The sequence below is a fragment of the Benincasa hispida genome, chromosome 12 (genome assembly GCF_027475165.1).
Source record: "Benincasa hispida cultivar pf3 chromosome 12, pf3_genome.v1.1, whole genome shotgun sequence".
Taxonomy (NCBI): domain Eukaryota; kingdom Viridiplantae; phylum Streptophyta; class Magnoliopsida; order Cucurbitales; family Cucurbitaceae; genus Benincasa; species Benincasa hispida.
The window spans coordinates 51,669,765-51,813,943 of NC_143489.1; the positions used below are offsets into that span (position 1 = coordinate 51,669,765).

At 33.8% G+C, this 144,179-nt stretch overlaps 7 protein-coding genes across 20 annotated transcripts; 1 reads left to right on the forward strand and 6 right to left on the reverse strand.

Moving 5' to 3' along the window:
• Positions 1–8,143: 8,143 nt before the first annotated feature.
• On the forward strand, positions 8,144–14,244 carry ARPC4 (binding protein). 2 transcript variants are annotated; one of them, XM_039051268.2, is made up of 9 exons: positions 8,144–8,949; positions 9,322–9,387; positions 10,121–10,173; positions 10,717–10,744; positions 11,129–11,203; positions 11,364–11,468; positions 12,377–12,466; positions 12,914–13,024; positions 13,923–14,244. In XM_039051268.2, the coding sequence occupies exons 1-8, from the start codon at positions 8,947–8,949 to the stop codon at positions 13,001–13,003; spliced, it is 510 nt and encodes a 169-aa protein (XP_038907196.1). In that variant the 5' UTR covers positions 8,144–8,946; the 3' UTR covers positions 13,004–13,024; positions 13,923–14,244. The 2 variants fall into 2 exon arrangements, with proteins under 2 accessions (XP_038907196.1, XP_038907197.1); XM_039051269.2 differs by having other exon boundaries at positions 8,580–8,949; positions 9,318–9,387.
• A 1,061-nt stretch (positions 14,245–15,305) lies between these two features.
• LOC120092985 (methionine-tRNA ligase, putative / methionyl-tRNA synthetase, putative / MetRS) lies at positions 15,306–23,518 on the reverse strand. The gene is made up of 17 exons (XM_039051267.2): positions 23,092–23,518; positions 22,651–22,795; positions 22,003–22,156; positions 21,712–21,867; positions 19,878–20,108; positions 19,646–19,789; positions 19,389–19,479; positions 19,158–19,264; positions 18,954–19,068; positions 18,461–18,579; positions 18,252–18,317; positions 17,997–18,125; positions 17,491–17,634; positions 17,236–17,356; positions 16,549–16,775; positions 16,344–16,445; positions 15,306–15,774 (listed from the first exon to the last, which is right to left on the reverse strand). Exons 1-17 carry the CDS (start codon positions 23,225–23,227, stop codon positions 15,544–15,546), a joined length of 2,418 nt encoding a protein of 805 aa, XP_038907195.2. The 5' UTR covers positions 23,228–23,518; the 3' UTR covers positions 15,306–15,543.
• Positions 23,519–37,694: 14,176 nt separating this feature from the next.
• On the reverse strand, positions 37,695–44,964 carry SPS3F (sucrose phosphate synthase 3F). Its single transcript, XM_039051087.2, has 12 exons — positions 44,273–44,964; positions 41,518–41,750; positions 41,366–41,429; positions 40,569–41,264; positions 40,308–40,436; positions 40,071–40,202; positions 39,807–39,983; positions 39,664–39,717; positions 39,497–39,559; positions 38,448–39,395; positions 38,231–38,358; positions 37,695–38,022 (listed from the first exon to the last, which is right to left on the reverse strand). The coding sequence occupies exons 1-12, from the start codon at positions 44,555–44,557 to the stop codon at positions 37,734–37,736; spliced, it is 3,198 nt and encodes a 1,065-aa protein (XP_038907015.2). The 5' UTR covers positions 44,558–44,964; the 3' UTR covers positions 37,695–37,733.
• Positions 44,965–51,059: 6,095 nt separating this feature from the next.
• Positions 51,060–55,655, reverse strand: LOC120067229 (Pentatricopeptide repeat (PPR) superfamily protein). Of its 6 annotated transcripts, XR_016525572.1 has the most exons (5): positions 55,316–55,599; positions 55,073–55,197; positions 53,255–53,473; positions 52,052–52,127; positions 51,060–51,436 (listed from the first exon to the last, which is right to left on the reverse strand). XR_016525572.1 is itself a non-coding variant. In XM_090308742.1 (3 exons), the coding sequence occupies exon 2, from the start codon at positions 55,091–55,093 to the stop codon at positions 53,720–53,722; it is 1,374 nt and encodes a 457-aa protein (XP_090164868.1). In that variant the 5' UTR covers positions 55,094–55,197; positions 55,316–55,655; the 3' UTR covers positions 52,992–53,473; positions 53,561–53,719. The 6 variants fall into 6 exon arrangements, 3 of the variants coding, with proteins under 3 accessions (XP_090164868.1, XP_038874681.1, XP_038874682.1); XR_016525571.1 differs by lacking the exons at positions 51,060–51,436; positions 52,052–52,127 and having other exon boundaries at positions 52,992–53,473; positions 55,316–55,624; XR_016525573.1 differs by lacking the exons at positions 51,060–51,436; positions 52,052–52,127 and having other exon boundaries at positions 52,992–53,478; positions 55,316–55,603.
• A 2,800-nt stretch (positions 55,656–58,455) lies between these two features.
• On the reverse strand, positions 58,456–60,544 carry LOC150032056 (uncharacterized). Its single transcript, XM_090308525.1, has one exon. The coding sequence runs from the start codon at positions 59,965–59,967 to the stop codon at positions 58,657–58,659; it is 1,311 nt and encodes a 436-aa protein (XP_090164651.1). The 5' UTR covers positions 59,968–60,544; the 3' UTR covers positions 58,456–58,656.
• Positions 60,545–62,260: 1,716 nt separating this feature from the next.
• LOC120092846 (putative magnesium transporter NIPA2) lies at positions 62,261–67,728 on the reverse strand. 4 transcript variants are annotated; one of them, XM_039051075.2, is made up of 9 exons: positions 67,491–67,728; positions 67,207–67,401; positions 66,960–67,016; positions 66,187–66,277; positions 65,726–65,886; positions 65,517–65,644; positions 65,307–65,444; positions 63,633–63,725; positions 62,261–63,023 (listed from the first exon to the last, which is right to left on the reverse strand). In XM_039051075.2, the coding sequence occupies exons 2-9, from the start codon at positions 67,331–67,333 to the stop codon at positions 62,835–62,837; spliced, it is 984 nt and encodes a 327-aa protein (XP_038907003.2). In that variant the 5' UTR covers positions 67,334–67,401; positions 67,491–67,728; the 3' UTR covers positions 62,261–62,834. The 4 variants fall into 4 exon arrangements, with proteins under 4 accessions (XP_038907003.2, XP_090164654.1, XP_090164652.1 ...); XM_090308528.1 differs by having other exon boundaries at positions 65,307–65,644; positions 67,207–67,280; positions 67,491–67,724; XM_090308526.1 differs by having other exon boundaries at positions 65,307–65,644; positions 67,491–67,724.
• Positions 67,729–69,255: 1,527 nt separating this feature from the next.
• On the reverse strand, positions 69,256–113,262 carry LOC120067288 (ARM repeat superfamily protein). 5 transcript variants are annotated; one of them, XM_090308676.1, is made up of 35 exons: positions 113,073–113,247; positions 112,879–112,976; positions 112,700–112,764; positions 112,488–112,541; positions 111,683–111,805; positions 111,062–111,184; positions 105,813–105,970; positions 103,648–103,692; positions 101,595–101,673; positions 101,438–101,511; positions 100,624–100,730; positions 90,058–90,240; positions 89,275–89,478; positions 88,957–89,170; positions 88,785–88,859; positions 88,374–88,702; positions 87,880–88,072; positions 87,526–87,766; positions 87,119–87,446; positions 86,628–86,808; positions 86,374–86,514; positions 85,951–86,212; positions 85,049–85,501; positions 84,164–84,627; positions 79,287–79,423; positions 78,995–79,176; positions 78,479–78,868; positions 77,860–77,985; positions 75,752–75,817; positions 73,902–75,664; positions 73,534–73,813; positions 72,276–72,515; positions 70,826–71,347; positions 70,597–70,729; positions 69,256–69,793 (listed from the first exon to the last, which is right to left on the reverse strand). In XM_090308676.1, exons 5-35 carry the CDS (start codon positions 111,749–111,751, stop codon positions 69,537–69,539), a joined length of 8,019 nt encoding a protein of 2,672 aa, XP_090164802.1. In that variant the 5' UTR covers positions 111,752–111,805; positions 112,488–112,541; positions 112,700–112,764; positions 112,879–112,976; positions 113,073–113,247; the 3' UTR covers positions 69,256–69,536. The 5 variants fall into 5 exon arrangements, 4 of the variants coding, with proteins under 4 accessions (XP_090164802.1, XP_038874757.2, XP_090164801.1 ...); XM_039018829.2 differs by having other exon boundaries at positions 112,465–112,541; XR_016525510.1 differs by lacking the exon at positions 112,488–112,541 and having other exon boundaries at positions 73,515–73,813; positions 113,073–113,262.
• Between the last annotated feature and the right edge of the window lie 30,917 nt (positions 113,263–144,179).

Below are 144,179 nucleotides of genomic sequence, written 5' to 3' on the forward strand. Positions count from 1 at the left end.
AGGTACTATACTGAGAGTCTTTTATTGTTAAAATAATTCAATTCTTCATTTATTAGGAGACATTTGGTGGCAAGTGAATGTTGTAAAAGCATTAAAGATTCATTATCTTTCCTTCATAAAGTTGGATAGATACCACTTAATTTTTTTGTTATAACTCAAATTTTGATATGTAATGTAACGTTTAGACCCTTAAATCATTATTAGTGCTACATTTTTGCTAGTTAACTCATTTTGCATTTGGGTTTAGATTTTTATTTCTTATTCTTTTGGATTCTGGCAAAATTAGGTTAATGAGTTTTGATTATGGTGCTAATTGTGGGTTTTTTGAGTTCTCATCTTATCTTTTGTTTTTGATATGTGGCATATGCTAGTTGTTAGGGGTATTCAAAAAATCCGATAATTCGAAAAAACCGATCAACTCAATCCAACCCAAACCAATCCCTGCGGTTTGAGTTGGGTTATCAACTCATTTGAGTTGTGTTGGGTTCAAATAAATGAAAATTTTATGGGTTGGGTGGTTCCTATAGACTTATCGCATATATCGCATGCGTTCTAGCATTAGAAGCCGTAGCATTCGCATCGAGAGATGGTTTACTATTGTATGTGTGTTGCATGATCGCAAAGCATGAACGCATCCTAGGAAGTGTTAGCCGAAACCCTTCTCAACCCGTTCACCGCATACTCATCGTATTTTTTGTTTTATCAACTCTTTTCGAACTCTGTCGCATTTGTTTATTTTTAATTACCGCAATCAACAAACCAACAAATATTTGAGTTACCGGTTACCGAAAGTTTTTCTAAAAATTACCACCGCAACCTGTTTTTCCAAGTCCCTAGTTCGACCCTAGACTTACTAGGAACTCAGTGGGGTTTATACTTGGATTTCACTGAGAAAACTTGAGTGCTCAACGCATTTTCATCATCGCAATTCCTCCATAATTTCACATCATAAAATAACGCATCAAGTTTTTGGCACCGTTGTCGGGGACAGCGGCAAAATAGTGTGCTAACGGTAATTTTTCTGATTTCTTTGCAGACTCTCAATCTCTAGCGAATTACAACCCAGACATTGAGAGGACGTTCAGACGAAAACTAAGAAACAACCGCCAACAACAAGACAGAACTCCAAGAATGGCGGAACAACTGCAGAAAGGGCTGCGAACGCAAACAATATAATGGCCAACCCCATCCTCCTGGTGAATGATCGCAATAGACCCATTCGGGATTATGCGTCACTCAACCTCTATGATTTCTCTCCAGGAATCATGAGGCCAGCGTTAGATGGATCGAGGTTTGAAATGAAGTCGGTAATGTTGCAGATGATCCAAGCTGCTAGGCAGTTTGGAGGAAGGTGTGGCGAAGACCCGCACTCCCACCTCCGGAGCTTCATAGAAATCTGCAACACTTTTGTGTTCCCGAATATCTCTACTAAAGAAGTTCGACTAACTCTGTTTCCATTTTCTTTGTGTGATCGGGCAAGAAAATGGGCATATTCTCTTGAACCGGGAGAGATAACTTCGTGGAAACAAGTGGTGGAAAAGTTTATAAAGAAGTTTCTCACCAACTGAGGATGCTAAGAGAAGGAAATTAATAACAAATTTTGAACAAGAAGATGACGAATCGCTCAACGATGCTTGGGCAAGGTTTAAGCGGCTGGTAAGAGACTGTCCACATAATGGCCTACCAGACTGCCTGTAAATGGAGATTTTTTACCAATGACTGAATCCCTCTTCGCAGACCACTGCCAATGCGGCAGCAGCTGGGGGTCTGCTTGACAAAACATATGAGGAGGCAAAGAGTATACTTGATCGCATTTCCAAAAATCACGAGGATTGGCGGGAAAGCGATCAAAGATTAAGAATTAAAGATAATGACGAAAACAATGAGGCCATCGCATCCCTGCAAAACTAGATGACTGCGATGATGAGTTTGATTCAAGGCATCGTAATTAATAACATGGGAGCGAAGAAAGGGCAGGTCAACGCAATTGCTCAAACGACCGCAAGTTGTTCATTTGCAGAGACGCTCATTCGATGGAGGAATGCCCAGCAAACCCGCAGTCAGTGTGCTTTATAAAGAATAACCCCTATTCTGATACATATAACCTCGGGTGGAGAAACTACCCAAATTTTGCGTGAAAAATCAACAACAAAACTTCCAACCAGTGGCACAAAAAGGAGGGCCACCCGGATTTTTCCCGCAAAACAACGGTCCCACGCATAGGCATGCTAGCAGCTCGCAAACACCGCAATCTTCATCCTTAGAGAGCTTGTTGAAGCAGTACATTGAGAAAAACAAATTATTGCTTCAGAATCAAGCAACATCCATTCGAAATCTTGAAATTCAACTAGGACAAATTGCGGGCGAGCTGAAAAATAGACCGCAAGGAGCGTTGTCGAGCTAACTGAGCTTTCTCGCAATGCTGAGGGTACCGGGAAGGAACAATGCTTAGTCGTCTCCGTGCTAAGTGACAAAATGACTGCGAAAGAAAGGGAGGAACCCATCGTGACCAATTTGAATGCGGTGACAATCGAGGACCCGCTGACCTATAGTTCGGAAAAGATCGAGAAAATGAACCCTGAAGTTGCGTCCACCCTCAAGCCTCTAGATCTTGAGACAAAAGAAGTTCAACCACCAGCAACTCTACAAAGATTGAAAGAGAAACAAAATGATGAAGATAAGATCACAACAGTGGCAGCAACACAAAATGTCATGATCCCACCAAAAATGTGTGACCCAGGAATCTTTACGATACCATGCTCCATTGGAGGGGTCTACAGTGGCCAAGCGCTATGTGATCTTGGGGCAAGTATAAACATAATACCGCTATCAATCTTCAAACAATTGAATGCTGGCACACTCACGCCCACAAAGGAAACTCTCCAGCTAGCGGACAGATCTCGAATACACCCTGAAGGAGAGTTGAAAAATGTCGCAATCTCAATTGATAAATTCATCTTGCCGGCAGACTTCCTCATTTTGGATTATAAAGCGGACAAAGATGCGCCCATCATATTGAGGCGACCACTCTTTTTGATCGGTCACGCTCAAATTGATGTGCGCAAGGGGGAGATTGTAATGAACATTCATGGGGAAAAGCTCTGGATTAAGGCAGTAAAGATCCCAGAGGACAAAGAAAAGAGGGAAAAGCCACCGTGGACGTGAAAAATCCAGCTTAGAATAAGCAGTCCCTGAGTTACTATATAACTCAACCTCATCAGGGACGCAACTCTTTTGAATATCCTTTTTTCCTGCATCAATACCTCATGAGCTTTCATCATACTCGTTATTAGCTATTATCGCAATTACCTTGTTGTATTGTTTATCTATCTGCACTTTTCATATTAAGAAAAAACACGATCGTGTTGAACGATTGCAGTAAAAGATTTTGTTTTGTTCAATAATATTTGACCCTCTCGATGTTTTTCTTGCAACGATCGAGGTACAGGATTGCGAAGGTGTTACACAAAGAAGCAACTTATCATATTTTTCCACCGCAATTCAAAGAAGACAGATCAACGCAAAGAATGATGCATCAACACATAATACGGGCGACAGTGCAAATTTGGGGGTTGTATTCTTCCTTCACTTTATTTTAAATTTTGCACTATCGCATCGCATTTTAGTTTTAAAATTTTTATCACCGCATCCTTTTTTATTACTGCAATCATTTGACATGGATAAATTTAGTAAGTTACCACATGTTGTCTCTTTGCCAATTATGATTTCAATGATGAAAAACATACTTCTATTCCTTTCGTATATACTAGATTCAACTTAATTTTAAGATAGTCACCTCATGAAATATTTCTAGAATTTAGGGGTCTGCTAGCTTTCTTTCAAACTCTCTTTACGAAGCCGCATGACTTCTTTCAATCTTTTGGCAATGAGGACATTGCTGCATTTTAAATTTGGGGGTGAGGTATTTATTCTCAACCTTGCTATTTTGGAAAAAAAAAACTTTGAGAATAACAACTCCGTTGTTAACACAATAGGGAAACTCATGTTGATAAGAGTTAAGTTGTGAAAGGCACTTATCCGTAGTTGGATGTCCATATGACACACGTGAGGGCAAGTCAAAACGAAAGTAGGTTGCCAGGATCAACCCATAAATATAATGACCGCAACTCCGCTGCCAAAAAGGTATGAGTTTAGTCTGAGAAAGAGCGCATTGCTCGTAGTTGAATGTCCGCATGACACACGTGGGTGCAAGCCAAAACAAAGGCAAGGCACTTGGATCAGCGCAAGGTCAGAAAAAAGTAATAATGTCAAGAAATATACAAGGATAAAATCATTTGACACCCCGGTGGAAAAGCTTTCTTTTTGAAATAAATCATGCGATGTCCCAGAATTTAGTAAAGTTCTTTTAAAGGTTAAGCTTGCGGTCCCTAGGTCTTAGAAATATTTTAATAAGAGACTTGAATAAGACTTAAGAAAATTTTGGTGTATAAGAGCTGAATGAAGTATCCTTGAGAAATCTAGGAAAAGAACATTGCGGTCGACTTGTTAAAGGAAATCTTTAGCTTATGCTTAAGGACAAGCAAAATTTGGGGGTGTGATAACGGGCAGAAAAGCACATTATCATAGTACTAAGTTCTTAAACAATGTTGGCTTGCATTGATAAAATGTGTTAGATTACGTCCAAAAAGTATTAAGTTTATTACATTACGGTCACATGCGTTCATCACATAGAAGCAGTTGATTTTTGTATTTTTATGCAGAATATGTGTTGATACAAGGGGGAAAGAGTGATCACAAGAAATCATTGGTCGAGCGCAGCATTACCACAAGGCTTTACGATGATTGTGTTTGCAAACATTTGCTCAAGAAGGATTGCTACATAAAGTCGGCGCAACTTGGTTGGGTGAAAGGCACAATTAATCACGATGGGACAGAAAGCTGACGACGGTCGAATCCAAATTAAGTTGACAACCGCTAACGATAACAAGTACATTCAGCTTTTCGGTGACAAATATTCAGCGCATCAGTCAGGGAATTAAAGCCATCCCATCTGTGCGATCATAAGAGAGAAACTGCCCTTCATCCCGAAGCTCTATAAATACTGAAAGCATCCTTCAGAAAAGGGGTTCACCTGTTCACCAATTTAAGAGCTTTAGTTGTGTTCATAGTTTCCTTTTTATTTCAAGGCAAAGCAAGGGAAGAGCAAAGACGTTGGAAGATCGCTCAAGACAACTGAGAGAGAACCCGGAGGCGTAGAAGCAGAGAGCGGGCCCACTCTCGCGAGAGCAAGATTATCTTTTGAACACGAGTAAAAAAGACAGTGTAAAAGTCTGGGAGCAAGAGATTGCTGCCAGACTCTTTATTCTATTCTTGCATTGTTGTTTTGTACTTCATCTTTATATTTATACAATGGAAGTTCTTATTCTACATCTGTTCACTCTCTTAGCACGCATGAGTAGCTAAACTAATCGAATGGATTGAGAAGAACTAAGCTAACATGACCTAGGATTTTCATTGTTTGCGATTGTCTTGTTTTATGTTATGCCAAACATCCCTTTAGAGCTACTCGAGAGAGAGTCTATAAAAAGAACCTAAGACTCGAGAGAGCTAGTTTAGAATCTAGACTCGAGAGAGCAATATTAGAACTGCATAAACAATAGATAAGGACTTAAAGATAAGCTCTGTTTGCCAACCTGCATCGCATGCACCCTAGAAATAGGTATGATATTATGTGGTCGCCTTATTTGTGTGTGTGTCATTTTGTCATCACATAAATAAGAATAGAGGCTTATGTGTAGGTCCTATAGACTTATCGCATATATCGCATGCGTTCTAACTCTTTTCGAACTCCCCCGCATTTGTTTATTTTTAATTACCGCAATCAACAAACCAACAAATATTTGAGTTACCGGTTACCGCAAATTTTTTCTAAAAATTACCACCGCAACCTGTTTTCCCAAGTCTTTGAGTTCGACCTTGGACTTACCAGGAACTTAGTGGGGTTTACACTTGGATTCCACTGAGAAAACTTGAGTACTCAACGCATTTTGATCATCGCAATTCCTCCATAATTTCACATCATAAAATAACGCATCAATTACCAGCGGTTCTTACCCACTTGAACAGCAGTGTATTTCACTCTCTTGTGGTAAGGATTCGATGATAAAACTTCAAATAGAATCTTCTCATGATTAAAGTGCTCTAGAGTATTTTTCTTTCTAACTTACTAATATCTCAAACATAGATCAAGGTATTGTAATTTACTACTCGAGCAATTCTTTAAAGATCCTATTTTTCAGTTTTTTATAGATGCTTACACTTTTTATTTTAGGGCTCTTTTGGTCCGTGTTGAAAAATAGGTGCATCTAACGGTTGATTGGGTTGAAAGTTGTTAATTTACAGTAAGGATTTTCTTGATTTTTTTTATTTTCACTAAATCTTACTCAATTTAGTTTCTTTTCATCGATGAAGTAGAATGGATAATTGAAATTTTTGTTCAAAGAAACTTATGAAGTGAGGGGTGTAACTCAGTTTATTTATTCTCTTTTTAATCTATGATTTTGCATCCATCATTCAATGGTTCATGGTCAAGTTTCTAAGTTTTCATTTGTTTGAGATGTTTTCTTTATTAATCATCTCATTGATTTTAGATAAGGTAGACCAAAATGGCAAAGGAAGTAGATGGGTATCTATAGCAATCAAGTAGACAAAACCAAAACCAAAACCAAAACAGGGAAACCAAATTTAAACCTACTGATTTACCTTGCATTTGCATCATAGGCCTATGGTATAGTTACTTTAGTATTTGGTTTTGTTGAAATTTTATCATTTTCTAATCTTGTTCTTGTATTTTTTTTTTTTTGAAACTTGAATTCTCTAAATGTAGAACTATTTGTGTTTCAGTTATCTTATTTTTATTAATGTTATTTAGTAGGAAGTTTCGAAATTGGCCATTCGTTTTTGTTCTTCCATGAATTTACAATCTTAACAATATCCCATTAAATAATAGTTGTGCTATTGTAGACCATTTATGTTGGGATCTTTGGAGGATATTGTTGGCCAATTGTTGATTTAAGTTGTTATTATATAGATAAATAAAATAGTAGGAGATTGTTATAGTATCTCTAATTATGATCTTTTCATACAACAAATTTGTCTAGACTAGTTTATATCTTTTATAACAATAGGAGGAACACTGAGATTTAAAGGATTGCATATTGAATGAAACTTTAAGTGATAATTAGAGATTATATTGTTCGTGATGAAGTGTTTTGATAACTTTGTTAATTACAGGTTATATTGCTTGTGTTGAAGCATTTTAGATCTCAATGTCAATTTCACCTCAAGAGATAACTTCATCACCAAATTCTCTCCCATTGTTTGGCTCAATTTGACTCATGATCTAACTTTCAATTCATCCAACTCGACAACTCAAAACTCTTTATCCATAATCTCAATCCAGTTTGACTCAAAGAGGGAAGCTCAATTCTATGATGACATAATTTTGAACGCTTATAAAATTTATATTTTGTGAATTTATATAGTTGCAAATTATATTTAATGTACTTTTATTGTTGGATAATTTCATTATTATGTACAAATGGATTACAATTTTTTATTATTAAGAAAATTCATGATATTTGATGCATTACCAAGTTTTTCATGTGTGTACTTATCTAAACATAAGTAATTCTAATGTAACTTGATTATAAAATTTTGATATGTAAGTTCGTCGTAGCATAAAATTAAACCTATATATAGGATATAATAATAGCATTAAGAAAGGGTCATTATATGTGAAAGATAGCATTAATAAATATGGTAAAGATAACACTAAAAAAAGGTTATTATATGGAAAACATAGCATTATGAACAAGCTATTATTAATTAACAATAGCCTTAATAACCAAGGCTATGAAATGTTTTTATAGTAATGTATATATACTATATCTTCTAACTCTAATATAGCATTCATTATAGTCATACAAAAACGCTATAAAAAGTTTTAAACTTTTAATAACATGGGTGACCTTCGAAAAAGACTATAAAAGGTATATCGTAGCTTTTTTTTTTTTTGGTTAGATATCGTATCTGTTATTTCTTATAATGAGAGTCAACCTAAAAGAAGTTAGTCTACGGCTACCCAAGCTTCATACTGAGGATTTATGGTTACTTGCGCTATTGGAAGTGCCAGTAGTGACACCTTCGGATAAGAAGGCTCTTAGAGTGGCGACAGCTGCATACGAAGGGGCTGACGGATCTGTAGGCTAAGCTACGGTTTGAGACGTGATTTCTTCAGACTGTAGAAACACTGATGGACATTTTCTCTCGTCAGCCAGATGATCAAACAATCGGTAAGCCCTTAAAATCGGAAGTGGCAGATTCTTCCACAATAGGAAGTTGCTTCGGTTCGACGACTAGTTGAAAAGGAATTAGTGTAGATTGCATTACCAGAGATCAAAGTTTATGGATTATTTTTTGGAAGATTGAGAGGTTAAATGGGAAAAGGAAAAGAAAAATAAATAAATATATATATATATATATGGTGTTGACTAGTCAAATAATGGTTTGACTAAATCTTAAATATATAGAATTAGGGTTAAAAAAAAAAAAAAATTAGTCTCTCTTCTCACGCCTGCGGCCGGACCCCCTCAGAATTTCTTTTCGTTCGCGCACAGCCCTTCCGTGCGCCGCTCCCTCCGATCTTCGCTGCCGACTTCTGTGTCTCCTCTGGACCTTCACGCCGCACCCGTTCAGGTCACGCCGCCGCCGTCGGAGTTCGCGTCTCAGACCTTGAGGTGCAAGTCAGCCGTCCGTTCCGCCGTTCGTGTGCGCCGGTCGCCGGCGTCTCTTCGCCGTTCCAGATTAGTGTCATCATTTGCCACGGTGTGCTGTTCATGCACGATCCAGCCAGTTTTCTTTGACCAAGTTCTCACTTCGCCGTGCCAATTTTGATCTCTGAAAACTACTCTCTTGAATTCAGAAATGGTTGGTAACAAACAATTCTTGTCATCGTTGATCTTTGTCTATTTGAGTTGTGTTAATCTGCTGCTTGAATAATAATAAGATCGTTGCGAACGAAGTTCATTCATATTAGAAATGTCCGATTTAACTCATTTTCTTAGTGAAATTGTTGATGTTGATGTACATGGACGCTTCTCGATTCGAAAATGTCTTGCGGAGGAAGCAACCTTCGCTTTGATTTACACCTGACTTCGCGTTTTTTTTTTTTTTCCTTTTTTTGGCTTTTATTACGTGATTAGTTTAAATACTAAATTGTAGATTGTGATTTATCTTTTATTTTTGTTTTGTTTCTTTCTTCTTTTTCTGCCTAATTTTCCTTTGTATGTGCAAAGTCAGGCAACTACTTTACGCTTGTATTTGACGTGCATACGGAACACTCTCGAGGCTGCGATGTGCCTTCAGGTATTTCTATTGTTGTCTTGTTGCTGTTATTTCGATTCATTTTCGTCTGAGTGGTGATTTTTTGCAGTTTAATGTATTATTTATGGCATCGAACTTATTAGTTTTTGTAAACTTTTCATCCTACGAATTATTTGCCTTGAGAACTTGAAGAATGCGATGTTGAACTGTACGCTTTGCTTGTAATTGTTTGTTGCAAGTGAACGTAATTTCATTGTAAGTGCGAGTGAAAATGCTTCTGTACGCATGCAGGTTCTGTTCCGTCCAAAAATGCGCTTGGTGAGAAAATATTGACTAAACTTTTTGATATGTGATCATAAATCTAGAGAGTGCGGGCTTTTTGTAATGTTACGTCTCTAAATTTGTACTTCTTATTGAAGGATAAATTGAAGTTCGATGTTGTTTGCTTTTCCCCGCTTTTACCTGTTTCATCTAGAGAAACTTCATAGACATCTGGAATATCCTTCCAAGTCACCAGTATATGTGTGTTAAGAGTAGTGAATACTAAGTATCTGTCGGTAGTACAATGAGTTGGGAGTGAATGAATTGTGCAGCTGTACATGACCAGTAATATTTGGTATTTGGGTACGGTGTTCCTCCCTGCTACTTCTTAAAATCTTTTGTTTCACTTTGGATATTTGCTTCCTTTTTAATATAAACCTCTCCTTTTCTGATTCACATTCACATCCCTATGATGTTTGATTTATCAAACTTTTCTTTTCCCATATGATCACAGAATTTCCCTTGTCAAGAAGTTGAAAGACACAACAAGCCGGAGGTTGAACTAAAGTATGGTTACATCTTCAATTAAAACCTCTTACTCTATTTATTATAGATATGTCCTTGTTTTGTGTTTGTGGGCCACTGAAGACCTGAATTGCCTAGTTTATGAATTCATTCATAAGCTTCATTGCGAACATTTTTGGGATCACTTTATAAAAGTTTTTAGTTTTGAGGATGTCTGATAGCCATTCTTGCTTATCAATATTTCCGTTTTATAACATTGTGATTATCATTCTATTATATAGGTCATATTTGGTTACTGCATAGCTTTGTTGTCACTTGTCTTACTTAAATAGCATTTTCTCGTTGGTTGGCTTATTTTTGCCATGTCTCAGCATGTTCTGGTTGGTTGAACTTGTGTTGATAGTTGGTTAATAGCTATCTGTCTTGATGACTCGTGTATACCTGCTCAGGAACGCTAATGCACCAATCTCCAAGTACTTCTAGTTTTTCGCTTACACCATAATAATTGAATCTTTATGTGATGCAACTATGAAAATTTTGCTGATTTATGTTTGCTCTTATTTTCTTGTTCTTTACCCTTTCCAGGACCAGCTCAGAACTTCTTCTCAATCCTGTAAGTTCATGCCATTAATTTAAATATTGAGCATTCTGCCCTTTGACTTATCTGGTTTATCATTTTGTGCTCGTTAATGCCCCTGTGGCTTAGTGAACATCAAGCACTTATCTTCATCTTCGATTTTCAGATTAGAACCTCGCTATGCCTCATTGTGGGGAATTGTTAATGTTCCCCATTGGAACACATTTTGTCTACTGCAATATGTCAGCCAATGCATATTATTCTAGTTATACATTTGTCATCCCCCCTTTTGTTTTCTTCAATTGGAAAATCATGTTCATGCAAAAGAACATCCTTGGGAGTAGGGTGCAGTTGGTGAATGACTTTTATATCTTTATTTAAGGACACCTATGATTTCACTTCAATATATTGCTCTTGCAGATCTTAATATGTAGAAATGAGTCGGAGAAGTGTTTGATTGAGACATCTATAAACTCTCTCCGTATCAGTCTCAAGGTGATTTTATTCTCTTTATTTTAATATGATGCATTTGAGGCATATGTACTGCCATAAATCCCCCTAATTCCTTCGGTCCACTAACCGGTGTACGATTATTATCACAGATTACAATCAACTTGTTCACAATTACTTTATGTGAACCTTTTCTTGTCCACAGGTTAAGCAGACAGATGAACTGGAGAACATCCTAACTAAAAAGTTCCTTCGATTTCTGTCAATGAGGGCAGAAGCTTTCCAGGTGCTGAGAAGAAAACCTGTACAGGTACTGACAGTGTCTAAACTTTGTGCTTTAGTTTAAGAAGATATATTAGAGCGAAGTGACTGAACTTTTCTTTTTTTTAAAAAAAAAAAAAAAGGTTAAACTTTCAACTATTGGAAATTATTTATGACTAATCACTTGAAAAAACTTGGAGCTGTACTACTAGGATGATTGTGTCTTCTGACTTCTCAAGTTCCCACAAAGTCATGTTTTATTTCTCTTCGAGGGGATGATATTAAAACTGGCTTACTCCTATTGAGAGAAAGCTGAAAGACGAGTTCTAGGTTCATTTGTCTTATTCATCTTCATTTTAGGATGACTTAAAAATAATCTGAACCTATAGGCTATAATATCGTGATACCATTTAGCGACTACTATTTGTGTCTGCTTAACTTCAGTTGCCTTGGTTTTGGGATGACTTAAAAATAATCTGATTAATTGATTTCGTACATCTTACCTTTTTTCTGGAGATATTTTTCTCAGCAAGCATTAGGTTGTTCGAGTGCAAAAAAATGAAACTTTAATCAAGAATTGGTGATTAAATAATTTTGTATTTAAAAATGCTGTGTCCAAATATATATTGTGGTATTAAACCTTTATAACCATGCATGGCTTGTCTTGAAGCTTTATAGATTCTGGATTAATTATCTCCTTTCTTCTTCTCTCTTCCTTTCCATAAAACCAAAATTAATTATTATAAGCAATAAGCCTCTAATATTAATCCATCATGGTCAATCGTTTTTCTATACAGAAACTATATTTTCTTTTCCAATATCACTACTTCCTCCCTAATCATTTGTATTCTTTACTTGTATTCTAGATAATATTCCAGATTTGCTATTCTTGTTTGCAAAACATATGTAGTATCCTTCAGAGTTGATCTTTTATTTCTTTTTGGCTTCATTCTACAGGGATATGACATTAGCTTTCTCATAACGAACTATCATTGTGAGGACATGCAGAAGCAAAAACTCATTGATTTTATTGTACAGTTTATGGAGGCAAGATTTTAACACCGCCTAATCAATTTGCAGTTATTTACTTGATTTCATTCTGTTCTGCTAAAATATCTCCTTGATTTCCTCTCTTCTTACTACCCAACCTTCTCTTCTAATTTAACCATCGAAAAAACTGAATTTTCTGTATGCTTTTCTCTATTCAAGCCCGTTCACCAACATAAACTATTTCAAAAAATTTCTTGAACTTTATCTTGGAGTTCTTAAAATTGAATAGTTCTTTTACGTAAAAATTCATCGGTCAATTAACTTTCAATAGTTCAAGCTGTTCTACTTCTGCATGAATTAATATTAAGAGTTCACATTTCTAATGCCCTTTTGGCTCCTTTGCTTACCTTTTTTTTATTATTATTATTGTTCTAATGATCGAAGAGAGAAATTTATTGAATCGAGAGCTTGTTGAATAATCCTTTGTTTTTCCCATCTGTGCAGGATATTGATAAAGAGATTAGTGAACTTAAAATGTCTGTGAACACTCGGGGAAGGCTTGTAGCAACAGAGTTTCTAAAGCAATTCATTTGATATCTCTCTCTTATAATCTAGGTAAACTCCCTTCTCCCCAAGTTTTTCTTCGAGATGATTCTATTGCTGCTTGTTACATATATCCTTGTACCTCAATTAACAAAATTTGTTCCTTCTATATTTTATGTTCTACTTATTCGTACAACTTTCGTGGGTGAAGAAAAGCTATATAGTCGGTAACCTTAAAACTTGACACAGTTTTCTCATAAAAAATTATTCCTTCCTCAATTTCTAGCCTCTTCAAATCAAGATTTGTTTTTAACGGTCTTTTTGTCCCCTATTAATTATGATCTCCAACTTTTGAACTTCACCCCTCGGGCTTTTTATACAGAAGTGCCATTTTTTTTCATCTTTTGAGTTGAGCGAAATTCGAATCTTGAGTCTCAAATTAGATCCCAAGCTATACTTGGGTTTAGCATTTTAAATCCAATACCCAAAAGAGCTACATAGATCTAGAACATCATAGCATTTTCTTTCCTGAAGGATAAATATATTAAAATGCTAGAGAACTAAAAACAGGTAAGGTCTAAATAAAGTATAGGGAACCTTGTCCGGATAACTACCAACTCAAAAAAGCTCTCTTGGCCCCTCACATGGGGAGGAGACTTCAAAAAAATGTTGTGGGTAGCTAGACTTATGCCGACGCAAGGCATGAGCAACTTTATTGCATACCCAATTATAAAAACAAAAATGCAGACCGTTCACTTGAGGGACGAGGAATATCCTCAACAACATTTGAAGTCTCAGATAAATCCAAACCATCATTTTTGAAGTCTCAGATAAATTCAAACCATCATTTTTGAAGTCTCAGATAAATCCAAACCATCATTTTTAAGGTTTTTGGTGAACTCCAAAGAAAATCCAATTCAACCACCAAATGAGGCAAGCATTCTGAAAATATGTTTTTGATGCTTCTCAGGCCCTCAAAGATTTGTCAAACTTTCAAGACCTTTAACCGGTCGTCTCCATCTTGAAGCCCGCCCAAACAGGAAATCCTCGAGAGGCTTGGATAAATCACCCTATTATGAATTGATCAAAGTTTTTGTCTATATGGTTTGTTCCTCTTTAAGATGTAAGTCCAGTGGATAGGCCTTGATTGGTTTTCTTTTTCTTTTTCCTTTCTATATATATATATGGACGCTATGATAATTGCATTTAGTGGGCTCAATGAACAATTCATTACAACGTGGATTGGGATTGTTGAGTTCGGATGGGAATGAATAGTTGGAATATCCGATCAATATGTCGCTGCAAGTATTGCCCCTCCTGCAAAGTCTGGACCCAAAATCTCTTTTGCTTCCTTAAATCCTTTTCTGTAATCACAATTATGTTTTCATTAGATTTCATTTCTAGTCTCCGTAATTTAACCATACTCTGAAGATTTTTTTCTTTCCTCCATTTTTTACTAATCCTCGACCTGGACAATAGGAATCTAAAATTTCATTTGATAACCATTTGATTTTTTGTTTTTGAAAATTGAACTTTCCTATTTCCTAATTAAACATACAAAGTATATATATATATAGTTAGTGGGTCTAACAAACAAATGCAAAGAAATGATTACTCGAGGTCACAATGACTAATAGAATCTGAGTTAAAAAATCAGGTTATACAGGAAATTAAATGCTTTGGCAAAGGAAAAAAGTAGCCAAAATGTAATCAACGTAATTTGTTAAATTTCTCTAATATTACTGATTTTCATTAATTTTTTGCCACCATTAAGATTAATTTAAAGATACACAAAAAGGAGCATTAGTTACTAGGGTAAAAATGTAACTCAAAACGAGAATCCAATAATCTTGACCGTAGATTAATTTGTCCCCTTCGAAATTTAATAATAATAATTACCATCCAGTTTAGGACAATCCGGTGGTTAGTTAACTGAAATACCTTTATTTGTTACTATTGTTTTAGTATTGAAGAATAATAAACTGAATCTTATTTTTTAAAAAAATACCACTAAAGAGAGGGTTTAAAAACTATGTTGGCTTCTATTTTATTCTTAATACTTTTGATCTTAAACTTTCAAAATTCTTGTACTTTAAAAAAATGATCATTTTTGTCTCATCATTTTGAATACTTTTAAGATGTCAAAATAATCATTTCTTCAAAATTAGAGGATCAAAATGAACCAAAAGTACAAGGATCAAAATGAACATTTTAAAAAAATCTTTTCAAATATCAAAGTAATAATTGATCATACAGTTGAGTTAATTATTTTTTATGATTAATGAATGCAAACATTTTTAAAAAAAACATTCAAGGGAAAGGCTTAGAGGATGCATTCCGTGGTGAGGGTTGGTGAGGGAAATTTTGCAATCCTTAATATTTTCAGTAATTATTTTTTTCAAACATAATATAAAATCGAATACAACTTTCTATAACTTGGGACAATTGATTCGCCAATCATCCCATAAATAAAGCATAATGACATTGCAAATAAAGAAAAAGATGGAGGGGGAAAAAAAAGTAAACTCGAGACCTGGAAAACGAAATCCTGCTCTCCTCTCCCTTCAGTGGTTGATTGAGATATTTTTGGTCTACCTGATAGAACCACTAGAAATGGAAGAAACTTTGCAAACACCAGCTGATGTGGTAAATGGTATATCTTTAAAACATGCCACCAGGTCTGTGTTTGTAGCTAAATCTACCTGCAGCGTCTCCCATACCTTCTTCTTCGGGTTCAATACATCGTCCGGCTCACCTTCAAATCCTGGGAATTTAATTCTTTCTCCGACATTGGCATCTTTGGGTGGCTCGACTAATTCGACCTAAAAAGTGCCCCATGATAAACCACCGTTAGAAATCGTCATAACATGTTTTGAGGAGCTTTTTACTCTCTTATTTTGGTAAAATTCACAATTGGAAATATGTCAATGTCAATAAAACTTTAGAGAATCAGTTTTAGTTTCCTTGATGAAAGAAAAGGTTTTGATTTTCATCTAAAAATTGATTTAATAATATACTTCTTCAGGTATACTAAAGCTATATCACAAAGAGTGCCTTTTGAACATTAGCCCTTTATTTGAAAATTACTCTTATTCTTTAAAAAATTGCAACATTACCCATTGAGTCATTGACCTTTTACAAATGCTTCAGAACTACACTTTGTGAAGAAATTTAGGATCTAATCTACAAAATGGTGTGGCTATACACTGCCACCATTTAGGTCATTGCCACACCCGCTTCAAATTCCCAATTTCTTTCAAATTTTAATGAATTTCTACTTCAAGAATAGTTCTGAAATATTTATGAAAACTTGGATATATATATATATATATGTACTTATCCAATTGAAGCAAAAGTTGCAAACGAGGAGCATGGTATAAAATTTTGTAACCTTAGTATGATCGCTATTGGAAGCAGCAAGAACCATGGCTTGAGATTTAATGCCTCTCATGGATGCCGGCTTCAAGTTGCAAAGAACACACACCTTCCGATTCTACACCAGAAAATTCTGAGATGATGAATTTTGAAAAACCAAACATTTACAATCTATGTGAATAGACAAAGGGAGAGCTTTTATTTTCTCTAAACTGTTTAACCTGCATCTCTTCAATTGGTATGTATTTGACTAATCCACTGACAACGGTTCGAGGTTGCGATTCTCCCACATCGATTTCTTCGACATATAGGGAATCAGCATCAGGATGCTTCTGAGCTTTTGTAATTAACCCAACACGGATATCCAGTCTCGTAATCGTAATTTCTGTTTCCATAGCAGCTTTCGGTTTGCTGCCTGTGGATTTTGCCTGTTGCTTTTTTCCACTGCCTTCATCAAGAAACAAAGAGTAGAACCATTTAGAAAAACATTCGTGCGAATCTTATAAGTTAAATATTTTGTGTATTAAAATAAGATTTCAATTCTGACTACTTTCATTCACGTTATTATTATGTCACCCAATATATCCATCATCCCATGTCTGCCTTAATCAATCCATATGGCTCCAATACATGTATACATTGGCAATACTGATAAAAACATATTCGAAGTCTGGGAATCAAACTCCACTTTAGACAAGTAGCAGCAAAACAACGACAACGACTGAAGTGGTTACTTTTCAAAATGTAAATTTCGACAGTTTAGGAATCGAAATAGAAACCTAAAATTACATGGAAGTTCCAAGACCAAAGTCTGATTTGTCAAACCCGCATGCCAATAATGCTTTTATTCAAACTCCAAAAGTTTATCTCAATCATAAAGTGCAAGAAAAATGGAAAATTTAACCAACCTGAGACGTTAGTTTTTTTTAGCTGAGCAGCAATCTTTTCTGCTTCAGCTTCTGCTCTCACAATACGTTGAGCCTGACTTCCAGCAAACTTGTCTCTGTATAGTTCTACTTCTTCGTCTTTCTGGAGAAAGAGAGTTAAATGTCACCAAGGTCGTTTCATACTCAGCATAATCAACCCACAATCACAATCATCGATCACCAATTTATATCAAAGAAAACAAATTAAGAACACAATGAAGAACGGATGAGGCATACCAATTCTTTGAATAGTGGCTCTGGTGTGCCAATCTTATGACCAGAAGGTAGAATCTTCCAAGGTTGTTTTGCTTTCTCAATGTCTCCTTTTTCTTCACAAAGTGAAATATGTCGTCCCGGAGGTAAATCCAGTTGCCTAAACACCTTCAAATAGATGGGTAAAGGTTAAAAGGCAAAATTTCCTGAAAGTATATACTGGAATTACAGAGAAAATGAAGCATAAAAACGAAATATTAATTGCCAAATACCTAGATTCAGACTTTCAGTTATTTATTTACCTAACTAATGTCATATATTATCATATACTACTTTGTCAAAATATGTAAGATGTAATATGTACATAATTAAATAATAATATTCCATCCAGAAGGTAAACAATCTAGTTTGAGATTCTTTAACATAAAATAGATATTTGAATTAGGACTTATAATGAACACAATAATCAATCAACTGTTAACGCACTACAGCTAATAGAAATATGGAAAATCTGTAGTAAGAATATTTACCTCCAATGAGAAAGAAGGAATGAAAGGTTCTAATAAACATGCTAGAAGATATACTAGACCAGCTGAAGTTCTCATAACAATATTGCAGGAAGGTTTGTCCGCTTTGTAAAGATTCCAGAACTGTGCTGTCTGCATGGAAAACATGATAAATGGTCAGCGGCAAAGATTGCAAAGAGATTTTAAAATTAAAAATGATGATAATAGTAATAATGTACATAATACAAAACAAAATCCAAATGAGTCGACTATGCTTACTTGCAAATATATATTTCCCTCACTTGAAATAGCCATTGCAGCTTTCAGACCTTGTTTTAGTTTAACCTGTAAATATTCCACAGAACAATTTCATTTCCATAATCGATATAATGAAAAAGGAAACGGAATAATTTAATATCATAAAATATCCTGTTCCTATAACAAAAAGTTTACGAAATATGAAGTTGAACTTTTTTTTTTAAAAGTACCTTCTCCATTGATTCCATATATTGGTCTACGTATTTACCCACTTTTTCAGCCAAACCCAATGTTAGTTCATGAGACACCACGTCAGGAGCATCAGGAATAATGGAACCATAACCCTGCCCTGTAAATAGAGAATTCAAATATGTTCAACTGTAGGACACAAAAACATAAAGTTTTGGGAAATTTTATTGCCTTTTTATAGGAGTTAATATAGTGCTTGGAAATATTTCGTAAATCTTAAATAAAACATGGGGCCCACACGAAATGATCGGTTCTTCAGAATAAGAAGCACAAACATTCGATTGGGCAACTGTATCTGACCCTATTAGTAATTATTTATTTAATATCTATAACAGATTTACAAAATTCATTTCCACCTTGCAGTTGCAGCTATATAAATACATACTAGTTCTACCTGAAAAAAAAAATCAGTTCTGAAAGCAAAAGTAACTACAAAGCCCCTAGTAAGTTATAAGAAGAAACAAAAGTACCAACCTAAAGGTTTGGCAATGAAGCTCAAAACTCGATGAATGAAGTTGCCCAAATTGTTCAGTAACTCGCCATTAAGTTTTGCTTGTAAATCAGCCCACGTAAATAATGTATCTGAAACCTAATTTTACAGAATTTAAAATTTCAAAATATATACATAAGCTATGAACAGAGCAGAGAATACCAGAGTCAATTAAGTGGAATTTTTACCTCAGGCCTATTGGCTAATAAGTAATATCTCCATACTTCTACAGGAATATTTGTATCTTTTGCATCATTACCAAAAACTCCTATGCCCTTACTTTTAGAAAATTTTCCTGTACAAGCAATCCAGAATAAATGGTTGCAGTAAGATGTTTCTGAACAGTGTATACAAATTTTCATCCCGACAGATAATAAGTAAAAAAAAAAATGTGTACCGACTAAATCATTCACTATTACCTGCTTCATAGTTTAAATATTCAGTAACACTAATGGTTTTCATCAAGGTCCAGTCTTCTCCAGTTCCAAGAAGAGTAGATGGAAACATAACCTGAATCAATATTCCAGAGAAGTTACCCAATAAATATAAGTTCCAATTTATGAGTGAGAGAGATTCATTACAACAGTCAAAGTGGCGTTTGTAAATTCATTTAAAAGGAGAGAAAAATAAAAACAGATCTTTAGACAAAAAAGGAAAGTTGAATGGTGAGGCCTACCGTGTGGAAAGGCACATTATCCTTTCCCATAAATTGAAAAAGCTCCACATTTTCTGGATTCTTCCACCATTTCTCCCATTCATTTGTGTAGCATGATGTAATGGAGACGTATCCTATAGGTGCATCAAACCAGACATAGAAGACCTAACAAAATTGAAATCAAAATTAACAAATATTTATCATAGAAGTTTGTCTAGCTATTATAATAAAAAAGATTGAAAAGAAAACTAACCTTGTCCTTGAACCTTTCAAGTGGAACGGGAACCCCCCACTTTAGATCTCTTGTAATACACCGGGGTTTCAACCCTTCCTTAAGCCAAGCATGTGTTGCTTGAATAGCATTTTGGCTCCAAGATCCAGCCACACACGTCTTGTTGATATATTCTTCCAGTTTCTCTCTCAGCAAAGGAAGTTCAAGAAACATGTGGTTGGTGTCACGAATACGTGGGGTTGTTTGACAGACCTATTTTCCATACATTAACACTAAGTTGCCATCTTGGGGAAAATTAAACAAATTGATATATTTTTGTTTTATTAATAAGAAACCTGGAAAAAAGTACCCGACAAAATCAAGTGCATTAGATATTACTACATTTGTTATTTAATTACAGCTACTCATATAACAATTGTTTTCTAGAGCTGTCATTTGGAAACTGTGGAATGAAAGAGATGCTAGGATCTTTTTATCAAGATCCTCAGAAGAAGTGCTGGATTTCTTGGTGTAAAATTGTTCTACCCTTGAGCAACCATAGTCTAATCCACTTCGAGAAGTTTTTAGTAATCTCTTTGAATGGAATGACTCCCATTTGTATCATTGATTATCCAATAAAAATATAAGTTTTGTTTTCCATATATTTCGTGGCTTTATACTTTCTTTCGTCCACCTTTTTTGGTTCCTTTTCTACTCTTTTTCTTGCTTTCTAAGAGGAAGGCGTTAACAAATAATGTTGAATTACAGCTTTCACAACAATTCCTTGGGTGACCTCGCGTGAAAGCTGATTTCCAATGAGAAGGTCCACTCTAGAACTAAAATGGCTATAATATAATCCTACAACTTCAACTTTCTGATAGAAAGAAACAAGAATCCTTCCCATGTCTGGAAATGAGAGAGAAAGAGAACGATAGAGACAGAGAGAAAGGTGAGCAAGAGCAGAAAAATGTTAGTATTGCTTCAATAGTAACCACTGATGGTATATAACACAAATTTTGATCATGGAAATGTGTTAAATAAACATACACCAAGCTTCAAACTGACAATAATAGATTATGAACTATCTTGTCTTTATTTGCTTCAAGGTGTGAATTCGTCCTCCAATAAGGAAAAGAGACTTTGACCCCTAGACTATTGGGACTTCGTGCAAGACATATTTCAATAGCTTTTCCAAACTTCCAATAGATCGTTCCTTACAATAATTGGATGAACTCAGTAGTAGACATATGAAAACTCAAAAGGATTTTTCTCAAATAATTACTATTAATAAAAATTGAAAAATAAAATAAAATAAAAGGAGATTGGAGAAGAAGATGCCAAAGGACCTCCTTGCTGCAGTGTGTGAAAAGTTGGAAATGAATAAAAAATTCACTGCTTAAAATTTGAAGGAAACCACATGCTGCAGTGTGTGAAAAGGAAAATGCCAAAAGAAAGATCAAGTATTCCATGGAATTGGCCACATGAAATTCTTAACACAACACCAAGGATAGATTCAAGGTAGTTTCAAGAAGACTTTTAGCCAATTGTTTCCTTATCACCTTATTTTCTTGAAAAGCTCCAATGGGACCCGAGGATAAGGAAGAAAAAGCAACCGATCAACCATTCAAACCAATTTGTTCTACAAAGAAACAATCTCTACTTTTTGTCGAGAGTTAAGAGGCTATTGGTGCTGTTTGATTTGAAAGGACAAAATTTGAGAGTCTATTGGACCCCCACCCCAACCCCTCTTCGTTTGAGGAATATGTTTTCGTAATTTCCTACGAAGTTCTACAGTTCACTGCACTTAATGAAAGATTCTGTAATACCAAAAAAAAAAAAAAAAGTTTATCAGCAGCAGCAGCAAATCCATGAGTACCTTGCACCTAGGGTCTTTCAATTCAGTTGGATTTAGAAGTTTCCCGCACTTCTCACACTGATCACCACGTGCAGAGTCATACTCACAACCTGGAGTAGGACATGAGCCTTCAACGAGCCGATCGGCTAAAAATCTCTCACAAGTATCACAGTACAGCTGAAGTATAGGTAACAAAAAACTAAATAAAAATCATGCATGAAATCAGTAAACAGACGTAGAAGAACTCAAGCACATGCAACCATAAGTAACCAGGAGATGAATATAATACTCAAGTGATAAATAACTCTGTACCTGTTGCATCGTGTTTTCAGAAAGCCAATTGTTCTCCAATAGTTTGCCAAATATTGCTTGACAAACTTCAGTCTGCTGTGGAGATGATGTGCGCCCAAATTCATCAAAACTAATACCAAACCAATCATAAACTTCTTTGTGAATGGCGTGATACCTGAAAGTGCAGAAATAGTTAAATAAAGGTCCAAAACTTCCCCAGATATAGGTCACGTCTAAGCAGGTAGCGGGAACTGGGATTCAAGAGAGGAAGAGAATCTGAACGGTCAATTAAGCGTACAAGTACATAAAATCCGGCCAAATTAAGCCATTACGGAAGTAAGGAACAGATTATCTTCAAAAATGCTCCACGAAATTACATGCATGCGAAAATCAGAATCGTTCGACACAATTTTAATATGAAAAAAAAAAATGTCCAAGAAGTGAATATGACAGTATGCGAGTCCAGAAGACAGTATCAAGCATGAGATCCAGATCTTCATCTGATTTACAAACTATGCTCGTGGAAGATAGAAGAAAATTTGAAATTGAAACATTACGTGAGCAGAGATTATATACAAAACGCGCAATAGAAAGCCGAGCGAACTATTTTCCAGAATCACAGATGGAGACAGTAACCACGACGAACAGAAACCAGAGAAGAAATCTTACTTGTCACAAATCTCTTTAGGAGAGCATTTCTCTTCCATTGCTTTTGTCTCCGTCGCCGTTCCATACTCATCGGTTCCGCATATGTAAATAGCGTTATAACCTCTAAGACGACAGTATCGAGCAAAAACATCAGCACTCAACACACCTGCATGCACAAAAAAATCAATCCAGCTGCATGGTGGAAGTATAACAGGATATCGAAACCAAATAAAAACATTTCATTCCGCCTTCTAATAATCATAACAACAATCTGCATCACAAAATGAGGCGCATTAAACTGAGAAGGCCGCATAATTCCTCAAATCTCCATTATTCAATTCTCAGTAAGCGAACAGCAATCAATTGAAACACACGCACACAAGAAATGAGAAGAAACAGTAGAATCCTCAGTCAATCAAACGCACGGAAACACATATATACACAAGTGAGAAAGAACATTACAGCCAATGATGTTGCCGAGGTGAGGAACGTTATTGACGTATGGAAGAGCGCTGGTGATGAGAATGTTCCTCTTTCCTGGAATCGGAAGCTTTGTGGCCTTGGTTCCGGCGGGGGCGGCGCCTGCAACGTCTCCCATCTCTATCAATCCGCCGGAAAATCAAAGGCTCCTCCTCCTACTAACAACGAATTCTTCCTCGTTCAGATAGCTTCACCGGCGAGAATCGAGATGATGAATAAATGAAAACGTAGAAACTAGGAGATGTGCGACTTGGAAAGACGGCGTTACAAGTCTCAGTGGGCGGAGGAAGTAGGGTTACCGCACTTCTTTTGCCCTTCTTTTTCAATTTTCTTTTTTCCTCTTTTTCTTAGATTTTCTGATTGTATTTTTTTTTTAAAGCTAAATTTTCTGATTGGTTAAAACCTTCTTTTCTGGTAAGTACGATCGACTCTTATATGATATTTTAATTTCGTTGCAGGTTTTTTCCTCTTTGTACTGCAGCATTAAAATATCATTTTGGGTCATTAAAATCATTTGTATTATTATTTAAAATTACTCGAATAATAATTTTAGTATTTAGAATCAATTTTAATAATATAAAAAAATATAAATTTAAATATTGAATTGATCCTGTGATTTAAATGAGTTTAAACACGATAAAAGTAATCTTAACAATTTCAAAATACTTTCAAGTAAGCACTAAATTAAACGGCCCATTTAGATTCATTTGAAAAAAGTGTTTTATTAGTGATAGAATAAATAAAAATTTACAGATAGAAAAAATGACAAACTATTTATAAAAACAGCAAAAAAAAATATTAATAAGCACGGATATATTTCTATCAATGTCTCAGATATAAATTAATAAAAGTTTATCATCGATAGAGGCTGATAGAAATTGGTGTCTATCAATGATAGAAACTGATACAAGTCTATAATTATTAAATTTTGTTATTTTGTGTAAATAGTTTTCCTTAATTTTTATTTTTGAAAATCTTTTTTTTTTTTAAATACTTATGATAAAAGCATATTAAAATATATTTGAAAAGTTATTTTTAGTGGTTATCGAATGCTTGAAAATATATTCTACAATACACCTTGAAATATTATTTTAGTTTACATATTTTAGAAGTTGTTCTATTTTAGTTTCAGTATCGTTGAAATCAATATTTTACTACTTATATTTTCAATAAGTATAAAATTTAGTCTATATGGCTACATTATTTAAAAAAAAAGTTTATTATTTGTTTTCATTTTCAGTATAAATTTTGAAACTATATTTACATATTATATTTTTTTATGAAAATTATTTTATTATTTAATCAATTTTGATAAAAATTAACGTTAAAAATTAAATTTAAAATTTATTGAAAATATAAAATTAGAGTTGGACATTTGAACTTTAAAGTATATGAGCTAAAATTATATAAATATCTGAGTTGTTATTATTATTATTATTATTATTATTATTATTATTATTATTATTATTATTATTATTATTATTATTATTATAAACTTTTACATCTCGTTCTTTACTTATCGATTTATTCTTATTATTCCAAAATATAACTCATCAATAAGGCAAAGGACATGGATATGACGAATATATTTTATTAATTAATTCGAAACTTTTATGTATATTAATTTGACGAATAAAACGTGCTCATATTTATTGTATTCATTAATGACTAGGATAAACAACATGATTTATAAAATAAATTTGATTTAGTTGATATTTTTTTATGAGATAGTGGGTATTATTTAAATATTTGTTTAATTAGTGGCATTCTTTATCATTTTTATCCTTCAGCTATTAGAAATATTACATAAGAAATTTCTTCTTCAAATTTTTTTTCCTTTTTAAATGAATTGTTCTCCAAGGTCTTCTATGTGGAAGACTTCCTTTTTATTTCCTAATTGCTTGTTCTCCAAACAAAGACTACTTCTTTAATTTATATAGGAAATTTTTTTTAAAAAAAAAAAAAAAAAAAAATTGAAGGCGGGCACTTTTTTTCAACAACAATGTGAATCAAACTTTCGACTTTTAAGAAGAAAAATTATGTCAATTTCAGTAAAGTCAAGTTTACTTTGTCCGATGGCAAGTTCATTGATAATCGTACAAATCAATATCAAAGTGACAAAGTATACATAGACAAATCAATAATTATTTACCCATCTTATTTTTATTCCATTGATATGGTATAGTGATATATCTGATATTATTTATAATGATAGACCTAACAATAAATTAACGATAGTAAAAAAAATTATAGAAAAAGATAAAAGTAAATATCACTCGTTTATTGGTATCTTTTATTAATATGATATATCAATGATAAATAATATTAATAGAAGAAAATGGGTATGAAACAATAATTGCTAGAAAATAAATGTTAAATATTTTATATTTACAATTCTTAATTGACTGACATGGTAAATCAATGATATTTTTAATAGCATACAAGTAATTGCCTAAGTATGTCTATAAGTGATAAACTACCAAATGTAAATAGTTTGTCTTTTTAAAAAGAATGTTAATAGTTTGTTACTTATTTGGGAGGATAAGAAATAGTTCTATAGAAATGTTTAAAAGCAATTTTCTCTCTTTAAAATTGTTGTGAGTGAATTTGGACATGTCGATATATGCCAAAAAACTAGAAAACGGTGAGTGAGTGAAGATTAAAAAAAAAAAATGGTTAAAGTGGACTTAATTCAATTAAATCCAAGTGACAGCTAATCAACTATCATCATATCTAATCCTAATTTGTTAGGATTATGAAATATCCATCTCATCCTTGCATAAGAGAGAGGTAAACTCTATCTCATTATCTCTATAATATATCATTATAATTTCATATGAGGTAATTGAAACTTGATTTGGAATCTAAAAACTTTGACTTTTTTATTCTACAATTCTTTACTCTAACTTTGATATCATAATCTTTTTTTATATATATAGGTTATCTCTTTCATAAATTACAAATTAAGGTCAGGTGCATTTTCCTCTGTCCGAAATTTGACATCAACAAAAATCGTTATATTTACAAATGCGGAATATGGTTGATATATTTACTATTAATTTAAATTATTACATATATGCAATTACCTTTTTATATTTCAATCTAATATTATCTCCCTCAAGTTATATTAGGTGGTTAATCAGGTTGTGCAAAAAATGAGTTTTTTCTTTGTTACGTTTAGACCTCGTTTGGTAACATTTGATTTTTTTAATTTAATTTTTGAAAATTAAGCCAACACATTTTTTACAATGCTTTGCATCTTTCTAAATTATAATAGTTGATTTTTTAACTAAATTCCAAAACAACTTTTTTAAAGCTACTTTTTTTAATTCTCAAAATTTGACTTGGTTTTTTAAATCATTGGTGAAAAGTAGACAACAAATGAATAAATTTGAAGATGGAAGTAGTGTTCATAAGTTTAATTTTCAAAAATAAAAATAAAAAAATAAAATAGTCACCAAATATGACCTTAATAATTTGGAGGACTAAAACATATTTACCTCGCGGGATCTTATTTTTATTCCCTTGAGTTGAGTTTACCTTTTTAATATTTTGTGTTGTTCATTTATGTTCTTGTTATTCTCTCCATTTCTTTGATTGAATTTATGTCTTGACGTACCTCGAACCGTGTGAGATTTACTATGTTGTATAGTAATTCGATATCTTTTCAAAAGGAAAAAAAAAAGTTACGAAAGAAAGTATGAGAACTGTTTTTTAATTTTTTAAAAAACAAAAATAGAAAAAATGCGAAAATAAATCAGAATCATTCCATTAGCCAAGACCTCATTAGTCAATTATTTGAGTACGTAACCATTTTATTTTTTATTTTTATTTTGAAAATTAAGTTTATATCATATGCATTTTTTAGCGTGTACAATGGTTGGATTTTTAGTTAAATTTCAAAAAAAAAAAAAAAAAAAAAAACCTTTTGAAAACTATTTTTTTAGTTCTAAAAAATTATCTTAATTTTTTTAAACAATTAATGAAAAATAGATAACATGAAGAAATTTGAAGATGAAAGTAACGTCTATAGACAATTTTCAAAAACAAAAACAAAAAATAAAATGCTCAACAAAATGGGCCTTGGTATTTTAGTTTTTGAAAATGAAGTCTATAATACCATCTTTATTTTTAAATTTTTTGCTTTGGTATGTACTTTTACCAATGTTTTAAAAAAATCAAGCCAACTTTTTTTTTACTTAAAAAAAAAAAGAAGAAAGAAACAAAGTTCAAAAACTAATTTTTGTTTTTAAACTCTGGTTAAGAATTAAACTAATTTACTTGAAAACCATGATAAGAAATTAAAGAAAATAAACTAGCTTAGGAGAAACTTTTGATTTTTCATTTTGTCTCTTTTATTTAATAGTTATATAGATTTATGAAGTAATTTTATTTTAGTGAGATTTTCAAAACTAGAAAAATAAGGGAAACTACTTATACAACTCATCAAAATTTAATATTATTTGATGGAGGATGATAATCAGTATCTATCAGTAATAGAAACTGATAGAAGTCCATCATTTGTACTATATGATAGACGTCATGGAAGTCTATCCGTATCTTTTCTTTTTTCTTTTTACTATTTTTTAAATAGTTTGACTTTTTTATTTATGAAAATTGTTTCTTATTTTAATTATAATGATTAAACAATTTGTAAGTGTATCATTGATTTTGAATTTTAATCATAAAGATCAAACAATTTATATTTTGCTTCTAAAAATTAAGGGTAAACCTAACCCAATCTGTGGTTTGGATTGGGTTATCAACTCATTTGGGTCGGGTTGAGTTCAAATAAATGAAAATTTTATGAGTTGAGTTGGTTCATGTGTTCACCTAATATAACCAAAACCAACCCGAATTTATTATTAACTTTAAAATATTTTTTTAATTACTTATAACACAATTATTTATACATATATTGATTTTAATTTTATTCAATCCCAATACATTTTGAATAATTTATTCTTCAACAACTTTTAAAAGCAATTTCTTTGCACTTTAGAAATAAAAATTTCATTATATAGATTGAAATTGAGTTGTTAATTTTAATTCAATATATAGAAATAATTAAATTAGATACTTACATATTTATATTTTGTTTATTTTTAGAACAAAATTTTAAATAAATGATCCGATTAATCCGAACTAACCCAATCCAAATATTTCATGGTTGGGTTGGATTTGGGTTCATTTTTTAATAAGGGTTATTTTGGTTGAAAAAATTTACAACCCGAACAAAATTTTTTCAACCCAACCCAATCCAACCATGAACACTCTACTAAAAATATTATATTTTAAACCACTTATTAACTTTTATAAGTAAATTCTGACTAAAAAAACATTTATAAATAAATTGATATCCACATTCATTGAACTAAAATAAACTAAAAATAGTGATAATATTATGATAATTATTATAATTAAAACTAATAATAATAATAAATAAAACACTATATTTCAATTGTTCTTTAATCTAATCCTCAAGGGAAAAGATGTTCTTTTAACATAGTTGAATTAAAAATACTATTCCCATTACAAGATTCCTCAAAATCAGACTTATGTTGAGCCTAATACACAATATTCCCTCATTAATTTGCTCTTGCAAGTTGAGATGCTAAGAATACATTCTATGCCAACATAAAAAAGAATGCATCTTTCATAAGTTCCATACATTTTGGAGAGATTAATTAATACACAATCATGAACTCAAGTATGAAAAAGAATCTTCCCTTTTCATCTTGAATATGATAAATTTAAAAAAAAAAAAACAATAAAAATCAAAATTGGCACAAATTTGTTAGTTGTATCAATTTTTATCATAAAATTTCAATTTCACCAAAGTGTGTAACTCAATCTTAGATAAATATGGCAACATTTATCATTTGACAGTTTTATCCTAACGATATTAAAAAGTTATTAAAATTTCTCAACTTTCAAATTTGTGTCTAAAAGATCCATGAACTTTGAAAGTATTGATAAGTTCTTAATTTTTAATTTTGTAGTTAATAATTCTCTGGACTTTAAAAATGTTTAATAAGTGTTTAAACTTTCAATTTTATATTATGTTAGATCTCTACTCGTTAAAAACATACAATAAATCTACCAACTTATAATTATATGTTTAGTAGGTCCATAATTGACATATAAAAAAATTAACTGGTCTATTGGATAGAAAATTAAGGGTATGCTTAGAACACATTTTCAAATATTTGATATAAAAAAAATAAGTTATTTTGGAAAAAAAAAATGGAGAGTTTGGCTACCCTTAAAGTATTTTCAACAATTTTTGTCAAAAGTGTTTAAATAATAATGAATTTCTTAAATATTTTTAAGTCAATCCAAACGGGCCCTAAATTTTATATCTAACAGTTTTATAAACATATAATTTAGTATTCGACGAATCTAATAGTTTTAAAAAAAATGTTGAATAGGTCATCAACATGTTTAGTGCAAAATTGAAAATTTACGGTTTTATTATTTTCTTGAAGTTAGTTTCTGGTTGATCCCTATAGTTTGGCTAAATTGTACTCTAGTTACTAAAAAAGTTCAACTATCACTTAAAACTTTTTTACTCAACCTTAAACTTCCAATGCACTTGATTAACATAGTTACATAAATAGGAAAGTACACATGAAATATTTGTTGATATCTTAAAAACAATTTGAAGGACTAAATTGAGAAACTTATAATTAAATGAAAATTTTACATGAACCATATTAAAACTTTATTTAAATCAAATGAATCGATTTATAATTTAACCTTAATTTAGTAAAAAGCGAGTAATGCCACTATCAATCATAACTTGTCTCAATGCCAAGAGTATGTTCGGTAACGATTTTGAAATGATTACAATCCCTTTTATCATTTTCAAAATCATTTTAAAACATGTTTTTAATCATTCAAAACTACGTAAAAGTTATATTTAAAAGTATAAAATTAAATATTAAATAAATTTTGTATGGGTAATGTCATGTTTGGTTTCGAACATGATAATGGTGATTTTAATGATTTCAAAATAGATATACCTGAAAAAACTACTCCATCTTGAAGATAGTTTTAGTAGTTAAGATATAAAGAAAAAAACGAATTCAACGAGATGTTAATTCCCAAAGTAACACAAAATATATTCTTCTTGTGAAAAATATTCCCATTGCGTGTCAAAGTTCTCTCTTGGAGTTGGACCCTTGAAAGTCAAAATTTGGAGAAAACTTATGCTTTCTTTCCCTCAACTTTCAAAATTTAGAGATTTGATTTAATTCACCATTTTGTGAAATAAATTAAGAAATAATATCACCATTTAGTCAAAATTCAAAAGTCAACCATCAATATATGTATATGTATGTGTATGTGTGTATATATATGCATAATATACTTTACTCTTGATTTTTTTTTAATTGATTAATTAGAAAAGATTTAGAGATTTGATCTAATTCACCAGCAACGTATTACAAATGTCCTAAATTTGAATTAGATTTCATAATTGGATTTCTGTATAAATTTAGGATAAATTTAACTTATGACACATTCTCTTTTATTAAATTTTTATGTTTTTATAATCAAATATTAATAAAAATGAGATTGAATTTAACATAAATCATTTAGAGATTTTATGAATAATCATTAATTACAATATACGTCACGATTCTTATTTTATTCTCATTAAGTAATATGACATATATCCTTAAATTTAGGAATATGTTAGGGTAGTTACAATTAAGGCTTCATCCATGATGTTTAGGATTCCATTTCTTTTTGGATTTATTTTTTCCCCATTATTTGTTACTTATATTACATTATTTCACCGTATGTAATTTGAATTTGAATCCCATTACTTATATATTTCATATTTATTAGGATATATTGTCTAATATATTCAACCGCAGAATCATCCATGCTTTTAAGAAATGTATATTTATTATTTAATATATTAGGATGTTTATTGTTCCAAATTTTGGTTGTTTCATTATATATTGATTTTATTTACCATAAATATATATATATATATATAAATTTACATTATTTCATTATAGGTAATTCAAATGTCCTTACTTATGTCAATTATAGGTAATTCAAATGTCCTTACTTATGTCAATTACTTAAAAAACGTTTATTTATTGTGTTACAATGTTTTTTTTTTATTTTGACTATCTTATAATATATTGTATTGTATTTGTCATATTTTTATAAAATTACATTATTTCATTACAGGTAATTTAAATATCTTTATTTATTATGAAGGTTATTTCAACATAATAGTTTTCATAGGTGCATTTTTCTAATATTTTCCGTATGTGGCGTTTATGAATTTCCATTCATGGTTTCTTATTAACTGATATCCTTAAAATTAAGAAATATGATGTGCTAGTTACATTTGAATTGTTGGGGTTGATGCCCTAAATCTCGTAGGGTCTCATAGTTTGTAATTGTAATATACAAACACTTTATTTATGTAACAAAATATGTGATGTTTTATTTAAAAATTGGTTGCACTAACACAAACCAGTAAACTAACAACCTTGTAGCTTAAACATGTATGTAGAGACAAGTGGATCATGTTTAAGTGATAACCTAAATGGTCTATAGTATATGGATGAGGCCGGATACCTTATCCTAGTGACACTACGAGTATGCCCCACTTTGTAAATGTTACAAATGTTGTAAAGTGCTACAAATGATCTGATCCTGTTCATTCACGTGGAGACATATGAGTGAGGATATTCTATACAAAGAAGTTTGTATAAGATCGGACCACGGAATGTTTAGTCTCATTATATAATGTCGTTCGTAATAGAGACTTACATTTCACCAGAATGACTATAGGTAACATGGTCTGAATCCTGAGTGAGTTGTGAACTCCTACCAATGAGGGCAGTCCTTTGATTTGTATGGGGGAGAGTGGCCAAATCGCCGATTCAACAAATCTACCATTTTGGGGATTCGTCAGATTGGGGAGCTGGAAACACGGCTATACAATAAGGAATTTACTCATTCTCCAATGTCGGAAGTAGATAAATTGTTCCCTTAAGGGCTGATTCTAGGGCTTGAACAATGTGGCGCCACACTCTCTCCTGGTTTGAAAAGGGTTTGATCATAGTTAGACTAAGATTTATTGTTCACTAGAGAGATTAGTGGTACTTAAGGAGTTAGATGTAACTACAGGGGCAAAACGGTAATTTTAATGTAACTGTACTTACGAGCAATTTGCGAAAGGTCATCGTACTATTGATTGGTTATATCCAATGGACATAGAAATATATCTGTAGTGCAAATAGTGCGGGTGTTGGTCTTTAGTGAAGTGCCCGATAGTTAAAATATGGTGAATAATTTAATTAAAGAGTTTAATTGATTATTCACGTACCATTTGAGCTTCAAGCTACAGGTCCATGAGGTCTCCTCAGTAGCTCAACGGAATTAAATGAGAATTAGTTTTTAGATTAATTTGAATTGTTTAAATTAATCAAGGGAATTAATTATATATGATATAATTAATTAAATTTTAATTATATGTGATATAATTAATTTGATACATTATAATATTAATTATTTATGAGAGGAAATAAATATTCGAAAATAATTCAAATATTAATTTTATGAATTGGATTCATATTGTTGTATTTTATGTAAATGTGATTGATATGAATGTCATTAGTGAGATAAAATAAACTATAGGTTATATTGTATTAAAACTACATATTATATGTTATATTTGATATAACATATAATTTAATATATATTATATGATAAAGTGGTTATCATATTAATATATATTAAATAAATAAATAATTTATTTATTTTAATTAAATTTAATTATTTTTTAAAATTGATCAATGGGAAGTTTCCTACCCACTAGGGGTGTACATAGTCCGGGTTGGAAGATTTTTGTGGACCAACCTAAAAATTCGGGTTGGCTAATAATGAAACTCTTTTTTGGAGGGTCAACCCAACCCAACCCAAAATTTTCAGGTTGGGCCGGGTTGGGTCACTGGTTCGATTTTTTTTTTTTTTTTTTTATTTGACTGTTTTTTTAACTTATATATATATATATATATATATATATATGGGCCCGACCATGAAATGGGGTAACCCAAACCCAACCTGAATTTAATATTTTTTAATATTTTTAACCCAACCCAACCCAACCCTTGCGGTTTGGGTTGGGTAGTCCGGGTTGGTCGGGTTACCGAATTTTTTTAGCACCCCTACTCCCCACTTTTCTCTCCACTTCACATAAGTGGAAAATTAATTATATATTTAATCACATAAGGCTCCCAGAGATCTTCTTTATCCTGTAAAAAGAAAAAGACAGTGAACATAGAAGGGTTGTGTGAAAGAAAAAGAAAAAAAAAAAAGTCATTTATCTTCTCTTCTTTCACTCTTCCTCCCTTCAATATTTCCAATGACTTCACCTGTTGGCCATCACCAATGAACAATTCTGGTGACAGTCATCAACTTTGGTGACAATCTGACAACATGCTATGATGACCACCTTTGGTGGCCAACTCTAGCCATCAACTTTGGTGACCACCTTCGATATCCCAACTTTGACAACAACCACCATCAACAACTACTGTCGCCATACTTCGACGACATGATTCGACAACCACCTTTAATGACCAAATTTTGACAACTACCCCTGACAACGATCACCTTTGGCAAAAAACCACATTCGACAATCATCTATAAAGACCAACTTCGACCTTCAACTCTGCGTGACTACCACCTCCGATTGCCAATTTTAACGACCAACTCTAACTATCAACTCCATCGATATCTCCAATGACTAACTCTAGTGACCAACTCAAGCGATCATATACTAAAAAGAAACAATAAAACTCGATTGATGAAAGTGTTCATATATATATATATATAATTGAAATTATTAGTTCATATTGTCTAATAATCGTCTTATATAGTAATTTACATTAATAAAATTAAAGTAATTTGGGAATAAAGTCAAACCAAATAAACTTGTATATAAAAATGCTTTTGAGGAAATATAACCAACACATTTATACTTTTATTTTAAACATTTTTTTTTAATAAAAAGTGTTTAAATTGCAATGACTTTTTTTAAAAACATTTCACTGCCGGTTTGAAAGCGAAAGCTCATCTAAGATGGATCCATAATTGTATCTTTAAGGCTCTCCAATGTGAGACTTTGATCACATTCCCAACACCAACAAACATGCATAATATACCTTAATTCACCTACTATTTGACATAAGATGCTATAAAAAATTCTAAATCCCTTGATTACGTACTTTTTTGTGTGGATATCAAGCATATTGTAATTTAGTTGTTCGTAAGAAACAAGAGTATTTTAACCACCATGAGTTGGCCTAATGGTAATAAGAGACATGACCTTGATAAAAACCTAAGAAATCATGGGTTCAATCCATAATAGTCACTACCTAGGATCTAATATCCTACGAGTTTCCTTAACACTCCAATGTTGTAAGGTCAGACGAGTTGTCTTGTGAGAATAGTCGAGATACGTGTAAATTAACCCAAATGTTTTAAGTTAACATCTCAATTAAGTGTTAAAAGTTTGAGGCAATATGCGTATAATTGGAGGGTTAAACAAAAATAGCCACTAAAAAATTATTCTTTTTTTAAATTACAAAAAAATTGCACCATATATTCGATTTAACAACTCAACTTTACCTTTCAAACACAAATTTCCTAACTCCTTGTATATATTAGACTTTAAAACTCAATTTAATACCCAAACAACTCATAGATTTAATATATTAATCTAACTTGTTATCGGTGAATCTATTTTCGATGGAAAAAACATTTAATAATTCAATTTGATCATATTAAAAATGAAGTTAACAAAAGATAAAAAAAATGGTTTTTTTCTTCATTTTTCTATTACAAATATATCATTTATTAAATCGTACCAATAAGTCAACAGTATAATTCAAAAGTCATCCAGTTATTGACGGGTCAATTGGAGAGATAAGGCTGTTTCTAAGAAAAATTGGGAAAAACGGATTATCTAAAAGTTATTTAGATAATTAGGGTTCTTTTTCTGTCCTTTAGTGCATTTCACCATTTTAGTTATTTTTATTTTTCAATTTATTCTTATTAACCCTTTTGTTTACCTTTTTTCTTTTTCCTTTTAAATTATTTTTTCGTTGTACTTAGATTGTTTAAGGTTATTTTTTATGAGAAAAACATATTTTTTTTATCTCTAGATTTTAGATCTAATTACTATTTAGTCTATATTTTAAAATATTATATTTTTATTATTCAATTTTAAGTAATTATTTTTAATTTAGTTTCGACATTTCTTAATGTTAAAAATTACCCTTTCAAATTTGAATTTTATTTGAATTTGATCTTTTAATTTCAATTTAATTCTTAGGTTTCAAAATATTACAGTTTCATCATTAATATATATATATATTTACAATATGAATGAGAAAAAGTTATAATTAATATATCGATCAAAATTTAAAATATCGATGTCGATGAAAATATAAAGATCTTAATTTTATGAAAATATTGATAAAAATCATTAGATACTCTTGAAAAATTTTAAATAATTTCTCATTATGTTTCTAAAGTGACAATATATAAAAAGTAATAATCAAAATATCAAGAAACTTTATAATTTTATTTGCAATAAAAAAAATTATTTTAAATGATAAAAATACTGAAAATATTTACAAATGGTAGCAAAATTTCACCGTCTATCTGCGATAGACTACTATTTGTATTTGTCAATAGACTGCGATAGACTACTATCTGTATCTAACATGGATAGTCTATCGTAGATAGACAAATTTTTTTTGTTATATTTATAAATATTTTAGTTCATTTTCTTATATTTGAACACAATCTTAAAAAATCTACAATAACATGTTTTCATCACAAAAATGTATAAACAGTGGATCAAGTTTATATAATTTTAGTTTAATAATAATCATTTTACTTTTGATATTTATTAAAAGTGTTCGAGTGTTTTTATTTATAAAACAAGATATATTAATTGCACTTTGGTTTATTTGAATGATATATTATTATTATTATTTTTATGTTACAATTTAAAACGATTGATATTTTAGTATTTAAATTGTAATTTAATTATTAATTATATTTTTTTTTATAGTTCGACTACTTTTAGAGTTGAGAATTCAAATTTTGGCTTTCTAATCTATAGCATATACTTTAAATAAAGAAAATATTTTTAAGAATAAAAGAATTAAATAGTTTTTGAATTTGTATTTAGTATTTAAATTAAATTTTAACTACTACTAAAAAATATGATTTTAGCTATTGTAGTATTAAATAAAAATGATGGACTAATTATTTTTTTATTGCAAAATTATAGGATTGTTAATATTTAAGATTAAAATTTCCATAAATAAAAGAAGGAAAAAATGCACTGTGTGAGACTAAAACATTTTAAAAAAATTAAAACTAAAATGATTATTATCTTAATATTAAATCATATTGTAAATATTATTTTATTAAATTAAAATTTTACAATTACTTAATTCATCAAATATTTAATGTTGTACTAATTATAATATTTTTTTACATAGCAAAGTGATAGACTATCAATATTTAAGATTGAAAATTTCAAAACAAGAAAAGAAAAGTTAATAAAAAAATGTTTGGGTTTAGGCTTGAACCTTGGGACAAAGAAAAGTGTAACACACCACCATCACTCCAAACGGTTATACATTGTCCAAATTTGAACAATAATTTTATATAAATAAACAGCAAATATTCAATTCAACTCCATTTATTTACCGTTATTTTCATGTAACGATGATACATATTTCAAGATAAATGAGTCTCTTCAAGACATCATTATAATAAAGACAAGAAAACAACACATTTTTTTCCTAATTAGTTTAAAAAATACCCCTTTTTCCTAATTTATTTTTAAAACCACACTATTTATCCAATAAACCGAGTTATTGACATATGTCCTCAACCAAATATTCAATTTTTCACTTTATGTGTTGTTCCAAATCGTGATCCATTGTATTTACATTCCAAAACTTTTATAATCACTAACTACGTTTGAATTCAACAACATATAGGAGTAGAAAATACGAATCATCTAAAGAATAATCATTTGTCCCTTCTTCCCGTTGTTCATTACCTCTCTTTACTTTTAGCAAAATTCATAATTTTATAAAGAATATTAGAGGCAAAACATATAAAAACCAAAATAGTTATGTTTTAATAAAAAATATTATTTTAAAGGCTCAAAGTTTTTTTTTTTTTTTTTTTTTGATATCCGTGAATATTCGAGCCAGCTTACGAGCACCTCCACTAATCTCATAGAACATCCCGCCTAACCCTTTTAAAGTATCGGGAAAATTCATAGGATATTAAATTCTTAGTAGGTGGCCACCATGATTCCTTGGCCATTTTGACCTTTTTTGATGTTCTCACTACCACTAGGTCCATCTATGATGTGTTTAAAAAGGCTCAAAGATTAAAATTTTTTTGAAAATAAGTTATGAATCTATATTTTAAATTCAGTCTCCAACAATAACAAGTTTTTAGATTGAACAGCTACTAACCACTATACAAAGAAAAATTTAATATAGGAAACTGAATGAAGCAAGAAACTGGTTTCATTGGCCTCTTTAAAAAGCTCACATTTTGGAAGCAGATAATGAAACTTGCTTTATAGCACTTGCAATCTCTTCAGCATTTGCATCCCCATTAACAAATGTCACCAGTGGGCTCTCACCTGGAACAATGTCATCTCTTGCATAGCTTCCTGATGTCCTCAGCAGCTCTTCTGACCCCTCGTTCGCCATTCCTTTCATGATTATCGTCTTGTGAGTCCCTGATATCATCTCTTCATAGTCGGTGTCCCCGCCCTCCCCGAGGAATACATACATATTCGAAAGGTTCATTCTCCATCGCACGAAAAGGTACCTACAGTTGATACGAAAAAGTATGGAGTTGAGATTATAACATCTTCGTATGTACTAGTCTAACGAGCCAAAATAATCCAATGTAATAGTGGACTGTAGGTTTTCAATATGGCTTTTAATATCGTTTCAGATGAGAGACGAGCGAAAACGAAAAAGAGCATAAGTTTAGAACTTGTTATGGACTTCATTGAATTTGTATAGTGTCAAACCTGAGTGCTTGAGCTCTTGATGCGAGTAAAGGAATGATTTGCATTCGAGTCGAGCTTCTGCAATACATTGGATGGCACCGAAGTCCGCGCATCCGAAGCTTCTGCCTCAAATCGTCGACTTTCATCGCCTGAGGAAAGAAAAGAAAGAAAATCTTTTGGTGTGAGCTCAAGTAAAGCTGCACATATAGCAATGTGATGTTGTTAGCTTTTCACCTACCTTATTGGGATTCTTTACTAAGTAGGAGATGCAATGAGCATTACTCGATTTGCTATCCTCCTGAATCGGACTACGGAATTTGTCAGAATCTTCTTCAGATGCATTCAACAACTTCAGAATTGTTTTCTTCAAACCGTCACATCCCCAACGATAATCAATATGTGAAGCGTAATCTGGATCCGGGTACAGTTTTCCATCTTCTTCAGTGTAAGAACCCGGATAGTAAACCTCACTTCCACTACTGCAGATTAAGGCATCGAACTCATTAAGTTGTATTTTTCCAGACCTTAAGAATTCTGCGGTCTCTGCCAATGGCATTGCTGTTGATAAAGCAAAGCCTGAGACTCGTGCAACTTGAGTGTCAAGACGACCAGCTTTAATAATCTCCTGCAACATCTTGATCATCTTATTTTCTGGAGCCCCATTGCTCTCATAGCAATCAAGTGCTATAACAATCAACCTGCGTCGTCGTCTCAAAATTGGATACTTTCCAGGGGTATTCTCCAGCATTTTATTCCCTTTTTCAGTCTCCGTTGATTCATTCCCTGACCTCTTTATCTTGCTCAAGACTCGCTTCACTTGGTCCTGCAAATCATGGTCATCAGTGGATGCAGCAATATCAACTGATGCATTCAGTGATGTTTTTTCTCCATCAACCGAAAGTCTGAGTGACATATCTTGGACGTCCTTCAGTGAATCATTGAAGGATTCCTCGGTGGATATTTCGTCCCCTGGGGTGTCGGTTTGCCACTGTGGGTGCCTCATGCGGCAGGCTGCCACTCGAGTCAAGTACGTGCGGCAATGCGCTGGCCAGGAGAACAGGTGTATGTTCTTCAAACCATTTTTCCTACAGTCATTCCACAAGTTCTTCTCTGATAGCAACTTTAGCAAAGCATCAGCAATTGCTTGCTGATCATGAGGGTCCACAAGTAGACCATTGTTTAGTGCCTAAAATCACAAAAACAAGTTCACATTGTTACTCAGATTGTATGAATAAAAATATGAGTTCATGATAAGAATTTCAGATCAGTTTTTTAGGTTCTCTTTACTCGATGAATGTCAACCGGTCCGCCATTTTTAGTTGCCACCATTGGGAGTCCATGTGCGGCAGCCTACAATAATTCAGAGGCATAAATCCAACTGAGTTTTTGATCAGCCAAGAGAAACCAATAAATCACATAGCATATCTAATGATAACCATTAAAAAAAAAAAAACCTCAATCAAGGTAAGCCCGAACGGTTCGACCAATGCTGGATTAATGAAAACACCCTAGCAATGTTTCAAAAACAAGTTGTAATGTCACATAAGGGTGTGGTTATGAGAAGCAAATGAGATCCGTGATCTCAAAAAAATCTAACCTTTGTTTTTGCTGCAAGCCGGTATATGTCTGGAACATCAGATTGTTTATGATGCTTTGGGTATGCCACTTGACCATAAAGATCATATTTGTCGATAAATTTTATAACTGTTGTGAGCACGCTAGCATTACCGGCTGACATCTCATCGATATCATCTCTATTCCCCATGATCAGTGTCTGCAGAGGAAAAAAAAACATGATTTGTCAAAAGGCATTTATCATATAGTTCATAACTTAATCATATTATTGAAAAATTCAACTTACTAGATTAGCAAGTTCTCTCAATGGACGACACTCTCCGAAGGCTTTCAAGAGAGTGGTTATATTCTTCTTTGGATCCGGTCTCGACAAAGCCAATATCATAGGTTTGTGGGGGTTGGTAAGAAAACGCATCACCTAATATACAATTATATAACTTAAGACGAGAAGTAACAATGTAATGTAAGATGGTTCAATAAGAGTGAAAGGAGGAGTGGAGGGACATAAAAATTGGACACTTACATCAGCCCATATTGTTGGAATCGCTTTTGGAGAGGACCCGTCGCTTGTAAGTTGTGTTAATTCGCCATCAGCATCAGGTGCATCTTCCGGAACCACAACATTGCTGAAATCCATACCGGGAGGAATGACCTGCAAAGAACTTCGGTCTTGAGTTCTTCATTAGAATGTCCAAACAAAGTAACATATAGCGAAAATCTACCTCTTACATTTTCACTTATGGTTAACTTTGGCAATAAAAGATGAAAAAACTGAAGATCTTACCACCATCCTCGGCATGTACCGACCATGGGAAATTACTCCACGCCGAGCCCGAGCCCGCAACACTTTCTCAAGTTTGACATCAAATCCATCATAAAGTCCCCATTGCTCGTCTATCTCCTGTTTGGTACTTGTTATCACAAGTTCCGCTGCATCAAGAGAAAGCTCTTCTGCTTCGATCCTCCTCATTATTTTATAGTTTGAATTAATATCTTCTTTTGATTGGCGTCCCTGCTTGAGAAGTTGTTCGAGCTTGTTTCTTCCGAGTGAGTGTCCTGTCAACACCATCGGGACATTCAAAGCACCTGAGAGAAGAGCAGCACTATCTCCAGCATCGGCATAATGTCCATGGATGACATATGGCCACACAGGTTGACCACCACCAATTTGTTCTCCTAAAGCTTTGGACATATTAAGAACATGTGCTAAAGCTCCATCTACAAACTCTTGAATATGGGGCCATAGTAATTCTTTCCGCAAATACTTGTCCCGTGGACCAAACGGAATTCTTATGATATAAGCTCCACTGCTTTCTCCGACATCACCATTACCTTCATCGGTTCCGGTACTTAGCATCTCCGTTGGCTCACCGTAGCTCCAATCAACTTCTGTTGACAAGATCTGCCGAGTAAAAAGGTCCACTCTATATACCCCCGGCATTTGTGCTAGAGCACGAGAAAGCTCTACAACATACTTGACCTGAAAAGGTATGGTTTTAAGATAGAAACACCATTTAAACAAGATCAGATAATACAAATCTAGTTATAATTTAATTTTCTTCAAATGACATTGTTTTGCACCTGTCCACCAGTGTCAGAATCGCGACCAAGCTCCATGTTATCTCCCCGAACCAAACCGTGCAAGCTGTGATGAAGCTCAACAAGAATATTGGAGGATAAACATATAGTTGAGTTATTTAGGTGCATTCTTATTGAATTAAAAAAATGGTTACCTGATGAGAATAATATAAAGTTTCCTTTCCTTTTTATCTTCAGACCAAACTTCGAAGTTGGAAGAAGTCCTCTGGAACTCTACCTTTGGAGTCTCGTTTTGCACCATTTCGCTCCCGGCATCCCCCTTTTCTCCTTCTGATAAGTCTTCCGACATATCTTCCGTCACATCCATCCGTCCTTGTTCCCGCTCCAATCTCCGATTTGTGAACCGTTGAAGCTCCTCCCATTCCAACTGTACACAAAAACTTTGAGTGCACCAAGTAATAATCCAAAAATTATTTCCCTTTCAGCAAAAGAAAACATCGTTTCTTTTAATCAAAGTGATCGGGACAAACGTAGCGAGATTCTTGTAACTTGCAAGTTTGTATATACATCAAAAAGCACTTTAAAAGTCGATCTAAATAGACCCTAAAGCTTTCACAAACACTTCATAGCATATCTAATGCAAACAGGAAGACTTACATTGCCAATGCCTACATCATTTAGCCATTGCAAGCAGAAGTACATATTCCAATGGACAAAATTTGATACTATCTACATATTTTATTGCATTAAAATGATTTTATCAATTTAAGAATATAATTATCGATCACTTATAAATACAAGAAAACAGTAAGTTAAAGCATTTTAGTTTCTACCTTCTTTTTCAAAGCACTCTGGCTCTGGCAACTTCTTGGTATTTATACTATACAATTAAGTTCAAAGTACTTTGAAAGATTTAACAATGGGCTCCCAACATTACAACTTTTGATGTATTCAAGTCATATGGATGACCAAATAATTGATTCACAATTCATATCTAGTTTTGCCCATGTTTCATACATGTTATTTCCCACTGAACTTTTTAAAGAAAATTTCAATCTAGGGACTTGTTACCTTTTCACAAGTATAATAGTTACAAACAAAAATTACAAGGCCCAAACCAATGTCTAAGGAGTAATAATCTAAAATACGCTTTATGTGAATATGTTTCCAAAATAACGAATAAACTACTTGCATGAACTATTTTCAAGATTTATTGAAAGTACAATCACTAAATTTGGATATCTAAAGATATAAAAACCAACATGGAATGATCCAAATTTACAAAGACCAAAATTATATTTTATGTTTCTTGCTTTGTTATCTACTTTCTACCTATGTTTTCAAAACAAAGTCAAATTTTGAAAACTAAAAAAATTAGTTTTTGAAAACTTATTTTTTGTTTTTGAAATTTAAGTAAAATTAAACTCCTATAGATGCAAATCATTATAAGAAATTAAAAGAAAATAGACATAGTTTATAAAAATAAAAAAACAAAAAATGAAATGATTACCAAATGAAACCTATATTGTTTAAATTTGGTTTCTATAATTAAAAACACTTCAATTTAGTCAAACTACACCCGTAAAAAAACTATTAGTATCCAACAACATTAACAAATTTTCTGACCAATTTTCATTTTAACTATATATATAGGGAAATTAATTGATAAAACTACTAAAAATATTTACACATAATAGTAAAATATCACAGTTTATCTATAATAGATCGTGATTGGTAGCTATGATAGACATATTATAGTAGTCTATCGTTGTCTATCATTTATAAATATTTTGATTCATTTTCCTATATTTGAAAACAATCCCCTCTATATATAAACTTAATATGTAACCTGTTTAAGAGGAGTAAATCTTTAAGTTTTTGTATAACTTTTTAGATCTAAGACAAATTAAGAGGCAATCGAAACATGTTAAACACTAAATTAAAACACCAATGTATTATCCACCAAGCTATGCTCAAATTCGCAAAACTCTCTTAACCTATAACCCTAAATTAATCCTATAAAGTTAAACTTAACCTATATTATCTATATTCTATAATATTATTACAAGTTTATTATTAAAAAAAAGGTATGTAGAATAGGACAAAAAGCTGAGCGTTTACAGAATCAGCTTCGGTGGACGACCTCCACCTCTCAAAGATTCTCTGAGTAGAAAACAAACAGTGCAAAAGTTTCGAATCTTATCGATCAAACGAACCAAAAGCTTCAGAATCACATCAATGGCAGAAAAAGAGAAAAGAAAAAAGCAAAAGAAGATGCAAAATTCACATGTATATTCCAAAGAAGAAAGAACGCAGAACAATTTCTGGAAAAAAAAAATATCCATCGCTGTTCATCACGAACAAAGAAAAAAAGATAACTATTATTTAGTTAAAATGTCGTCTATATACATCCAATAAATCTGAAATCTAATTTATAGTTAATTTTTTTTTATTAGAATTGGTTAAATAGTAATAATTGTAATTTTCAAGTAAGAAAATAAAATGGTTTTAAAATTTACAGTAAAAGTATTAATATATAACCAAAAAAAACTTTTAAAAGATTAGCAACAAACTAGCGGTCCAATTTATGGTATAGATTGACTAAAATTGAACCAATTTTAAACTAAAGAGACTAAAATTGACTTTTTATTATACAATTTTCATATTCTTTCAAAAATTTAATATTTCGAATTAATCAACTTACACGTAGCTCAATTAATCTTAAAAAAAAACGGATGGATATTAAATCGGCGTAGAAGGAACCCTTCGATGGTGATTACTATGAAAATTTTGTTAATAAAAATGGTGGTGAGCGCTGAAAGATGAATTGTGTAAGGATAGTTTTGAAAGGATTAGGGAGGAATGGTAGAAACAAATGAAAATATTTTTGAATGGTTTAGAAAAAGTAAAAAAGAAAAGAAAAAGAAAGAGGGAAAATTAGAAGGGAACCTGCTTCTTCTTGCGAGTGAGATGCCAAATCCGCCAACACATATTCTCAAGTCTTGAGCTCCGCTCGCGAGTGTTGCGAGTGGCGACGACCTTGAGCCATGTCCGATGAAGGTCAGATTCATCGACGCCGCTAACAACTTCCTCCACGAAGTATTTCGTCGGATTGAAATGACCTCTGTCGCTCAAATTCGCCGCCGCCGCCGCCGGCTTCTGGTCTTCAATGGCCGTCGCACCAGTATCCAATATCGCCTCCAAATACCCATTAATCCACTCATTCCCGGCCATTATTTTACCCTCGAAACAATCAGAGTAGTGATTTGATTTCTAGAAGGGCATTGGTTTCTGAAATTAAATTAAAACTGGAGAGTTTTGTTATTTATTTATTTTTGATACAATTGTCATAATACATACACTGCGTTTCAGTTTTTTTGGCTAAATGCGATGGGATTGGAGAGAAGGGAAGAAGAAGAGACACGTGGCAGCAGTTATGGCGGAGGTGGGGGAGATGCGGTTGGAGAGGGTGCGTTGGAGAGTTTTCACCATTTCCAACGCTGTCCGTTTCTCGATGCGTACTTGCCGCTTTTGGCCTTTTTAATACTATAACTACACTATTTTTTTTTTTTTTAAAATTATTATTATTTAATTTACCATCAAATTTTTCGTGTGTTTGTTGGAAAAATATATATTTGTTCGAAGTTTTGAGTCTAGTTTGAATTTAGTTTATACGCTCTAAAATATTAAATATTTCGTCTAAGTTTTGAATTTGGTTTAGTCTTAGTCTCTAAATTTGACTAATTTCAATTTTACTGATATTTGAATTTTGTTTCAATTTAGTCTCTATGTTTCAAAATTTGTATTTTTAAACTCATTTTTTTTTTACAAAATATTCATTTTTTATATTTAGAATTAATTAATGTTAATAAATTAAATATAAATTAAAAATTATTAAAAGAATTATGATGAATTACTTTCACTATTTTTATTACTTTTAAATCTTAATTTAAAATTTAAATTCATAATTATTTTTAATTAATTAATAGAAATTTACGTAAATGATTGAATGTGAGTATCTAATGAAAAATTGAGGTTAAAAATATAAAATTTTGAAACTCAAGTACTAAATTGAAATAAAAGTAAAATCCCAAGGATAAAATTGTATTATTTTGAAATTTAGGTACTAAAGGGAAACAAAACTAAAAATTTAAGGACTAAATGTGTAATATTTTAAAATTATGGACCAAATAGAAACTAGAGTCAAAACTTAGAGACCAAAAAAATAATATTTTTTTGTTAATGTAAATTTTGAAATTTACGTCTATTTTAGAGTCTTGAATTACACGTTTTATTTGATCACTAACCCATATTATTTTTATATATCAATTGATTTTTTTTAAAGAGTTTCTTGGATTGACATTAACTAGTTAATTATCATGTTATTTAATTTGATTGCTGTCATGAGCTAGTATTGTTTTTTAGATTTACATAAATAAAAGACTTTTCTATTCTATATAAAAAAATGACATAATTTTTGTAATGAAATGTAAAAGAAATAAACTATATATAAAAAGAATAAATAAAGTATTAACGTATTTTTTATTTTAGAAGTTAAAAGGTCAGCCTTTAAAGCTCAATATTACTTTTACTATTTTTCTAACTAGAAATAATTCAATTAAATATCATCTAGAAAGTTTAGAACATGATCAAAATTTGTAGCAAATGGTAAAAATCATCAATCCACTCGATATGATTGACAAATTCATCCTCCACAATCATCTACGACGGATTAAATATAACATTTTGAAGCAAGATGTATATTATTTTAGGTCAATTGTACCACTAGCCACATTTAACATATTTTAATGAAAATAAAATAGCATAATTGAAATAAGGAAAAAAATTTAAATCATAAGTACTAAATTGAAAAAAGATCCAAACATTATGAAACTAAAATCTATATTTACTTAATTTGAGCACAATTCAATTATCTTGTGAGTTGCCATATTTAGTATTTTTTAAACAAATAAAAATACAATGCAAAAGAAGAAAATGTTACAAAAAAAATTATATTTGGCCAAGGTGACATTAATTTATGTTTCACATTATCATCCAAGCGTCTTTTTGTGCAATGAAATTTAACTAGTTTCTAAATAGAATAATTTTATTGTCTTGATAAGTTGTATTCCTTCATGTTATCACAATGTCTCTTAAAAAAACTATATTTTGTCATTCTAACAAAAAAAAAACTTTTTTTTCACTTACATATCAACAATGTTAATGATAATTAGAAATCAATTAAAATGAATGAGTAAAAATAAATAATTTAAAATTAACCAGTGTATAATTAAACTGAAAATTATTAAAAATATAGACTAAAATTGAATAAATTTTAAATTACGTGAACTAAAATTATATTTCAAACATTTTTAAAAAAATGATTTAAGAAGTAAACTACAGTTGGCGGCAAGGATGATTTGAATGAAAGAAAGAAGACGGAGGAGAGGTAGAAAGAAGAGAAAGAGATGATAGGGAATATATATATATATATTTTAAAAACAATAATTAAAAATTAAGAAACGAAGTTTCTTTCTCTTTAAAAACAGGCGTATTAGTAATTCAGGAAGAAACTGGGAAAAAATGTATGGATGATCTAAAAAATGACTTAAAATGTCAAATAATCCAAATTTTCAGAAAAATGTTAAATGATCTTCTGCTCATGTCATAGGATAAATAAAATTATGTTACAATCTTTCCTTTCCTTTTATTTATTTTATTTTCTTTCTTCTCCAGATCGCATCTCCTCTTCTTCTTCTTTTCCCCTTTATTTTTTTCCCTTTTCTTTCTTCTCTAAATCACACCTCCCTCCTCATTCTAGATCGAAGACGGCTACACTTTCTCTAGCATTACACCACACAGACAATTCCAAAGCGACCAACTCAGGCAGAGTAAGGCTACAGAGGGCGGACGAGAGAGAGACCAGATAAGACCGGACGAGAGCAAGATCGGATGAGACCAGACGAGACAACTGATCTGTAAAAGAGGAGCGTCATGTGAGAGAGGAAAGATGGAGTGAGAGAGGTGATGAGGCGAGAGTGCGAGAGAGTGATAGGTAGAGAGAGTGAGAGGTTATTCTGTATGTGCCAGAGTTTCATTTTGGTAATTTTACCTAGATTTGACGTTAACAAAAGATCATTTGATATTATCTTGAAAATTTAGGTCATTTGATATTTTGGACCCAATTTTTGGATCATCTGCATAAATCTCCCAAGAATTTGATGGATGGACCATGGGTGTTATCAAAAGTAAATTGTGGAGATAAATTTCTTTTTTTAAACATAAATTCATTAAATCGAACTATCGATGAAAGCAAACACCAAACAAATAAACACCATTAACTCCCTTCAAGAATAAGAGAAAGAACAAAAATCGGAAAAAGACATCTTTTTGACCCAAAAGAGGATACTAAAAAATAATAAATTGTGGTATCTTCGATACTTTTGTTCTCCTCTCAAAACCTTACAACAACGAGAAATTATTAGAAAGAAAATTTAAAAACCCAAAAACAACATAAACCAAATTTTAGGTACCAAAAATATAACTTTTAGAAACAAAAATACTATTAATCTATTAAGTTAAACAAGTACTTTGGTGGGCACAACCATGAATACCTTTCTCATATTCCTTTTCCCTTTTTGCTTTTAAGCGTGTTGCATTTACAACCGCTCAAAGGCCAAAGGAAAAAGAAAAAAAGATAGAATATTTCACAAAAATTGAACTTACAAAATGGACTCCACAAAGATGTCTCTTTTTCACATGAAAGATTGTTTTGTTTATAAATTGGAAACCCTTTCCTTTTTAATCTAATTTATTACAAAAGGTTACAGGTGGTGGCTTTGAGTTTAAAAGGAAACTGCACATTTCCCTTGAGATCAAAAGAAAGCTTTTGATATGAAAATGAGAAAGAAACAACCATCTCTTTCAACCCACCATCTCAATCCACCATATATCCTCTTCTTTGTTAAATCACATCTTTGAATATGGTATGATTTAGTACATGTTTCTGTTTTTAAAAAGAAGTTTTGGTTGATTATGTTTATCTTTGATTTATGCATGTTAGAGTGGCTTAGAGGTGCACAACGTGTAGACCATTAAGAGAACCATATGGATTCACACATGTAATAACATTTCTGACGAAGCTAAACGAGCTTGCTGCGTCAATTGAGCTTGATTGATACGATTAGAAAGTTGTTAGGTCAAGTATTCTATTGAGCTAGGTACAAAACAAGTCAAGCACGTGCCACATCTTTGATTAATTTTCACTCTCATGTTAGGTATGGATGTTAGTTAATTCCACTAGAAAGGTATGCAATGCTATTCTAGCTTAGTTTGACACTATCTTGGTCTAAATATTTATTAAGCATTGAAGCATGTTTGGTACAGGACCATATTGGCATGAGTATCTTCCTTGCAGATCGTCTTGATGCCTCGACTTGATAGTTCACATGGCAAATATTCCCACTTAGAATGTCCTTTTAACACCTATTAACTAAACACATACTTACGACGACTTCCGTAAGAGTACAAAGTTTTCTTGATGTTTGGTTAGACAAGCAAAGTATTAAAAAAAATACTTAGGTGCATTTTGGGTAGCACATATTTTTGTACATTTCACTAATTGTCCATCATAATTTGACATATGACAAACCCCTTTGTTCTTTTTTTTTTGAAATATTTTAATTATATTTTTATGTGAGTGATAAGAGTGGGATGTATCAAAATGGATGCTACTCGAGATGCATTCAAGTACTACCAAAGTTTTAAAACAATTTAAAAATACTTTTTAAGAAATCACTTAATTAGTTAGTGCTTCTTCAAAATATTTCTTATGGTTGATACTTTACTTAAAAACACTTTTATTAAAAAAGTATCTCAAACTGACCATTACTATTTCTATGTTTATTTAAAAATGACTTCTTCAACCCATCATACATTACCATATTGGATTTTTTTTCCTTGAAAAATTACACCGTATTTAAATATTTTATTTATTTAATCCTTAAATTTCATAATATTTTAAGTATGTCTCAAAAATTCGAATTATGTTTTTCTCTTTCATATAATTAACATAATTGTAATACATAGTACTTTTAAGCTAACAATTTTTTAAAGAATTACAAATATGACAAAACCGATAGATTCAATTATTGATATCTAAATTTTGTTATATTTAACAATTCTTTTGCATTGTGTTATATCGACTAATACATTAAATTTGATTGCTATATTTACAATTGTCCCAATTGACCATTTATCATGGGTTCACAACATGCAAAACTTGCCATTCCATTTCTAAGTTTAAAAAAAGGGGGAAAAAAAAACTCTTTTAAAGCACCATCCTAAACTCAATAAGAGGGAAAATAAACCCCAATCCCACCATGGATTCTTTATTTGTTGTACTTTTTGCCAACAGAGGTGTGGAGTAGGAAATAGTCACGCAAAAGTGATAGATACTGAATAATTTTAATTTACATCCTGTTTTGGGATATGGAAATTCATAGTTATCATGTTTTCAATTTTAACCATTGAAATACTTTATTAGTTAAACTAACTCATAGCTACTAACTCATACCTTCAAATATTTATGGTATATTTAACATATTATGTCAATTAAAGCATAATTCAATTAGTTTAGACCTATCCTTCAACTTAAGAAGTCAAAAGTTAGAATCTCTCAAATTTTAAATGTTGTCCAAATGACTTAATATGAATTTGTATTTTAACCTATAAAGGGTACAATAGAATCAAGATTACAAGAAATCTAATTACGTTGAAATTTGTAGTATGGAATCAGGTTAGTTTTCTAAATTTCTGAGGTATGTAGAGTTGAGTTGAATTTGACTATTTATTAATAATATTATCATGGACTACTTTTGTATATATTTGATGTCTCCTTTATGTTACCTAAGTTTGTGATATAAATACTTGAGGTGGAAGAAAAACAAGAATCAAGCTAGAACATTCTTAAAACGATCCCAAAAGAGATACCATAGAACATAAATAAAGTGATACCATAGAACATAAATACACTAGCATATTCAACCAACTCTGTTCTCTCTCTCCCATTCTAAGAATATGTGGTTAAAGTAAGCCAATCCAAGAAGAGGATTAGCAGCATCAAGTCATCAACCAAACTTTATCTCCAATTGGGTTATGTGTGTGAAGGGAAATGATCCCTTTCAACTCTCTACAAGTTGCTTTCCAAAACCAATATCACTATAAATATGTTTTGGTGTTTTTCACCAAAGCACATGAATGCCCTATCATCCAATATACAACTTTACATCCTCATTACCTTGTCTTGTCCTCAATTCTCTCTTTTCTTTCTTACTCATTTGGGGGCTTTTTCGTCATTGTATTCACTATTCTAATTTATTATATATACTGCATGTATATTTATTTAGATGTCGAACATATAATAAACTCAAAAGAGATAACTTGAATATGACATTAGCAAATATTCTTTATATATCCGAAAGTTTTAATCTCACCTCAATCTTGTAATTCTACGAGCCATATATATATATATATATACATATATAACTAAAGATCAATACGTACCTGCAATGTAGAAGTCAATCAGAGCATAGCTTAGTGGATAAGACCGCTACCTCTACTACCCTAATTGTGGAACTAAACAAAAACTATTATTTATGTCAAATAACATCTTAAGTAAATCATCTCGATGCATGTCATTCTATGATAACAATATGACGACTCATTAACCATTTAACTGAAATGTAGGTTAACCATCACTTGCTTCATGATTAGCAAAGAAAACAAAGTCATCGATTATTGTCCTCAATGAATCCATTAACGCTCTTTTAGAAAATTTTACACTTTTTTCTTCTTAAAAATACATATTGTCGAAGTCCTTCAAAAAAATTATGATCTAACCCAATAAAAAATTGATAGTCCTAACATTACGCCTATATTTTAGAAATATCCAAATAACTCTTTTAGACTAACGAGCTAGCGCTTTTACAAGGAGTATCAACTTGGAAAGAAGCTAATTACCCCCTTTGGCTTCTTCTTGGCATTTCAGGTGGCATATGGCTGATGGAGTCCAGTTTCTAACAGAGGTCACAAGTCCCCCAACTGATGCAGTTTCTGCGGTCAATGGATTTAAAATCAAGAAGATTGAAATACCTATCATTGATGTTGGCTCTTCAGATACAAGATGAATATGCACCAAGTTCAATACAGTTTTGAACATGACATTATTATTATTTTTTTTAAATAAGAAATTTCTCCTGGATGTAATGAAAGGGGGGTTACAATGTTTCGGAGATGCAAACTCTAACAAGGAGCGGAAAAAATAAATGAATAACAAATACACCAAAAATAGATAAATTTTCTGACAACTAAGACCAACAGATCGGCTCCAACTGCAGAAAAACAAAGGCTACTGCAACGCTACCAAAGAAATCTAAAAATCGACCAGCAACCAATGAAAGATCAACAAAGAGCAGATAAAGCAGACTGAAAACTCTTCAGCAAAGCAGGAACTAAAAACCAAAGAAAAAAGTATTTGATGAATCAGCACCAAGAAACTTGAAAAGAAACAAACTCATAACGCTATAAAATCTTTCAACAGGAGAACGACACAAGGCCCAACAAGAGAAATTAAACCGCTACCACTTAAAACCTCCAAAAACAATAAACAAGGAACCAGACACCAAATATAGAGCAACCCAAAGAAAGATCTATCCTGAATTTCCGCACCTTAAAATGTTTGCTCCTTGTGTATCTCCAGAATGACCTATCCTGCTGCTGATTTTTTGGAAGTCATTTCTTCAAACTGTAAAAAGATACCCTACCTGAGTAAGGTCTCTTTATAGATAACCTATCTACACATTTTCACAAATAAAATCACATTATATATCTGAAAAACCCCTGTTGTTGACATTTCTGTAATGCCAGAGGATTTAATTTGATTGTATCCAAAAGTATGCTTACACAATGCTACTATTCTTTACAATTTTGTATATTATCTGGTATAGATCTTAGTGCAACTTGACTTATTATTGATCAGGTTTGTGGAAAAGTATTTGGCCTTCAGCTCGAGGAAGATGACGATGAAGAGCATTGTGCTCTTCCCTCAAAGGTCCCTGAGAGCGATGATTATCTCTCTCGAGCAACTGTCAAGAATCTTTTTGAGTTCAAATACACATCATTGTGGATACCAAGATGAAGATTAGACCTTTAAAGTAACATATCAAGAATGAAGAAAAGCAATCCCACATTCAAGGCAACCATTAACTACCACAAATAATTTGAGGATATTGGTTCTACAGAAGTGTCCAATGCTCATAGTTGTAACTTGTACATAAAGAGCTTATAGGAAACTCTTATATCGGCATCCCATAAATTTTCTAAGCCACCTGATATGTATATATGGAAGCCGGAACCTACATCTATATTGCCTTCTTTCTAAATAAATAAAAAGAAATGTTGTGGTTATTGTATTGGTCTTGTTTAGCAAGATATGATGGGTGGTATATCGATAGACAATCAAATTTCATCCTCTAAATTGGATATATGTCACATTCAGCTTGAATCAGAATGTCATCGCAGTTTACTAAAAAACTATGCTACTACTTGAATGAGATTGACAATGCTGAAAATGAAGAAGAAATATTCAAAGAGAATAATACCTACCCTATGCTCTAGAAGCTTTCAATTAGTCTTCCATTAGCATATTAAAAAGCAACAAATATGTACATTTCCAATAAATAGATCATATGTCATAAATAAAATTTCTTAATAATGCTAGAAATTATTCAGGGATGATCTCCTCGAAGTGTAATGAATTGAAATCCTTGTAACATCAATAGGTACATCTTCCAGGAAAAATTGAAACATGAGAATGTAGATATATTTCTTCACTATTCACCTACTTGAACACGTTGCGTCCCCCAGACTTACCAGGGCTAGGTTAGTTTCTGTGTTTCTTTCCTGACTTGATGGAATGGGAGTCACAAGGCTTAAAGAAGGCCGAGGAGCGGGGTAGGGCGAGATTTTCTTTGGTTTTTATGCTTTGACCAAGCCTTTTTGGGGAAGGCACAGTAGCTTACATGTCAATTTCATTCTGCCCTCCAATTATGATCTCTACTCAAGGTATTTTGCGCATGCTTTACCACCTAACTGCACTAATTAATAAGAGAATTAGATTCTAAACTCATTTAAGACATATCAACCTATAACTGAAATGGCAAGAACTTTCATATATACATTGTATTTAGAGTACATGGTGCAGAAATGCTCAATTGAACTTGCTTCTCAAATTAACATGCCTAATATGTAACAAATGTTACATAAAGACTAGTCGTCAATAGTACAACACATCCAATATGGGAAACAATTTGGATTCCGACATCTACCCAAGTCTTATTACTTTCCTCTCAAACTCATGCTCATCCGCTTTTGATTCAGAGAAAAACGTCTGGCCATGGCAGGGTTGTAAAACTTTCTCATGTGTTCAGACAACCGATGGATTGCTTGGAGATTACCATTTACAGAGAGCTGCATCAAAAATGAGTCGAACTTCCGATAAGGGAGCTTCATTCCCTTGTTTACCACTTCCTCTAAAAGGAGACATGCATCTCCAACTTTGTTGCAATCAAAAAGCCCCTCAATCATTATACAATATGAATCAACATCCCGAGCACAACCATTTTTATCCATTTCAAGCCAAATATGGAAAGCTCCATTATGATCACTCATCTCAAAAAACATAGAAATCAACATGTTGTAAGTCTGTACACTGGGTAAGCAACCAACTTCAATCATTCTATCACAATGCTTGAGTGCATCATCACTCATTTTATTATCACAGAGAACCTTGAGGAAACAATTATAAGTAACTATATCAGGTGGGTAACCTTTCTTTCCCATCTCTTCCAAAAACTTGTAAGCTTCCTGGACCTTTCCAGCCATACACATCCCTTCTATCAATTCCTTGTACGTAGAAACGTCGGGAAGACAACCACTTTTTATCATGTATTCCAGAAACTTGAAGCATTCTTCCATTCTATCATTATTAGCAAGAGCCACAATCATGATTGCATAAGTCTTTGCCGTGGGTGAAGACAAAGTAGAACCTTTTGTTCTCATGAATTCAAAGAGTTCACATGCTTCTGTCAACATCCCCGCTTTGCAAAAGGATGCAATAGCTGTGTTATAAGTAAAATTATCAGGATCGTAGCCAAGCTCAATCATCTCTTCCAATACCCTCATCCCTCTTCCTGGTTTCCTAACTCTACACCAACCAAAAAACAATATATTATAAGTGTTCGCATCAGGCTTCAGTTTCTTCTTCACCTTCTTAAACAGAGCTTCAGCATCCTTAACCAGACTACATTTACACAAAGCGTCCAGTAACAAATTAAAGGCATTGATTTCTGGCTGTGTCTTCACTCTTATCTTCTTCTTCTTTGCAAACTTTTGCAAATGAGTCAAATGCTTCTCTGTATAGTTCCTCAAAATCCCAAAGAGAACCTCAACAGGAACGGTATTCTTGTCATTTCTCTTCATATAATCAAGGAGGTCACAAACTATTCGAAACTGCTTGACCTTGTACCTAGTGCTAGAGAGTATATCAATCATTTCATTATAAACCAGAGGCTCATGGGAATAGTTCTCTTGACGCGCAGCCCATGTAAAGAATCTAAACGCTAATTTCTCATCAAAGCGAAGCCTATAGAGAATCTCTGCAACTAAATCAGTACTCAAATGGACACCTACCTGATCAAGGGCATCCTCCATATCATGATGTGCGTAAGAATTATCCACGATAGCTTTGTGTAACTTATCCGCATCTCTTTCTGAAATTTCTTCCCCTTTAACTTCATTGAGAGTAGAGTAAGATCCTGATCGAACAAATTCTGAATTAAAACGGACCAAAAACGTAATCGAACCCGAAAGGGCAGGAATCAAGAGCGAGAACTTGGGAGGGTAATATAGAGCTGGTAGAATCGAAGAACTTACAGACGATAAACGGCCATTGATGCTGCGGAATGATGAAGGAAAATGATTTCGAACTCGAAGCAAGCGTTTGGAAATCCGATTCATGCTCAAAAACCAAGTTTCAGACTATACTGAAGATTACGGAAGGCAAGAGAACAGAAAAATCAATGAAGAAAGAAGTAACTGAACTTGAGAAATGAAAAACTACAACCGGCGGTGAAAAAACCGATCGGCGGTAGACGGCGCAGTTCTGCTGCTTAGCTTAACCATCTGCTTCGCATCTACCCAACGCCCTCGTAGACTCCGAGTTCGAACATATAATACCACTTTCTTTTATTCTAATTTAAATTAAATTTCCCTTATTTATCATATAATTAAAAATAATATATTTATATACATAAAATCACCTCAAAACTACCTTTGAAATATAATTCATTAGAATTTCGAATAAAAATCAAGACTTACAATTGTGTAGAAAAATAAAATAGTGTAATGATCTAAGTTTTCGTTCCAAATCATTATCACACCAATTTATAGGTCAATCTAGGTAAGATTCTAGAGAATTTCTATACCAAGGATATTTTAGAATATTTATAAAAGTTTAGAGATAATATTATAAGAGTATTTTTTAAACTAATTGCAAACTTCTAAGGATTTTTTTTAATTTAACCTAAAAAATATCTTTCTATTTTAATTTGACTATTGAAAAGTAAATTTTGGTCTACCACAAATCATCAAATCATTTTTCAAATTATTGACAAAAATTACTAATTATTGAATTTGGAACTATTTACAAGCCAACATGTGTATCAAATTGAAAATTAAAGACAATTTGACAGATTCCGATAATATCATGTATCTTCGTCATGACCATTGGATTAGATTGAATAAACTTAATTTGTCAAATTGGGACATAATATTTGGTTTCACGTTCAATTAAGTTGACTCTTTCAACCTAAAAGTCAACCAAGCCCAAAATTCAATTGATTGGACCCAATGACCATCCAAACTTATATTTCCTCATGGAAACCCTATAAATAATAAACGAGAATTGGACGAGATAGCAAAATTGAGGATTTGATTTTGAACAACAAAAATTGGAAAATTTCAAATTTATGGCAAACCCCACTCTTTTGCATGTGCTTGCAATTTCAGAATATTTCGAAAATGCTCTCTAAAGGATCTCTAGTAATAGTCTAATTGCATTCTCCATTTTTCAGTTTTAGATCTTTTTAAGATTTTTTTTCTACCGGCCTTAACATAACTCAACTAGGCAAGACATTATTATATAATTGTTCCATAGATTAGAGGTTCAAATTCTCACCTCACATATTTTTCGACCAAGTTTTTCCTTTTCCAATCGAAGTGAAAAGATATAAATTCTCATGTACCATTTATGCATTACACTAACTGGATTTTATAAGCGCAACAAGCAATTACTAATAGACTTCAATCATCCAATTCTACTTCATTTTAAACATTCATAAAAGATGTTCCTTCACAATGTTTTTTCCCCTTGTTACAATAGGTAACCTTTTCAATTTTTAATTTTGACTAGCTAATAACCTGTTAATCAAATGCTCGCTTTGACAACATACTCAAACTTCTATATCATATAAGTCAAATTTTTCATAATCACATAACCTTAATAAGACGACAACTACTTACATATATTTGGAGGATCATAACCAAAGATAGTCAATGGCAGATATGTAGACTAATTCTCCAAATATAGCCAAAAGGAAAAAAAATCCTTGTCTATCAATATTAGGCATTCAATAAATATATACAGTCAGTACCACTATTTTCCATCATCCAAATAATACCTACCACCTTCGATGATATATACTTTTTCATCATTATCCAATATGATAGTATATCAACCTGAGTATAATTCAATTTTAGATTGAAATACCCCTTTTAATTATCGGCATTCTGTGGTCCAAAACAAGAGTAAAATCAATACCCTGAAAAAAATATAATACAATATATAGATGATATTAAGGTATTAGAGGGACATTAAAGATATATTAGCAATTAGTTGGGAGAGTTGGTTATGGAATTTGGTTATAAATAGAGATGAGGATAGGGAAGATACGACAATTTTTTGGTGAGTGAATTACTTGTTAGTGATCTCAAGATTGAGAGGACCATGTAACTTGAATTACTTGTTTTATCTTGTAGTTTGGTTACTTATTACATCTCAATATATTTAGTTTCTATCGATATCCCAACCCGAGAGCCTTTTGGTCACCAATCATACATAATAATGAAGTGTTTGGCCCAAGGAGTAGGAGTTCGAGGAGTAGAGTTGTGGACTCCAGTCTAAGGAGTTCGTAGGCCCATGACTAAAAAACATCAATTTTATGCCTTATTAACTTCTTACACTGTGAGTCTCACAATTTCACAACTCACCAGACTTCGCAACTCAACTCTTTTCACCAACCATCGGGAATCCCCCTCATATGATGCATTTTTATCAAATTTGAATTTGACAGGATAGAGAGAATTGAAAATCTATAACAAAAATTCATTTCTGGCTTAGGTCATATGTTTCCAAGAACTTGAAATACTATTTCTTGAAGCAGAAGAGCAAAGTGTGTGCCTGCAATTGAAAATGTGTTTCCTGTTCTAATCTAAGCCAGTAACTTGAAAAATGATTCAACACCATGTATCATCACCAATACCAGGTCCCACAGCTATAAATTTGAATTTAAGGTCAATGATTAACTAGCTGAAACAAATCGCTACATTCCATTCCGTGCACGCCACTGCAAGTTGGAGAAAGAAATGACAAAAGCATTCTTTCATGAAGATATTCAATCGTCGCAAACTCGCAACGAGAAACCATTCTCGCCCTACAACAGAAAGAGAAAAAAAAAAGTGTTCTTACCTCAATTGAGGAGATCCCATCGCTCTCCCAGCCTCTCGAATGCTGGAATGAAAGTTCATGAACTAAAGCAAGACATGTTAGCTTTCTTGTCCTTCAACACAACAGGGAGAGATGCAAATATATTGAAAAATGCAAGGTGATATCATAAAGCAAGTAAAAGTTGGTGTAAATTTATTGACTATGATTATTGCTTGGTAGTAGATCACAAGGGCAGTATTACTAAAGAAGGAAACAAGGAGAATAAAACCTGTAGCATAGAAAGAGAAGATAACAATAAAAGATGAGAGGAACTTTATATTTCTTATTGTCATAATTCAAGCTAAACAGAATAGCACAAGATGGACCAAGTGCCAGACAATAAAAATTGAATGCATACAACTATTTCTCAGACCTTTACAGACTAATCCATTGCTGCAAATATTCTTGCAGATCCCACATAGTTTTCTGATCAAGTTCATAAGATAAAGTGTCAACCATCGACAATAAATTGATCGTCTTGGTTGTCTGCCTCAACTCTTGTGCCATCGTGGACAATTCCATTCACATGATGTAAATTTTGCATCATTTGTGAAATATAATGGTTACTAGCACTAGTATGATCAGAGAGTGCAGAAGTATGAGCAGTCCATTGAGAGACAATACCGAGTAATTGACCGGTAAGGTTTTGCTGCTCATGGAGAATGCGAGCCTGGATCTGATTCATTTCGGCCCGGTGCTGGTTCAACATATTGTCAATCCTATTCTTCCATTCTAACCTTCTCTTGCTCATCCTCTCCTCCCATTCTCTCTCGTGATTCAATTTCTCCTCTCTTCTTCTTTCCATCTCCATTCTCTCCTTCTCCATAGCTTCCCACTCTTGAATTCTCTGCTTCCTCAACTTGTCTCGGGCTTTCTCCCTCTCCGCTCTTTGCACTTCCCCTTCCTCCCATTTTTGTTCCCATTTTTTCTCCATTTCATATCTTAAACACTCCCACCTCCGACGCTCCTGTTCTCTGTCGACCTCACGTTTCTCAAACTGAGCCTCCATATCCTTCAACCGCCCTAGCTGGTTCACGAGAAATCCCCACGCTTTCTTCTCCAATCTTTTCATCACCTTCCTCTTCTTCTTGTTCTTCTTAGGATCAACTTCTTCACAGAAAAAGCTGTTCTCTCCATCCTCCTTCAGCTGATCATTATCATTAAAGTTTTCTTCCGCTTCGTCCCCATCGAACTCGAACCCCAAGCCCATCACCTCATTGTCAACACCATCAATCCCAGCTGTGAAGTTCCCTGCCCCGGAATGTCCCATATGAGCAAAATCCAACATATCCATCTCTCTACTCACCTCCAAAAACTGGTCTACATTCCCCCGATCACTACTCGAAACGACCGTCAGATCATTATAACTACTATTCGCTGCTGCTACATCCCCGAAAACATCCTTATATCTCAAGAAGTTCGACCAATAGGTAACACCCTCCATCCAATCATACTCTTCCTTCGAGTCCCCGCCAGAGTTTTCGACTCCGGATTCGGGTTTCTTAATCTTCTGCTTCACAAGCAAATATTGGTGCCTCATATTCTGGACCTTGGTAGAAACATCTTTCCAAGTCCACTGCCATGGATACGCCAAAGAATCTTGAACATGGTGCACAGAATTAACATAATTCGCAATTGGCCTAAACTTTTTCTCACGGGTTTTCATCTTAGCTAGAGTTCCATCAGATACCATTTCTCCATATTTATCAATCAAAGTCCTCTCTTCAGCTTCAGTCCATTTCTTTCGCTTCGGGGGAATCATCACACCAAATTAACTCCCAATTTTACCACTCAAACAGAATAAAAAGAAAATCCCAGATATAATTTCAATCAAAACTCAAACCCAGAAGCTTCGCATCAAAGAAAATCAAGGATCCATCAAAACCCCAACTCAAAAACCAAAATCGAACAAAACCCACATCGAAAAACCACCAAATTCGAGCAGAGATATGTACTTACCTGACGAATTGGAAAGAGAAGGCGACTTTGAGGATAAATTGGAAGGAATTTTTTGAAAAAAAAAAAAGGAAAAAAAATTGAGGTCCAAGGAAGTAGAGCTGATGAAGAAGAAGAAGGGCCCTCAGAATTTTATCAACGAAAGTAAATGGATTTTCTTTTGGAGCGCAGTAATTGGGGCTTTTTCGTTAAAAGTGGCAGCGCCAAGACATTAGCCCGAGGAAATATAGGATAAAACACACAAATAATCCACAAAAATTTATTTATTTTATCCTTTGTCAGAAGCTTATAGAAACATAATGGTTTAATTAGAAATTTAGCCCTAAACTTTTATGTTTGTACCTGCATAGTATTTTTTTAACTAACTTTTAAAATTATAAATTTAATTATTAAATTTTGATTTGGATATACGAGTACCAAGTTAAATATTAAGTTACGTTAAATGTAAAATTCAAATTTATATCAATTAGGTAGAATAGTTTTTACAAATTTCAAATTTAGAAAGGAATTTTTAGACACAAAATCAAAATTTTAGAGATTTATAAGACACTTTTAAAAATTTAGAGACCAAAGTAGACACAAATTAAATTTGTAATTTAGTCGAACAATATTGTTTGTATTTTTAATTTATTATTATATTCATAGTTAGATATACTCTAACATTGAAATTTTGAGAGTTGTGTCTAATGAAGTATAAACATTAAAAACGTTGTGAGTGAACATAGTTTTAACATAATTGGGACTCACTCATTCATTTAAGAGTAGAGGTTCAAGTCTATGTACCTTCCTGGTTGTAGTAAAGAAATATCAAAAGCGAGAATTTATTTTCGAATTTTTCAATTTATGATTAGTATGTTTTTTAAGAGTTTGAAAAGTGTCTCATAAATCAAATGTTTAATATCCGTAAAATTAAAAGTTTTTAAATGCATAATTAAAAGTCCATAGGTCTTTTAGGACATATTGTAAGTAACACATTAAAATTCTAGAATTTTATAAGATTTTTATAAAAGAAATTGGAATCTAATAATACAATGTAAAAAATTTTGGTGGCCTAGGCTTATTTGACATTCATTTTATTTTATTTTAATTAATTATTTATTTTACAATATTTGAAAGGAAATCAAAACTCTAATCTCGATATTATCATATATATTTGACATGTAATTTAATTATTATATTTTCTATACAAAATAAATATTTATTAGTTTAAAATTAATGTTAGTTGTAGTTTTTGCATGAAACAATGGTTACTAGCTAAAGCACGTTTTTAGTTTGTATTTTGACATCATAATATTTTAATTCTTATGCTTATTCTTTTTCCAATGATTTGTAAATAAAACACGTTTTTAGTATGTGTCTTGACATGGCAACAATTTTTTTTTCCTGAAAACGACCTGACGACATTTTAATTCTTATGCTTATTTTATAATAATTCAGGCATGTTTTTCAGAGAATTTTTTTAAAAAAAAATGATTATGAGGTCTCAAAGTGTTAGAAACATTAATGTAATATATGAGCCATAAGAAAAGAAAGATAGTTGAATTGAGATTGCATTTACCAAATCGTAATGAAAATCAATATAATCGTAATGAAAATTTATTGATAGATCAATCGTAATGGGCCAATAATCGTAAACGTATTTGGATTGTTTTTTATCACGTTTAATTTAAATTATAAATGTGTCACATTTACTACTATGGTTACTGTTACCATTAGACATGATATATTATTTATTATTATTGTTACCATCACTATTATCGCTAGACCCTAATGGTAACGGTAAGAGTAACAATAAATATGACAGATTCATAATTATAATACTGTAACGACAATGTATCTATAATAGTAGTAACGATAACGACAAGCAAGTCCTACGTAAATTTCAAACATAATCAGATTGAGCACCCTCAATTCCATCTGTGCATTTGAAAGTTTAGGAATCTAATTGATACCAATTAAAGTATCTTTGACAAATTAAAGTCTTTCAGCTTTTGAAAACCATCAATGCATTAATTATCAAATATGTATAGATTTTTTTAAATTTTAGTTTTACAAAATGGATGATTAGAATATATGTATGGATGATTTCCAAAGAAAACTTTGTCTAAGAGACTAAATCGATTTATTTATGAAAGTTTAGGAATCTAATTGATACAATTATAAGTTTCACACATTTTTCAAGCGGAACATAAGAGGAGGTGTAAATTGGAGAGGCTAGAGATGAATTTCCAAAATCCAAACTACAATCTAACTATCACTTTTCATAATTAGAAGTTAATTTCATACTGAGTTACACAAGAATAGAGCTACACCATGAGTTGCAAAAAGGGAAGCCAAGGACCAAGGACATGGAGGGAGGCTTTTATCAATTTTTGCAGCTATGTCATTCATATTCACTCTCAGTTAATTAATATGCAACTAAAGAATGAATTAGCTTTTAGTTAAAACTAATGACATATCTAGGAGTGATTCTAAAATGATTAAAATGATTAATGTCATTTTTCAAAATCACTCAAAAAATACTTTTAATAGTACGAAAAATGTGATTAAAAGTGTAAAATTGAACCTTGAATCGATTTTGAGTGATTAAATATGTATTTTTTGAGTGATTTTAAACATGACAATGATTTTAACAATTTCAAAAATCACTTCCAGACATAGTGTGGTTTTAAACTATAACGTTCTACCGCTATATTGATTTTGATTTTGATGAGGATAGTTTTGGGTTTGGAAGAGAGGGGGTTCAGTGGCAGGACCTTTTCCCATATCCTTTGTTTTGTGGAGGAGGAAAGTGCCAGAAAGAATGGTGATGAATCCACAAACTTCAGTTGCAATTTGTGTTGCACTTTGTGTGTCCCAATTCTGCACAAAATAGAGTTTTTGCTCAAGTGAAAGAAACAATGAGAATACAAGTCACAGGCACAGCTCAAGTTTCCTTCCGACACTTCCAAACATCTCAAGCCAAGCTTTCTATGGATACCAACATTCCATCCTTGTAGCTAGAGAACTCTCTTAACTACTTTCATTTTGGACTCTAAATTCTTATACCTTTAATTTTATTTTCCTAAAACTTTTATTTTCCATGACATATGTATGACATAGAGTTTTATATTTTTTGACATCCATGAGTGTCTGGACAAGCTTGTGCACACCTCGACTAATCTTATGGGGTAATTTGTCTAACCATATAACATTCAGGTGCCAAGAAAACTCATAGGATCATTAAATCCTAGGTAGATGACCACTACAGATTGAACTCATTCCTTCTAAATCTTTTTATTAAACTCACTCACGACCCTTATTTGATCATTAAGCCAACTCAGGATAGTTTCATTTTCAATAATCTGAAAGAAAATTTCAGACAACGGCTAAATGTGAAGTTTAAAAAAATATGCTTTGAAGAACTTAATCAGTAAATAGATGGAAGTTTTAGAATCGTGCTTTTACTGGGTCCCATGGTGGTTCACTCACCTTAAACATAATCATACTTGCAAGGATGGTAAAAGTTGTGAACGTCACATAGTAAACTGGAGATATAACAGCAGAGTTGAAAGCATCAAGAGCCTGTGAAGATAGTGATCAAACTATTAATCAAACTTCCTCCTTGACATCAAATTTTAAGAAATATTGCCAAAATATACTTACTGCATAAAAACCCCAAACTCAGACATGTGAGACAGATATCACACGACAAAAACACAAAAACACGACGACTTGCCAAGAAGCATGAATACACATCCGAGACAAGGATATAACAATGACACATCAGTTTGTGAAAAACTAGGATATGACAGCAAGAAGACATTTACTCAGACTCATTAATATGGTCCTATACTATGATTATATATTACATTAATTGATATGTGCCTAATAAGTGTCTGGCTCACATTCAATTTATGCAACTAGTGATTGGCACATGCCCATTGTGCTAACAAGTGTTCAACAAGCGTTGAAGTGTTCAAATGTATCATACTTATTGGATGTGGACATGTTAACCAACAACGTATATCTTAACATATATATATATTTCTAGATATTCTAATATGTTTTAAATATTTCATATGATAAAAATAAATTTGAAATCTAAAATTTTAATCAACAAAAAGAAGAAGAAGACGACGACTATTTATGAGAAAAGTGAGAAATCATCCAACAACGTTTAGATTCGCTACACTTCAAAATAGAATCATAATTTAGAGTCCTCTTTTCTTCTTATTTTATTTAGGTTAGGTTTCTTTATAATTAAGCTTTTGATTACCATCATTTTATTTCTTTGTAGCGTGTCCCTAGCTCATACTTAATGTATCTTATATATCTTAATATTTCTTTGTCATTATTGCATTTCCTTATATGTTTTAAACTCTAAAAATTATTAACTAATCAGATACTCTTTTTTATGTGATGGACACATGTCGAGAGTGGGTTGGAGAGTGTTTGTGTTAGACATGTGTTCAACAGAACACATGGCACATGTGATTTGAAGAAAAGTATGCTTAAAAGTTGGGTTGAAGATAATTTATTAAATACACCAACGGGTGTGGGTGCTGATCCAGGTTCACTATATAGTTTCATGAAACTGGTCAAACTTAGAAATTAGGGGAAAATACCCTTTCGTGTTCCTATATTGACTCTAATATTCATGTCTAGATTTCAAACCGTCACACTTTTATCCTTAGTTTTCATTCATGCTCACTTTTGGTTTTTTTGTTAATGAATTTAAAATAATTATGTCGTAAAATTAATTCAAATACAATTAATTTTTTCTTTTGAATTAATAACTAGAAATTAAAATAATTGAGTGAAAAACTAAGAGAAAAAGTGTTAATCTTAAAACCTAGAGGTCAAATGGAAATAAAACTGAAAAACTCAAAGGTAAACGTTTAACACTTTAAAATTCAAAAACCAAATAAAAATTAAACACAAAACTTCCCCTAGAAATTATAAATAAATTGAAAAAATGACCTTAAATCTTTGTAACCTAACACTGCTGTATCGAATTATTTAGGATTCAGAAGTGAAAGATATCATTATACCTAAAAATCTTTACAAACACAGTGAAAAGTCTTCTTTGTGGAAATCTTCACGTGTTGTGGGTCAGATGTTTTATTGAGTATATTTATATAATTGAATACTTCAAAATATTACCTTGTTCAAGTAGATCACCTGCAAAAAACAACAGCCAATCACAAACACAGTGAAGAACCATGTCTCAAAGTACTTGAATTGATTCATTCCTTCAAATGTCAACTTGGCAGCAATAGCCACTGCCTTGACACTCATAACCTGAGGAAAAATACGAAAACTATCATAACCTTGGAAAGATGCACTATCAAGTTTCAAAGATAGTAAACGAACCGTGAGAGATCCGATGAGAGAGCAGATTCCAACATATATTATCATATGGGACTGGCCATAGAGTGGGGCATATCGAAAAACGAGTGCTACAACTACAACTATTACTAGGAATGAATAGACCAGAAATCCTGAAAGAAGTGCAAGAAGCATAAATTAACATCCAAATCTTGGAAAACTTAGTAGCTTCAGGAAACTCTAATAAATTATACCTGGCTCTGTAGCAAGATGCCATACTTCCTTAACAGATTCAATCTTTTTTTCCAGTGGAGCATGCAAAACAATAGTTGTAGAACCCACAACACAAAGAACACAACCAAGAACTCCAAAGATATGCAGCTTTTCCTTCAACATAAAGTGAGCTAGGACTGCACTGCATGAAATTGTTGCAATTGTTTTATTCATTCATCAATTATGATGCATCACAAACTACAGTCAGCAAAGTGCACACTAATTTTTCGCTAGCAGATTGGATTTCCTTTTTTTGATAAGAAACATTTTATTGATAAATGAAATATCTAAAGAGATACATGAAGAGCCAATGGAAAACCTCAAGATAAAGATAAATAAAACGGAAAGATGCTATCAGATTGAATTTTCAAAACCGATCTTCAAGAATTTATGCTATCAGGTTGATATTCTATAATGTCTGGAAGCCTTATGTGTTATATACCTGAAAATAATGCTCAAAGCCCCCAAGGGAGTGACAAGAATCGCAGGAGCATATGCGTAAGCAACAAAGTTTGCAGTCTCCCCAACAATCACTATGAAAACCACACAGAAAGAAATAAAGAACTTCATTGAAGAGAAATGAATTTAAGAATAAGACTTGGCTGATGTTCAAGCCTTCAAGGTGTGATTGTATTAACTCAAAGTAGAATATTATAGATTTGTTAGGGCAACATATTTAGAACAACTTCTTATATGTAGACAAGTAACAAATTGATGCGAGTTAAGCTTAAAGGATGACAAAATACTTTTCCAATTACATAAAATTCAACAAAACTACAGCTATTGAAGGGAGGGAAAATATGATGGGTATCATGAGTTCCAATTTCCATTGCAACTAATTGTAAACCATGACAATAGAACTGGCTTAAATAGAAAACCATGATAAGCACACAATAAGTTATTGGAGGAAAATGAATAGATAGAACAATTTAGGTCTCATTTAATAACCATCTAGTTTTAGTTTCTGGTTTTTAAAAAGTTAAAAGCTTATAACCACTACTCCCGCCTATGAATTTTTTTATTATGTTATCATCTTTTTTACAAATTTTTTCAAAATTCAATAAGTTTTGAGAACAAAAAAATTAATCTGGGAATTCAAATGTCTTCTTAAAAAGAATGAAAAGCATGGTAGAAATGATGAGTAAACAAGCCCAATCTTCAAAAAGTAAATAACGATCAAAACGGAGGCTATACAATTTAACTTGTAGAACTTACAAGTTATCATCCCAGCCCACCACCAAGGTTCGCACAAGTAGGAAAAGCCTCCAGATGCTGAATACATTGAAGCAAACACAATAATAATAATAAAAAGAAAAAAGAACTGAAAAAATTTCTTCCAAATCAGATATTCGAAACATGTTTTGCAATGTTCGATGATTTCTTATTAGAGGTTCACCCTTACAGTTTTTTGTTCATAGCTTTCTTCATTAACAATAAAAAACGAAGGATGATCAAACCAAACCTGCTCTGGTTCCAGCAGCCCCTGAATTGATGAGACCTTTCTTCTTGATAATAGTACTAGACCCAATAAAGAAGCTGGAAGAAACAGCAAGAAGAAACCCACGAACATTATCAGATGAAATCACCATAACTTAAACAGAAAGATGAGGATTAGTCAAACTTCTTTGCAGAGCCAAGAGACATCCAATCCAAATTCCTACACCCATCATCAAAAAGTAAGAACTCAAGGAAGAAATCACAAGAAACCCACATCAGAAATCAAGAAAAAGAACAAACATATCAAACCTCTTGGCTGCCCAAAAAGCCTAAAAGGCTATGAACCCACCACCGCCATTTCTGAAAAAGGTCTACTCGATTCGAGAACCGCCATTGATGGAGATGGGTTCGAAAATTTGATTGACTAGGAGTTGGGTGAGTTGTGGTTTGGTTAAATTTTGCATTCGAGAGGGTGAATGGGGAAAAATAGAAATACAAGTACGGTTTTCAAGTGTTCTTGCCGCGCTTTTCCAATGGATTCATTTGCTTCTTTTGGTATCTTTTTACGCTTTTTGATGATATTGTTAATTTACAGTTCTTTCAAACGCTATTTGGACACGTCATTGAAACTGCGTACGGACAGCTTTTATAACGGGAATACGGAATCGGCTGGTCAACTCCAGCTTGGCCATGCCGTTTAGTTTTTTTTTTCCCTTCTTCTTCTCCATAACAAAGTAAAATATGGACTAAAGATCATTGACATTCTCCATAGATTTTATTTTTATAGTTACAAAGGGGGCTCTCTTAGCGCTTAGTGTAGTAAGGGCCTTCTGCTTTTTTTTTCATCGTCACTAAGGTATTTGAATTTTCTTGGAGGGGTGACTGACGTTCTTCATAGTTTCACAATAGTATAATATTGTTTATCACCATTTAAATTCAAAAAGACTTAAAATTATTTTAAATAGTATGATTTGAACTTCAGTAAAAGATTTAAAATTAGTTGTTTTGTTTGAAACAAAAAATAAATTGAAATGAATGTGTTTAAAATGGAAAAGGAAATAAAGTTTTTTATTAAAAAAAAAGTTAAAAATTTACATAAAATTAACAAATAAACAATTCTGTAAAATCCGAATATTGAAAATTAGAATATGAAAGATTAAATAAGTAATTCTGTAAAATCCAAACATTTTCGTCAAAAAAGTTTTTAAAGTAAAAAAAGATTTGACAGCATTCTGGATTTCAACATAATATATATATATATATATTCAATGACAAACAATAAAATTCATTACGAATTGAAATCCCTCAAAATCATAAGGTTCCAAACAGGCCATTAATGAATTTTGTTTTTTGATTTTTGGTTTTTGGTTTTTTTTGGGATAATGTAGGATGGAATCTAAAACTCTATCGAATCTTTCATCTCGAGGTCAGATAAATCATGTATCAATTGAGCTATCCTCATTTCCACTCTAATAACTTTCGTTATAATTTACCCAAACAAATCTTATTTTAGTAGAGATAGCTATTTTTATTTTTTATTAATATATATATATATTGCTCCTTAATTTAGCTAATATGAGGCTTTGGCACTACTTTTAACATACAGATAAAATTATTTGCTTTACTACAACATTTAAAGTTAATCAACCTTTGATCTTCAAAAGCCTATAGACCAAGAATTATTTTCATTAATTTTCAAAGAAAATTTTATCATTATTCTTTTTAGAAATCACATTTTCATTTTCATTTCAAGATTAGATCAAAAGCCAAAGATCAGCCTATAGACCAAAAACTGAATAATCATTTTCATTAATTTCCAGGGAATGTTTATCATTATTCTTTTATAGATCCCATTTTCAATATTTTTTACCCCAGTTAACAATCACATTTCTTAATTAAGGACTTATTTAGAACGACTTTTTGAATCCTTAAAAAAATGTATTTTAAACAGACTTTTTTAAAGTACGTATAAAATCACCCATCAGGAAATAAATAACTCCCTATTCACAAAAAAAATCCCAAATGTTGGCTTTCAAACTCTCATATATTCTAAAGAAGCCTACCGATCCCCTAATAGCATCTATAAATAACTAGTTACTATTAACACGAATATATGAAACATTTGATTACAACTTTACAAGGAAGCTACAAAGAACTTGTATTCCTAATATAATTAGATAAAATTGAATAATTTATACACCAAATGAACAAAGAAAAGGGGGAAAAACCCTATAGCAAAAGACAAAATTGGGAAGTCAAGTTGTAAGATCTTGATCTTCCTGACTCCAAGATCCTGTTGGAGTTGATAATGACTATAGATATATTTGCAACATCTAACCTAATCTAATCTAAAGGCTACAACATTCTTCTTGACATTCTCATTGTTGTTATCTTCCTTCTCTTGCTGGCACGTTGCTTTTCTGCAATTCGTAATTTCCTTTTCGCGTTTCGCATAGGATTGATGACGGCCATGCGCTTCTCTTCTTGCTTCCTCTTGTCCCTTTTCGCCTTCAGACTCTTCTTGATCTGGTTGTACACCTGTACAAATTTCTGAATCCCCAAACAGTTCTGTATTTTATCACATACTTCTTGGGCCAACTGTACCATTGATTCTACAAAAACAAAGTTAAAAAAAGGTCATTGCTGCATGATAGTCTGTTTCTCTTTATCGAAATGTTGAAGAAGTTGAACCACTAAATACTAAATAGATCAAGAACAGATAACGAAGTCATCATTGAGTAGATAACTAGTGAGATAAAAAAAGAAGAAAAACATTTGAATGCATCCTAGGATGCACCAATCTTTTTACCGCCTAGTTGTCTAACCATAATTTTCCATATGGTCAACTCTTTCTTTTTGGTGAGAAAAAGATATATATATATATATATATATATATATTAGTTTGTTTCCACTGTGTAGTTTGAGTAAAAAGATGAGTATAGCCTAAGATGTACCCAATTATTCATAGAAGAACTGTAACAGACATTGTATTTTGGCTATCCTGCCGAAAATCATAATCTATTGCAGCCCAACTTTTACCACAAGAAAAGGGCTATAATTAATCAAGATGACATGAAATGAAAGAACAGCATTTGTGAAACCAAACTTGACAATACGGTGACCATTTCCGAGTAGAATGACAAGGATTCTAATACACAAACCCCCTCAGATGTTAGGAGCTTTAAAAGCACTAAAAAACAAGATTAGATTGCTCAGGAATCTCAGAAAATGTACGAGAAACTTTCCTTAAAGTAGTCTAGTAAATAATGAATGATAAAATCTATAATGAGTCTTGATGCACAATTGCATTAGTTGGTTGCACTATATTTGCTTAACACGTTTATAAACAGCAAAACAATCAAGGCGATAAAAGAAAATTGGGTACAAAAAGGTTTGAATTGGAAATAAAGTTTACCTGGGATCATTTTTCCAGAAAATCCTTCACGGACTTTATACAAAGGCAACAAAATTTCAAAAGCATATTGTTCGCAATCTTCTACACCGACTTGTGATGATATATTGCGGAAGACATTGAAAACTATTGCCATCTGCATTGAAACACAACACGAACTATTAATGGAAATCAGAGGGAGTATTAGGTAGAAATAAATTTTTTAATAAACTTGAAAGCGCATGGAGAGGACCTGTATGGTATCCATTTGAAGAGCAACCTTCCCCATCTTTTTTAGCAAATTTGAGATGAGAAGGTGACGGATCTCCTCAGGACAGGCATCATTTTGATTAAATACTCCAGTTATACGAGGTAAAAGTATGCTTCTTCCTTTTCCAGATTCAAGCAACTGGAATGCTTTGAGAAAAAGCCTTTGCTCGGATTCTTCAAGCGTAGACCAGAACGGACGTGAGTCCGCATTCTCCACTTCTCCAATGACAGAATGCAAACCACAAATAGCAAAAACAAGGTTTTGCACAATCAAATCAGCATCTTTATCCGTGAGTTCTGACTTCAACTGATAGCAAAAGGAAGTAGCAATTAAGAAGAGTCTACTTGGCTTCATAAGAGAATAGGCTCCAAGCAATCTTTCTGAATTCCTTCCGTTATTCTCGATCACAATCTTCCTGAAATATGAGGCTATCATGCGAGTTGAGATGCTACGTATCCACATATGTGGATGAAGAAGCAGATGACTAATCATTTCCCATATATCCTGAGGAATACAAAGAATTAATACAGCATAGTATCAGTAATCCGATATCATGTGAAGGGTAAAACTAATGTATTAGACGAAACAACATTAATGGTTAATAACAACACATATCAGCAATCTAGGTTTCCACTACACATTCAATAAACATAAAGGACAAGCGGATAATAAGTAGCAATATAAAGAGAATAATTAGTTCCAACGTTCACATATAGACTAGAACAAAACGACTGACTGAATTTCTACATGTGATATAGAGAGAATTAAGGAAACTAGGTTAATCTTTTTTGCTCCCTTTTGTGTAACAATTCCTATTATGAGTCCCCCCTCATGTATTTTGCATCCTTATCGTTATTGATTAATTCTTGGATATTTCTCCTTTAGTCACTCTTTGACTACACCAACTCAGTACTGGAGCACCTGTCTAGGTCAACATCGGCTACCATTGGTGGAAAATAAGAAAACTCTAGTCAATGCAACTCAAGAGGGATCTTTGTGTGTTGTGCTCGTTGCCCAACAACACACAACTAAAGTGGAACCTTTTACTTCCTTATCAAGAACTCTAAATCTGGTCTTGGCTCTTTTGTAACTCACTCTTAGGTGATGGAAAGCACTTTAAGGGCCTTTTATTTCGTTTATCAATTGAAGCTTCTTACTACGACTCTAAGAATGCTCATAAAAACATAACTAGGTGGTCCTAAGGCATCCTTTCCTTACAAAACTGGGGCCCCCTACTTTAGTATTTTTTTTAGGTTCTGTAGATAATGAAACCAAAAGGATGTGGTAGACCAATCATAAAAATATCGTGACTGTATAAGTTCTCCAGTAATGCAGCGTCGAAAGAATACCAAGGAGAGAGCTCTTCCATGCAATAGAAACATAATAAAATACAAAGACAGATCATAGATAGAAGAATTTGACAGGAGCATACCTCAAAATCATTCTTGAAGAATAACTGAGGGAATCGGTGCATCAACTTCTCTAGCATCACTAACGAATAATATGCCTCCTTCCAAAAGGTAATGGTAGTCTCTGCAGAAATGTCTATTTGCTCATTCATGGTAACATCAACGACAGACTGCAAGATGCCCCTGGCCACTGGCAAAACAGTTTGGATATGTCTTTCAAAACCTTCCTTTAAAGCTTCAACTTCAACTAATAATCCCAACACCTGTGTACAAAAAATAATGTCAATTCCTTTTCACTTCAATATATTTGTCTTCCATTTGTTCTTTTTCCTACAAATGAAAGAGATGGTTATGAAGAAAATTAATGGGTTGAATGAAACTCAAAGCCTAAAGTCCAAAGCTATATTACCCGAAAAGAGAGAAAGAACAAATTGCACAAATCATGGCGAACTAATTACAAAAATAATAATAATAATAAATAAATAAATTACAAAAAAATATGCACCAGCAAACTTGTCCAACTGGAGAAAACAAGAATACAGCCCCATACAAAATATGCACCTTCCCCTCCTCTTCTATTTTTTTTCAAGCCAACTCTTACATGTTGTAAAAGTGTTGGGTTAATCGGTGATTTAATATAGTAGAAGAGTAAAAGGTCCTATGTTCAAACCCTTGTAATGTCATTTTTTCCACAATTAATATTTATTCACTTATTGGGTCTTCTACAAATTGTCGAACTCACAAGTGAATGGGAGTATTAAAGTGTTGATATAAATTAAATTTCCCATAACCATCAGCTTAAGCTTTTGGGTTGATTGGTGGTTTAATATGTCTACATACTATTTGCTTAAATATTAGATGTGGAAGCAAGTCAAACAATCAACATCAACTCCCTGCTCTTGTAAGGAAAAAAAAAAAAAAAAAAAAAAAAACTAGGATATCCAAACCTATTGTTTAGTTTATCGTCCTTGAATAAGAAAGGAAGTTTTCATTGAGAAAAATAAAAGAATGTATATATAGTATTTGTTTACTTTAAAAGAATGTACAATGTTATCAATTACTTTAAAAGAGTGTACTTGTAAATATATTATTTGTTTAAGCACGTTGCCCACCAAAGCTTAAAACATATCCTCATGTTAACTGCCTAATTGAAAATCAGTTTAGCAAGTTGATTGAAAAGTTTCAAATCGCTCTAAAAGAAAATAAATTAAGGAAACTCATAGAACTGTAATAAAGGAGGCCATATATATAACTACATTTACATCTGTGTATGTTTTTCACCTGCGCTGCGACATTCCATAGTTGCTGCTTTTCTCCCAAATACCAAGATAGACCAAATTCAAGTATAGAATGTTGAGATCCTGAACTTATGCGATCTGTTAGGCTCTTTATTACAAGACCAGTCATAGACCGAACATGATGATCATGATCATTAGCCAAGCAAGCCACCAAACGAATAAATAATCTCTGAGACATACTATCCACCACACTTTTTGAAAATTTAACCACAATTGCATGAAGCATCTCCAAAACAGCTTCTCTTCCTGTAGAATGCTCATACCTGCAACAATAGGAAAATCTTCTAAAGACAGAATTAAAAAAAAAAAAGAAAAAATATATAAAGAAACCAGCTTAACGCCATTGGTCACCTTAAATTTGAGAGCAGAAAATCCAAATGTTGCTGCAAGCGCTTTTCTGAAAGATGGTAATCAAGCAGAAACTGTAGTAAGATTTTGCTACATTTCTTCCGTATTGGTTCGACTTGACTTGTCACCATCAATTCTGCTACCCGAATAGCAAGATCATAAATCTCAGGGACAACAAGCTTGCGACTCACAATTGCCTTCAGAAGTGAAAGGGCAACAAAGGATGGATTCTTGTCAATATCAACAAACAGCGGAAACTGAATTAATAAATGTAGCTGATCTGTGGAAAGTGTAACTTTCTCATTTCGCAGAAGCACAGTTAATAATCTCAAACATGATTCTACTAGTGGATTGCGTGGATCTACTGAACTCTGAGCAATATGCAACACTACTCCCTTGATTTTGTCAGCTTGGGATTTGACAGATGGCAAAGGCAGTCTTAGCAATGGAGTGAGACATCTAAGTGTTAATGATAAAACATCCTCATATTTAGAAGTCAAGCAGTTTCCTAACAGGGGAACAAAAGGGTCAAGCATTGATAGCAACTGAGCATGTCCTTTCCCAAGTTGCATCTTCTTCATGAACCCATGCAGAAGCTTAAGTGCAAACACCACAATAAGGTGTGAACAGGGTGACTTGACAAGTATTGTCTGACACGAAACATTCTTTCCCCTGGAGACATCTCTAGAATGTTTGTTTGCATCTGCCACCGATGAGATTTCACCCTGTCCATTTTCACCTTTTACTCCATCTTCAATGAGGCCATTGATGAAGATTAGGAGGTCAGTTTGATTGACAGAAGGATTGCTTTCAAAACCAGCAGCTACACTAGTTAGCATATTTTCCAATTTGGTTTTAACTTTTGGGGTCAGATGCTTCTTCATATGATCAGTAACAGGTCTAAGGAGCTTGAGTGCGTGGCTTTTAAATGTTATGCTTTGGGCTATCAATTTCAGTGTTTCAAAGGACTTCTGTTTCCTTGTCTCTTTCATTTTCGAGGCCAACTTTTCAACCTCTTTTTCCTCGGCAACCTCTCCAAGGATGTCTTTCTCTGCTACAGAAATGAGATCATCCAAAAGATAATCTATCTTCCCAATGGCTGGGCCAGTAAAGAGCTTAGACAAAATAAAATTGAGTGTATACCCTAACACATGCATCTCGTATCCTCGTTTTAAAGATCCTCTCAAAACCCTAACTATAACCTGCAAGTATTCAGATCCAAGTACCTTCAAACAAGCAGCCAGAGAAGATCTAGCTTCATCACGGACACTTTCTAAACGATTCTTCAAAAAGTTTACAATATGCTGGATGATGCTCAAAAGTTGTGAATCCATAACATCTTCTGGAAGTAATTTCAACAACTTTAGTGCAGCGAGATGGACATAAATATCAACTCTCTCCGACTGAGAGTTCATAAGTTTTTGTATCTTTGGGAACACATCTTTACTAAGGCATGCTTGCATATTGTTCGTCACAACCGTACTGCCATATAATTGCGTTGACCCAACTTCTGACATATTCTCTTGAAAATGGAAGTTGTCTAAAATAGAGCATATCAACCGCATCAGAACCTTCTTTTTATCAGGGTGTTTAGTGAGGTCCCGTAAGCATCTTCTTAATAGAGCAAAATATGACTTCCATTCCATTTGACCAGAAATTGAAGCCAGCGCCTCTATACAAGCAACTCTAATATTCTCTGCTTTTCCCTCTTGTAAATCAAACAGCATATTGAAGAACAGTGGCACAAAGACGTTCTTTGTGATAACCTTAAAGAAAAAGGGGTGAGGATAACTTAAGCAACTTCCCAATCGATCATTTCACCGTATAATTAATATTAAGAATATAGAAAGTACCTCAGGTATGTTGACAGTAGGAATAGTATTTTTGAAGCGAATCAGTGCCTTTGCTCTTCTAAGTTTCTGCAACATAAAATTTATTTCTTGAAAAATCACGTGAAATGGAGAGAACAATTTGACAAGAAGTTAGAAATCAAAGTTTTTTTTATAAGAAATAAAAATTTTCAATTAAAACAATTGCAAGGAGATTACAATTGAGTTTTCATATGGAATTTTTTTTGTGCAGGTTTAATGGTTTCTTTCCCTAGTTGTTACAGACAAAAAAAATCTCTTATTATTTAATTGAATGCCTGCCCCCTTCATTGAAATGTATAATTGAAAACAAATAGGAGCCTTGAAATTCTGGACGGGAAATATCGGCAAGTTTGGCGATATCTTTTTGTGGTCCTCAATTTTATGGGAAAAAAAAATTCTGAAAACCAAAACATTCCATGCATACGGGACCTCACTAAATACTGAAATTTCGTGGTCCTTTTCCTCAGTTTTATCCCGTAAGCATCTTCTTGATTGAGGATCGAGCATTCTGTTAGGATACTCCCTAACGAGAGAACTCAAGAACAAACAGACAGACTAAAAGACAAAATTATATTGCAATATCCATGAAGAAATTACAATATACCATAGCCTTTCGGGAGGATACTCTCCCAAATTTCCCAATTAGGAAACAACTACCAAATTCTTCATAGCCTCCTCTAAACCCATTCCATCTATTTATAACTAAAAATCCCTAACAAACTTACTATCTAATTACTAATATGCCCTCCTAATAATCATATTCATATTCTACTAATAATCCTACTATTTCCCTAACTAGGGGCCTTACCAGTGTAAATGCCCAAGGCGCATTAAGATGCAATGGCCCTTTGGAGCCTAGGCACAAGGTGCACAAAACGCCGTGGGCTTTTTTTTGTGAGGCACACTATCTATAAAAATATTACATTACAAAGATGCATATTTGAAGTAGAAATATGGAAAAAAAGACCCCAAACACAAGAAATTTTGCATTTAGGCTTAGTAAACTTGATTCTTTTAGTTAATAAAGAATGAAAACCCTTAAATATTACTACTTTTTAAAAATAATTAAAAAGCCTCAAGGCCCAGGGCTTTGAGCCTTGGAGTTTCACAAAAGGCACACGCCTAAGACATGCCTTATTTTGTGAGCCTCGCCTTGGAAAGGAGAGGCGCCAAAAGTGCACTTTGGGCCTAGATGCGCCTAGGCACGCGGTTGAGAGGGCTTTTTAAAACATTGGACCTTACATTACTCCGCCTTCGAAGACACCTTGCCCTCAAGGTGTGCTTACCAAACACAAAACAAAATGTAAAATTTAAGATCAGATTTTTTTTTTCCCTTCAACATAGTGAAAACAAGGAACCCAAGTCAGCAGCCTTCTCTTCAACGTTGACCATAAATTGGGCTTCAATTTCTTCCCTTAGACTCAGCCCAAGCTCAGTCAGCAACCCATGAATCCATATTCTTCTTTCTCCGTTTCCTCTGGCGTTGTTATCCTCTAATGGGCTAGAGGCCCATTATCAATTTTCTGCCTAGAACAACACAATAGCCTTTTCTTAAGTAATCCCCACTTCCCATATAGAATATAACCCCTTATCGCCCCTAATGCAGTATTCTTCAAACATCGGACTCATAAATCAATATCCTTCTTAAGCGTAGCAGTGGGCTTCGAGCCATCCCAGCCTAATCTAACTTGGAACAATGCAGTCCCTTTTTTCACTCCATGGCCCTGCCTCCAGATACATTTTTCTCCTACCTCAACTCTAAAATGTAAGTATAAGAATTAGAACATTGCTAATTTCTTTTTCAATATAAGCATCCATCACTTAGTTAAAACGTATGTACGAGGCATAAGAACATTTAGTACCTTCAAAACTTATGCTTCATCCATCCAAAGAAGTATTTGTACACATGCTTTGTATTTAGAAAGAAGCCACATTGATATTTGGAGAAATGATATATTTTTGCTTCGGATGATAGTAAGTGACTAATTATGGCGACAGGTTTACATGGAAACTATGGAATGCTACTTTCAGGCACAATGGTGATATTTTTATGCCGACACATTTTACAAACATATGAAGCAGGAACTTACCTGCAAGTGGGTTATGTTACTGAAAAAATCAACTTCAGCATCTTTACTGTATAAGGCCTTCAGCGAACTTAAGTTTGCTACCTCAGGAAATTTCAACACCATTTCTCGCAATAAATTTATCCACTCCTGTAACCAGGAATTTCATAAAAGATAAGAAAAGAAAATCCACAAATGTAAATGGTAATTGATAACATTGTACTTCTAAGACAATATGTGCAACATACATCAACAAAATTCTATATGCAAGAGGATAGCCGTGTGATATTAACTAAAGAATCCATTCATCAACAAAACCGTTCTTGTTGTAAAACATAGAGCATAACATAAACCAAAGATTAACAAACATGTTATTCTTCAATGTATCAGTTGAGTATTTACATCTTTCACAGAATAATTAATTAATAAAAAGTGAGTTTTGGATTCAACAGACTACATCAAAACAATAAAATAAAATATAATTTAACTCCTGGTGCACTAGAATCTTTAGTTATGCTTGTTTTGATTTAAAAGTTGTTTGTAAGTCTCTTTGTACTTTGAGCATTAGCCTCTTTTCATTAATTCGATCTATCGTTTCCCTTTCAAAAAAATTATATAATATATATATAATTTAACTCTCTACCTTTTTAACCGAGGTCTCTCTGTTCATTGCTTCCCCCATGTGCTTCAAAATAAATTTGTTTGTCAGCCACATGATGCTTTCTTTTGACCAACCATTGTCAGATAATGTCATATTGTCAATTGATTCCTGGTGACCGTTTCCTCTTTGACCAAGAACTGAAGAAGAAAATTCGACAAAAGCGAGCAAACACCTATAAGCACTATGTCTTAGGATTAGTTCCTCTGATGACATATCATGCACGCACTGTGATAGAACAACTAATGCATGTTCCTCTGGGGTAGCACAGAAAAAATCAATATTGATTTTTTCATAACTATTGACAATTGTGTCAAAATCAAGGCCACCAATTTCCATAGAAGAGGTTGCATTTAAACCACGGATGATTTGAGCCTACAGAATATGAAAAGAAGATAGAATAATTACAACAGTATCATTTGCCTTGGATAAGAAATCACAATAAAAAATAGAATCATCAATTGAAAGAACTTGAATGCATATAGAAAATTTGAACTTTACCACACAGAGGATGGAAGAATCAACTTCTGCAAGAGCGTTGATAAGATCACATACAAGCAAACGCAAATCTTGCTCAACAAAAATCAGTAACGGAGAAACTGCTTTCAAGATTTTTGTTGTACTCTCGCTCCCTAGAATGGGAACCACATTTTGTACTATTTGCAAAATATCAGCATGAGATTCTGCAAGGCAAAGTAAGAGATTCAAATCATTAACAAAATTCTAATTCTAATTTGACGTGTCAATTCTTACAGTATTTTCCTGCTAAAAATAAAAAGGAGAATATTCTCACCAGAAGTACGACCAGTCTGAGTTAAGTATGGGAGTACGATTTCTACAAACTTCTTAGCATGCAATTGCTCCCTTACAAACTTCGAGAGTAATTTGAAAATTCTTATCATCGGTCCATTAAGGTGTCCTAACAATTTCCTGAAATGATGACATGCGAAATTATTACAAGTCTGTTATGGTATATAAATTTTATTGTCCGTCCATATAAAATTTAGCATGGTACCTGAAACATATCAAACAGATACATGTCATACAAAAACACATTATGACCAGTGTTCTTAGAAGTGTGGAGAGCAATAGCGCTTTCAAGAGTGAAGAGTTAGCAATACACATATATCATAATTATGTTGAAGGGTAGAACCGTAGAATCTGGGAAAATCATTTTTGGTTAATCAAATATTAATAAATGACATTGATGACATTGAAATTAAAATGTGGGAAGATAAGAATAATTTGTACACATTAATCTTCTATAGAACTTCAAAACTTCAAACTCGTACCTAATAATGATAGTTTTTACTTGATTTATTCTATTACTTCATTACAATTAAAATAATGCTCATGTTATAAAGTTAGAATGAATCAATTAAAATTATAAATCTTCTTTTGAAATGCTAATTAAGTTTTAAATTTTTTAAAAAAGGGCTTATACCATGCGATTATTTTTTAAATTTGGATAATATTTCACAAATAACTTCTGAAACAAAATATTTTTTTATGAAAACAACCATGTTCATTAAAAAAAGAAGGAAAGAACAAAAGGGCATACAAAACCTCTTGACACAAAATATAAAATTGTTATCGATTGTGATTTCAGAATTTAAAAGCATATTTAACAACAATTTCGGATTTTCAAAGCATATGTTAAAATATAATTCTAAATTCTAAAACAGAGAAATATACGTTAAAATAGTGATGCACGTCAAAGTTTTTCAAAATATGAAATAGAAAAAGTGAAGGAATTAGTTATTAAAAAGAAAAGGTTCAAGTACAAGGGTCTACAAAATTACATCTCGTATCCTTGAAGAAGAAGAAATAAGATATGCCTTGAAGAATCTTGGGAAGAACAAAGCTCCTACCAGTTGAATTTTTCATAAAATTTTGGAGATAATTCTCAGGGGATTTCAAGCAGCTTTTGAGGAATTCTATGAAAATGGGAAGCTGAATGCTTGTGTCAAGGAGAATTTCATATGCTTAATTCCAAAGAAAGAAGATGCGGTTTCAGTCAAAGACTTTAGACTCATTCATTAGTCTCACCAACTTAACATACAAAATTGTGGCAAAAGTCTTAGTTGAGTGACTAAAGAAAATTATGCTTGATATTATAGCACCCGACAAAAGTGCCTTCATCAAAGAAAGGCAATTCTTAGATCCGATTCTCATAGCCAATGAAGCAGTCAAAGATTATAGAGCTAAAAGGAAAAGTGGGTTGATTCTCAAATTAGACATGGAGAAAGCATTTGATCAAGTGGATTAGACTTTTCTTGAAAAGGTCCTAATTGAAAAAAAAAATGATGCAAAATGGATAACATGGATGATGGGCTGTCACAAATCCAAGATTCTCTATATTTATTAATGGAAGACCAAGAGGCCGAAATATAGCTTCAAGGGGTGTTCGTCAAGGGGATCCTCTATTACCCTTTTCCTTTTGATAAGTGAAGTATTGAGCTTGTTAATAGCAAAGCTTCATGAAAATGGCTTCTACGAAGGTTTTCTGGTTGGGAAGGAAAAAGCTCGTGTCTATTTTACAATTCGCAAACGATACCTTGATTTTTTGCAAATATGGTGTACGAATGCTTGATAATCCGAGGAAAATCATAGAATTGTTTGAATGGTGCTCGGGGTAAGAAGTAAATTGGGAAAAATCAGCGCTAGTTGGATTATATTTAGATGATCAAACAGTTATCAAAGCAGCTGCGAGACTGAATTGCTAAGTAGGCACCTTGCCTTTCACATACCTTGGATTACACTTGGGGGGCTATCCAAAGAAAGCCTCCTTTTGGCAACTGGTCATTGACAAAATACCAATCAAGCTGGATCAAGCTGGACAAATGGAAAAGGTACAATCTATCAAGAGGGGAAGAGCAACACTTTGTAAGTCTATCCTTTCTAATTTACCCACTTACTACATGTCCTTATTCCTCATGCCGGAAAAGGTAGCTAATTCAATAAAGCGATTGATGAGAAATTTCTTTTGGGAGGGACACAAAGGGGGTAAAATTAATCATTTGATCAAATGGGAGGTAATCTCTCGAAATCAAAAGCATGGTGGATTGGGCCTTGGTGGGCTAAAAAAGAAAAACATGGCATTACTTGCCAAATGGGGTTAGAGATACTTTAACGAGGAAGATTCCTTTTGGCACCAAGTTATTGGAAGCATCCATGGAAAGGACTTTTTAATTAGCACACGGCAGGAAAAGTTAATTTAAGCCTTAGAAGTCCTTGGATTAGCATTTCAAGAGCATGGGTTAAAGTTGAAGCCTTAGCACTTCACAAACTCGGAAATGGAAACAAAATCAGATTTTGGTTGGATTCATGGGCAGACAAATTGTCTTTAAATGTACACTTTTCAAAAATATTTAAGACTGCTCTTAATCCACAAGGATCAGTAGCAGAACATTGGGATTTTATTCATTCTTCTTGGTCAGTGGTCCTTAGAAGACTCTTGAAAGACGATGAACTAGATGAATTTCAGAATCTTATTGGGCAGATCTCAAGGAAAAAGGTGATTGACAACTCTGATACTCGATTCTGGTCCCTAGAATCAGGGGGTTCTTTTTCGGTCAAGTCATTGGTTGATCATCTCCAAATCTCATCCCCGCTGGAAAAAGACTTAGAAAAGGAAATTTGGAAGACCAAAAGTCCGCGCAAGGTCAATATCACAATTTGGATTATAATTTTTGGATCCTTAAATTGTCCGGAGACACTTCAAAGAAAACTTCCGACACACTGTTTGTATCCTTCAATCTGCCCCCTTTGTATGGCAAATAATGAAACCCAGGAGCATCTGTTCTTTGAATGCTCTTACACTATTAAATGTTGGCAGAATCTATTTAATATATTTGGCATCAGATGGGTATTTGGCAGGTCCTCCCGTGATAATACATTGCAGATTCTAATTGGACCTAAGCTGAAAGTGGGCCCAAGGGTGCCAAGGATTAATGCAATCAAAGCACTATTATCGGAAGTGTGTTTCGAGAGAAATCAAAGAATATTCCATAAGCAATCCATTGGCATAATCATTTCGAATCTGCAAAATTTAACGCCTCCTTGTGGTGTTCCCATTCCAAATTCTTCAAAGATTATTCAGTACAAGACATAAGTCTAAATTGGAGCTCTTTTAGCTATATTGCTCAGCCTAGATAGTATAACTCTCTTGGCTATATTGCTTTGTTATTATTCTATTATATTGAGATAGTTTGTAAGGAAATGATGAGGACGGTAAGGGGGTGTCAACCTAGTTGAGATGTCTGGGTGCATCCCCTGATCCATAGACCTTTTTATTCATTGTATAATCTTCTTGTATTTTGAGCATTAGTCTCAGTTCTTTACATCAATAAAGAGACTCGTTTCCTTTAAAAAAAAAAAAAAAGAAAACGAAAAAAGAAATTACATCACGTGGACCTATAAAATTATATCTCCAGTTTTCCCATCATCAAGGAGTTACAGCCCTCGATATTTTTTCCTTTAATTTGGTCTTATTTCCATATTCCTCAACAACTACCGGAAATATAGTGCATTTTGGTGAGAAGGTCGAACAAAAGAGGACCAAGGCTTTTTGCTTAAGTTTTTATTTCTTAATTCAACATACTTTGTTTTTTGAATTTTCACATAAGTGAGAACACTTTTAACAAGCCAAGACATCTAAGCAGGTGAAGGCCCTCTAGGGACCGACTTAAACAAGGGAAACAACCTGCAATACTATTTCAAAAAGTATAAAATATCACAATTGCTACTCCAAACATAAAATTCTACATTAATATTTAACATCACTACTATCACCACTAATTCCATAACTAATAATTCTAAAAGAATATCTTTTTCTAACAAGAAAAAATTTCTGAAAAGGAATAATAAACGTTCAAGGGATAAAAAAAAAAAAAAAAAAAACTCCCTAAGAGAGTGAAAATAAAGGAAAACAATAACAATAAGATTCACTTATTCTACCGTTTGTTTGCCTTCAATGTTTTTTTTAGATTAAAAGAATATACACGTGTAAATTTTTATTAAAACAAAAAGAAAAGAAAAAACTCATTGATATAATAAAAAGGAACAAAAGTTCAATAGGTACAATCTCCCCTAGAGTGGAAATAAATTTAAAAAAATAATAATAACATCAATGATTTTGAAGCCTAAATAATAAAGTAGTGATGTTTAAATTGTCCCTAACTCGAACCTTTATATTTCCAGAATAGACAAATTATTAATGTTTAAGAAACATTTCGAATATACAAATTAATATTATTCTTCTAATAATTACATGAGGTGTAGTGGCATTAAGCCTAAGTGTGTTTAAACTGAGGCGTACGCCTCTTATGGTCAAAGAAAGCGTAACTCTCTATGCTATAAGTTAGGGTCTTGCCTCTAACCGTCAAAAGCCTTTTGACCCTAGGATATGGAATACTATTCACACAATAAACATGAAAATTGCATGGAATGCATGCCTGATCTTTTAACAATTTACAGAACAGGTAGATAGTACTAATTTATAGTACTAATTTTTCCATTAATATATTATTTTAGCAAGCTGATACAATCTTCTAATACAAAAAAAGAATGCAGACACCAATTATTAAGATGATTGCTCGTGTTCAACATGGTAGATAATAGTTAACAGAACAAATAATAAAATCACATCATTATAGGAAAAACACATACCTCTTTTTTGCATCACCACTTTGGAAAAGAACATGCAAGTTTTGAATAAGCGAATCAAGATTTGGAAGTAGAACGCTTCTCACAGCACTATCATTGCCATCCAACTCACCATCAAAAGTCAACAAGTTTTCAATAAACTGAAGAACAAACGATATAATGGGTTGAGATGCTGTTGAGATAGTGAGGATGAAGAAAATATCAGGAACAAGATTCCTCTCTCTAGCCAACAGTGGCACAAGTTTGTGGCTTCTGCTCATGGCAAGAAAGCAAGAGAAAAGTGAACTTGGCTTTTCACTACTTGAGCCCTCGTGCTTGAAACTCTCGATTGAAGATTTAACAGACATAAAAAATAGGTCCCAGAATTCGATTTCAAAATCAAAACCCTCGTACTTGTAAAGAACGACAGAAATGACTCTGAGACATAAAGACCTTAAATCTTTGTGCTGCTTCACAGCTGTACTGGTCTGCTTAGAAGAAATGAAAAAATCGTTAGTATCCAAAGCTTCAAGTTCCATAATTAATCAGCAATCTCATGTAATCAATGAAGAATACAAGAAAATAAATGAAAGATGAGAAAATTAGCATTTAGCTTCCCTAAAGTAAATAAAACAATGACAAAAGGACTTGAAACTTGACGACCTTAACTACAAGGTAAATGAGAAGACTTCCCCACCAGTACAGAACTCAAACACCCAGTAAAAAAATATTTTGACCAGAAATTAATACCACACCATTCAGATATCTTAATTGTGTAAAGAAGGGGAGGTAGTATCAACAAACGCAGATAGATGGTCACATTTATGATGGAAGGAAAAAACAGGGACGGGAAAGTAATGTGAAAAAGGTTGATATCAAAGAAACACCTAATATGAATGGAAGCATTACCAGGCCAGCGAATGCTGCTTCTTTGTCCATCTCAAGCAAATTATTATCGTGCGTCTTTCCATTTTCAAATAAAGACACTTGCCTTGCCACATGAAGACTTGCCGTGCAACTTGCCAAAACTCGGACAACACAACCCAATATTATATTGAGAAATGGACTAACAAGCATTTCATCAAAAACAGTAAGAACCTCTTCAATAACATGCATAAAACCATATTTCTTCTTCCATGACAATGCTACTATACTTTCTGTTGAGAAGTACTTCAAGATGTCAGTCGCTGACGCATTAATTGAAACCAGGTGTAAGTTACAAAACCAGTTAGCACTTGCATCAGCTTCCCTTGGAATAATGTTCAAGGGCTTCAATAACAGAGCAAAGAAAAGTGGAAGCTCTATGGTATCAAGTTGTGCAAAGAACTGAAGGACAGCTTTTCGAAGATTTACGCTGGCTTGCTGCCATAAATGAAATATCAAACTCAGTATTCAATGTGATTTTGATTCCTTTAATATATAAGATTAAGTCGCCCATACTATCAAATTGAAAACGAGCCATCCTTCATGGCAACTTTATGCATAATAAACAACCAAATGCTCAAGTCTGCTTGACTAAAAGTCTAAAACCACCGAGAATGATCAAGATTAACCAAATATTTTAAACCAGTCAATCAATCAAATCAAACAAACTATGCATGCAAGTAATGCTTCACTAACAAAAACGATGACATCGTTCAAGTATAATCAAATGTGGCATACTGATTAGCAAACAATCAACCAGAATAACCCATACACACAAGTACGCTCTAAAAACAGTAACAAATACTGACAAATCTCTTGAATAACACAAAGATGTTATTCCGAGTATCATCATAAACAATATATACTGTACCCAATAAAGAATATACCTTATGGGAACCAAGAACCTTCAATTTTCTAACTTTTGGCATCAATAAGCGAGTAACTAAAGGTACAAGCTTAGGTCTGTGTCGTTCATCAATTTGATTTTTTTCTTTTAACAAGCTCCACCTTGTAAGTTCTTCTCTCAAAGTCTTGGGGGAGATCAAATTTTTTAGATGTTGTTCATATGGGATCAAGAAGTCATCTTTCCACATTAAGAGGCAATCAAGGACCTTGCTTTGAATTTCAGCATCATTATCGTCCAAAAGCCTAGAAAATTCAACCAAAGCACGCATACAAAGAAGCATTAGAGTCAAGAACCAGCAGTTTCCTCTATGGAAGAAATATACAGAAGCAAAAAGATGATTCAATATAAATCTTTGTGAAATTGGATAGAAGAGAGCAGGCCTTCCATTAATTATAATACCAACCTCTGCTCCAAAACTTCTTTAAGAAAGTCACTCTTGTAAAAAGACTTCAGGTTACGGGTTTTTCTCAGCAAGTTTAACCACTCCTTCAGCACACATTTCCACTCCTTGCTTTTGCATGCATATTGTTTGAATGAATCGACACTAATTTCAAAGGACAAACAAAAAAATATTGTAAATAAGAAAACTGCAGGAGTGGAGTAAACATTAGACCTGTAGAAATAAAAAAATGAGGTATGAAACCATTTATAAATCACCTATCCACGTGACCAGTGTTGTAGCCTAAAAATGTTAAGAACAGAGGCAACATCCGTTGAGACTGAGATTCAACAATAGTCGAATTTTTTTGTAATGATTGAAGCACCAAGGATAACAGAGTAAAGAGTGGCGTACTGTCTGGTGAAGGAACAACAAATGAGCGAAAGCATCTGACTAGATCTGGAAGACAAAAAGTGTGAAACCAAACTTCAAAAAATTATTCTGAACCCCCGACACAACAGAGAATAGGCCACTCTTTTATTGCACAGAAACAAGTATTTTTTTTCTTTTTTCTTTTCTGTGTGGGGGGGGGGATAAGATAGAAACGGTATTAATTAAGCAAAAAAAAGAACTGTTTGTTTAACCATAAAATGACAAACAACTCTTCTACTAAAACAAGGAACTTAACTATGCATTTTAAAATTGGAGCACATTATTTTAAATGAAATTATGAAGCTAAAGAAAATCACAATGGCACGTGCAAGCACACCATTTAGTTCGTCAGATGATTCAGCAGTATCTCTGCCTGGTTGATCAAGTAGAAATAACCACTGCTGAAAATAACAGATTAGTTTATCCCACAGAAATCCCGAGAGTCTTCTGATTAAAAAGGCAAGACAATCAGATGCTTGATCCCATATATAGCTAAAGCGGTTTTGGAAAATGCCAATAATCCCATTTAAAGCAACCAATAAGTATGCCTCAGGTATCCTTTTAGTCGACAAGGCCATCTGCACTCTAGAGATTAATAATATAATACTTCTGCCGGTAGATATTGAAGTAGGGGTTGATTCAATGGTGAGAAGATGACAAAGGACCTGACACAATTAGAGAGTGAATCCAGAGCTCCAAAGCACAAAGTCAAACAAGAAAATAAAGGAACATGGACAAACTTACCTCACTGCCTACCGAATCATCAGAATATTGTTCCAAATTTTCAGTTTTCATCCCGTTATCAATTGAAGGGTCCTTTATAAGGGTGGCAGACTGCAAAGGCTCATAGTGGCACAATATTCTGAGAGTAGATATACGAACCCCCTTATCTGGGTGACGCAAATTATCTGCAAACACTTGTACAGCATCTTCAACCTTATCTGCTTGAAACTCTTCAGAATACGATCTTTTGCTGACCCCTGGCCTACAATTAACACGGTTAAGGGAATACTACATGCTTCCAACAACCAAGGTTGGAGATGAAATAATGATTAGAAGGTAGAAAAATTTTTCTAGAATGCAAAATTTCCAACTTACCCATAAATAAAATCCAAATAATCAGCTACAGCTACCAAGACTTGTGAACATGAGCTATATCTTTTGGCAAGGTACACAAGTCTGTTTAATTCTTCAAGCCCAGCCTTCTCACTAGAGAGCAACTTAAGGTAAGAACCTATGGTGGCACCAATTATGCTTTCCAAATTTTCTTTAGGGACGCCAAATATGTCGCCTAAAAGAGCATGAATAAATTCAACTGTAGTTCTTAAAGAGAAATAAAATGGAGCACCTAAAAGTGGTAGTAGCCTCAACTAGTGCAATAAAGATAACCAAAGCCATATTTTACATATCTAGTCTGGGTATGCGTGTGCAAAAACAAACCATATTCAACTAGAAGAAGCACCTTTCCATTTGTTGTATAAGAGCAATAGGTACTTATTATGTTAATCTTATACACCCATCTAATCAATATCACTGTCATAAAGAAAATAAGATAAAATAAACCATTCTCATATTAGATTATTAAACTTTACCTTCAACTGTACAGAGCCGATCAAGTGCATCAATCAAGTCCACTAGTAAGGATGAATTGGCTTGAAATTTTACAATATATGGACAACAACGAATAACACCCCATAAAATAGCCAATTTAGATTCATTAATATCAATCGTGGATGAATTGTGTTGCACAAAATCAGTGATCTCTTTAATCCAATGGCCAAGGATTTTAAGGATAAAATTATTAATCCTTGTAACTTCCTCTTTGGATGTACATAACACTTCTGTTGGTAATCTCTCACAGAAGGAAAGCAGAAGATAAATAACTTCTTCAGGTGAAGATTCTAACAATTCATTCATTGCTCTGAAAATGCAAAAGCAGACCCGTTAGATTTCTCATTTCTCGTCTATTTTGCCATAAAATATCAAATAAAAATGATATATACCTTAAAATGTTAGTTCTGAATGCGCATAGTACACTAGCATCCTTCTCCATTATTTCTCGTACAAAAGTCAATAAACTAAAAAACAAAAACCTCAAATATGTTACTAAAATTAAAAAAACATAAGGTAATATATACCAAGTGTCACATTTTATGAAGGCCATGCTGCTCATACCTACTGCTGTTTAGTTGAAATATTGGAGCCCAACGCAATGAGCAGCCAGAAATACATAGAGAGTCCTCAGACCTTTGAAGACCTTCAAGAATAACTAACATTAATTGCAAAATCGTATCAACGATTATGGATAAATCACCCTCCATTGGAAGGCTTGGAGTTGTGGCAAACTTCAACACAAGTAAGTCGACAAGCTCAAGCATTGGTTTGTATTCTGTGAAACATAACAGATTAGAAGCTTTCGTAGAGTAATAGAATTTTAAGAACATGGCCAACACTAGAAAATTGGAAGAAAGGAATACTTGTCAGATATCTAACCATGAAGTTTTTTCCAATTCACATTCTGAGCTGCTGAAGCAAGAAGCATCAAGAGGTGATTTATATAAACCATGTAATCATTAGAAATGGCATCTGTTATTTCCTCAAACAAGCATTTCCATATCATATCCAATTCCTTGGGATCCATTTCTTCGCATAACCTCTGACACACACACTTCAACACTTCTAAGATGCCACCTGAACCTGGAGTAGAGAGACAGACAGAAACAATAAGAGGAATTGAAAATGTGGAAACCGTTGTGGAGAGAGAAAGATATGGTCAGTAATCAAAGTACGGATAATCATTGACATATTAAATCACACAACAGTATTTGCAAATGGAACAAGGACAGGATGATTTTCTCTCCCTCTCCCAATCTGGCAGGAATACTATTAGGGTGTTATTAGAGTATTAAGAGTATATCAACAATTAGTTAGGAAAGTAGGTAGGAGAGTGGTTATGAATAGAGAGAGGGTAAGAAGGGATGAACCTAGGCCTTATTGTGGTGAGTGAATTAGAGCTTGAGAGAGCTCTGAAGAGGGGATGAGCGTCCAAGTACCTCAAAAACAATGGGCTTATCTTGTAAGTTCTCATTCTTTTCTGGTTCCTATCACCCCCACACCCTCTCTCTGTCGAAGTATAGATTATATAGGAGGCTGTTAGAGCGACATCCCATGATTAACAATGACATGTCCATAAAACAAACTTAGAGAGATGGATTATAAAATTAACAAACAATTAGCAATATATGGAACCAGTAAATTTGATAGAAAGAAATCCACCTTGGCTGGAGTCTCGGCCAATTTCAAATGTTTGACCACTAATCAAAAAGCGAAACACCAGCTCTGCTCTTGAATGAAACCTTGATGAGGTTCCTCTCAGTGTGTGAAATAGCAGGGCACTAGCGCCATATTCTCTTGTAGCTGAAGGTTTTTTAACAACTTCCAATATTATCCGTTTAATTCCTGCATCAATTAAAAGCCAAAAAGGGTAAAAGGCGTTAGGAAATCTGCAGCTTTATAGATTAACAAGTGTGTGTGTGTGCGTGAACGTGTCAGATTTTCAAGACTTAGCCATATACTAAATATACCACCATCCATATCAATTAGTGGGTCCTCTACAACATCTCAAGCATTTTCCCCTCCTAACTTGAATTAGGTAGACATCAACGGTAGAAGGAACAGCTCTAGAGCATATTAATACAATAGACAAAGCTATTCTGATAGCTAGTGGAAATGCAAATATGTCCAAGTCTATTACTTTCTCTGACAAGTGACATAAACCCTAACGATTGGAAGGATGGATGCTTCTCATGGATGACTAGGAATGAATCACGCTTTCAATTAAATGGTTGAAAGTGAGACCAAGGACAAGCTGGTAAACCTCATGAAATATTGAACCAATTTTTTATTATAACCCTCTAATGTATGTAACATAAATCAACTTTCTTTTTCATGATAGAAAAAGAAAATCAAAAATTAGGTTTCCTCTTGATATAAATTAACAACTTCTCGCCAAACTTATGATGGAATCTTATCTTAACACGTCTTAGATGAAAATTCTTGACTACTTGGGGAAAAGAAGTTTGTAACAGCACAATTCAGTTAATTTATATCAAGAGGGAACCTAAAGGAATTTCCTAAAGTCGCCTATCAAAAAGAGATTAAATTTCATTTTCATCTTTTTAATGAGAAACCATACATTCATTGAGAGAAATGTGACGCCTACTAAATACTCATGGGAGGAGGGATAAAAAAATGTAACTACACCTGAGAAAAGTTAGTAGTGTTCTCTTGTCGTACAGTTAATGTAACTACACATGAGAAAAGCTAGTTATGTTTTCTAGGCGTACAGTTATGTGGGAGGGATATATGTTGGTCCGTCCGCTTAGGGAAAGAGAGATTTTATTTTACATAAATATTTTGTCGTAGGAAGGAGAGTTTCAGCCCCCTCTTTTTTTTGGAAAGAAAACGAGTTTCTTTATTGATAAAATAGTGAGACAAAAGCTCAAGGTACAATAGTATTATACAATGAACAATAAGGCTAAGGATCAGTGGGCGCACCCGGATATCTCAACTAGGTTGACACCCCATAGCACCCTCATCATATAAAAAAAAAAAAAAAAAACACACACACACAAAACGGACTAGATTGCAGCTGGAACTAGTTATTACAACAGAAACAGCTTAACCAGACCAAACAGTACAAGAATTAGAAACAAGAAAGAACAAAGAGTGAAAAGAACCAAGAAACAAAAAACAGCAATTGAGACAAAAGGCATAAAGTCTGGAAAGATAATAGCTCTCCAATTCAGGTTGAACTCTTGGATGTTGTAACTTTCAAAATGCTTGGAGAGGATGCATCAAGATGAAGCATTGCGACAGGCGGTTTCAAAATGATCCAAACAACCAAGTGATTTGCTATTGAACACCCTCTAATTTCTTTCAAACCATAATTCTGCCAGTATTGCTTTTACCGCATTAAACCAAAGTAAACGAAAGGATTTATTGAAGCACGTCCCAGCACATTTCCTCGAAAGTCTTTGTTGAACACCCAAGATACACTGAAGATAGAAAACAAATTCTCCCAGCACCTAACTGAATAAGAGCACAAAAAGAAAAGATGATTGCGGATCTCCACCGTGCGGACGAATGGATGGGGAAAGGTAGCTGGAAGGCAATTTGTGCTGCATTACTGATGCTACATTCAAGTGACCAAACAGCATAATCCAAACAAGAATGTTCACCCTTCGTGGGCTATTTGTCTTCCAAAGGACCGTATATAGAGATGTCCAATTTCTCCAAGGGGTTGGGGGTCCCGCAGGCGGGGCAGGGATTCCCCGATTAGGTAGGGAATGGGGGAAAAAAATTCCCTGTGAGCTAAACAGGGACGGGACGAGGAAGCATTCCCCGTCCCCGCCCCCGCCCCGATTAGTTTCTACATATTTATTTAATATAGTTATCTAATGTAATGTTGTTATTATTATTATTATTATTATTATATAAATATTAAATTTAAATTTCAAGTTTGATTATTTATTGGGAAAGATAATGAATATGTTTAAATTGAATAATTAAAATTAGATTACATATGTGAATAATTTGATTTATATTTATTTCTTTCTACTAAAAAAATAATTAGCTTTTTTGGTAAAAATTTGAGTAATTTATCTTTAAATTCAAATTGTCATGTAAAACTAACCATAATAAACAATTTAGTGATAAAGTTGATTATTTAATTAAAATTTGTTCACATTAATGATTTAAATTAATTTTATTTTATTAAAAAAAAATTCCCACGAGAAACCCGATCCCTGCGAATTCCCCGTGGGAATCCCCACCCCACCCCGTGGACATTTCTAGTCGTATACATCAATTTGTCCATAAGGGAAGATGGAGAGTGATGAGTTTTGAGAGACTTAACCGAAAAAATCCAATTGTCTACTAAAGACAACGATCATTTATCAAAGGCATCTGAAACTCTCCTTGCTGCAATTTTGCCAAGCAATTCCTAAAAGTCAATCATTTTTTCTTCCTTTAACAAAGGACGAAAACTAATTGACCAAGAGGCCAAGGAACCGTCCCAATGATCGGCTACAGAAACTTTTGGAAAGATGGCGATTCTGAAGAGTCTTGGAAACATAATATGAAAATGAACTTCCACTTCCCACAATCAAACCAAAATGCAATCCAACAACCACTTCCTAACTTAAATTTAGCCAAAGCCTCCACTATCAACCAAGTTCTAGAAATACTTACCCAAGGGCTTCTCAAAACTCTTACCATCTTTACTAGCCATGTGCCAATTGAAAGAGACTTTACCAAGAATGCTTCTAACCACTTTGCACCAAAACGAATCTTCTTCTTCGATGTATCTCCACCCCCATTTAGCAAGAAGGGCTAAATTTTTTTGCCTTGAAGCCACCCAAGCCGAGACCACCAACTACTGAAGATCTTTGAACTAATTCCCATTTCACCAAATGATTTATCTTACTACCATTATGGCCCTCCCAAAAGAAGTTTCTTAGTATCCTTTCCAAGGTTGAAATGACACATTCGAGCATTAGAAATATTGACATGTAATGGGTGGGGAGATTAGATAGGACAGAATTGCATAAGGTAGCTCTTCCTCCTCAAAGATTAAATCTTTCCCATTTATCTAGTTTTGCATGAACTTTAACTACCACTAGTTGCCAAAAAGAGGATTTCTTTGGATACCCACCCAATGGTAAGCCAAGATAAATTAAGGGGAGATGATCAGCATTACAATTCAGATTTGCAGCCGTGGTTAACAACTCGTTCTCATCCACATTAATACCATATAAGGCCGATTTGTCCTAGTTTACTTTTTTACCAGAACACCATTCAAAAAACTCAACTGCTTGCTTTAGCTTGGCAAGCATAATGTTGTCATACTTGCAAAATAATAAAGTATCATTCACAAACTGGAGAATGGAAACATGAATCTTTTCTTTTCCCACCACGAAGCCTCCAATTATACCGGATTGAATGAGGTTGTTCACTAAAGCGCTCAACACTTCACTAACAAGGAGGAATAGAAAAGGTGAAAAGGGGGTCACCCTGTCTAATTCCCCTTGTAGCAACCACTCTCCCTCTTGGTCTTCCATTGATGAAGACTGAATATCTAGGGTTCTTGACGCAGCCCATTATCCATTCAATCCATTTCTGACCAAATTTCTTATTTCTCAATACTTTTTTTTTCTAAGAAATCCCAATCAACACGGTCGAAGGGCTTCTCTAGATCTAACTTTAAGGATCCACCCCTTCTTCTTTTTGGCCCGACAATCCTCCACCACTTTTTTAGATATAAGAATTGGGTCCAATATTTGTCTTCCTTCAATGAATGTGTTTTGGGACGGAGCAATGATAGTAGACACCACTTTTTTTAGCCTCTCAGCCAACACCTTAGCAATTACCTTATAAGTCAAAGTAGTTAAATTGATTGGCCTGAAGTCCTTGACAGCAACAACAATTGCCTTTTTTTGTATTAGGCAGATGAAGTTTTCCTGAACACATGCATTAATTCTTCCATTTTTGTAGAATTCCTCAAATATGGAATGGAAGTTCGACTTTACTAAGTCCCAAAATTTCAAAAGATACTCAATTGTGAATCCATCAAGACTAGAAGCTTTGCATTTTCCAAGATTCTTGACGACTGCTTTGATTTCTGATTTTGAAAATTTGGCCGTAAGCAACAAATTCTGGTTAGAGTTGATACAAAGCCAATCAAAATTCAGAGGAATGTGTCTCCAACCCGAGCTTCTAAGGTATAGATTTTCATAAAAATCCAGAATTAAGCTTTCAATTTCCCTAAATGATTTAGTTGGCATCCCTTGATCGTTTACCAATTCGACTTACTTTTCTCAATTAAGTTAATTTCCTCCATCCTATACAGTGATATCAATTCAGCCTTGAAGAAGGATCTAAGGTCACTTTAATGCCGGAGAGAAGAATCGATTCAACAAGAGGATCCCATTTTTCAATTTCTTTTAACAGACCCTCTTTCTTTTCTTCTTTATTACTCTTGAAAGTCAGTATGCCATGCCTTAACTATTGTTTTCACCTTTCTCAATTTGACACTAAGAGCAAAACCAGCCCCATCCCAACTCATCCATGCCCTTTCAATGATTTTACCATCCTTGTTAAGCAACCAACTATTGCAAAATCTAAAAGGGGAGGGGGGCCCCAACAGAAAGAGCCGGCTTCAAATAATAGAGGAAAGTGATCAGAAAAAATTTGGGCTTGCCTATTAACTCTCGAGCTTTCGAACTCCTCATCCCAAGCTTTAGTGATGAAAAACTAGTCAATTAAAGATCTTACAACAGAATTTCCTATCCAAGACCAAGTGAACCAGCCATTGCAAAGAGGGACCTCCAAGAGTTTAACTTGATCAATAAAATCATTAAAATTCCTCAAACCTTTAGTGTTTCAACGTTTCAACTACCATTATCTTACTCATATCCCATATGTCAAGATACCACCTGACGTGCCAAAAGTTTCCACAAATTCCCAACCTATATCCTTAGAGCTCCATAGGGATTTGATGAAATTTACATCGAAGTTTGACTCTTGAATTAGCACTAAAATAGGATTATGTTTTTTCAAGAATCTTTTGAGAGTCAATCTCTTGTTTGCATCTTTTAATCCTCTCGTATTCCATGACACAATTTTCATTATTATCCAGACAATTTATAGAACTCTACCTCCACTGTTGATATTCAATCCAAGACAAGTCTGCAATCAGTGACTATGGACTTCTAATGAGCTGGAATTTCAAAGGATTGAACTAATGAGGGCCAGTCAGAAGCTTTTTTATCAATTTCTTCCTTCGTCTGAAACAGGCCATTGAGATTTGTCTCTAATGGCGCCTCTTGTCCCAGCTCCTCTGGACCTTCATTTTTATCAATACGACCAGCTTCTTCACTGCTTACGCTGAAAGGAGATTCAAGGAATGCTTCACCCTTTCTTTTTTGAAGAAAAAACCGGAGTGTGGATTGGAGTACCTCTAAAAAATTTTACCTTCGAGTTAAGCAAGGAAAAAGTAGAGTGTTTAAATTGTGGAGGATGGGAGGATTGGGAATCCGACTTGTTAACTTGAGTGAGGATTTGAATTTGAACATAGCTTGCTTCCAACAGATCCAGATTCTGCTCTAATAATAGCTTGATGGAAATTATCTTCTTAGGGGACTCCTTCAAACGCTTTCTTCTGACAAAGTGCTTAGGAAATGATTTGAATGACATTTAGCCTCTGTTGGGGTCGCTCTAGACACTGCCTTGATCGAGGAGAAGATAGCTGAAGAGGAATTCGCTTGAGAAAATGAGAAGTTGCTTGAACTTTTTCCGGAGGACGCTTTGCTAAGTACTAAAACGGCAATAGAAAGAGGTGCCAACGGTTATGATGTAACAAGGGATGAAGTTTTGCTATTGGAGGAGCTTGGAGTGGAGCCAAGTGTCAATTGGACTCCCTTTTTTGGGTATGTCAACCGATTTGGCCTGCAACAGGTCTAATTTTTTATTTGCCACGTCATTTAAACTTGGATTCTCATTGGACATGAAAAATGGCTAGGCCGTAAACTGCTTTTTCCTCTATAAATGAGGCGCTTCGACTTCCTTTAATGAGTACATACCACACTTGCAGTGGGAAGAGAGCTCTGATGAGAAGAAGGTGGTTCTCCGAAAGCTGAGAGCTGCAAAAGGATTTCTTGAGAATCCTGGCTTTGATTGCACCGAAGTTAGGAAGGCCAAAATTTAGGTTCTTCAATAGCTTCAATATCACCGAAATTAAGGAAAAAATTACCACGATTTTCATCTCTCAATTCAATTGTTGTCGGCGTATAACCGCTTAAATTTTGTTTAACTTTAACCTTTGCTTCTGAGCAGTTGATTAAGTTCAACATATCTAAAGAAATGCTTTCAAGCCCTCCAAATAAGCTCCTATTGCATTAAAAACGTTATTGTTCCAACAACCGAGAGGCAAATTTTTTATGGAGATCCAACCACCAAAACCTTTTACTACTTATGGTCTTCAATAGCTTCAATATCACCGAAATTAAGGAAGAAATTACCACGGTTTTCAACTCTCAATTCAATTGTTGCCGGCGTATAACCGCATAAATTTTGTTTAACTTTAACCTTTACTTCCAAGCAATTGATCAAGTTCGACGTATCTAAAGAAATGCTTTCGAGCCCTCCAAAATAAGATCCTATTGTGTTAAAAACGTTATTGTTCCAGCAATCGAGAGGAAGATTTTTTATGGAGATCCAACCACCAAAACCTTTTACTACTTATGGTCTACTATGCTTGAGGTTGCTCCATTTTTCAAGTAAAAGATGAAAAGGCCCAAACTTCTGCCACTTACCTGGGTTCTCAACCAACTCTTCCAGATTTCCTAAAGAGATTCTAATGATTGCCTTGCTACAAACAGAGGATTAATGAAAACCTTAGTCTGAAAGTAGTCCTCCTCCAACAATTCTACAATGTCCTTCCAATCATTAAACACAGACCGTCTTGATAAAACCCATAGACTACTGAAATCTTCCTTGAACACAGTATTATTTTTATGAACCCAAAATGAGGAAATGCTTTGTTTTGTCAGAAATGGAGTACTCTATTTTTCTGGTATAGAAGCAGAGAATTAATAATTAAATACATTTTAGATTTAATAAAAAGTTTAATATAATAATATTATGAAATAAATTTTAAAAAAAAGTAAAAAAACAAAAGAGTAACTTGCTACTCTTTTATATATATATCCTTGTTATTATTATTAAAATTATTAAAAAAATATATTCGGGGCTGGGTCGGGGATACGTCCCCCGTCCCCACTCAGGGACCCGTTTTTTATCCCTGAGGATTTCCCACCCCGATCGAGGCGGGGACCCGACCCCACGGGGATTTTTGCCAACCCTATTGACAGCAACGCAACCTTTTCTCCTTCCATCCTAGTTAGAAAGCTTTTCAGCATGCCAGAGAATGACCTCCAACCCTGAAACTACGGACCCATCAGCACATGAATGAATGAACGACCACCGAAAGCAAGCCAAACAACACTTCTCAACACCCAAACTGAGAAACCTCTGAACTTGAGATTTTTACCAACACCTGTCATCTTTAGCTTTTCAAATAAAGAAGTAATTGACTTTTCCCTGAAGTAGAGCCAAAATCTGATCCACGAACCATTTCAGATGAGCCTTTGCCAGAGGAAGAACCTTATTAAACTCCACATCTTCCACAAAGATTTTTTCTTCTTCAAACCATATGCAGAAGAAAGAACCATTCACTTTGTAGCTTTGAATTTCCATTTTACAAATTGATATAGGAACGGAGGAGCACAAAAAACAATTCTGGCCAAAATTACTGCCGGAGAACCGAAGGTGATCGGAGGAGGGAAGAAGGGAGAGAAGAGAGAAGAAAGAAGAGAGGAGAGAGCAAACCTTTGGCTCGTGTTTTTGCCCTCTCTTTAACAGTGGGTTATCCTTATATTGCCTTAAGGCTATTTTGTGAAGTTTGATTTGAGATAGGCATTGTAAAGGAGATACCTTTCAAACAAATTGACAATACAAGGGACATAAAAAGAAAATAATAATAATAAGAACAATACTTCAAAAGGAGCCAAAGTAAGACAAAGTTTGATTTTCACGTCTTAAAACCAAAACCCCAGATTTATGTGGCTGAAACATTCTTTTCAAGGGGGTGTTTGGCTCACTAACATGAGTTGAATTGAGTTGGTATAATACATCAACTCATTGTTTGGCCCACCAACTTTAAATGTCAGTGGAGTTGAGTTGGTATATTTTACCAACTCACCCAAACTCATTCCAACTCTCCTTTCTTCCCATGTTTTCAGTGGCTCCACCCATCAACCACTGTCACACATCGAGAATTAACTCCGGGTTCAGACAACCACCTCCGATGACAATTTCGACGACCAACCTCGGGCTCCAACAACCACCTCCGATGACAACTCCAATGACTAACTTTAGGCTCCAACAACCACCTCCGATGACAATTCCGATGACGAAAATTCGGACTCCAACAACCATCTCCGATGACAGCTCCGGCGACCAACTCTGAGCTCCGACAACCTTTGCACGACCAACTCTGACAACCAATTCTGGCCTTCGACAACCACCTCCGGTGACCCATCTCCGACGACCACCTTCACACTACCAACTCCGACAACAAACTCCAATAACCATCTTCGTAGGCTCCGACCACAAACTCTGACGAAAATCACCTTCGATGATCACCTTTGAGCAAGCAACTCCGACGGCCAACTCAAGGCTTCGACAACCACCTTCAACGACAAACTCCGACAGCAACTCTAATACCACATTCATGCAACTAACTTCGAACTCCGACAGTCACCGCCGACTACAGTCTCCAGCGAAAATCATATTCGATGATCAACTTCGCCAAACACTTTCATCCGACCAACTCTGAGATTCGAAAACCACCTCCGATGACAAACTTTGGCAACCAACTCCAATACATCTTCATGTGACCAACTTCAGGCTTCGACAACCACCTCCGACTACAAACTCCAGCAAAAATCATCTTCGATAATTAACTTCCAACCACTTTCAACTACTATAAGACTGATGACTGTTAAAGTACGTTGTATGATAGTTGATTATATAGAAATATCATTTTGTCTATATTAAGTGCAATATTTATACGTAATGAATTCACATATCAAACGAGTGTTAACAATATTCAGACAAAAAGTATGTAACATATAACAAAAAAAATCATAAAATGAAAAAAAAATTCCTGGAACATTTTCCAGCAAGAATTAGTGAAAATAGAGATTTTTTATCTGATGATCCTCCAAATTTAAACGAGATGAAAGTGAAATTGTCGAAGAAATGTGGTGACATTCCATTGGTTATTACGACAGAGTAAAATATATCAACTCAATTCCACTGATTTAATTAAAAAAAATTCATGACATAGTAAAAATATAGAGCAACAATATGAAGAAGAAGAAAAAGAAGAAGATGATAATGAAATTCATGGAGAAAAATTAGCTAGAATCAAAAGGTTTGATTTTGCTTTAGTTTCTCATTTTATTTAACCATATTTCGACAAGAAATGTAATAGGTTAATTGTTGTTCATAGCCCCAGAAAGAAAGAAAGAAAGAAAAGTTTTAAAAATTAAAAGAAACAAATTGTAATCCATATTTTATTCAAACAAAGCAACACTATACCCCAAACACAGACATATAAACTCTACAGATATATGAACTCTCCAATCATCCTATCTCAACTTAGCACCCCAAACAGCCCCCAATTGACCATATGATTGCTGCCAAATACTCCCTTGCACGATAAAATCTCTCATCATTTTTTAATAGCTCCAGTGTTACATGTTTCTATCTCTTAAAAAAATAAATTTAAGTAGATGAGCAAGGGAAAAGCCCTGTCACATCTAGCCTCTATCAAGAATTTAAGTAGATGAGCAAATTCAAGGAAGAGGATGGCGATCATAACAAAATTTATCATATGTACATGATAACAAGCATACACTCAAAGGAAACCATAGATGTTGGAGGTAGTCTAATGATTGTCTATGTATTTGCACCAACCGAAGTTGAAAGAGATGTATGAAACAGTTAGGATGACGACATTATAAGATATCATAGCATAATGTTAGGTTCCACAATTATGTCTCTAAATGAACACAGAACAGATGAAGTTGAGAAACTTCAACCTATTTTTACTCTTTCTTTTACTTGGTAAACAATTTCAATAGTGTACTACAAACAGAAAATAGGAAGACCTATAAAATACTGGCATGTAAAAAGCTTAATATTGGAAAGTCCTACCATTTTTTAGCTGACCAGCGGGTGCATTCCTTAGCAAGAATGATGTCGCCTCAGCCATGAAATCTTGAATGTAATCTTTAGAGTAATATCTTAAGGACGCTGTAACCCTTAAAAATTCAAATAAACATGCATGAGCACATACACACATTTAGTGAATATTTATGATTTCAATAAAAAATCAAGTAGAGATCATGAAATATCGGTGTGCTTTGTTTTCAATTCTTCTTCAACGATAAAAGTTCCATAGTGAGTACGACCGGGCGTGAGAGGCACTCGGTCCTCCGGATTTTCAAGGGTCGCCGGGGGCGCACCGGACACCATGCGACGTGCGGTGCTCTTCCAGCCGCTGGACCCTTCCTCCGGCTGAGCCGTTTCCAGGGTGGGCAGGCTGTTAAACAGAAAAGATAACTCTTCCCGAGGCCCCCGCCGACGTCTCCGGAATCCCTAACGTTGCCGTCAGCCGCCACGTCCCGGGATAAAAGTTCCATAGTGGCTGCTTTTCACCTTATCTACTATCCTTTCTTTCTTTAACTACTAAAGCTCATGATTTTCAATCAACTTAACATGTATGTTTATTCTGTCCTCACCATGTAAACTTTGACTCTACTTAAGTAGAATAAGCCCTACCACCACCACAGGAATGGGCCCTTTTTAGTCCAATGGCCCAACAAGAGAAATTTGTGTTGTAATAATTGTGTAATTCAAACTAATATACAAGCTTACAGAAGAGACGACATTAAAATATTCATAAGCATACAGATACGTTCTTTTCTTCACCCCAATAAAGAATACGAAGCAAAAGAAGAAGACTTACCTTAGCAAATCGACAATATTTTGTGTAAGATATTTTTGCAAGAACATCATTATATATGACCAGGATGTAAAAATCTGCAAGAAACATGATCCAGCCTTAGAGTAAAACATCAAGTATGTTACAACAACCTGATATGTATTGAATGGTGTATCTATACCTGCTCAATAATTTCTGGCTCCCTAGCTGCACCACCTTCTAGAAGAGACACCAATGCATCAGTTAATTGAGACAGGAATCTGTCACATTATGATATCATAAGGCAGTAGAAGAATAAAAAAATAGCATTGTTACAAGACTCAACCATTCACATAATAAAGTTGATGTAGTGAGTGAGTTTAAAGTTTAATAGTTTTGGTTAAATTCTTTTTAATTTTTTAAATACATAATTTGTAAACTATTCCTCTATATGGACTTAATCTCTTGTATTGAAGACTTAAATCACATGATAAAATCCTTTTGTTAGACTTCATGGATCATTATCTCATTTGTCATTTAGTGTACACCAAATTGGTATCAAAGCAATCACCTAAACCAACATTGGCTGCTGACAATGGAAACCAAAAAGGTTCGAACAATTAAACTTTCATTGAGAAAAAAAAAATGAAAGAATACAAGGCCATACAAAAAAGGAGAGCCCACAAAAGGGGAAGTAACCTACAAAAATGGCCTCCAACCCAACAAAATAAAACCTGCGAATAATTACAGAAAAAGCTTAGTCACCGGCACCCAGGACACACTGAACCTAATACAGGACCAAAACTCATTTAAAGGCCTCTCAAACACTCTACAAAGTCAATCTCCCCAAGGCCTAGTCGACGTAGTTTGCAAGAGGTAGCAATGAGCTCAGTATTAAACAATGCACACTAAATTACATTTAGAGTGCCCACTTCGCAAGAATAGATAAATTAACATAGATAATATTATGGCAAACCAAAATCCACTACAAGAAAGTCAAGATTTCGAGGAATCAAAATGAAAGAGAAAAATCAAGATTAAGGGTTCATTACAAATCAAGATTAGAAAATTTATTCATGTTTTGGCAGGCATTTCGGTGACAATGAACAATTTCAGGAATTTGAAATAAACCTCAATTTTGGTCCACATATTAAGAAAATAAATTTTTTTCATGGCAGATAAATTATCTTGAAGATGAGAGCATTCCGACGGCACCAAAGAACTTGGAGGAAGAAGTTCCTTATGGCTTGGTGAATATTTTGATCATGACAATGATCAAGCAATGCCGAAAACTGTAGAGGAGGATTCTTTTTGGTATTTACTCAATATTTTGACGAAAAAGATGAATTTTGAGTTTATTCTGAAAATCTCTTTGCTGAAGGCAAGGAATTAACAAAGGAAGATGGTGTAGACCAAAGAGAGAGAATTTTATTAATGAATGAACAGTTCTAGAATACATGAGAGGGATCTATATTTATACAGAATTGAAACCAAAATAAAATCCTAAAAGGAGAACTAAAAGAAGAACTAGGAAACTAAAAAGGATTAATCAAGGATTAAACCAAGATTAATATGAATTTACCCAATTTATCATAATCATATTACATCAGAAGAACTACATGAAACAATCTTTGTGCCACAAAATAATGTAGAAGAAACGCATTCCTGTAGTTCTCTTGATCATTTGGTTGAAAAAATTTATACTCTTAAGGCTAAGGAGTTTTGGCGATGACTCGTGTTTTGTTTTTGGTGATTATTTTGAGGTGGCAGTGGACAGAAAAACCGGTCAAGAAAAGCATATTAATCCCGGAAGAGCTTTTCAGCAAGCCAAGTATTCAATAAGCAATTGGTCCTTCAATGGATTGAAGACATTTTCAACAGGGATATTTTTTAACAACAGAGAGTTATTTTTTAGGATGAGTTTTTTAAGAGAGGGAAGGAATTGATGTAGTTAGTTAGTTTAATAGTTTTGGCTAATCTCTTGCATTGGACACTTCTGAATCATCACAAATTCCTTTTGTTACATTTCCTGGAGAATATTCTCTCCTGTGTAATTTAGGCAACATCAATATTGTTCATACTGATGCATATGGTAATATATATGGTTGTGAATTAACAATCAAATTTGATTATCTACCATTTAGGAAAAAAGAAACAATACCAATCAAATTTAGGGAACCCCTGAGAGTGGGGAAAAATGAGATAATGCAGAGAAATAGAAACAAGATTTTCAGTCCAAGGGAGAAGGAACTAACGGCAAAAAATCCTCCAATAGATCTCTTGCTAAAGCCGCCATCAACCTGAAATGAGAAATCGCAAAATTTATACCTTACAAGAAAATAGCATAAGAATCAACGTTTGAACTTACAAGAAAATTTCAGGAAAAAACTAATGAAAAGATGGTCCAATCAGTTTTCTAATAAGTGAAGTAAATAAAACAACCACAATGGCTGGCCTATTAGTCATAGCCGATGAAAACTGAGAGACTGATTACACTCAGTTATGAGGGTTTTTAGTTTTAAAACTTAAGTTTATTGTTTAGCAACTGTGTTTATTGTTGTAAATGGTGTAAATAATAGCAAATTTAAGTATAAACAAAGTAAATGTGTTGGTGTATCCTTAAGATTTGATTTGAACTTAATAAGGTGTGAAAAGAGTCGTTGTGTATTTTTATGTCTCTGGGCTGGAAAATATCAAAACGCCCAATTGCAACTGCATTCCTAAAGAGTAAATTGCAATTGAACATTCACACGATGACCCAAAAACACATATTGACGAAAATTTCATATATGATTGATTTGGATGATATTTTCCTTGATTCTAGGCATTGAAGGTGAAGATATTCTTGCATACTAAGGTTAGCAAAGACTCTAGCCTTTGGAATGGGTAACAGATCCTCATAAGTTATATCCATCCTTGGAGAATTTTCTGCATTCTTACATCACTTGGAAGGAATCCGAAACGGCTGCTGTTGCTATTCAGTCTAATCCCAATCAAAAGTTTAGGATTGTAACACCCGATTATGCTTGAAAAATGTAAAATCAGGTTAAATAGAGAAAAGCTTAGGCTTTCACTCCAAGTTCTTTGTACGTTAAAATTTTCCGATGGTTTCAATTTTAGTTCCTTCACTTCTTTTCATCTTTAAACTTAATTGTGTTCTCTTCTATTTAATATTTTTAATTTAGCAGCTATTTTTCCTACCGCACTTTGTCATTTCTTCAATTAATTTTAGTAGCATTTTTTTTTAACAGTTTGTACCCCTTTTTGCTAGGTTTATTATGAAATTTTTATTATCTCTATTTTTGTTCTTTATTTCTTTCATCACGAGATAAACTTTGCTTTGGGATTCAAATATGTTAATGCCCTTGAGAAAGGAAAAAGACAATATATGTAAAAAAAAGTAACTTAACTATTATCATAGCAAGGCTTGATTCTATTGATTTTATTTAGCATTATTAGTCTCAATTGATCACCAAGATTAGTATAAGAAATTTTAAGAAAAGAGCTTAGAGGTTAGATAAAAGTTTTCATATAAGAAATTTTAAGAAAAGAGCTTAGACATAAGATTTTGTTTTTAACCCTAGACATGGAGCAAAACCTTTAGGACCAAAAAAAAAAAAAGATTGTATTTGAATTAAACTAGGTCCACATTAGCCATGAACATATAGGTTTAACGGCTTAGCCTCCTAAATTGTGATTGCATATTAGGCTACAAGTCCTTTTCAAGGGGATCCCTTCTTTCCCATTACTACTTTTACTTTTCAAAAACAACCACCTTCCAAATTTATTTCACATTGGTTACCAAAATTACACTTTTGAACAAAATCTATGCTTGAATTTTGGATTTTTGTCATCCGTTCCCTGAGACACGATACTTAGAATATTTCCATTTATTCTTATCAAAAAAAGAATATTTCCATTTATTCTTATCAAAAAAAGAATATTTCCATTTATTACTTGTTTAACAATATGCACTTGCACTAGACTAAGAACGTATCATTTAAAGGTTTTCGATTCTAGGCATAAGTGTGTTCAGTAGATCAGTAACACACACACACACACGAACCACACATTTCTTTCAACTAGTTATAAATTTGAGAAGATGGATATCTATAGCTCACTAGTAGGACTTGCTAAAGTTTCATTTTATTCAAAAATATAAACACTATTAAATTTTTTAAAAGCAAATAGAACAGACTGAAACAAAATTAAAGAATAGGGATTACAATTTAACATAACTTTATGGTCAATCATCTGCATGGTATTGAACACAGAAACTGAAATACGAGTGAAATATAATACCTTAGTCTTTTACTATTCAGGTTTTTTTAAAAAGGATAAAATAAAAGACTGAAATACAAGTTGAAAACGAAGGTAAAATATCCAACACAGAGATGCTTAATAAATAAGCTTGGCATACCTCAATATAGGCTCAAGAGATAGCCTTGCTTTTATCTGTACTCTAGAAAGAAGATTTGAGAATATAGACTCCTTGTGCAGTATCACTAGAGGTAATGTTTGTACCAGTGGAATAATTTCCTCGTAATAAGAAATAAAATCCTCTGCAGTATTTAATTCCTGCATTGATGAAATATATTCAAAAATTGAAATGACAACACATTTTTTCTGGATAAAGATGATAAAAATTCTAGCAGACGAGAAGGCTAAATAATCATACAAAACTAGTTAGTTTGGCACATTGAGTCCCTGACCAAAATGTTACACAAAACACCAACATTTACTGACCATTAACAACACGCTATAGGTTATATAGCCAATACATATGACAGTGATCTTTTTGCTTTCTAATCTCCCGTGACTTATCCTTAAACTTTTCAATAAACTAACTCAGCTGAAAGAAAAGAAATCGCAGTTTAAGGTTATCTTTCTGCACAAATTAAAAACTCTGGTCAGTAACATTGTGTTCATTTAAATCCAAGTATATGAATGTTTGTTGGGGATGAGAAATGGGAAGCTTTCGAAAAGCGCCTCAATTCCAGTAATAAAAAATTGATTACAGTAGTTTTTCACATGACAAAAGACCTTACTAAACTTCAATTTTTCCTCCCTTGCCTGGTGTCAATTCTAATACTGAATTTGAAGTTAGCATGAGCAGTGTGGAATCATATTATGAAGCTTTTGGTTTATTATTCCACGCGACAAAAGACCTTACTACACCCTTGAGATTTGAACATGGAGGATGATGTTTTTGTAGGTTCTTATTATGAAGCTTTTGGTTTATTATTTCAGTATTATGATGAGAGAACTCCTAATCTCCTCTATCCCCAATGTCCGTCAAATCTGTTCCTATTATCGAAGTTTGTGATTCTGGGATGTGTGAAATTCCTTCTTTGGTACAAGAAGGAAACTATCTAAAGGTTTAGTTTAGTTATGATGAGATTTGTTTGGATTTTTGTGGTTTTGGAGATTGCCCCTTTTGTTTGCTTCAAACTCTTCCTTCCAGCTCTTCAACTTTCTCTTTCAAGCTTCTAAGTGCACTCTATTAGTCTGCCAGCAAGGGTGATACCTCAGCTTCCATTTCGGATGGCTTTCTTTGTGGCTTCAGCTTGGGTGAAAAGTTTCTCTTTAACTTTTTGTCCTCTCAGTTTTCAGGTGCTTTAGTCTACATCTTCAAAGGTTCCTGCTGTTCTGGAGACGTATTATCTCGTCTTAAAAGGCCTTTTTGGGTTTGTTCAGGGGTTTTCCTGAGTGTTTGGCACCAGGGGTTCTTTCTTTGCAAGCTTTTTCTTTATTTATTTCAAAATCTTTTGTCTTTTTTGTGGGTGTTCATGTTTCAAATTTGGCATCTTTGAAGCTTGTTCTGTCCAGGTTCTTTATTCATTATTGGGCACTTTTTTATTCTTTTTGCTTCTCGTTTTGTTCTTCTTTCACTCCCTAGTGAAGTTAGTCTCTTTGAGCATTAGCCTCTTCATTTATTCAATGAAAGGTTTTGTTTCATGTTAAACAAAAATAAAACATGAAACAAAAACAAAATGATTATAGACTATAGCTACTTCATCAACCAAAGCTCTCAAACAGTAATAAAACGTCAACCGAGTAATAAGTTTATACCAAACCAGATTAGACATTGATGTAGGGAGTTTTATAAGTAATTCTAGTCATAGTCTTGTATTTAAAGCCTAATTGCATGTCTTGATCAGTTGTATTTAGTTAAAAGCTTGTTGTAACCGGCTAAACAAGTCTCCATGACTGTTTATTGTTAGTTAGTGTCCTATGACAACCGGCTGATTGGGTTACCATAACCAATTGGCTTGAGTCCTTGTATAAATAGGCTCGTTGCCTTTATTTTTCAATATTAATAAGAATCATCTTGAAGTTTTCTTGGAGCTACTTCATTAATTGGTATCATAGCGTTTGATCCACGTGAATTCTCCTTCAGATCATCTTCAAATGGATGCAAAAGCTTCCTCTTCGACTAAGGCTTTAGAGAACCGAATGGCCTTGGTAGAATCAACCGTGAACGACATCAAGAGTGAAATAGGAGACTTGCGATCGATGTTGGCACATGTGCTGCAACATTTGGACATCCAAAACCCAATGATTACACATGGACGACAAGGTCTAGACAACCAGAAGAGCAAAGGGGCTTTGCAGATCAATGAAAATCTGCAAGAACGTTAGCAAGAAAAAGTAGTTGGAGTGCTATATTGAACAAACTGATCCAAGATTGCAAGAAAGATTTCAAGAAACGATCAAGAACTCAATTTGAACAAATCAGTTCATCCATAATTTATCCAAAGCACAAAATTCTCCTGCAAGAAGGCTCAATGCTCGGCCAAGAATTCGACCGCAAGAGCTACAAATGTCAGATTATATGATGCAAGATTCGGACTCCTCAGAGGAAGATGAAAATTATCACTTCAGAAATCAAGAAAGGAGGGAATTTAGACTGGGTAGGCAGCACTATTATCAAGAACAGCAAGATTATAAGATGAAGGTAGACCTTCCAAGTTTTGACGGTAGAATGGATGTTTAAGCCTTCCTAGATTGGGTTACAAAGGTAGAAAACTTCATTGAATATGCCAATACTCCAGTTGACAAGAAGGTGAAGCTAGCAGCCTTCAAATCCCAGAGAGGGGCATCAGCTTGGTGGGATCAAATGGAGACAAACAGACGCTACTATGTCAAAGTCTCCAATAAAATCATGACCCAAGCTGCCGCGATTGATGAAAAAAGGTTCCTTCCCCTTGGTTATCAACTACTTTTATACCACCAATATCAATTATGCAAGCAAGGGGACCTCTCCATTCTTGACTACACTGAAGAGTTTCATCGACTAGGGGCAAGAAACAACTTGCTGGAAACAGAACAGCAATTAATCTCAAGGTTTATTCTTGGTTTTTGGGGAGAGATCAAAGAAGTGGTCAAGTTACATCCAGTGGCTTATTTGGCTAACACCATCACCATAGCCACCACTATTGAGGAGAGTACTGAAGCAAAACAGCCCAAAGTCTATCAAAGAAAACAATCCTATCCTTAACAACAGTTTCCTCACAAAGCCCCAACCGAGCAATCAAGATAGACACCTCAAGGACCTACTTCTAATCAGCAATTCAAGAAGGATGAACCCCGTGCAAGGAAAACACCTATTAGAGCACCTGACAACAACCCTCAAATAAGAAACTTAAACCCTTACAACTGACCAATGTTTTCACTGTGGCGAGCAAGGTCACCCTATCCAATAAGAGCCCCCAACGAAGAACCTTGGCCATCCAAGAAGAAGATACCCAAGAAAAGGCAACACTGATGAGCTTGCATACATACAACTGGACGATGGTGACCAACTCTTTTGTGTTCTCCAACGAATCTTGTTAACACCTAAAGCTGAAAGTCACCCTCAAAGGCATGCCGTCTTCTGCACTCGGTGTAGAATTAATGGGAAGGTATGTCAAGTGATTATAGATGGTAGAAGCACAGAGAACATCATATCTAAGATGCTTGTTGCTGCCGTAAACCTCACAACTAAGCCTCATCTGAATCCCTATAGGGCCAATTGGGTTACAAAAAAAGGTAAACTGTTGTTAAGGAGATTTTCACAGTACCTGTGTCCATAGGCAATCTATACCAAGATCAAATTGTATATGATGTCCTCGAAATGGATGTATGTCAGGTCCTCTTGGGACGCCCGAGGCAATACGACGACAAAACATTCCCTCGATATGCAAACTACCACAAGTAAGGTACCTTCTTCTACACAAAAACAACTTCTTCTATTATCTCCGAGTAAAGAGCTCTTACATTCAAAGGATCAATCTCTCCTAGCTCTTATAGTTAAAGAAGATCCTTTTTAAATCACCTACCAATGAAGATTTAGGTCCAAGAATTTCAACACCATATAGATCTGATACCGAGTAGCACATTACCTAATCTGCCCCATTATGTATGAGCCCTAAGGAATATAAAGCACTGCACGCTCAAATACAATCTCTCTTAGACAAAGGAAACATACAACCTAGTCTTAGTCCATGTGTCGTACCGGCTTTACTTGCACCTAAAAAAGATGGATCTTGGAGGCTTTGTGTAGATAGTAGGGCAAAATCTCAATTAAATCTAGGTTTCCCATTCCACGATTATCAGATTTATTAGATTAATTAGAACAAGCATTAATTTTCTCTAAAATAGATCTAAGGAATGGATATCACCATATAAGAATAAGGCCCGGAGATGAATGGAAAACAGCATTTAAACAAATGAAAGACTTTTCGAATGGTTAGTCATGCCTTTTGGCCTATCAAATGCTCCAAGCACATTTATGCCCCTAATGAACCAAATTTTGTTACCTAAATAAGTTTGTTGTTGTCTACTTCGATGATATATTAATTTATAGTCGCACTCTTGAAGCACACATGGAATATTTACATACTATTTTTCAAGTTCTAAAAGAAAACAATTTATATATTAACTTAAAGAAATGCTTTTTTCTTCAACACCAATTATGCTTTCTTGGGTTTCTCATAAGTTCTAGAGGAGTTAACGTCGATCCTAGGAAAATTGAAGCCATTCAAGATTGGCCACAACCTAAGTCAATAAAAGAAATTCCAAGCTTCTTAGGATTAGCCTCATTCTATAGAAGGTTGATTAAAAATTTTAACACCATAGCCAGCCCATTAGCCTGTTTAAAAGCTAAAATACCTTTCAATTGGGGTGATGAACAAACTACAAGTTTCATAGAACTCAAAAGAGCATTAAGCACAACCCCAATCCTAGGATTTCCAAAGTTTTTAAAACCTTTTGAGGTCTCCGTTGATGCATCCGGCATATGGATAGGAGCTGTCCTTAGTCAAGATAAACACGTTTTTTAGTGAAAAACTAAGCTCTTCTACGCAAAAATGGTCAACCTGGGACCAAGAACTTTACTTCTTAGCTTGGACATGAAAACAATGTGAACACTATCTTCTCGGGAAAGAATTTATATTGGTAACTGACAATTTTTCTTTAAAATTTTTACAATCTCAAAAATCTATCAATCGCATGCATACTAGAGGGATACAATTCCTTCAACGGATTGATTTAGTCATCAAACATACTCCAGGTAGCATTAAAACATAGACATACTCTCCATTAGACATACTCCATTAGACATGTCATAAAAATATCAGCAACTAAAAGCCCCCCACCCCCACAAAAAGAAAGTTAGCATAGACATACCCTCCATTCTATAAGGCAGTCCCGAAAAAAGCAGGATCCCTCCGATGGCTCAGACTTAACTTTATCGAGGCTTCTGTATACATCAATGTCAATTTCTTGTACTCTCTGGGAGAATGTCTGGAACTGTAAAGCAGGAAAAAGAAAAGGACAATATCTCAAAATATGATCAAAATAATTATCATGAAGTATTTGGAGAAAGGGAAAGTCACTACAAAAAGAAATATTAAATAATAATCAAGAACTCGCTATATCTTTCAGAAAAATAGTCTAAACTTCGTACCAGCATCCTGATATAAGCAAAGAGAAGACTAGACCAAATAAACTCTACCTCATATGTTAGCCGGTAGACAAGCATACACATTTATAAAGTTCAAAGGAAAAACAAAAGCCCACTCCAGAATAACTATCCCCCAATAAACACACTGCATTCAACTAGGGATCAGTAAGACATTACAAATATTCAACCCAGCATTCAACAAAGCATCAGTGAGACATGCAACAAACAGAAACATTCACTCAATTGTACTGGTTTCATGGTAGCCAAGCTTAAGCACCAACAAATTATCTGCACAAAACATAAACATGAGAGTGCTGAAAATAAGCAGCTAAGAAAATGCTTACAACAAAACGCCGGCGACCAGGGGACTTGTTGAGAGACTTGACAGCTTGTGCGTGAGAAGCCGTCGCCATGGAAGATCAGACTCTTTGAACTTATCAAACTTTATGAACTTCAAATCGAAATAGCTTGAGAATAAGAAGGAAAAAAAAAACACGATTAAAAAGAAGATAAGTATAACAACCCGGCTCCCTAGGACTTAAACTAGGTCGTTACTACAGACATGCATGCATACATTTCAAAACGACACTTTTCCATGATTAGATAAAAGACCAAAATTTATAATTTTATTAAAAGTAACTAGGTTGTTACGATAGGAGTCACCAAAATCATAATCATAGGTGGCGATCCCATGAGGACGCCAAAACATACACAGGGAATGTACACAGTCCGATAGGAGTGCTAACAATCACCATCAATCTTTCATGCATCATATAATGTCTGAATTCATATCAAGCCATAACATATTATAATAATCTTAGTAGCATAACTCATGAGTTTCTAGAACAATCTCAACAGTCTATCCATCAGTCAATCATGGCAAAACATTCTATCACAATAATAAAAATAAAAAATAAATAAATAAAACATGTTCTCAATGTATTCTCAATCTTAACATCGACTTCTGATTCGAGGGCAAACGGTAGTAAGACACCTCAAATTTAAGCCCAAGCAAATTAGCAACCCAAACTCTACTTTATCTTGAGTAACATCCTTGAACCAGTCCCTAAAACATTGACCAAATTTGATTTCAACATTAAGGCCTAATTTCAAACACAAAACTAACCAAAATACGCCCGAACTATTTACCCAAGGTGTGGCTTGATGCACAACCCCTTCGAAACCTCAATTAAGTATTCCAACCTACACGCAGACCACAATCAAGCATTATCGAACTTGCTCGACAGCACGCTAATATCCTCCAAAATCAAATCCAACATTATCATTTTATGGGTATCAATGAATCTACACCAAGAATCGATGGGTATTTATGAACTTCAAGCGAAACGGACAAAACTCACCATAAACAATGTCGAACGACTTCAATCTTGTCGGTCAGCACCTCGAAAACCCCTAAAACTCCAATCTAGCATCCAAGCATCGCAGGTAAATTAATCACTTTAGTCCAACTAAATGGATTAATAAAGAATTAATCAAACCACAAAAGAAAAATCACCAATAATTGGGAAAAACATCTTACCCCAAAAAAATCCAAGAATCCGTCAACGACCAGCGACTCGAGACGGCGACACACGGTAAGAGTCGACAGCGGGGGCAGTGTGGTTTCGGTACAGTGGACTGAGGTGGTGGCGTGCGATTGTGAGTGAAATCCAAATAAATTAGACAGAGAAACGGAGGCTAGAGAGAGAGAGATTGACGGCAAGTGAGCCTTACCGGCGGTGACTGGCTGGAGCGGCGGCGACGTCGGCGAGCAGCAACGTAGTGGACGGCGTCGGGCGTGGGCGGCTAGGCGGTGATCAATGTGGGTTTGAATTTGTGGGAGAAGTGGGTGAGAGAGTGAAAGTTTAGAGGGAGGTTGGGTTTCCAAAATGTGTTCATATTGGTTTCCAAAAAAAAAAAATAGTTTTTCCATTTTTTTTAATACCATAGATATACACACTTAAGTCAAACCCTAATTTTGACCCCTTCCTTCTCCAAACTTTTAAATATTTTAAATATTCCAGAAATTCAAAACTTTTATCAAATTATCTACGAAATCCCTAAATAAAATTAAAAGTCCAAAATAGTTTATCCAATTTTCCTTTGAACTAAATTCAGACGTCCAAATCTCTCAATCCACACATTATCTATCACCAATTAATTTTAAATTTCTCTCACCAACTTAATTTAAATTAGTTAAAAAGCACGTGCAATATACGTGGTCATGATTTTTTTTAACATAAATTTTTAAGATGAAATTTGAATAGTGAAAGAAATATTTTTCATTTATTTTAAATAGTAAATATTTAATATGATTTTACGAAATCAACAAAGAAATGCTAGACGGGGTTTTATAGTTTTTCTTATAGGTTAATTTATGACTAAGAAGCACAGACACTGATACAAATACGATACGACCATACGTTAATTTCTAAAAAAACTAAGATATAGTTACATTGAAGGCAAACTTTTTGTGGCATCGTGATAACTTGAAAATTGGCAGTAATTGGCTAGGAGACTATCAATTTTTTTATTTTTATAGATAGATTATCACACCCATACATGGAAAAGTTGTGTTATTTTGATTTGGAGTTGCATGGGAAGTTGTTTTTCTTCATGTAATTATCCTTTTAAACAAAAAGTACGTATAATCATGAAAAGGTATAAATGTGAGGGCAAAATAGTCTTCACAAAAAAGTTAAGGACGAAAAAGAAAGTGAAAAATTCTCCCCTTTTAATATAGTATAGATTAATTATCTTCTCAAATTTGGCTAGAACAAATAAACATAAAAAAAATCCATCGTAGATAATGTAATATTTAACTTTTAACATTTTCAAATATACAAGAGAGCTATTGGATGCATAATTGATTATATTTAAGAATACATTAAACACAAAAATTGATAATTCATGGACCGATTAAACATTTTTAAAGTTTGGTAACTACATATAAACATTCATGAACTAAATTTCTAATCTTATATAAATTTAGGCCAACTCAAATATAGCTTAGTTGACGTAAAACAATGTCTATATCCATCAAACAATGTCTTTGATCCAAAGAGGCTCTAAAGGTTGATATTTATCTTCTCAAACGTATAAATGTGTTGCAAAAATATATTTTTGTATTTTATCGAACACATTTTCTTAAAGTGAGTGGCTGGTGAGATGAACGAGACCTATAAATGTGTTGCAAAAATATATTTTTGTATTTTATCTAACATATTTTCTTAAAACGAGTGGATTGTGAAATAAATGAGACCTATGTGCATGTGTGTATGTGTGTACGTACACGCGTGTACGTGTATGGGTATGTGTGTATACATGCAAGTGTGCGTGTGCGTATGTGTGCATGTGTGTACATGTTTGCATGCATGTATTCGTGCGTGCATGTGTTGAGAGATTTGAGCATATTTCCTCTTGGTCAAAGGGTGCATTTAGAATACATTTTCAAGTGATTAATTAAAAATTTAGTGATTTTATAAAAAAATAGTATTTGACAACCACTCAAAATGCATTTTAGAAAAATGAGATTTTAAAATGAGTTGGTTTAAGATAAACGCTTGAAATCAACTTTTAGAAAAATGAATTTTAAGTGTTTAATGGGCAATCTTCCCTAATTTGTATGAGAAACTCCTACCGCCACCATCGATGAAGTTAGACTACTGCCAATCTTGAGCTAGTTGAGCTATGTTCATGTTGGCATCAATGGTGATTTTCATTAGAGTTTGTAGTCGAAGGTGGTTGTTGGAGCCTACGAAGGTGGATGTCGGAGTTGGTCATCGGAGTTTGTTGTTGGAGCAAATTGGTCGTCGGAGTTGGTAGCGCGAAGGTGGTCATCGGAGTTGGGTCACCGGAGGTGGTTGTCGGAGGCCATAATTGGTTGTCGGAGTCTGTCGCACGAAGTTTATCGAAGCTCAGAGTTGGTTGTCAGAAATGTTGGTTGCCAGAAATGTCATCGGAGGTGGTTGTCGGAGTTCGAATTTCATCACCAGAATTGTCATCGAAGTTAGTTTTCGGAGCCCAGAGTTGGTCGTGGAGGTGATTGTCGGAGTCCGGAGTTGGTCGCTGGAGTTGTCATTAGAGGTTGTTGTCAGAGCCCGGAGTTAGTTCTCAAAGTGTGACAATGGTCAATGGGTGAAGCCATTGAAAACATGGGAAGAAGGGTGAATTGGAGTGAGTTGTAAAATATACCAACTCAACTCCACCAACATTTAAAGATGGTGGGCCAAACAATAAGTTGGTATATTATACCAACTTAACTCAACTCGCGTTGGTGAGTCAAACACCCTCTAAAAGTGATTGATGGATAGGTTACTCACTATTAAAAGATTCAAAATATAGGTCCGAGAGTTTATTAAATTTAGATCTATTGTTTTTTTTTAATGATAAATTTGAGATAAAAAAGGATTTGAACTTTCAATCTCAAAAATTAGTTGTTAATTGCTTGACTCACAACGAAGAGATTTCGAAATGAGAAATCAATATCCCTTAGTGGTTTGTATAATTTTATTCGTTCCAATAGCCTCAATGGGACTTCACTATTTGATACTTTATAAAAGAATAATTACGAGAGTTTAAAAGAAAAATGTGTGGACTTTTAAAGTTAATGGCTGTTTCGGTTCAAATTAACTACTAAAAATATTTGTTTAGAATATCATGATTCAAATCAACCTATTGTCGCCACATGTGTTAGACAATGCAGAGTGGTTGACGTCCTCGAAAAGGGATGATTTTAAAAGAAAATAAAAAGAAGTTGTCACCTACAGTGTGATTGGACACTGAAATAAAATAAATAATTTTTAATTAAAAAACAATAAAAATTGTATGCAGAGTTGAGTTTGGAGTTATTTGTGTGTGGGGAAGGCGTTAGCACCCTACAATACCCATTTTGGTAAATTTTAAATATTGAATCGAAAATTATTCTTTGAAAAAATTCATTTGAAATTATTCTTCGAAGAAACTCATTTGAAATTATTCTTTGAAGAGATTCATTTGGAAAAGAAAAATTTTAAAACAAATATATTTTATCCCTTATTACTCCAATATTTGAAATAATGATCACATAAAATAAGTTGATAGTTTCCATCTATATTATAATTGGGAAAAAATTCAACACCTCAAGAATGTGAGAAATTATTATAATTTCTCCAAATCCGTCATAGAATAACTTTTTAATAAAGGTTTTTTTTAAAATATTAATTAAATTCATTTTTCTTGAGATAAAATCTTGGACTCCCTTTAATTTTAAATTCAATAGTAATTTAATAGGAATATTAGAAGTTAGAACATCGCATAGATTTTGGGGTTGTCACAAATGTAGTCTTAACATAAGTCACAGACAATATAGTTTCCTGCAATATATATATTTTTTTTCCTTATATGGAAAATTTCTCATCCCATTAGAATCCAACAGAAAATGTTCGAAGAATCAGCTGCCTCTCCTAGATTATTTTGACCGATATTTTCCTTAATTTGGTGTTGCTTACTATTTTTGATTGAGGAGTTTGTTCCTTTCTTGGCTACAATTTTAAAAGAGGAATAATGGTGTTCGTTTAGGACGACCACATTTGTTTATGTGATCTCTCATCTCAACAATTGTAGAGAATTAGACTCTCAAATTTTCTAGATTTCATCATATAAATTAAAAAAAACGATCTTAAAAACAAGTTATTAGAGAAAATTTGATTAGGAAATCTTTTGAAATAATGGATCAATTTTTAAATATTCAAAACACCCAAAGAGAGTAATTTAAAGAAACAAATTTTAAATGACTCATAAAGATGTAGGAAAAGATTAAACTTTGAGAGATAATAATTAGTAAGATTTTAAAATTTTGAGAGATTTTGATTAGAAATCAAATAAGACTTGATATAGACATTATTAAGCAAAACATAATTAAAGATGTATCATAACAAATTAAATAAAAAAAAAAACACTTAGAAATTTTAATAAAAAAATATTGGAGGTCAGTCTCAAACTCCCAAAAAAATGACTCATCACCTAAAAAATTCTTGAAAATTGGACTCCTAAATTTTTCAGATTCTTTCATCGGCTATTTTAGAAAATGTGATCATGAAATAAAAAACTAGAGAATGTAATTGACAAATTTAAAGTGCATATCTTAACTTGAGAATAACTGATAATGTACTAAAACAAAACGGAGTAGCAAATGATCAATAAACATAAAATTTAAAAATAAAACATGTTAAGAAAAACTTAAATAAACAAACAAACAAAAGAAAACCTGATTTAGGGGTGTTCATGGGTTAAGAAAAACTTAAAATAAACAACTTGTCGCCCAACCCAACACTAGGGGTGTTCATGGGTTAGGTTAGGTTTAGGGATATTTTAGGCCCAACCCTATACTTCGATTTGTGTATTTTTCTAACCCAAACTAACTCTTGTTAAATTATGAACCCGAACCAACTCAACCCATAAAAAATAGGTTGGGTTGATTCGGTTCCCTTAAAAAAAAAACTTGGAATCACCAATAAAAAAACACATAAGATTCCACAATCTACGATAACAATATCCAAAATCTATTATAACAAAAAGTCTCCAAAATTTACAAGAAAGTCCATAATGTCTACAAAATTCAAAATAAATGTCTACAAAATCTATAAGTAAGACTATAATGTCTACAAAAGTCTTCAAAATCCAATCAATTTCAACGCCCATTCATGATCCTGACAAAATTTGCTCCTTGAAGAATCCTAAACAAGATTTAAGCAATAAATTATATAAGAATACTATCATAATTTCAATATATTTATATAGATTATAGAGTAAATATATAAAAGATAACACTACCTGTTAAAACCTGATCACAATTTTCCAATTCTTCAGTTTGTGGAGTAAGATCTAATAAAGTCGGCTTCGCACGTAGCTAATTTTGTATACATATTAAAGCCTCCACCATCTTAGGACTTAAAGAACTTCTAAAAGAGTCAAGTATTCTACCTCATGTACTAAATGTTGATTCAAAAGCAACCGTTGACACTAGTATGGGTAAGACATCTCTAGCAACTTGTGATAAAACTTTGTATTTATGAGCATTTAATTTCCACCAATTCAAAATATCAAAATTTTCTATCATATCTTCATTAGGTTCTGACAAATATCTCTCCACATCATTTCTTATTTCATTCAAAATTTTGTCTTTTCTTCTTCGTTTGTATTCTAACTGTAAATCTATTTTCATGTCATCACAATACTCACTTATTTCAACTATGTGACATGGTTGTTCAAAAGCATGACCACTTGAATCACTTGTCTTATAAAACTCATACAATTACATCAAGCTAACTTTAACGTTATCAGTTATTATTCTAGCAACTCCATCCCCATAGATACTTATGAAACAAAAGGACACATAATCCAACTTATATCGTGGATCAAACACAATAGCTAGAAACAACACTTTGTTCATCTTGTCAAGAGATCCCCAATACTTATCAAATTTCATTTTCATATTGGAAGCCACAGTATATATCACACTATTTACATTTTCGCTCCAACCTATTAAACGTCGTTGAATTCCACAAAGTTCATGAAAAAAATGTATTAGAAGTGACATAAGTTGAGCCACTAACCTTCAATGTAAGATCATAAAACATCTTAAAAAATTTGACAAATGTTCGAACATGGTTCCAATCGGCTAAGGTCAGTGGTCCTCTTCTTTTCTTTCCATTCTCATCTTCAGTAAAGTGATGTACAAAATATGCATCCTCTTCTTCTAAGCATTAAAAAGCCTTTTCAAATTTTAAAGCATGATCAAGCATCAAATATGTTGAATTCCATTTTGTAGACACATCCAGACAAACGAGGGCTTTAGATTCAATCTTTTCATGTCCCACACAATCTAAATTTTTCTTCAATCGCTTAGGAGAAGATCTAGCATATCTTACAACATTTCGTACACTAGTTATCGAATCATGCAATTATTTCAATTCATCATTGACAATCAAGTTCATAATATGAGCACAACATCTCATATGCAATAATTCACCATACAAAATAAGAGACTTCCAGATCTTTAGTTTTCTCTTCATATATGAGATTGCTAAATCATTTGAAGTTGCATTTGTTGGGGTTGATGCCCTAAAGTCTCGTGTTCTGTAGTTTGTAAACAGTTTGTATGAATGCTTGTGTTGTATAATATATGATATTTACTTCACATCTTGATTTTGCTCAGTTGTATGTTTTAATTTGCTTTACCATAAACCAATAAACATAAAATCTCTGGTTATTTGTATGTAACTTAAGCATGTATGTGGTGACATACAAGTGGATCATGTCATGGGTGATAACCAAAATGGTCTATAGTATATGGATATAGGAGGGAAACCTTATCCTGGTAACGCTACAGATGCAACCCTCTTTGTGGAATAGTCACAAGTGTTGTGACTTGTCACAGATGGTCTGATCCTGATCATTCGTGTCAGGGACATGCGAGCGGGGTCGTCCTATATGAAGAGTTTGTATAAGACCTGACCACAAAGTGTTAACGTCTCGTTATATAACACCGTTCATGACAGAGACTTCACTTCACTAGGATGACCATAGGTAACATGACCTCAATCCTGAGTGAGTTGGGAACTCTTTCCATTGAGGGTGGTCCTTTGATTTGTATGGGTGGGAGTGGCTAGGTCGCTGACTCAAACCTATCATTTTAGGGATTCTTCTGATTTGGGAGCTGGAAACTCAACTACACAAGATGAAATTCACTCATTCCCCGAAGCAGGGGCAAGTAGATAGATAGCTCCCTTAAGGGCTGATTCCAGGGCTTGATCGATGTGGCGCCACACTCCTTCTCTTGGCCCGAGAGGTGTTCACACATAGTTGAACTATGTTGTATTATTCATTAGAGGAATCAGTGGTACTTAAGGACTAAGATGTAATTACAAGGGCAAAACGGTAGATTGGCCCAGTTGTACTTACGAGCATCTGTGAAGGGTCATCGTACTCATAATTGGTTATATCCGATGGATATAGAAATATATATGTGGTAAGAAGAGTTCAGATGTTGGTCTTTAGTGGAATGTCTGACAGTTAACGGATGGTGGATTTCATGGTTAAAAAGTTTAGTTAGTTATTCACGTACTGTTGGAGCTTTGAGCCACGGGTTCATAAGGTCCCCTAGGTAGCTTGAATAAAGTTGAGAATTATTGGGTCAGTTTGAAATATTCAAATTAACAAAAGGGAGTTCGATTATATATGATATAATTGACTAAAGGTTGAGATACATTATTTTGGAGGAAATTAGATATAAATATGATTTATATCAAGTGGAGGAGAAATTACTATAATAGATATATGATATCAAACCATAGGATAAGAATATAACATGATTATATTCATTTATTAATTAAATTAGTTAATTATGTGATAATTGGCCGAAAACCTCTCCTCAATCGTGCGTTAGTGGGAAAAGCTTATTCGGTTATTGTAGTTAAAGAACAAAATGAAAGTTTGTTTCATTTTGCAAAGAGTTCGAAAAAATCGCAAAAGGTGTGAACACATTTTGATCGCTTAGCTGAGAGTTTATACGATAGAGACCCACTGCTTAAACGATCGCACACCTCGCGTCTAAACGATCGCATGCAGTCTCTAAACGATTGCTTAGCTTTTCTATACGATCGCTTAGCATGCCGAGTTTTCTAAACGATCGCTTAGTAAAACTTACACGATAGTGTAGCTTTATCTAAACGATAAGCATCCCCTATACGATAGCCTTCTCTCCTACTTGCTTATCATTCTACAGGATCAGCCCTATCCTCATTCCTCTACCAAATTCAACAAATACCATGCTTTGGATTCTCACTCCGAGAATACCAAGGGCTCTGAGTGGTGGTGTCGTCCCTGCTTCTGCTTGCTTGTGCTTGTTCATTTGCTGCCTTCTGTGTAGACGATCGTGCTGCCGTAGCTGACTGTTTTGCTGGGCGATAAAGATCGTAGAGGGTTGCTTCCGTTGGGTTGAGTTCGTTGTGAAGACAGTCTTCAACTGGTATGTGAACTCAAACTCTTGTATTTTATTTATCAAAGCATGCCGTTAATTAGTGTAAATTGCATAACTGTTTATTAGAATGTGTATTTCGGTCACAATGAAATCGAAAAGATCCGAACGCGCTCATGGATACTCTTCGTTAAGAGTTCCTTTAGCATTATCAACGGTAATTGAAAAAACTTTATCAATACCCCATGCCAATAACCAACATTTAATTACTTTACCAATTATCTCTCCCTTATGATTAGGCGCTTGACAAAAATTCAATATTCTTTTTTGTAAATTTCATTCATAATCAACAAAATGTGTTGTAAGAACCATATAATTGATGTTTTGTAAGGAAGTCCAAGTATCTGTTGTTAGGCTCACTCTTTGACCACTTTTGATTAAAGTTTATTTCAACATTTTTTTTATCCACATATAGTTGATAAATATCCCTAGCAATTGTGAATCTTGAAGGAGTGTCAAACTTAGGACATGCAATATTACAAAATTCTTTAAACCCTCTGTCTCTACAAATCTAAATGGTACCTCAGACAATACTAGCATCTTAGTACATGCATTTCTAACTCTTTGTTGACTAAAGGCAGTAGACAAAAAATTCATATTGATAGCACCTTTAGCATCAATTTCATTCGGTTAAAATTTTAGTATGGTTTGTCCATTAGGTTGCTCTCTAAATGGATAATTTTTGTATTGCTTTCACAAATGATTCCATAAGGTACTAGTTCCACATGAAGAAGTGTCACAAGCATAATCTTTATCACAATAATTACATTTGCATTTTATATATTCGGTGTTACATCTTTCCATCTTTGTAAAGTGATCCCACACTGAAGATGATGATCTAGTTAATTTTTTCTTGCCAATGCCTGTCATTTTCGATGGTTTAGAACATGCATCGGGGACGAGAATATTTATAGGTGGTGATTCATTGTCAATCAACTCACTATTTTCCATCTATAAAATTAACAAATAAAGAAAAACAAAAGAAAAATTGTGAGCATAGGTGAACCATAAACCGACGAAGAATAAATAAATAAATAAATATATATATATATAAAGAGTTTAATGGCTAACCAGTAACCAATGAAGCTATGTGAGTCTGTGAGAATGGGATTCAGTAATATGAAAGTTTGAAACGAAGAGGAAGAGGCTCGGAGAGGGAGATAATGGATATGAAACTGAAACCCAGTGGGATTCAAGAGTTGGACTCGGAAGTTGGACGGAGAGGGATTAGTATCTAGTCGATTAGGGAAGATTCGAAGGAAAGGAAAGTTAGACTCGGAGATGGAGATGGAAAGGAAGACACAAGACTAAAGACAGAAAGGAAGGATTCAAAATTCAAAGGAAAGGAAAGTTGGACTCGGAGACGGAGACGGAAAGGAAGACACAAGACTAAAGATAGAAACGAAGCGTTCGAAATTTTGAAGGAAAGGAAAGTTGGACTTGAAGAGACGGAGACAACATGAGTCGTGTGACACAGAAGACAGAAAGGAAGGAAAGGAAAGTTGAAACGACGCATTGAAAGGAAAGTTGAAACGACTGCGTTGAAAAGAAATGTCATTAATATTATGGCGCGTTGAAATTTGTTGACATTAATATTGGCTTGCCGGTTTCTTGCTTGGTATATCAAATGGCATTGGGTCGGTTCGGTACGAACCGAATGTTTATATATAAATCCGAGAATCGAACCGACCTATTCGGGTTTATTAAAAAAACACCCAAACCAAACCATTTTTTTTAAACTAATCCAAACCAGCTCGGTTGGATTGGGTTGCTCGATCTTTTTGGGTCCTTGATTTTTTTTAACACCCTTACCCAACACTGCGTACACAACACACTGCACAAGAAACAAATATATTAAATAATAATAATCAAATTATATATTTATTTATTTAACATTATTTTTAAAACTTCTATTAAATCTCTCATATTCACTTTTAACCATCTTTCTTCTTTTTTCTCTCATTTTCTCTTTTACACTTCTTCAACTCAAAAATTTTATCTTCCTGTTTTCTTTAAATCGAAATTATATATTTTAATTCAACACACAACTTCCTCGCTAGTCTAAGGTATGTTTCTCTTCTTCTTCTTTTTTTAAACTCACATTTCACTCTCTTATAAGGAAGAAAAGAAAAAAATAGAGGGGAAGAATAAATAAATAAAAGAAAATATATACATAGAGCATTAATAGATCTAAGGCAAAATGCATATTGGAGCTAGATAAAGATCACATGATAATATATGCCGAAAAAAAAAGTAATGAAGGTAGAAGAAGAAACAAAAGTAAAAGAAGTAGCAAGCTACCATTCATTTTTTTCGTTCAGGTGTTTGAGAAGAAAGATGGTTGAAGATTTCGAATCTAGAACACAGAGGTCACTTGTTGTTTGAGGTGCGGATCATTGGGACAAAAGCCTTACCAAGAACAACCTCCAACTAAGCTATAACATTTCTTGATGTTATGTAATTTCAAAATTCACGAGGAGGATGCTTAACTGTTTATTTGTTTATTATTTATTTTTTTTTGTGTGTGAAATGGTGGCTTCTAGCTAGTTTTTTTTTTTTTTTTTTTTTTGGAGAAAGATGGGTATTTAAAAGCTCAAAATGTTACTCCATTTGCATTTTTCTTTTATTAGTTTTTATTTCAAATTTCACATTTTACCAAACATAACTTGAGTTGAAAATGTGTTGTAGCGTTAGGCAACCAAATTGCAATTCAAAATTTTACTCTTTATGTTTTCTTTCCTCCCCAACTAAATCAGGTACTCTAATCAAACTAAATAATAATAAAAAAAAGAAATACAAAAACTCCACAAACCAACCTGTATATGAAATTGAAACTTAATTAAAAATAACACAAATAAGTACAAATTTACATGTTAATTCAAATTCATTTAAAAATGTCAGACAAAAATAGATTACTATACCTATGGCTAGGATAGTATGTGAACTTATTTTCCAACTTTTACTTTTTATTAAAAAAATTAGAAGTCCTTCCTAATAAATTTGATAATATGAACATAGTTATAATTTAGTTTGCCCATGTAGTTCAACTTGTTAAATCATATACTCTTCATTACAAAGTACCATAAGAAAATTACATTCCATCGACGCTAAAAAAAACATCACAATAGCTCTTGATTTCGTTGAGATAGGGTTTTGTTGACGTAAACTATTTTCGTTGGGATAGGTCCGTCGAGAAAAGATTTTTTGGTGCTATCTCGGTGGGCGTCGACATAGATAGTCTATGTCGATGCACGAAATCAATCGATAAGATTTTGGCTATGCGAAAAGCACTCAAAAGGTGTTTTCTTGGGCTTGGAATTTAATTAGTTTTATGCTTAATTTGTGATTGTTAATGTTTTTTTTTTGTTTAATTTGTAGGAAATCGAGAATTTGGACCAGAGAAAGCAATTTCAAGGATAAAATGACCAAAATACCCCCAAGGAAGGTTAAACTTTGATATAAGGCAAGAAAAAAACTTGAGAGAGTTGAAAACAGGGTAACGTGGAGGCACCTCGAGAGTTCATCGTGTTTTAGGCAATTTTTTTTAGACAGCGCCACGACTTTGCGACAGAATTTATAAATAAAACATTTTGCCATCAAATTAAGGGAGGCTGTTTTTAAGGTTTTATTAGAGTTCGTCAAAGGCCTCTACCAGGAGCCAATTTCTGGGCAAAATGAAGTAGTTGATTTAGGAGTTCATTGGAGGGAATCTCGAGCTTGAGGACGATAGTCAATTGCATAGCTTGCACCTTTTCCCCTCTTTAATTTTCCGTTCCCTTGTATTTTGGATAGAATATGAACTGTCTATATTTGTATTGTTGCCACAAGTGACTGAGTTGTAGTCCTTATGGTTTTTTTATGCAGTTTTTGGATTGTTGACAAACTATTTTGATTGTTTCTTAGTTTGGATTTATGCATAAACTCATTTGGCATGCTTGTGTTAATTGTCTTTAAACAATTGACCATTGTTTGATTTATTGTGATGTCTCACATGAGAGAGAGGGCATTGGATCAGAACTAGCATGTTAAACTGTTAATAAACTATGCATAAAAATGATAGGGGATTAATGGAGACTAATGATGAAGGAACTTAATTATGTGATTGACAAATTAATTGCATAAAAGTGAATTAACAGTTAGGAATTAGACAGGGTTAAGCTTGAAAGAAAACAATTGGACAAAAGACTTCAAGGTCTATAATTAGCATAAAATCAATATGAATTTGAACATTAATTTAGTTACTTCATGAATGAAATTATTGCACTAGGACTGTCTTTGTTTAGTTTCGCCTGGTGTTATCATTTATTGTTTTTTAGGACTAGATTAGTTAAGTATTCATCACAATTATTTCTCCTAAATAAAATTAGAAGGATCTCTAATTAGTTAGAAGAATCAAACCATTTTTCTAGAGAATGGTACTCGTTCTCTTGACTATTTTACTATATTATTACTTGATGCATGTGCTTGTGCGGTATCACTATGCCAACACCCAAATTATGGTATCGGTATAACCCAGCTACATCAACGCCTTAAACTAGCTTCGACATAGATTATTTCCCAACGCCACATTTAGACATCGGGAAAGGTGGGCTTTGTCGATGCTTTTTGTGGTGTCAGCATTGCCTTTTTTTAAAAAAAAAAATATATATTTTTTATGTTTGAATATTTTTTATTTCAATTATATATGATACAATAATATTTAATTTCACATTTATTAAAAGAACCTACACTTATGTCTTACAAGAACAACCAAATGTCATTTAAATATTCATAAGTATTCTTGCAAAACATTTATGTCTTACAAGAACCTACACTTAAATGACAAAACACTTAGGGGGTGTTTGGCACACCAACATAAGCTGAGTTGAGTGAGTTGGTAAAAATTACCAAATCAATGTTTGACCCAGCAACTTTAAATATTGGTGGAATTGAGCTGGTTTTTTTACCAACTCGTTCCAACTCACTCCAACTTACCTCAACTCTTCCTCCAAGTCACCCTAACTCTCCCTCTCACCATTGTTTTCAATGGTTTCACCTACTGGCCATCATTGCCAACTATCGCTACCACGCTCCAATGACCACCTTTGCATAGCCAACTCTAACAACCAAATTTGGGCTCCGACTGTTGGGGTTGATGCCCTAAATCTCATGGGTTCTATAGTTTGTAATCGTAATGTACAAACAATTTTATTTATTTAATAAAATATGAGATGTTTTATTCGACATTTAGTAGCATTAACCCACAAAACCAATAAACTAACATCCAATATTATCTTTCGTAGCTTAAACATGTATATAGAGACATAGTGGATCATGTTTAAGTAATAACCTAAATGGTCTGTAGTAAATGGATACAGTATCCTGGTGACACTATGAATATGACCCCCTTTGTAGATATTACAATTGTTGTAAAGTACTACAAATAATCTAATCTTGATCATTCATGTAGAGACATGTGAGCGAAGGTGTTCTATACAAAAAGGTTTGTATAAGGCCAGACCACGAAATGAATAGTCTCATTATATAACGCTATTAATAATATAGACTTACACTTTCACCAGGATGACCATAGTTGACATGACCTGGATCTTGAGTGAGTTGTGAACTTCTACTTATGAAGGCGATCATTTGATTTGTATGGGCGAGAGTGGCCAGTTGGTCGACTCAATATGCTACCATTTTGGGGATTCGTCTTATTGAGGAGCTGAGAACACAGCTACATAAGACGAAATTCACTCATTCCTTAATGTTGGGGTAAGTAAATAAATTGCTCCCTTAAGGGCTAATTTTAGGGCTTGAACAATGTGGCGCTACACCCTCTCTTGACTCGAGAGCCGTTTGATCATAATTGGACTATGACTTATTATTCATTAGAGGGATCAGTGGTACTTAAGGAGTTAGATTTAACTATAGGGACAAAACGGTAATTTTGGCCCAACTGTACTTACAAGCAATTTGTGAAGGGTCATCGTGCTGTTGACTAGTTATATCTAATGGACACATAAATATATCTGTAGTGCGACGAGTTCAGCTGACGATCTTTAGTGGAGTGACCAACAGTTAATGGATGTTGAATAATTTAATTAAAGAAGTTTAATTAATTATTCAAGTACCATTGGAGTTTCAATCTACGTGTCCATAAGGTCCCCTTTGTAGGTCAACAGGGATTACTGAGAATTAATTTTGGATTAATTTAAATTGTTCAAATTATTTGAGGGAATTAATTATATGTGATATAATTAATTCAACTTAATCATATATGATATAATTAATATAATGTGTTTGATACATTATAATATAAAGTTTATTTGAGAGGAATTAAATATTTGAATATGATTCAAATAATAATTATATGGATGAGATTCATATAATTAAGTTTAATATGAATTGGATTTATATTAAATACCATACATTATCGAGAGAAATAAAAACAGGTTATATTGTATTTGATACAATATAAAAACTATAGCTTATGTGTTATATTTTGGTATAACATATAGTAATATAATAATTCAGTTATTATATTTTTATTTAAATTAAAATTTATTTTTATTTAAATTTAAATTCAAAATAAAGGGAGGAAGTTATTAACGAAGGATCCCAAATTGAAAGGAAACTTGAGCAGAAGCAGATCGTCCCAATTTCTATTTCTCATAAAATTTAATATTTACATAAAGAAAGAACAATATGTGCATTTACATAAATTACACCATGCTAAGTTAAAAGAATACTTAGGGTTTTAGAAACCTTTACCTTTGAAGACTTTTTTTAAGAATCCCTTGATCAAGATACGAACACTACCACGATGGCTTCCTCGGTATTCTCAGGCAGAGAACCCAGGAGTGGTGGGCTCTGGCTATTTTGGAATGGGAGAATTTTTTAGTAGAGAGGAGGAAGAGTTGAGATTGTTCACCAACAATTCAAAACTCACAGAACAATTTCTGTCTTTCCTACAGTGTGTCTTACGAAGAAGACGACTCTCTCTTCTCTTTCAAAAGCCAAAATATTACCAAATTAACTACCCACATATGTGGGTGTAGAGAAAAGAAGGGGAGAGAGTTACAACTCTCTCCCTCATTTAGATTACAAATAATAATTAATATATATATATATATGATAACTAACTTATCATATAATATATATTAAATTATATGTTATATCAAATATAACACATAATCTATAGTTTTAATATTGTATCGTATACAATATAACCTATAGTTTCTTTTCTCTCTCATATGACATTTAATATAGATCACATTTATATTAAATTTAACAATTATGAATCCAATTCATATTAATAATATTCAAATATTCAAATATTTATTTCCTGTCACTAAAGTTATAATGTATCAAATACATTATAATAATTAATTATATCACATATAATTAAAATAACTTATACAATTAAATTCCTCTATTAATTTGAACAATTCACATTAGTCCAAAAACTAATTATCATTCAATCCTATCGAGCTACCAAAGGGACCTCATGGACATGTAGCTTGAAGCTTCAACGATACATGAATAATTAATCAAACTCTTTAATTAAATTATTCATCATCCGTTAACTGTCAAACACTCCATTAAAGACTAACAACTGCACTCTTCACACTACAAATATATTTTTCTGTCCATTGGATACAACCAATTAATAGTATGATGTCCCTCACAAATTGCTCATAAGTACAACTGAGCCAAAAATACTGTTTTGCCCCTGTAGTTACAACTAACTCCTTAAGTATCACTGATCCATCTAATGAACAATAAACCATAGTCCAACTATGACTAAATCCCTCTTGGGCCAGAAGAGGGTGTGGCGCCACATTGTTCAAGCCCCAAAATCAGCCTTTAAGGGAGCAATTTATCTACTTACCTCGACCTTGGGGAAGGAGTGAATTCCTTCTTGTGTAGTTGTGTTCCTAGCTCCCCAATCAGACGGATCCCCAAAATGGTAGGCTTGTTAAGTAGACGATCTGGCCACTCTCACCCATACAGACCAAAGGACCGCCCTCATAGATAGAAGTTCACAACTCACTCAAGATTCAGGTCATGTTACCTATGGTCATCCTAGTGAAATGTAAGTCTCTATTATGAACGAAGTTATATAATGAGACTAAACATTTCGTGGTCTGATCTTATACAAACTCCTTTGTATAGAATATCCTTGCTCACATGTCTATACATTAGTGAACAATATCAAATCATTTGTAGCACTTTACAACAATTGTAATACCTACAAAGCGGGTTATACTTGTAGTGTCACCAAGATAAGGTACCTAACATTATCCATCTACTACAGATCATTTAGGTTATCATTTAAACACGATCCACCCGTATGTTCTACATACATGTTTAAGTTATAAGATAACCTTGGATTGTGGTTAATGCAACAAAATATGGAATAAAACTTCATATATTTTATTAAATAAACAATGAGATTGTTGTTGGGATCGGTGTCCTAATTCTCCCAGAGTCTCGTAGTTTGTAAACAGTTTTGTACACATTGTTATTAATAAAATAAATGTTATTTTATTTACAGTTTTTCATATCCAATAAACTAAGATCCGTGGTTATTTCATGTAAACTTAAGCATGCATGTGAGACATACAGGTGGATCATGACTTAAGTAATAACCTAAATGGTATGTAGTATAAGGATAAAGGAGGGACACCTTATCCTGGTGACATTACGGATACGACCCAATTTGTAGATTTTTACAAGCATTGTAAAGTGCTACAAATGGTCTAATCCAGACCATTCACGCGGAGACATGCGAGCGGGGGTGTCCTATACAAAGAGTTTGTATAAGATCGGACCACGAGATGATTAGTCTCTTTATATAAGGCCGTTGATAATTGAGACTTATATTTAACTAAAATGACCATAGGTAACATGACCTTAATCTTGAGTGTTTTGGGAATTTCTGCTTATGAGGGCGGTCCTTTGATTAGTATGGGTGAGAGTGGCCAGATTGCCAACTCAATAAGTCTACCTTTTTGGGGATTTGTCTGATTGAGGAGCTGGAAACTCAGTTACACAAGACAGAATTCATTCCTTCCCCGAAGCAAGGGTAAGTAGATAAATTGCTTCCTTAAGGGCTGATTCTGGGTTTTGAACATAATGGCCACACCCTCTCTTTGGAAGAGAAGACTCAGTCATAGTTGGACTATGACTTATTGTTCATTAGAGGATTCAGTGGTACTTAATGAGTTAGATGTAACTACAGAGGCAAAATGGTTAATTGGCCCAACTGTACTTACGAACGATTTGTGAAGGGTTATCGCACTGTTGATTGGTTAATATGGACACAAAAATATATTTGTAGTGAGAATAGTGCAGATCTTTAGTGGAGTGTCTGACAGTTAACGGATGGTGGATCTTGTGACTAAATAGTTTGGTCAGTTATTCACGTACCGTTGGAGCTTCAAGTTACAGGTCCATAAGGTCCCCTTGGTAGATGGGTTCAAGTTGATAATCAGATTTTAGGGTTAGTTTGAAGTGTTCAAAATAACAAGAGGAAATTCAATTATATGTGATATAATTGGTGTGATGTATTAGATACATTATTTGGAGGAATTAATGTAAATGATTTACATTAAGTACCATAAAATAGAAAAAGAACTATAGTTTATATGTTTCATGAGATGAAATATTAAAACTATAGGTTATAAATATAATATGATAAGTTGGTTATCATATTTATTATATGATAATTACTTCTTTTTCTCTAATAACTGATTGAGTGGAAGGTTATTAGAAGTTTTATGGTAATCGTGAGATTAAAAGAAACTAGTTTTCCAAAATTAGTGATTGCTGAATTCGGAAAGTACTCACGGAAAAAGGCTATCAAGTAAAATTGTTTACTAAGCGATAGTCCTTGAGAGACTAAACGATCATGTAAAGAGTTGACTATACGATAGTGACTCAACCGATCATAGCTACATGATCAATAGTAAAGTCTATGCGATAGGCTTCATTTACTAAACTATCGAGTTCGTCTATGTGATAGGCAGCTTCATATCTCCCACTTACTCGATCGTCTACTTGATTGTAGACCTTTTCTCTTTCTCAAGCAAAGATCATACAGAGCCCACAACTCCTGGATTCTCACACCGAGAATACCAAGGTAATCATTGTGGTGGTGTCCTTACTCAGTTCGTGAATCGAGTTGGACTCGATTGGGTTCAAGAAGCATTTAGACGATCATTGTATTCATAGTCATGTTGTTCTGGTCGTTGCATTCAAGTGTTACTGTTGGACACATTGGAGACGAATTGAGGGATTCTTGAAGAATGGCTCTCCAAAAGTTCACATACTCTATCCTTTGATTCTCTTATAGCATGCTATAATTTCTAGTTGTGCATGACCTATTAGTTTCCGTTTAAGACTGTAATTGTTTGTGTTCATTCGAATGAAATTTGGATCGATCCTTTCCGCTGCTCATGGAAATCCCCATTTATGATTTCCTTCATTTATTTAATAACATTTACAAACTATAGAACCCTACGAGATTTAGAGCATCAACCCCAACAATCTCCCACTTTACCTAAAGCTAGTGAAGTGTACAATATAGTCAAAATACAAAGCAGATAAATAATAAACTAGGGCTAACATGCACCCAGTACAAATCTCCCACTTGCCCTAGTCTAAATGTGGTCTTTCCTATAAACCTATACTCTACAGGTTACCTTCAAACACCATACCCGTGATGGCCTTTGTAAAAGGATCAACAACATTGTGCTTCGAAGCTATTTGCGTGACAATCATGTCCCCTCGATGAAAAATCTCTCGGATGAGATGATACTTCCGCTCTATAGGCTTCCCGCGCTTGCGACTCCCAGGTTTTCAAGAATTAGCCACAACACCACTATTATCACAATAAAGTTTGATGGGCATTGCCATGTCTGGAACGACTTCCAGATCTGTCAAGGATTTCCTAAGCCAAACAGCTTCCTTAGCAGCTTCACAAGCCGCTACATACTTAGCCTCCATAGTGGAGTCAACGATGCATCTTTGCTTGGTGCTTCTCTATACTACTATCCCTTCATTGAGAGTGAACACTGGTCCTGATGTGGATTTCTTAGAATCCTTATCAGTTTGAAAATCGAAGTCCGTGTATCCTATAAGGATCAAATTCTTAGAACCATACATGAGCATGTAGTCTCTCGTTCTTCATGAGGTTGTTTTTAACGGCGGTCCAATGATCTAATCCTGGATTAGATTGATATCTATTGAGTATCACCACTGCATAGTAGATGTCAGGTCTAATACATAACATCGCATACATCAGGCTGTACACAGCCGAAGTATAGGGGATCCGTCTCATTTCTTCAATCTCTTGAGGTGTCTTAGGACACTGTTCCTTAGACAATGTAACTCCGTGCCTGAAAGGCAATAAGCTCCATTTGGAGTTTTATATGGAATATTTGACAAGCATCTCGTCAATATACGATGCTTGAGACTGAGCTAGCATTTTGTTCTTTTAATCTCTAAAGATCTGAATATCCAAAACAAACTGAGCCTCTCCCAAAACTTTCATTTTGAATTGGGTTGTTAGCCAGTTATTAACTTCAATCAGTAAACCTACATCATTCCTAATGAGTGAGATATCATCTACATATTGTTGGGATTGGTATCCTAATTCTCCTGATAGTCTCGTAGTTTGTAAACTTTTTATACACATATTGTTATTAATAAAATAAATGTTATTTTATAAGCATTTACTCAAATTCAATAAACTAAGATCCGTGGTTATTTCATGTAACTTAAACATGTATGTGGAGACTTACATTTCACCCATAGATGACATGACCTTAATCCTGAATGAGTTGGGAGCTCCTATCTATGAGGCAATCCTTTGATTTGTATGTGTGAGAGTGGCAAGATTTCCAACTCAACAAACTTACCATTTTGGAGATTCGTCTGATTGGGGAGCTAGAAACTCGGCTACACAAGACGAAATTCACTCATTCTCCGAAGTAGGGGTAAGTAGATAAATTGCTCCCTCAAGTGCTGATTCCGGGTCTTGAAGATAGTGGCCACACTCTCTCCTAGCCCGAGAGGACTTAGTCATAGTAGGACTATGACTTATTATTCATTAGAAGAATCAGTGGTACTTAAGGAGTTAGATGTAACTACACAGGGCAAAACGGTGAATTGGCCCAGTTGTACTTACGAGCAATTTGTGAAGGGTCATTGCACTATTGATTGGTCATATGGACACAGAAATATATCAATAATGCGAAAAGTGCAGCTGTCGGTCTTTAGTAGAGTGACCAACAGTTAACAGATGGTAGATCTCGTGATTAAAGAGTTTAATCAGTTATTTACGTACCGTTGGAGCTTCAAACTACAGGACCATGAGGTCTGCTTGGTAGCTCAATGGGTTCAAGTTGAAAATCCGATTTTGGGTTAATTTGAAGTGTTCAACTTAATAAGAGTTAATTCAATTATATGTGATATAATTGATATGATGTATTAGATACATTAATTGGAGGAATTAATATAAATATGATTTATATTAAATACCATAACATAGAAAAAGAACTATGGTTTATATGTTTTATATGGTGAAATATTAAAACTATAGGTTATAAATATAATACAATAAGTTGGTTACTATATTTATTTATAACATATTAATTATATGATAATTAATTATTCTTTTTCTCTAATAACCAAATTGAGTGGGAGATTATTGGAAGTTTTATGGTAACTGTAAGATAAAAGAAAAATGGTTTTCCAAAATTTGGTTGATGATTCATTCGGAATAATCTCACAAAACGCTATCAAGTAAAAGTGTTTTACTAAACGATAACATAGAGAGCATACATGATCGAGTTATGAGTTTACTATAGGATAGTTACTCGCTTACTCGTTGCTATACGATCGAGTAGCAAAGTCTATAGGCTTCATCTTTCTAAAAGATCAAGTATTTGGTCTATACGATAGACAACATTCATCTTCCACTTACTCGATCGTCTACTCGGCCATTTACCTCCTGCTTTCTTCAATCCAAAATCATACAGAGCCCACAAATCCTCGATTCTCACACCAACAATACCAAAGTAACCATTGTGGCACCAAGAATACAAAGTAACCATTGTGGTGGTGTTCTAATTCTGTTCGAGGATCGAGGTTCATTCAGTCGTTCGTTGAGATCGTGTTCTGATCATTGCATTCGAGTTCGCGCTATTGAACAAGTTGCTGAACGATCGAGGGATACTTGAAGAAGAGTTCTTCAAAGGTTTACATACTCTATCCCTTGTTCAGTCCTTTAAAGAAGTATGTTGTAATTTTCAATTTATGCATAATTGTTTCCGTTTAGACTGTTATTGTTTTTGTTCTTTCTAAATGGGATTTGGAACGATATGCTTTCGCTCATTGGATCTCTATTTAGATTTTCTTCAATTGGTATCAGAGCCAAGTTGTTTTGATATTCCAAATTCCATTGCTATATTGAACTTCCTTTACAGTACTAGTGGGTTTTAAGTTTTCTACAATGCATTTAAGAGTTAAATGTATTTGTGGATGTGTTGATGGATGTTTATAGGATGACTTCCTCTGTTTAAAGCTTTATTTAAGTTTACAACATGTTAATTTGTAAGGGCCCCTGCATTATTAGGCATAATTAACAAACAATCGAGTATGTATTCAAAGTGTTTGGAGTGTTTTGAGTCATTCGTGATGAAGTTTCGAAGAATGAAGATGTTGTTCTCATCGAGGAAGAAGACCAAAGGTTGGTCATATCATGTAGCCCATGCTGAACAATCATTAAGATTTGGCTAAAAGATTGTGTAGAAAAGTTCTACCCGATCCTATAGCATTTACTAAACGATCGCATGGCTGATGCTAAATGGTTGAGTAAAGAGTTTACTCTATCATATTATGTTGGCTGCTCGATCGCGTGGATGCTTGGGGTAAACGATCATATAGAGTTTATAATACTCTTCGCATGGTTGTCGCGCGCACTAAACGGTCGTGTAGTCCAACATGCTTCATCGCATAGTCACTGGCTGCTCAATCACCTGGTATTCAATACTTGACGCTTGTTACATGATCGTTTAGACGATCATGCTTCACTGCATAGTTGTTGTCTACTTGATCATTTAAGCATGCATTACATGATGTGCGCTGCACGATCGTGTGACATTCATGCCTCATCACATAGTCATAGGCACTCGATCCATGCTAAACGATCATTTGTGCTCATACAACGTTGCTAGACGATCACAAGGAGCTGTTACACGATCAAGGAGACGTGGCTTCGCTTGGACGGTTCAAGACCCGGTTCGCCTGTTTGAACTGGTGGACTCAATGATCTTTGTAATAGTTAGCTTTATTCTTCCGGATTTGAGGCTAATTATCCCAGTCCATAAACTTTTATTTAATGTACATGAGATGTATGTTTGTTTATATGCCATAATGTATGACATATAGATTTAAAACCCATCTTAGGTTATGCATTTCTTCATGCATCATCTTTGTATTATAAGTGTAATAATATTGTAGATTGCATGATTAAATTACATTAAAGCATGCTCATTCATTATATAATATAAAAGTTATATATATGCATTAAATATATTCATCTATCATCTTTATATTATAAGTGTTATAGTATAAGGGTGTATGAGAGCATGTATGCTTGGTTCATTACTTTGTTACATAAAAGTTATACAAAAGTAGTAATGAATGAACAATGTATGGAGCATAACACTTAGGTTTATTTATAAGAGTTATAAATGCCTTGAGAATGTGTTGCTTCACATTGTGGATGATTTTAGTTGTTTCCTTTTATAAGAGTTACAATGGAAATTAGAACTAAAATAACCAAGAGTTGCATGCAGACTTAGGTAAAATTATGTTTTAAAAGGGTTTTAAAATTTGATTGAGATAGACCTAAGTTCATGGTTCTAATGAGATTAGATACCTAAGTTTAATCTTTTAAATCTATTTAATAGGATTAAATTGATTTTCATAAAAGATTAAATTTGTAATAAATCTATCTATAAGGGACATTTTGTCTAAGGCAGGTTCTGGCTAGGCTGGGGTATTTAAGCTGATGGAAACCGAACACCCCTACCTGGGAACCTAGCTGGAATGGTGAATTAGATAGATTTGCTGCAAGCATGCAATAGTTGATCAAAGACTTCGTTAAAGTGTTTAATGAATGATGATCAAAAGTTGTTTAACTTTTCAAAATAAGCGTTACTTTTAGGCAAACCTAAACAATCATTTATTTAAAATAATTAATTGTGTTTTTTCTAAGTAAACTAAACCTTAGGTTTTAAAATACTCAATGGGAGGAAAAGATATATATGATATGTCAATTCCACTCATGTTTCTCCCTGAATGTTCGTGCCATGAAATTCATGCTTGGCCTCGTGGTGCCCTGGGAGCATCCCCCTTTGGATGGTATTTGCATGAGTTAATATCAAGGTGAATGGAGAGAGTATTTATAGAAAGTTGGAGAAGGATGTGTGTCAAGATGTCCTGCGATCTCTTTTATTGATTTGCACCGTGAGATCTTCTTGCACGGCCTTGTGGCACCTTAGGAGCGTCCCCCTTCGGATGGTTTGTGCAGTTGTTCAAAAATAAAGAAAAACTCCAGAAATGGATAGGTTCACTTTAGTTTTTTCACCAATTGGATTTTTTCCCTTCGGATTGGCTGCTTGGGGTGGAACTCTAGGATCTAAAATGAAGGGTCACACTTATGGGAAATTGTTAAGCAAGTTAACGATTTCTTGACCAAATCAATGATGGCTAGTCGTTATAGGAACAAGAGTTATTCTGGTGTAATGATTGGTTGAGAATGTCTCAATTCAGAGGAGGGATAAATTGACTACCCTTCGGTAGGTTTTGTCCTAAACCACTGAAACGTTATTGCCAAACTAGATGTCACACGGGGTTCATTTAGATTTTGCTAAACCAGATTGGATTATTATTTTAAAGGAGTATTTGCTAAAATCTGATATTGTAAATAAATATGTTTGTTTTTCAGCAACATGTCATTGTATGATTTTCCATTAGTTGCCTTTTTTTAATTTGACCAATTACATATGTTGGAAAGAGTTTATTAAAACGTATTTCGTGGTGAAAGACCTCGAGTTTGTCATGGTTTAGGAGTTTCCTCAAGTTCCAAACCCTGATACATCGCAAAATGTTCGTAATGCATATGAGGTGTGGATGAAGGTTAATTCGATGGCTCAACTTCACATTTTGGCAAGCATACGTGATGCATTGGCCAAAGCTTTCCAAAATGGTTGAGAACATGGTCATTGCACGTAAGATCATGGACTCGTTGCAAAAATTTTTTGAATGTTAGTTCTCACTTTTTGAGCAAAATGGGATGGATGACAAAGAAACCAGTAGTGTCAGTTCCAAAGATAATCTCTAGTCTTTCTTGAATGTCAAGGGACTCAAAAAGAAAGGAAATGTTGCTGACTCTGATGAAGTTCATCGATGAGAATTGTTCTCTGAAATAGAACTTAGAGCTTATATAGTTTCTGATACTAACCCCACTATTCTTCAAAGGAGGAAGAAGTCTAAAGGTAGTAAATATGATTTATTTTTCTTGGAGACGTGTTTGGTAGAGAATGATGATTCTGCTTAGATACTTGATTTAGGTGCTACTAATCACGTAAGTTCTTCCTAGCAAGGATTTATGTCACACCCCCTCCCAGATTACCCTTTTAATCTAGATGAGGATATAACCGGGGTGATTACTAACCCTACTGCCAATACCCACCACCAAAGCCTTCTAACCTAAATACTAACCTGTTTAACATATTAGTAGTATATGCATACAGCAAGCCTCCTTTAAGGTTCTACAAATATACATAAACACATGCATACAACCATGTCATAACATCTACGGAAAAAATATTCACAAATGGCCCAAAACATTCCTAACAAAATCCTAGTCCCTCTCAAAACATGTGTACATAAACAAGCCATCAACCTAAGTTCTTCTGAACAAACCAAGCTTTTCAGTGGCAAGCAGCAGCAGGATCAACCTTGAGGAATCTGACCGCTACCTGAAAAGGAAAACATTTGAAAACGTGAGCTAGAAGCCCAGTGAGTGACTTAATAAAAACATAAATCTCATGCTTAAACTGAAAGCTCGAAAACTTAATACTGGAACTAAAATGTACCAAGCAAATGTGTACACAAAACCTTTAAAACCACCATTAAACATCATTATTCCTTAGTTGAGAACGAGCATACATCGCTCTTGCTCCCAACATCTGTTATCGGCCAAGAGACCCATACTTCTGCCTCCCTTGCTGGTATATGGCCTAGGAGATCTATACTTCGACCTGCCTTTGCTGGTATATGGCCTAGGAGATCCATACTTCGACTTCCCTTTATCCTTAGTTGAGAGTGAACTTCTAGATCTAACCCTCAACGTAAACCTTAGTCGGGGAGAACCCTTTTGCTCAATCTCTCAACGTCGAATTACCAACGTGTACGTGGTGTTTTCTATGTACCGTCAACGCCTTCGGTGCATTTATTAAGATACCTTCCTTACCTTTAGTATCCGACTCACTTAAGCTATCAAGTTCTCGAAGAGCATTAAAAGAATAGTTTTCAAATATAACATAGAAAACTCTTTAGGATACCTTCCCTACCTTCAGTATCCCTTTTCATTATGTTTAGAAATACCAATGTATGTACTTTGACAACCTGAGGTATTTAAGCATAGTACATCAGTACCGTCGTACCTTAGATACTTAACTAGGACACTTTCTCATTGTCTTTCAGTATCCGTCATATAACTAGTCACAAACATTTAGTTGAACACTAAGGCTTAGTGCTTAAATCATCATACTAGTTCATCATGAAAATGGAGTTACTAAAACATGCTGAAAGTATTTGGACAAGACAACATATTTAAATCGTGTCAATTTCCATGAAAAACATGCTTTGCTTAGCATGAGAAATAACTTCAAATATATGTTGCTTGGCACCTCATTTAAAACACTTAGCATGAGAAATAACTCCAAAGAAATCATAGTTTCTAAATCATTAAAACATTAAATCATCACATAGTCATTCACAGCTCATTGGCCTCTTAACGGGTTATACGCCTCTTCTAGCTCTTCTTGGCCTGAAAGGACATAATTCCCGGTTAAACTACTCAGAATTCTTAGCAAAATACCTCAAATAGTTCATTTACTAATGGAACTTCCATCATCAAAGACAACTTTACTAGCGAGATACTCATCATGAGTGCATTCTTCTCATGAGCGAGATCCTTTATCCTAGCGATACTCACCTTTCCAGCGAGATTTTCTTTTAGAGCGAGATCCACATCATAAAATTAGCAAGATTTCATTCATAAGCGAGATCCTCATTCTCCATATGAGCTGTTTACTTGTTCTTCCCCAGCAGCTATCTACTTATGCACAACTTCTCTGTTACAAATTAAAAAATTCATAACTCAAAATCCAGACCTCTTTTGAAGAAACTTCCTTCTACAAACATGTTTATATTTGACCTTAAAATTTCAGTCAAAAATTCCTTATAGTTTGGCCTAGAGCTTCCAATATTCACCTCGAGCTCTGATTAATCTGCGATTCTGCCTCTTCTGCAAATTCCTCACTTTTTATTCTTTTTCTTCTGCACTCTTTCTCCAGAAAGACAACCTCGAAAACTAGATTCTCCCAGCTTTCAAACAGCACCGATTTCACTAACTTTGCTCATGTAGATTGCCGAAATTAAGCTTTCGAAGTTCGTTTTACCTTTTTAATCTTCTTGTCGCCTCCCGAATTCAAGGATTAACCACCACGTGCCAAACCAATAAGTGAGTTTCCTTATTTAACATGTTTTTCCTTTCCTTTCTCAACAACTCCTATAAATAACATGGATTTTCACTTATTAGATATTTAATATATCATTCATTTGGCTAAACATGTTTGTTTAGGAAACTTAGAATTCGAGGTTTACACTTAGCTACACAATAACTTATTTCTTCTTGCTTCCATCCTCTATCCCTCCTAAAACATAGCTTCATTTAACTCACTAAAAGACATCACATTACATACTCTTACTTAAAGTAATTATGGTTTGGGTTTTACAATTTAATTCCTGGATAAAGTTAGAAGCTGAAGAGTTAACTCTTCAAGTCGGTACTGGTGAGGTTGTTTTAGCTGTTGTTGTTGGCAGGCTAAAGTTATTTTTGGACAAGAAACATTATCTGCTACTAGATAATGTTTATGTAGTTCCTCATATCAAGAGGAACTTAATTTTAATTTCTTGTCTGATTGAACAAGGTCATTCCGTCTCCTTTTCTGAGAATAAAGTGTTTATTTTTAAGAATGGTATGGAGATTGGTTTTGGTTCAATGAAAAATAACTTGTATGTACTAAGGCTATTAGTCATAAAAGCCTTGCTTAATACTGAAATGTTCGAAATAGTAACAATTAAAAAAAGACCAAGGGTTTCTCCTAAGGAAAACACCCATCTTTGGCATCTAAGGTTGGGTCACATCAATCTCAATAGGATTGAGAAGTTGGTGAAATTTGGACTTCTAAACGGTTTAGAAGAAAACTCTTTGTCGGTATGTGAATCATGCCTTGAAGACAAAATGACCAAACGACCCTTTACTGGAAAGGGTTATAGAGCCAAGGAGACCTTGGAGCTTATACTTTCAGACCTCTGTGGTCCGATGAGTGTAAAAGCTCCAGGTGGGTAAGAATATTTCATCTATTTCATAGATGATTATTCAAGATATGGGTATTTATACGTAATGCAACATAAGTCTGAAGCTCTTGAAAATTTCAAGAAGTATAAGGCCGAAGTTGAAAACTTGTTAGGTAAGAAGATAAAAACACTACGATCTGATTGTGTTGGAGAGGATATGGACTTAGAGTTCTAGCATTATATGATAGAACATGGAATTATGTCCCAACTCTCGACCCCAGGTACACCTCAGTAGAATGGTGTATCAGAAAGAAGAAACAGAACCCTATTGGACATGGTTGGGTCTATGATGAGTTATGCTTATCTTCTAGACTCGTTTTGGGGATTTGCAGTGGAGACTGCAGTTTACATTTTGAACAATGTTCCCTCAATGAGTGTTTCTGAAATTCCTTTTGAGTCATGGAGAGGCCGTAAAGGTAGTTTACACCAATTCAGGATTTGGGGATGTCCAGCTCATGTGCTAGTGGCTAACCCTAAAAAGTTGGAAACTTGTTTGAAAATTTGCCTATTTGTAGGCTACCCCAAAGAAATGAGGGGTGGATACTTCTATGATCCAAGTGAGAACAAGGTGCTTGTGTCGACAAATGCTATCTTCTTGGAATAAGACCACATCAGGGATCATAAACCATGAAGTAAGCTTGTTTTAAATGAGATTTCTAGTGAGACTACTAAGAGTTCAACAAGAGTTGTTGAACAGACTGATAGATCAACAAGAGTTGTTGATGTCGGTTCATCTAGTCAACCATCTCAAGAGTTGAGACTGCCTCGACGTAGTGGGAGGGTTGCGAACCCACTTGAATGGACATGGGTTTGATTGAAGCCCAAAACATCATATTTGATGATGGGGTTGAGGATCCATTGTCTTATAAGTAAGCAATGGAGGATGTTGACAAAGATGAGTGGATTAAAGCCATGAATCAGGAAATGAAGTCTATGTACTTCAATTCTGCCTGGAAACTTATGGATTAGCTTGATGGGGTAAAACCTATAGGTTGTAAGTGGATCTACAAGAGTAAAAGAGGTGTAGATGAAAAGGTGCAGACCTTTAAGGCTAGACTCGTGGCAAAGGGTTATACCCAGGTCGAAGGAGTGGACTATGAGGAAACTTTCTCACCTGTTGTCATGTTGAAGTCGATCACGATTCTCCTGTCCATAGCCACATTTTATTATTATGAGATATGGCAAATGGACGTTAAGACTGCCTTTTTGAATTGTAATTTTAAGGAGACCATCTACATAGCTCAACCAGAAGGATTCATTGATCCAGATCAAGAGCAAAAGGTTTACAAGCTTAATAGGTCCATTTATGGGTTGAAACAAGCATTTAGATCTTGGAACATTAGATTTGATAAAGCGATCAAATCAATTGGCTTTGATCAAAATGTTGGTGAGCCTTATGTTTACAAGAAAATCATCAACAACTCAGTAGCTTTCCTTGTGCTGTATGTGGATGATATCCTACTCATTGGGAATGGTGTAGGTTTTCTAACTGACATTAAGAAATGGATAGCCGCCCAATTCCAAATGAAAGATTTGGGAAAGGTGCAGTTTATTCTAGGGATCCAAATCATGAAGGATCGCAAGAAAAAAAAAGTTGTCCTTGTCTCAAGCATCGTACATTGACATGATGTTAATCAGGTACTTGATGTAGAATTCCAATAGGGGTTTATTACCTTTCAGGCATGGAATTATTTTGTCTAAGGAATATTGTCCTAAGACACCTCAAGAGGTTGAGGAAATGAGATGGATTCCCTATGCATCGGTTGTTCGTAGCCTTATGTATGCAATGTTATATACTAGACTTGATATTTGCTATGCAGTAGGGATTGTCAGTCGATATTAGTCTAATCCAGGATTAGATCACTAGACGGCGGTCAAAACGATCCTCAAGTATCATTGGAAAATGAGGGATTATATGCTTATGTATGGAGATAAGGATTTGATCCTTATAGGATACACAGACTCTGACTTTCAAACTGATAGAGATTCTTGAAAATCAACATCAGGGCCAGTATTCACTCTGAATGGAGGGGTTGAAGTTTGGTGAAGCATCAAGCATGGATGCATCGCAGACTCCACTATGGAAACCGAATACATAACCACTTGTAAAGCTGCTAAAAAGGCTGTTTGGCTTAGGAAGTTCCTTACGATTTGGAAGTTGTTCCAAATATGTCTTTGCCAATCACGCTCTATTGTGATAACAGCAGGGCTGTGGTAAATCCTAAGGAACCTCGGAGTCACTGAGGCAAGCATATAGAACAGAAGTACCATTTGATTAAGAAAATTGTGCATCGTGGTGATGTGATAGTCACGAATATTGCGTCGGAGCATAATGTTGCTAATTCGTTTACAAAGGCTCTCACGGCTAAAGTGTTTGAGGGTCATCTGGAGAGTCTGAGTCCACGGGACATGCGACACCTTGTTTAGGGCAAGTGAGAGATGATACTGGGGTATAGAGTATGCCCTAGTTTATTATATATTGTATTATTTTTGTATTGTACATTAGTCTCCCGAAGCATTAGGACAAGTGGGAGATTGTTGGGATTGGTGTCCTAATTTTCCTGATAGTTCCGTAGTTTTAAACTTTTTGTACACATATTGTTATTAATAAAATAGAAGTTATTTTATAAGCATTTACTCAAATCCAATAAACTAAGATCCATATTTATTTCATGTAACTTAAGCATGTATGTGGAGACATACAAGTGGATCATGCCTTAAGTAATAACCTAAATGATCTGTAGTAGATGGATAAATGAGGGATACTTTATCCCGATGACACTACAGATACGACCCACTTAATAGATGTTACAAGTGTTGTAAAGTGCTACAAATGGTTTGATATATCCTGACCATTCATGTGAAGACATGCGAGCGGAATATCCTATACAAAGAGTTTATATAAGACCAGATCGTGAGATGATTAGTCTCTTTATATAACGTCGTTGATAGTTGAAACTTACATTTCATTAGAATGACTGTAGGTGACATGACCTTAATTCTGAGTGAGTTGTGAACTCCTGCCTATGAGGGCAATCCTTTAATTTGTATAGGTGAGAGTGGTCAGATTGCCAACTCAACAAGCCTACCATTTTGGGGATTCATCTGATTGGGGA

What these genes read in the sequence shown, in the direction of transcription:
- ARPC4 (XM_039051268.2), top strand. An exon ending in CAGAACTTCTTCTCAATCCT is followed by an intron (nt 10,745 to 11,128) that starts GTAAGTTCATGC and finishes TTGCTCTTGCAG; the next exon opens with ATCTTAATATGTAGAAATGA. An exon ending in CTCTCCGTATCAGTCTCAAG is followed by an intron (nt 11,204 to 11,363) that starts GTGATTTTATTC and finishes TCTTGTCCACAG; the next exon opens with GTTAAGCAGACAGATGAACT.
- LOC120092985 (XM_039051267.2), bottom strand. Translation starts at nt 23,227, where the DNA reads ATGGGAGACGTTGCAGGCGCCGCCCCCGCCGGAACCAAGGCCACAAAG. An exon ending in ATAATGTGCCTTTCCACACG is followed by an intron (nt 19,480 to 19,645) that starts GTAGGCCTCACC and finishes ATATTGATTCAG; the next exon opens with GTTATGTTTCCATCTACTCT. An exon ending in TATTAGCCAATAGGCCTGAG is followed by an intron (nt 19,069 to 19,157) that starts GTAAAAATTCCA and finishes CTGTAAAATTAG; the next exon opens with GTTTCAGATACATTATTTAC.
- SPS3F (XM_039051087.2), bottom strand. Translation starts at nt 44,557, where the DNA reads ATGGCCGGGAATGAGTGGATTAATGGGTATTTGGAGGCGATATTGGAT. An exon ending in TCACTCGCAAGAAGAAGCAG is followed by an intron (nt 41,751 to 44,272) that starts GTTCCCTTCTAA and finishes TTTTGTGTACAG; the next exon opens with TTGGAATGGGAGGAGCTTCA. An exon ending in TCAAGAGCTCAAGCACTCAG is followed by an intron (nt 38,023 to 38,230) that starts GTTTGACACTAT and finishes TATCAACTGTAG; the next exon opens with GTACCTTTTCGTGCGATGGA.
- LOC120067229 (XM_039018753.2), bottom strand. Translation starts at nt 55,399, where the DNA reads ATGAATCGGATTTCCAAACGCTTGCTTCGAGTTCGAAATCATTTTCCT.
- LOC150032056 (XM_090308525.1), bottom strand. Translation starts at nt 59,967, where the DNA reads ATGATTCCCCCGAAGCGAAAGAAATGGACTGAAGCTGAAGAGAGGACT.
- LOC120092846 (XM_090308526.1), bottom strand. Translation starts at nt 67,333, where the DNA reads ATGGTGATTTCATCTGATAATGTTCGTGGGTTTCTTCTTGCTGTTTCT. An exon ending in GGCTGCTGGAACCAGAGCAG is followed by an intron (nt 67,017 to 67,206) that starts GTTTGGTTTGAT and finishes CAATGTATTCAG; the next exon opens with CATCTGGAGGCTTTTCCTAC. An exon ending in GCTTTGAGCATTATTTTCAG is followed by an intron (nt 65,887 to 66,186) that starts GTATATAACACA and finishes AATTTCATGCAG; the next exon opens with TGCAGTCCTAGCTCACTTTA.
- LOC120067288 (XM_090308675.1), bottom strand. Translation starts at nt 111,751, where the DNA reads ATGGCGACGGCTTCTCACGCACAAGCTGTCAAGTCTCTCAACAAGTCC. An exon ending in GAATTGGAAAAAACTTCATG is followed by an intron (nt 89,171 to 89,274) that starts GTTAGATATCTG and finishes TATGTTTCACAG; the next exon opens with AATACAAACCAATGCTTGAG. An exon ending in TCGGCTCTGTACAGTTGAAG is followed by an intron (nt 88,073 to 88,373) that starts GTAAAGTTTAAT and finishes ATGCTCTTTTAG; the next exon opens with GCGACATATTTGGCGTCCCT.